At 38.8% G+C, this 110,227-nt stretch overlaps 7 protein-coding genes and 1 non-coding gene across 19 annotated transcripts; 4 read left to right on the plus strand and 4 right to left on the minus strand.

Annotated features, from left to right (window-relative positions):
• The first annotated feature begins 1,316 nt into the window (after positions 1-1,316).
• On the plus strand, positions 1,317-10,756 carry si:ch211-168d1.3 (ras and Rab interactor 2). The gene is made up of 11 exons (XM_041031391.1): positions 1,317-1,460; positions 1,782-1,896; positions 2,146-2,218; positions 2,481-2,572; positions 2,747-2,928; positions 3,169-3,453; positions 3,694-4,249; positions 6,449-6,757; positions 7,031-7,162; positions 7,844-8,013; positions 10,433-10,756. Exons 1-11 carry the CDS (start codon positions 1,317-1,319, stop codon positions 10,754-10,756), a joined length of 2,382 nt encoding a protein of 793 aa, XP_040887325.1.
• Positions 10,757-12,680: 1,924 nt separating this feature from the next.
• zgc:101810 (uncharacterized protein LOC493612 homolog) lies at positions 12,681-17,054 on the minus strand. The gene is made up of 9 exons (XM_041030851.1): positions 16,868-17,054; positions 15,771-15,881; positions 14,829-14,987; positions 14,608-14,737; positions 14,348-14,484; positions 14,000-14,149; positions 13,591-13,736; positions 13,329-13,461; positions 12,681-13,115 (listed from the first exon to the last, which is right to left on the minus strand). Exons 1-9 carry the CDS (start codon positions 16,913-16,915, stop codon positions 12,945-12,947), a joined length of 1,185 nt encoding a protein of 394 aa, XP_040886785.1. The 5' UTR covers positions 16,916-17,054; the 3' UTR covers positions 12,681-12,944.
• A 2,363-nt stretch (positions 17,055-19,417) lies between these two features.
• Positions 19,418-22,384, minus strand: six7 (SIX homeobox 7). Its single transcript, XM_041031247.1, has 3 exons — positions 21,963-22,384; positions 20,403-20,566; positions 19,418-20,129 (listed from the first exon to the last, which is right to left on the minus strand). Exons 1-3 carry the CDS (start codon positions 22,368-22,370, stop codon positions 19,919-19,921), a joined length of 783 nt encoding a protein of 260 aa, XP_040887181.1. The 5' UTR covers positions 22,371-22,384; the 3' UTR covers positions 19,418-19,918.
• Positions 22,385-32,868: 10,484 nt separating this feature from the next.
• On the minus strand, positions 32,869-36,668 carry b4gat1 (beta-1,4-glucuronyltransferase 1). The gene is made up of 2 exons (XM_041031262.1): positions 35,240-36,668; positions 32,869-34,903 (listed from the first exon to the last, which is right to left on the minus strand). The coding sequence occupies exons 1-2, from the start codon at positions 36,341-36,343 to the stop codon at positions 34,712-34,714; spliced, it is 1,296 nt and encodes a 431-aa protein (XP_040887196.1). The 5' UTR covers positions 36,344-36,668; the 3' UTR covers positions 32,869-34,711.
• A 248-nt stretch (positions 36,669-36,916) lies between these two features.
• On the plus strand, positions 36,917-36,998 carry trnas-gcu. The gene has a single exon. It is a non-coding gene; the product is annotated as a tRNA-Ser (tRNA).
• A 438-nt stretch (positions 36,999-37,436) lies between these two features.
• pfdn2 (prefoldin subunit 2) lies at positions 37,437-40,001 on the minus strand. Its single transcript, XM_041031265.1, has 4 exons — positions 39,908-40,001; positions 39,165-39,253; positions 38,846-38,969; positions 37,437-38,703 (listed from the first exon to the last, which is right to left on the minus strand). Exons 1-4 carry the CDS (start codon positions 39,986-39,988, stop codon positions 38,512-38,514), a joined length of 486 nt encoding a protein of 161 aa, XP_040887199.1. The 5' UTR covers positions 39,989-40,001; the 3' UTR covers positions 37,437-38,511.
• Positions 40,002-40,452: 451 nt separating this feature from the next.
• On the plus strand, positions 40,453-42,613 carry nit1 (nitrilase 1). 2 transcript variants are annotated; one of them, XM_041031264.1, is made up of 6 exons: positions 40,453-40,607; positions 40,862-41,092; positions 41,226-41,329; positions 41,436-41,572; positions 41,975-42,100; positions 42,205-42,613. In XM_041031264.1, exons 1-6 carry the CDS (start codon positions 40,546-40,548, stop codon positions 42,469-42,471), a joined length of 927 nt encoding a protein of 308 aa, XP_040887198.1. In that variant the 5' UTR covers positions 40,453-40,545; the 3' UTR covers positions 42,472-42,613. The 2 variants fall into 2 exon arrangements, with proteins under 2 accessions (XP_040887198.1, XP_040887197.1); XM_041031263.1 differs by having other exon boundaries at positions 40,454-40,610; positions 40,865-41,092.
• Positions 42,614-43,413: 800 nt separating this feature from the next.
• Positions 43,414-73,468, plus strand: clcn3 (chloride channel 3). 11 transcript variants are annotated; one of them, XM_041030718.1, is made up of 16 exons: positions 43,414-43,549; positions 48,505-48,686; positions 59,798-59,958; positions 60,867-60,966; positions 61,559-61,746; positions 62,086-62,208; positions 63,323-63,529; positions 63,731-63,811; positions 63,937-64,189; positions 64,395-64,687; positions 64,780-64,966; positions 65,104-65,502; positions 65,668-65,884; positions 67,035-67,110; positions 68,418-68,455; positions 70,873-71,004. In XM_041030718.1, the coding sequence occupies exons 2-15, from the start codon at positions 48,524-48,526 to the stop codon at positions 68,430-68,432; spliced, it is 2,463 nt and encodes an 820-aa protein (XP_040886652.1). In that variant the 5' UTR covers positions 43,414-43,549; positions 48,505-48,523; the 3' UTR covers positions 68,433-68,455; positions 70,873-71,004. The 11 variants fall into 11 exon arrangements, with proteins under 11 accessions (XP_040886652.1, XP_040886649.1, XP_040886651.1 ...); XM_041030715.1 differs by lacking the exon at positions 68,418-68,455 and having other exon boundaries at positions 70,873-73,468; XM_041030717.1 differs by lacking the exons at positions 67,035-67,110; positions 68,418-68,455 and having other exon boundaries at positions 70,873-73,468.
• Positions 73,469-110,227: the final 36,759 nt, after the last annotated feature.

Raw genomic sequence — 110,227 nt, forward strand, 5'->3', positions numbered from 1 at the left:
GCGCATCGACCAACTTGTCGGAGAAAGGGTGTTTCACTGAGTGGGAATGCCTGGTAGGATGTGGGGATGATAGGCCCGGGTTGCCATGGCAACCATCTGCTGCTACGCTCGCAAGCGTTCGCCGGCAGCCCACACAGTGTGACATCCAGCAGCAAGCCAATCTGAGAGAGAGAGAGAGAGGGAGAGAGAGGGAGAGAGAGAGAGAAAGTAAATCTGTGATTGAATGTTAACATTAGAGGGCAAAGGAACAAGGAAACACACAGTTCAATCTGAATGAGGCTGTTTTATATAAAAGAGCATTTATGGAGAAAGCGTAAGTTCAAATACATTAATACTGTAGAAATATGTAGTTTTCTGTTTTTGCAGTGAAGACAGGGAGGAGAGGTGCACAGCACTCAGAGCAGCACACTGCAGCACACAACAACACTTTGACAGATTACAGAACAAACTGAAGGACGTAAAGCTGCTTTAAAATGTTTGAACTGAAGTTTGGCGAAGAATGAGTCAGTTAAAAACCACTTTCAGGTCCCTAAAACCAGGGTTTATGATGCTGAACATGCATGAGCCACAACTTTTCTGTTTCAGATCTGCCCAGGAACCTGTCATCCCTCCACTATGGATGTCTATTAAAGGCTTAAAATATATGTGTATATATTTAAAAAAAAAATAGGTCACCTAAAATCAGCTTTTGTCTGTGACATGGGACAGAAGATTTTCTTTTGTGAACTAAACAATGAGCAATGGTATTTGCTTTAATTTCATTTGTTTAACTCCACAGACGTTAGCAGGTCAAAACTAAAAATATAACGTCAGAGGCCTAAAAACAAAACACCGTTCAGCAATTCACAGGAACTCAGAATCGATGCTTTCAGTGTCAGTGTGTGTGCATGAAAGAGGTTACGTGTGTATGTTCATCTTTACGCACACAACTTTTACTGTATAAGTGCACTTGTGTAGGACGCGGGTTTCACTTCAGCTTCAGGGGGCACAGTCTGAGTGAAGTGAATGAGACTCTCCTTAGCAAAATTATATTTTTCCAGTATATTTTACAATATTTCTGTTGTTAATAGTTGCAGCCTAAATGCAATTTATCGTCACTGAAAAAAAAATTAGAAAGACACAAACAGAAACTCTGAGGGGAACAATTCAGGACTATTTTTTAACACAGTAACATTGCTAAACTCTTGAATCTCTCAAATTTCTTATGATTTCTTCCATAAAACCTCAACTTTGCTTTGAAAATTCAGAATGGCTAAAAATAAACAACAGTATTTTAAAATATAGTAAGTTTTTGTACAGTAAAATCTGTGTTTCAGATGCAGGAGGTGGGCAGCACAAATCGAGGATCTCAGCGGGTCTTCAGCGTCCTGGATCGTCTGCTGCTCACACATCCCGTGTGGCTGCAGCTGTCGCTCAACCAAGACTCTGCCCTCTACATCCTGCTCAGAGAGCCTGTTGGGGTGAGAACCAATCACTTATAATGATCATAACACCTTATATATATGTTTATGTTTTTTAAACAGTGCATATTTCATAAAACCATGTAACTCCAAACTCCCATAAGCTTCAGCTTCTCATCATTTTGACTCACTAATTAACTCTTTAGGTCTTGTTTGAATTAACCACACACAAACAGAACATTTCTGTGCTAATGAAGTTGACATTAAACCCACGTTTTGTGCTTTGCATTACCATTTGCACCATCTGAGGCTTCTCCTGAAAAGTCGGTGAGATGAGACGGTAACATCCCTGTGCTTTATGCTTGTTTTTGGTGCTCACAGACCTTTTTGGTGCGTAAATGCAGCTCCAGTCAGAGGAAGGTGCTGTGTTTTAGAGTGACAGCGGACAGAAGTGCCTCCTCTGTTAAGGAGTGCTTCATCTGTGAGGAGGACTCCAGTGAGTATAAAACAAGCTGGATTGGCGTTTATTATCCACCTGCAGCCACAGAAATTCACGTAGCGCCTCACTCCTCTGCTCATCTTGTGGGGTGCACTGCACTTCACACACTTACTGGGTGAAGTGATGTGGGACAGAGAGGATGAGTTCTCCAAATTATTTGCAGCCCGACATATTTCCTGTTAAATTTGAATGAGTCTGTCAATGCCTCCACAGCTGTCAGTCAAACTCTGTCTGTTCTATAACCAGCATTCGCCTTGGAGAGCTCAGCACTCAGCTTCCCTGACTTGTGTCGACTGGTGGCCTTCTACTGTATCAGCAGGTAATGTGTTAACTGGTACACCGCGTGTCCCCCGGCACTTTTGTTTAGGGCTAATCCTCAGGGTTAGAGCTCTGTAGTTAAAATTAAAGCTATTATAGAAAATAGCGTGTGGCAACAGTTTGCATTAGGACCATTCCTGTCTCAACACCTCAGTGCCCCTGTGCACAAAGCCAGGTCCTTAAAGAAATTAAGAAATTAAGATAAATGATTTTGGTTCACCTGGGTGTAAGGTTCTGGGATTTTTTTCTTTTCTTGTCTGCAGGGATGTGTTGCCTTTACCACTGGAGCTGCCAGAGGCCATTGCTAAAGCCACAACACACAGGCAGCTGGAGGCCATTTCACACATGGGACAAGGTACAGTCACTGTAGACCACACCCCTTTTACACTAAAAAGCCTAAAAAGAAAACCAAAGGTCTTATGTGCTGCATTTTAACATAATTCATTATCACATTAATTTAAAAATATTTGTTAACCTCCACCTGAAGCCTGTATGCTTCTTCTCTTTGTCTTCCTGGATTTTGGGTTAGACTTCTGGAGCTCACCGAGCGCTTCAGACATGCAAAACGGACCAGTGGACGCATTTGCATCAACCAGCAGCAGCCAGGCCCAGACAGCGGTGGCCCAGGATCGATATTCCCTGCTGACCCGAGGCAAACAAGGCAAACTCTGCTTTATCAACCCGCTCTTCCTGCAGCTGGAGATTAGCAAGGTTAGTGGTGAAGGATGTGATTCATTTATTTCAAGTTTATATGTTCCTTTAGATCAAGATCAACAAAAACCTGTCGATATGTTTTATAATTTCTGAAAATAATTTTTTTATTTTATTTTATTTTATTTTTATTTATTTACAGCCATTACAGGTGCTCTAAAGCCATCCTCCTATTCAAATAACTGATACATCTGCTAAAATCCAGTAGCTCTTGTGTTGAATCCTCTGTCTTTTTTATAGCAGCAACAACTCACAAACCACAGTGCCTCCAACAAACGGCACCGTTTCAAGCGCAGCATGCGGCTCCGGCTCTCTGAGTCCTCCATGAATCTGTCCCTCGAGGGGGTCAGCTCCTACTCGCCTCCCCCATCAGTGGAGCTGCCCGGTGGGTCAGAGAGGCTGCAGAAGGCCGGCACTCACCCACAGAGGAGAGTTCATGCTGGGGCAGGGGTCCTGAGGAGAACCCCTGCTGTATCACCGGGGTCTGCAGAAGAAGAGGACATGATGTCTGTCTATGTGCCTGAAGTAATGAGTTTTAGCATATGTGTTTGTCTTCTGGACCATGCGTAAACTGATGTGGAAGCATTTGAACAGTGTTTGTGGTTTTTCTGAGACTGTTTGAAGGTATTGGTTCCAAACCCACTCAAAGTAAATCTGATGGATCATAGCACAAGATGGGAAAGTAGAAAAAAACATTTATGCTACACTAAATTAAAAAATCTCTCTTTGGTTATTAATAAAATTATCACTTCTTCCCTGGTCAAGACGTCTGCCAAGGCGGAAGAGTCTCCAAAGGCCCAGCAGTCAGCCCAAGCAGAGGAGCCAGGCATCGAGGTGGCGGTTCTCGCCCTGGAACGCCGCCCGGCTCCGTCCCTGGCCGAGCTCGACAGCAGCAGCTCCTTCAGCAGCATGGATGAGGACAATGACTCGGATTCAGATTCAGAGAGCATGGTCCAAACCCAGATGTACAGCTTCCAGCGCCCGCCACTTGTACGCTCCAGAGGCCGCGGCGGGCTGCACCGTATGAGCGAGGCCTTCGTGTGTTTCTTTGCTCCGGACAAGCGGCTGACGCGACTGGTGGAGGAGCTGTCCAGAGACAGGCGCTCCATCTTCGGAGGCATGGTTCAGGACTTCCTCCTGTCGCAGAGAGAGGTGCTCAAATCCCTGGCCTCGTCTTCATCTTCATCGTCCTCGTCTCGGGTGACCTCTGTGCAGCTCCTGCAGGGTCTGCGGCTCTTTCTGTCCCAGGCAAAGTGCTGCCTGTTGGACAGTGGAGAGCTGGAGCCTCCCATTGAAACCCTGGTACCAGAGAATGAGAAAGGTAAACAAACAGGTGTTAACACACAGTAATCACTCACATCAGAGTGAAACACATTATATATAAGCACAGACTGCTTGTGATATTTCCACGGCTGATTTAAATTCTTCTTCGATTTTTTTTTTTTGTTGGCAAAGAAACTCAAAGTAAGTTTGTGTCACTGAGTGAATTATTTAATTGAATTTATCAGACTGTGCTGGATTCCATTCTGAGCTCAACCTTGCGAATTTCTCGTATGCACGCATGATTAGTTTATCACATCAAAATGAGGAGACGGTGAGTGCAGCAGGGAGTTGGGGGGACTGGAGGAGAGAGAGAGAGAGAGAGAGAGAAATGTGAGGAGAAAAAAAAGACTGTACTATTAGAAAACACTGATTCAATAGACACAGTGCCAGAGGATGCAGGTCTATGGAAACAGACAGCCTTTTCTGTTAAATGGTGGGCTGCCCAGGCTGCAGTGAAAGACACTGTCAACAGAAAGTAGTTTGCGTGGGGAGCAGAGCCTCATTCACTGGAGCTCATATTGTCTCTGGTATTTAGAAAACAGCATTAGGAAAGCCCTGCCCGACGCGCCTGCACTCACATCCATCGAATTCAAAGTGTGATTTTTCTCATTATTGTAAAGACATCGCAGGGTGTTACTTTGGAAGGGTTGTAGTTAGATCCTTTGACACAGTCCTGTGCGTAGGTTTTTCTTTTTTGGACTCCTTTGTGTGTGGCTGAGTGTGTGTTTGCAGGTGTGTTTGTGTGTAAATGTGTGATGATAGATGGTTGCCTGGCAGTGCAGAGGCTTCAGGGGAGAGCGGTTGGCCGCTGCCTTCCTTCCTCCCTTCCTTCCTTCCTGCGCTCTGATTCTGATTTATCTCGCATTGCGTCGGTGGGAGGCATTTGCATTTTTTTTTTCTCCCCCTCGTTTATCATAAAAAGATATCACAGTCCCACGCTCACTTGAAGAGCAGCACGATTCAGGGGAGGGTGGGAGGGAGGGATAGAAATAGGCAGGTTACTTTGAAAATGTAATCAGTTACAAATCTGCGAGTAACAGCACAAAAAAAGTCAGCTTTTTTCAGGACTAGCCAGCAACTGACAAGGCTGTAATCAGACTACATGTAATCTGTTACTCTCCGGAGCCGGTAAAAGAAACAGGGATGCTGGGATTGAGCAGAGAGGGAGGTAGAAAAACAGAGGATGGAGGGCGTGAATGATTAATCACAAGGGAGAAAGATGTAGTAAGGTAGATGGGGGGAGATGCTGGGGGATTATACAGGAGGGAAACATGAAGGATGGAGAGGAGGATATTGATGATGAGCGGAAAATAGTGTGCGCTGGAGAATTGTTACCCACTTAGTCAGGACTGCCCACTGACTGCAGGAGAATCACTGAGTGTGTGCGTGTGTGTGTGTTTCTCCACGTGTGAGAGCAAGCATGCATGTGTGCTGTCCATGTACACGAGTTTCTGTACCACATATCACTGTTGTCAGGCCAAAAAAAAATGCTTATGAATGTTACATTGTTGTTGTATTTATGACATTTAGGTGTATATATTGATATTACCTGTTCTTGTTGGCTTACCGGGCCCTCAGTACCCAATTTCGTTTTTATTCTTATGTAAATGTGTAATAGAAATGACAATAAACCCCCTTGAATCCTTGAATTACACAGGGTGACATAATTACTTACTTGATAACAAGTTTCTAATCTTTTTTTTTTTTTGTTAGAAAGGTGTGGTGAACTTTTTGAGGCCATAATTTGTGATTCTGGATTACATCGTATATTTGAGTTTTGTTTGTGTGTCTTCTTCTTGTCTTGTGAACTCACACAGCCATTTAATGTAATTTGTCCCATTCCATGTTGTGTGAATGATGATGTCTTCCAGAAATTAAGGTCCTAATAAAAAAGAACACTGGGACAGGACACAGTGTGGAAAAGAGCATTCAAAATATAAACCAGTGAGTATTGTTTGTTGACAGTTTGCAAACGCAACTTAAAAATCCTGTGTACACACAAAACACATGTGCTGATTAGTTTTCCTGGGTATGTACAGTGTATATTCTGTGTTGTTTCAGTTTACCCGTGCAATCAAGAAGACAATCCGAAGTCCACACACAGACACAATTGTGTCTCCAAAAAATTTTTCATAGCTGCACAAAAAAACATTCATTTTCATTCTCACAAACACTGAACCCTTCCCTCTGTCCCCAGATCTGGCACTAGAGCGAGCCATGTTCTCCTGTGTGCTCAGGCCTCTGAGGTCCCACCTTGAAAAAGCCCTGGTGGCGTTGCACAATCAGGATGGCTCCAGCCAGTGTCTCACCCAGAACCTGCTTCGCCTGAAAGGGGACGTCGCCATGGAGAGGCTCGGCGTGCGTACGGGTGTCCCGGACAGCCGCGAGGTGGAGAGGGTGAAGCAGAAGCTGGTCCTGATGCAGAGGACGCACTCGCCCATCGACAAGGTGCTGCTGCTGCTGCAAGTGTGCAAGTGCGTCCACAAGGCCATGGGGTCCTTACATGGTGAGACCAAAATTCATTGTTTTTTGGAGGACTTTAAGGCCGTGCTGTGACTTTAAAAACAAAAACAGCTTCAGCAGTATCATTTCACTCACAGAAGGAGAGAAGAAAAAATAAAAATGATATTTCATTTGCTGTTTTCTTTTTAAACACACTGTTGTTGTTGCTTGAAATCTTGCTTGTTAAAGGAATGAAGGATCCGGTTGCTTTTCATCACGACCTGCTTCTGATGGCAGCTCTTACACTTATTCTGTCCTCCTGTAACTTTCTTTGCAGGACAGGAAGTGAGCTGGGATGACTTCCTGCCCTCGTTGTCTTATGTGATTGTGGAGTGTAACAGGCCTCACATCCTGATAGAGGTGGAGTACATGATGGAGCTGCTGGAGCCCTCCTGGCTCGGAGGAGAGGGTACGACCTGTACTAACTGTGAAAGACCCAAAATATCAGGAGCTGTTTTTATATCCAGGCTCATTAAATTAAGCAACGAATGCTTTAGAATTTGTTTATAACTCCAAACCCAAAGCGTAGGACTCACAGTGCAGGCTGTTTGAAATACTTAAACCTGCATTAATTGATAACTTGGGGACATCAAAAGAAGCTATAAACAGAACACTGACTTACCACCTTAACAAGTTGTTGTGGCAAACAGTTGCTTATCGCAGACACCGAGCAACATTATCATTCATTTAAACAGATTCCTGTCCGCCTGATGAATGTAAGTCCAATATTCACTTTGTTTTAGCTCTGTTTTTAGTCTCCGCCATCTCCTGAGGGAAATACCTGGCTCTTTATCTGCTAAATGCTCCATTTATTCACCTGCCAGCCGCTAACTGTCTCTGTGGTTTGTTGCTGAGTAAGAAGTGTCTAGAGGGTTTATCAGAGCTTTTTCCTTTGCTGAGGACAGCAGGCCGCTGTTGCTGGAAATGAGGTTGATGAGAGCTGTGAGGATGAACCGAAACACTAAAGTAACAGGCCATAAAAACCACACTGCAGTAAAGTCCATCATTACCAGGACAGATTAAGAGTATGCAGTGTAAGATTTAGACTTTCTCCTTTTCAAACCCACTACACTTTTTGTTTTGCTTCCAGGTGGGTACTATCTGACCAGTGTGTATGCTAGCCTGTGTCTGATCCAGAGCCTGGACAAGGATCAGCCGTTCTCTGGCTGCCTGACGCCGGAGGCCCAGGAGGCGCTGAAGGAGTGGAGCTGCAGACGGAGCCGGGAAGCCCAGAGACAAAAGGAGAGCCTGCAGAGCCAGGTAGGTACCAAATGCTTTGATCGTAGTAGTCCACCACAGAAACACTGGTAGCATTATGTGTGGGTTTGTACAGTGAAGTAATATACAGTATTGCTGTCACACATAAATGCCCTCTGTGAAGTGTAGACTGATGTGTGGAAAGTAGGAAGTGCTGCTTACTATGCAGTGAAATAATTCTGGTATATATTCTCCAGTGTGCCATGTGAATGACATACTGTCGTGGCAAAAGTGAAATAAAGAAATTGAATTTTTTTTTAAGTTGCTGATAGTGAAAACACAATATGTGCTTTCTAATTTTTGTGAAAACATGAACTATACAATGATCTTTTTCAAAACTGAGGAAGTTTGTGGCTACATGAGCATTTGCAGAGGAGAAAACTCGTCACATGCTAACTGATGCTGGAAGGGTAGAGCGATACAAAACTCCTCCTCCCATCCTACTGACAACAATCAGTAATTTAATGTGATTGTTTTTCTCCACAGCAGAGGTTTCTTACTCTCCGTGATGCTGAGTCTTTACACAGATTTTAAAAGGTTTCCAGTGTGTTTGTGGCTTTAGTGAATTCACCTGCAGCTGACGAGCTACCTGACGTCATCTATCCTGATATCCTGAGCCCAAACGCAGATGCTTAAACCGACATTAAGGATCATCGACACACTTCACAGCTCAAACTTGAACCAGTTTTATCTTTCAAATGGCACAAAAGGCACAAACGGCAACAAAACAAGGAGATAATCCCTCCAAAGCGATGAGACGCTACATTAATTATGTTGATGGTGCTGCATGCTGAGCAACATCTGATTGTCCTACATCTGGCAGCAGTGGCAGGTGGGATAGAACAAGCAACAGTGACCCATATTTGATTAAGGGTTGATATCAAGTATTAGTCCTGCTGCTGTTGCTGCTGCTGCTTGGGAATTTAAAGACAGTACTCTAGAATTTTCTAGAGGTCACGCAAAAGGTGAAGATTCTCAGTCAAACATCAGGTCATCCATCACAAGTCAGAGGACACACCTGGATTTCCCTCCTTCGTGTGTAAACACATTTCAAATTCATTTGGGGGGATTAGTTTTTAGACGTTTTTAGAGGTAATCCTCTGATCTGGGACCGCCGGCTTACGACAGGGCATGCACTAATGCACACACACACACACACATTGACTTTTACCTACGCTCTCCTATTATCACACTCCCGGCCCCAGATTGGTATAACAGTCCACCAGATGCCATGGACGAAAGGCATTGTCATCCACAACGTTTCTGTCTCGTCACGTGGTGCCTCTCCTGGCTTCAAATAGCCGATCTAACTCACCCGGCAGCCAGATTTTCCACTGACACAGGCGGGGATCAGTGAGCCAAGTGCTATGAAGAAGTGGGCGGTCAGATAACATGAAATTTATTGAGCCGCATCTACCCATCGAAGCAGGCAAACACAATATGCACACGGACAGCGAGGAGCTCAGTGACTCTGTAAGTTTTGATGATGGAAGACCTGTTGATTATAATTGCTGGTGTGTGTGTGTGTGTGTGTGTGTGTGTGTGTGTGTGTGTGTGTTTGTTTTTTTCTTGAGCATATTTGACCACTTGTGTATCTGTGTGTGACAGAGTTGTGTGTGCAGGTAGGGTAGGATGGGTGGTGTGTGTGTTTGTGTGTGGCAGAGAAGAGGATTCTCACTGGTTTCTCAAGGTTGGATGTTTGGTAAAAGGATTATGTTCAGTATGTTTTCATCGTGCGTGCGTGCGTGTGTGTGTGTGTGCGTGTGTGTGTGTGTGTTTGTGTGTGTGTGTTTTACAGAGAGTTGGGAGGGCGTCTGTAGGTGGTTGAATCTGACATTATATAATGGCTTAGGTACAGCACAATTGCTGCTAAGTGTTTGAAGAGTGGCAATTGTTGAGACACTCGTTAGTTCTGTGTTTGATCGCTTTTTTTTTTTTTTGTTCTTTTGAAAATGTCAAAAAGTTTCTGTTTGGATTAAAGTGCAGAGGGAAAACTTCAGCAGAACATCAAGATAGAGCAAGCTTAATGGATTATATTTTATGAGTTTGGACGTGGACATGCTCCGGTGGATTAATCCTGGGAGTTTGTCAATGAAGCTGTAACATGCAGCAGAGAAAAGAGCAATTTCATGAGGACGCTTTTCATATAAAGCTCTTTGGACGTGCTGGTTGCATGTGTGGGAAGAAGAAGCTTTATTTTAGAGAGAATTTCTTTTACAAACATCATTTTGGCTCATTTGTTGTAGTGGATTATCAGCCTGTGTGCTTGCACAGCTCTCACTCCTCCTCTGGCTCCATCCCTCTCTCCTCCCCCTCTTTTGCCCTCACTCCATAAGCCTCTTGACCTCTGTTTTGCATGAATACAATATATATTCACTCTTTTTTTTCCCCTCTCTTCTCCTCCCTCCCTCCCTCCCTTCAGAGGTGCGTTCGGATACTGTTCCAGGACGGGGAGCGGAGCGCCGTGCGGACGTTGCAGTGGAGAGCCGGGGAGACCAGCCAGGCCCTGGCACAGCTGTGTGCCGCCACTTTCGGAGTGTCCGACCCGCAGCAATACACCCTGTACTGGCGCAGCGGTGGCGAGATGAGGGCCCTGCCGCCTCAGGCTCAGCCCCAGGACCTGGCCAGCCACAGCGAGGGAGGCCCCTCGCTCTCCTACCTGAGGACCGACCACGACTTCAGCAAGATGAGGCGGCTCACCAGAGGTGGCGCCGTGGACCTGAGCGAGTCGGTGTGTGAGGAGTGAGTGGGAGGGATGGAGGAAGGAGGGAGGAGGAGGATGAGGAGGAGGAGGAGATGGATGGTCGCTCTCGCTTTCTCTCTTTCTCTCTCTTGTTCTGTCCCTTTCTCTCCGGCGGTGTGTTGTGTCTCGTCGTGGGTCAGGACTTGTTGTGAAAAACTACAGCCCTTCTCCAGACTAGGAGCAGACCTTAAATGGTAAACTCTTCCCTAAATGGACCAACATGCAGAGCAGAGCAGGACCAACATAGGGACTTTTGCCAAAAGTTGTACTACGTACCACTCAGTGTGGCTGCTAGTGTAAAGGAGTGTACTATTTGTGACATGGAAAAATGTGTAATAAATGGATTTGGTTGTTATTTGAAACATGAACCCAGAGTGTATACCATGAAGGGATTACATCATTTAAACGTGAGGAGGCTCAAATCCAAAGACAAATTCTGTGAGACTACTGTTGCCTGGAAACAAAATCACTTCCTGTATGCACACAAGAAGACAAATTGTCCAACGTGGTGATGTAACCCTTTCACAGTATAGTTCTGGGCAAAATCTAAAAGACACTTGGATGTTTTATTACTTCACTTTTATGTGTAAAAGTCTGCAGATCTTTGGATGGAACCACGTTGTTAAAGGGTTTGGGGATACGAGCCTCTCTGTGCCCCTGGGAATCGAGTTTGACAAAAAGGTGAGATGTGTTATCGCCAAGACCAAACCTCAATACCAAAGTGACAAAACCAGAAAAAAAAGAGAGGCCATTTTGTGATACAACAGGTGTTTGCTTTGAAAGAAATCAGGTTTACAAGCTTGAAGGAAGCTTTAAATCAGCCATTTATTTTTAGAATCACCCACAGAGACAATCTTATTTTTACTTTTTTGAGAAAAGGCGCAGACTCTCCTCCTTGCTCGCGTATTCTATTAAGTGTTTTTGGCAGGTGGAGTAATCAGCGAGTAGGAGGGAAGTGATAGAAAAGCATCAGCTCTCTGTTTTTAAACCATGTGAGGAAAAAAAAAAAACAAAAAACATCACATCGACACACCGAGACAAAATGCAACAGATTTACTGAATGACTTGCGAATGTATTAAAATCTTTTTTCCGTGTCAGAGTTTAATCCTCTCAGAACTGCATTCATTTCACGTTTCAATTCACTGCTTTTGAGTTCTACTGTTTCTCTTGGCCGTACAATAACTCCGCGTTACAACCTGGACTGAGAGGACAGTCTGACCAATAAACCAGGACCTCACGGTGACTGGTAGAATGTAAATGTCAAAGTCACCAGCTTCTGGTGGCTCCTGCTGCAAGTCATCACTATCAACTGACTGTTCAACTCAGTGTCATTATCAATTATCATATTGTGTATTTAAAATTAACTTTTAATTGTTCAATTTGTTGGGTAGATATCAAACCTAAGTATGGATTTTCAACATATCTGGAGTTTTTAAACAGCTGAGGAGGTTCGTTTTGGGAACTATGGTGTGTTTTGAACATTATTGCATGCTTTTTCATTTAACGTGAAGGTTCTGCGAATGTGGTGTATGTGTGCGTGGAGCATGTGTTCATTGTGAGAGCTCACTATTTCTTTTCCGTGTAAAAACACATTACTGTATTTTGTCAGGTAACTCAGTATCGCAATAAAAATTGCAATATCTGTTCACAGTGTTGTTACATCCAGTTTGTACTGTGGTGGGACTGTGAATGTTGTTAACTGATGCCTTAAACAAAGACAACCAGCAGAGGGAAGCAAATACTAACACCACTGTTTCATTGCCTGCTGGTACGCCACTTAAATATGTAAATACTGTTTTCTAGTGTCTAGTTTGGCAGGTTAATGGTTATTTACCATGTTAAATATTTCACATTTTCTGTATCAGTCAGTTTGCTTTTTCAAGTCTTTACTAACACATTATTCTCATTAGTTTCAGTATCTTTTTACATAAGGAAAGTCCAAGGCAATGTGACGTTAGATTCACTCCGAACGTTCTGTTTCTGGTTGGTCATTTAAAACAATTTCACACAAATGCAATTTCTTTTTTTTTTGGCATGAGTTTGAATCAAGACTTGATTTAAGTGTCAAAAATGTCTCAAACTGCTGATTACGTGAAATATTGGGGTGAAATTTTATTTTTCAGTTTAATTTTTATTCATTTATTTATTTAGTTAGTTAGTTATGTAATTATTTATTTATTCATTTGTTTATTATCTGACTCCACCTCCCAGTTTTTGCAGCACTCCCAGGCCTTTCTCTTGGTACTCCGCTCTGCTCAGCCAAAAGGAGTCCTTGTCTTTCATGATGTTGGCCAGCACGGCACCACCCAGGAACACCATATGTTTACGTCTGGGGGGGTCCTCGATGCGAATCTTAAACTTCTACACAAGTGTGAAGAGACGAGGGGAGATGTAGTTAGAGCACAGTGCACTAAATGTACATATGTTCCCTATTGCTTTTGATTTTTATGTGTGTTTCTCTCTGTGTTGTACACGTTTTATTTTATTTAACGTCCTGGTGCTGTTGTGTTTTTAAAACACAGATTATCAACAGTTTAAAGCCCCGTTAAATGTCATGAATATTAAAGTTCTTACTGATAGTTTCTCAGTGTCTCCGTCTAGCACTCTCTCCAGGTAGAGCTGCTTGATCTCTCGTTCCAGTCTGGATGGAAGGCCGGGATACATGGTGGTCCCTCCCGACAGAACAATGTGCTTATAGAAGTCTGCCCTGCACAGAAAGAGAGAGGACAGATGGTAAAATGACACGCTCTGTCTGTCTAACTTCTGTTCAGATGAAAAAAAACATTCTTTTACTTTTATTTCTTTTCATTAAAGACAGCAGTGATGAGAGTCGGACCTGAGATCGATATCTGCAGCCTGGATGGTGTTAAACAGCAGCTCGGCCACTCCTGCTCCCTCCACGTTGATGAGGTGAGGCTGGAAGAGGGCTTCAGGAGCCCCAAACCTCTCTCCTCCCACATTCACCTGTCGGCCATCAGGGAGCTGGACCAGAGAAAGAACACTGTTGGTTTGGTTGATTGTTACACAAAATTATGTTTGAAATTTAATGTACTGGATCCTTTTAGCTCTTCTTCTTTAGAGTTAGAGAGATCGAGGCCATCATTACCTCAGACTATAGCTGCTTCCCCCAGTTAAGAGAGGCACTGAGAAAAGAGTATTACCCAAAACGCTGAACTATTCCTTTTGGTGGGCCAATGCTAAATTTTCCAAAGAATGCTTTCCTGGGATTTCGTTCCTCAGCATACCGTGTACGACTCCACCAGGTAGGTGGTCTCTGTGGCCAGGCGTTGTTCTTGTTCGATGTTGTATCCCACATAACAGAGTTTCTCCTTCAGCATACGCACAGTCTCAAAGTCAGCCGAGTGGTTGAAGGCGTAGCCGCGGAGCAGCAGGAGCTGATGGTGGGAAGATTAAAAGGTGATTTGTAAAATCAGGGATCAAAACTGTTTTTCTTGGATCAGTGTTTACTGACAGATGCAACGTGTTAAATTTTACTCGAACCACTTTTATTTTTGTCCCATTTTTCTCACTTCTTCGTGTGCAGTGTTGACGCTTTCCATCCAAAACACTGAGCTAAGCGTCTTCCCACTCACCTTGATGAGGTAGCGTGTGATGTCACGTCCTGCGATGTCCAGCCTGCGTGTGAGGTGGGGTAAGGAAAAGCCCTCGTACACGGGACAGATGTGGGTGACACCATCCCCTGAGTCAACGACCACACCGGTAAGCAAACCTGTAGATTCAGTTGAAACAGACAGTACATGGAGGTTGCAAATTAGCTTAGAGGTCAGACTCCTCAAAATGAATACACAGAAGCTTTAATCCATTAAATGTTTAAAGGTTGTTGTTACTTTACCCTGAGCATACAGAGTCAGCACAGCCTGAATCGCCACATAGATGCCGTGGAACTGGTACTTCTCAAACATGACCTCTGCGATCTTTTCCCGGTTCTTGGTGGGATTCATGGGTGGCTCAGTCAGCAGAATCTTGAAGAGGTAAGAACACGTCTTCAGTCGTTCTCTTTTATATGCACCAACAACAAAACATGCCCACAGCAGCTGCCCAGTGGGTCTGTACCTTGCACTCTGATGGGTTGATGTTCAGGCGTTCTGGACCGAAGGTGTAGTCCCACAGGTGGAGCATGTCGTCCCAACAGCGGACCATGCCGTTCTCCATGGGGTAGGACACCTCCAGCATGGAGCGACACTCGCTGGCCTCGTCCCCCACCATCAGGTCCTGGGTAAAAAGAACAGGAGCAGTGCAGACATTGTTGAGGTGGACTGTGGTTTTGGTCTGTGGATTTATCTTGGTATAAATAAAGATAAAGAAATGTCTTTTTTTCTTATGGAATGGAGGAAGACTAAAGGCTTTGACCCTTTGCACTCAGGTTACACAAGAATTACCGGGGTTAAAGGTCTGCTCGGCCTCAGCTTACACGAGCATATGAACTTAACTGTGTCTTAGGAAGCTAGCAGGTGTACGGTTCTAAGACACTTTAATACGTATAAGCTAAAGGGTAAGAAGGGCTGGAGGAGCACAGGTAGGTCAGGCATTTAATTAGCTGAAGAAGTCTTACAGTGTGTATCTACTCTTACCAGACAATCATTTGCTCCCCCCCCCCCCCCCCCCCCCTTTTTTTTCCAAATAGAATACAACTACATGTAGATAGAGATTTTCTTATTAGAGTTAATATGAAAATTGGTGACTCTGTTGGTAAATCTGGGTTTTTATCCTGTTGTTGCTGTTGTCATTTATCTCAAGCCAAAACCGATTACAGCAGATTGGATGGTAAAAATATAATATGACCAGATAAAAGATGAGAGTGTATATTGTGCCCTCAGCAACCTGGTTACATTATGCACAATAAGACTTAAAAGGAGAAGAATTTGTTGAGTTTTCATGTTTTATTCTGTTGAATCCTCCATGATCACAGCCCAAACGCCTTCAGACCGACTTCATCTACCAGGTTCAGTGAAAGACCAATGAGCAGGCTGCCTACTCATCTGAAACTAATCTCACCTTTATCTCAATGTTGCCCACTTTGGTGCTCGATCGTATGATTGGTCGACCCACCATGGCTGGGAAGATGTGGTCAGGGAAGTTGGATCCAGCAAAGCCACACTTAACAAACTGGGGAGGATGTGAGAGAGAAACACAGCAAGAGATTTATTTTTTGTGTGAATAAAGTTCCAATTTATGTTCATCAGCTGAAACTGAAAGTTTGTTTGTACTGCCCTGAATTGATGCTGCACATTAACTGTACTCCTACTCTAGCGTACGGATAATTTCCATTCATAAATCAGTTCCATTCAGTTTAATCCGGTGCTGGGCTTAATCTGCATCCAGGAAACTGACCTTGAGTGTATTATTATAATGCTTTTACCAGATTGTCTCTTATTTATCAGACAATGCATTAGCAATTTCATTACATCTTTAAAAGCATGTAGAATAATTCATTTGGTTTGCATTTGGTAAATAATTACGGCGATACATGGCCTTTTATTGGCGTGTAGTTCACTGCGTCCCTGCCTGTCATGACTACACCTCGTCCTGTACTGTCTCAACTTGTCTTGTGACTACAGACACATTCCTTAGCCTGGAGGGGCGCAATGCATTTCAATCAGAGATAACCAAAAAAAAACAAAAAAAAAAAAACAGGATCCAGCCAGTTGCTCACTGCAGGTACGAGTCACACCTCAAACTCCTTTCACATATCAACATTTAAAATGCTACAGTACAGTTTTAAAGAGCCACTCTCTGGGTTTTAGCACCTCAAGTCTCTCTTCCTGCTTTTCATCCAATTGTTGCTCAGTTCAAAGCATGACAACCATTTATGGCTGTGTGCACATAAGAGGCAGGATGGCAAGTCCAGACAGATGTGGAATCAAGCTCGAGTGTGCACACCCTGGACTTCTTCAGATGTTTGCCACTAAATGAAGCATTCTTGGAACAATTGCTTTAAAACAAAACACTGAAATCTGACACACCCGTTGCAGGTTTGCATCAAAAACAGGAGGATACAGTCAACATAAGAATTACAATTCAATTCAGTATCTGGAATAGAATAAAGACGATGCAGAACTGATACTGGTAACATTTTGGATCATCTTACTTACCCCTGTCCCATTGTCGCAGACCACCACTTTCCTTCCCTCGCTGTCCATCCTCAAACAAATACTATAAACAGCTCAAGATCGTCCCTCCTGCCAGGACAGGGATGCAACTAACAAACAACAAGATTTCTATACATGAATTTAGCAGTGACAACAACTGACAGGTAAGCAGAAGTCCTCGTACTACTCCTTCAAGTGTGGGCGGGCTTTCTGAAAGTGAGGACGCCCATTATCTGTAGCCAGGGAGGAAGGAGGCCCACACTACACTGAGAGAAACAGGTAGTGGTCCTTCAGCTTGATTACAAATCATTTTGAAAGTGGACATGCTGCTCATCTTGCAACAACAACAAAAAAAAAAACATTTGGTTAATTTATAATTCAAATGTCACTACTCTGTGGACATGTTTACATTCACTGTTTTCTCTGTGAAGATTAAGGAATTATGATGTTTTTGGAATGTAATACTGGAAATAATAATCTTTATTGAATGCTTTTCTGGAAAGGTCCATATTCAAAATTCAAGATTAATAAATCCCGAGCCTATAAACGAGAAAAGCATCAGAAACATTTCTAATTTTGGTTAAAATGATATGTACTACAGACTTCTCATTTTAACCTGATGCCATTTTAAAATTCATTTATACATCGCTCTATTCATTTATACGTCGCCTATATAACCATTCATTTTTCTTGTTTTAATTTGTCTAAAAACTTATTTCAACTTTTTTAAACCCCTTTTTTACGTTTGTTTAGTGTCTATATTATTTTACTTATAACGTTTTCTGCTTCGTTAAAATCAAATTACAGCCATAAAAGAGACTCAGCGCCATTGCAATGGTTTCTCCGCCTTTGTTTTCTACCGTAAAACGAGCAAAAAGACGTGTTGCAACCCTGCAACTTGTGAACTTGTTAAACTTGAGTTAAAAATCTTCTTCTTTGTGCACCCGAAGGGATATATTTTTACTTCAAGCTGAGTAGAATAACATTTTTGGAGCCTGGAAAACATTGGTGAGTGTTGTGTCGTGTAAAACCGCTGAACTCTGCGTGTCCAGCACCAAACAACCCACAGACCTCGTTGGTGAACGCAGTGCAGCGTTTAGCAGCATAAAGCATTTAGACTGGAGAATAACGACTCCTGAAGCACAGACACAGCTCCAGGTGGATGCTGCTGTTGCTCCATATCTGCCAAATCAACTGTAAGGTGATAATATGTCAGTGTGTGTTTCAGTTTGTTTTGAACATCACCAACAGGCCAAACGTGGAGTGAAGCCTTAGGTAGAATAGCCCCTTTTCACTACAGACATTTTAACTTGCATAGTAATTAATTGCTGCGTTGCCATAATTGATGGAAGTGAGCTTTCATTAATCAGCTATCAAGTCAGATTGTCTGCTGTGGAAATTGTCGGCAAATCTTAAAAACGGGCATGACCGCAAACATTACCAAATCCGTCTTTGTTTTCAACCACAGAACAACTCAGTTAAGGCATTACAGGTGTGGCTCTGCTTTTGTCTCTGTTATTAAAAGTAAATGGCAAAGTTGATAGTTGGAGCTCTATGTTATGGGGCTTGATTTAAAAAAAAAAACAAATACAAGAAGAGTCGAGACGAGCAAAACATTTTTGAAGTGAAAAGAAGTAAACACAACCCCTGTAGCAAACCGACCCTAAAAATCAGCTTCTTTAACACTGGTGCACTGAAGCTTGTGAGAAATCTGCATGTCTGCCGAGCAGAAAGCCAAACTTTGGATAAAAATAGGTTCATTTATTTACATAAAACATTTACAAAATACAGCTTTTCATTGAAATGCAGTAATGTGTTATGAGAAATGGTGATTGTAAGAAAGACAGCAAACAGTAAGCCTCTGAGTGTGTCACTGTGACACGAGGACACAATCATGTCTGACCGGGTCTCCCTGTTCTCAGATGTAATAGGCACATTGAGTTAAGACCAATTTAGTGCTTTACTTTCTCTTTTTCATCTTTTCTGTTTCAGCTCCTGCGGGAATTCATCATCAGAGCAGCTCAGGAGCATTTAAAGAAAACCCTGGATATGTCAGTAACAGTAACCAAAAGAGAAGTGAACAGGTAAAACACAGCTGGTAACAAAAATGTTTTGTGTTTTGAGCAGCACACATGTAGTGTTAATTACATAATGTTAAGTCATGTTGTTATGTATTATTGCATTGTAAAAGTAATGCCCTTTATTCCTTTTTAAGGCAGTGAAACATGTTGAATTGATCATTCAGTATGTTTACATGCACATTATGACCTGATCACGCTGTATGGTAACAGTACAGCTGTGTTTCAGTGTGTGCGAGGTGATTGCACCGTACGAAATCGGATTAGGTACAGCGAATAATTAAGGAAAAATGTAGGTGTGTTAATCAGTTAATGCACATGCTGAAAAACCTTTTAATTTATAGGCCTCATGGATAGGCCTCGTGATAGCATCAATGGTCTGGGTCTTGCTGTAATCTGATAATATTATTAATGTGCATGTAAACATATTCACACACAATAGTAGCCTGTTCAAGGCATGTAATGTTTACTGGGTCTGAGTGATTTCCATACAAATGTATTGTGTAGCTTACATAAAATCTATTAGAAAATGATCTATTTGAAATATTCACTGAAACCAGTATCAAAACTTAAAGTATTAATGTTCACATAATCTAAAGACCATTGGCATTATTTCTATAAATACTTCAGCTGAAAAACACTCATTTGATGTAGAAGTACTCGATGGATGTTTACCTATCTACAGTCCTGAGTCATGGTCAGCAGTAAACTAATTCATATAACAGTCAAGGTCATGTGCCATGGTGCTTCTTTAAGTGCATAATGTTTTCTCATATCATTCCCTTACATCGTCCACTCAGAGCCACATCAAGTGGGCTCCTCGTTCTCGCCCTTCTCTCTCTGAGAACAGCTCCGGTGTGTCCACAGCCACAGACAGGTCAAGTGTCTCTAACATATGTCTGAGTCTGATGACAGACGCTGCTCTCGTCTCTCTGCAGGGGGACAAGAGTCTGTCCGCGAAAAGAGTCCCTTCATCTCAAGACTCGAACTCGCTGTCGCTGCTGACGGAGATCTCTGGAGTGGAGGCTCCTGTTCCTCTGCGCTCGGTCTCTGTGCTACAGTCGCTGGCCTCTGGGCTGCCGAGGTGGCGAGGGGAGGTAGGCAGCAAGTGGGGGTGATGGCGGCGCTCCTGAAGGGACCCATCAGGTGAGCTTTCAGAAGGTAGGAGGGAGGGATCCTGCTGCAGCCTGGGTGGAGGGAGAGATGAGAGTGAGGTCTCAGACTGGAGTCTTTTTTTAACAGCTCTTCAGACAGATATAATCTGGAGGACACACTGGAATTTTTCCTCTTCACATAATATTTACTTGTTTGCCTTTTAACAGACTTTAACCCACTGAGTTTTTCACATTATTTTTAGGGACGTTCTACCTCTCATGAAATGTTTGCGCAACACAACTTGAATGTAGTCACAGTGTTTTTTGAGTAATAATCAGCATAATCGGATGTAGTTTTTGACATACCTGTTCTTTGCGGACGCAGCACGGTCTCTTTGGCGGCGGTTCTTGAACCAGTTGCCGACCTGTGTTGGTGTAAGTCCAGTGGCCTGGGCCAAATGCCGTTTCCTGGATGGGTTGGGGTATGGGTCTTGGAGGTACCACTCTCTCAGCAAACTGCGAGTTCTTTCCTGAAGAAGACACAGAAACATTTGACATATTAGGCTTCCATGCTTACTTCAAGTGTCTCATATATGTTGTGTCAGCTCTTACTTTCTGTCAGTGTATGTGTAGCACTTTGAAAAGACACCATATGGTAAGTGGCCACAGTATAGTGGCTAATATTATTTTGATATCATCCTATTAAACCTCAATAATCTTATCACTCCAATATGATGCTCAGTATAATCTCATTAGATTAGATTTATAAACAGATGATCACAGCCTACATTGTAAGCATACATAAAAATGTATATCCATTAAATTGGATCATGTTAAGGGGCTTAATAGGCTGCTGCAGAGAATTAGAGATTAGCTACTCTAATGAACAATATTTCACCCTGCCACAAGAGGGAGCTCACACACTCAAGAGGCAAAGTGTATGCTTGCTCCTGGAAGTAGCTCTTTTTTTCCACTTGGTTTGTTGGCCATGTCTCACTTATGAATTTTAACAAACGAGTGGCGTTATCATAACTTTAAGTGACAAAATGCACTTTCATTCAGAGTATCAGTCTCATCACTCTAAAAAAAATGTGTTTTTTTAAATGTGATGATGACAGCTCAAGCTGTTCTGCACATCAGGACATCACAGGTTATTAGTTTGCCTCTGCAGGTGATGCACTGAAAATGTCATTTAGACTCCTGCAGGTCAGTGCTCATTCCCAGTTAAGATGATGTCTGAGAGGAGTAGCCACTAATTAAAGATTTGATGAAACTGTAATGGATCCTGTGGGAAAATCTGGCTTTTGCAGCTGCAACCAGTAAATGTTACAGCAATGAACTGAATATATGAAGCAGTCAAAGAATGATGGCAACTTTCACACAGTAATATAGTAGATAAATAACAGCTGTGTGACATAGCTCTACTCATATGTTATTTAAAAATTGTGAATAAACATAATGCATTCACAGTTAAAGGTTTTGGCATCTTAAGGAGCCATAATCTGTTTGTCTGACATTGTTTAACAGTATGTCAGAGCAGGAATAATCTGGTCAGAAAATAGTGCCCTGACTGTTAGGAGATCTCTGATGTTGCATCAGGACACCGGGCGTAAAGTGCTTTAGGAGGCTTCACGGCAGAAGGCAGAAGGATAACCACGGCTCTGACCATTATCATCTTAAGAGCTCAAAGACCAGCTTGATGCAGCAGAGTCAGGTTAAAAGGCATCCTTACAAGAGAAGAAGGTCAAGTTTTCAATGTTATATGTAATGTGATATGATCTAAAGTCATGTTATAATGTGATGCCATGAAAGATCCAGATCAGCGCCAGATAAGATATCAAAGACCGGGGAACACGTGGGTTGAACCGGGGTCCAGTCACACTCAACTTATAACCCTACACAGTGTATCGTTATTAGGTTATTTACCTTAAAGCAGTGTGTCTTCTGCTCGCCGTCCCAGATAGTGCGGGGCAGAGGGAACTTCTTGCGGATCCTGTACTTCTCCACCGGGCCCAGCGGCCGCCCACGGAGTCTCTCCGCCTCTCGGTAGTGCGCGTCCAGCCACAGGTCTTGGAGTTTGGCGTGCGACTCGCGCGTAAATCGGTGGCTCTGGAGGATCTGGTAAAGAGCCTCAAAATTCCCTCCGTGGAAGGCGACCAGCGCTCTCGCTCGCATTACGGACTCGTGTCGGTTCAGCGCTTCCCCGGCGGATCCAGGCACGGCGGCGGGCAGGGACCAGAGGAACCGGCCGAGGCGCTCGATGTCCCCGGTCTCCTCCAAGTTTTCACACACCCGAGCGACCTGGTCCGGTGTGAACATCGGTAGTGGGAACATCTCGCCTCGTTGCGTCTCGGTAGCTCACCGCAGAAGTTATGAAATGGTGACAGGGCGCATGGAATGATGTATCCAACCGTGCGTAAAACTCCGTGCGCTCGCTTCCTTCTTGCGATTAAGTTTATTGACACTTGCAGCATCTATCTGCCGCCTCTCTTATGTAACCGAGTCCTTCCTGGTATTTGGGCAAATGTTTCAGAGAAGCCGATGCTCGAGTGTAGAGACGAATAAAGAAAGAGGACAAGGAGTCAACCTGTATTTATAGCTAGATACAATTAGCATCTCTGTAGATGTTTTGAGAAGGATTATACATCCCGGCCATTAGCCTCTTAGTGGGGGGTTATGTGTACAGAGGTGACTGGCTGATCAGCTTGTTTGGCTTAGCCTCAGGATACACTGAGTGCCAGGACAACTGCAGTGAGCAAACAACCGAGGGTAGGATCTGATGGAGATGGAGCCCTGCACCAGGAGGAGATGATGAGCAAATGTAGAGCGACAGGTTGTTCGCTGCAGAAATGAGCGCAGGTATCAGACAGCAAGCAAAACATTTTTTTAATGTTATTTTTTTTTTTTTGCTAAAGCATTTTTGCCTGTATGACAGAGTACAAACTCACTGATAGTTATTTCCTGGATGGCACAATGAAGTCGCAGTGCCCACGGTCATGAAAACCGGTATCACATGTGCCTCGACAGTTGGCAGAGAGGACACGTCGGGTCACAAAGCTCCAGCGATCTCTGATCAGTTAATGCCCATGTAATTAAAACAGACATCGTAGTTATAAGCTACCCTCTGCGACCTCTTGCCAGGGCAAGACATGATGAAAATGCCCCTAGACATCGATGTGCGACAGAGCAACTCCAGGACACGGAGTTAATGATCTGCTGCCCGGTTCAATCCTTCTGATCTCAGTAGCTCATTAATCAGTCTTAGGACAATTTTCTTATTAATCAGGTTAAGGATTGTAGGCGAAGCATCTGTCAGCTATAACGCAAACATATAACATTTAATCGGCGTATAATGGATGAATGGATGAGAGGAAAAAACATTAACGTGTCACTTTAGCCTCAGTGGACCAAAGCCTGAATAAAGAATGTTAAGTTATAGATATTACATTTACAATTTCAATCAATTCGACAATGAAGTCCGCTGAAGTCAGAGACAGATTAATCCCTTGAGTGAATATGAGGCTTTACATAAAGGTTGCAGTCAGGTGAAGGATCATCTGGTTTAAAATAAGGTGACGAGGTTTAAAATCCCATCTACAAATCTGTCTAGAATACAGACATGAGCCGGCCAGACACTGAAACCTCATCCGTGAACATCTGGAGTCCCGATGTGTCTACGCCGATGATCACGATAGTTTGGATTTTTGATAGATAGACAGCAGTTAGTTATGGGGAGGTCACGTTTGCCATTTGCAGTTTTGTGTTGTGGAGATTTATATGAATCTAATTAAAATTATAAATAATTCCTCCAGCAAAAACTTCAGACTTCAAGATGCAGATAATGACCTATGAATAGGCATAAAACAATTACACCATCAGATTAGGTGAAAATGTTATTACACTTGCATTGTCATGAGTAGTCAAATAGTTTATGAGGAATCATCATATTAATTGGAAACAGAGAAATGCAGCACATTCTCGCGTTGGAGGAACCTGTAACCAGCAAATATTTACTAGATTACTTGAGCTGACATAGTTAGTTTTCTGTCAGGTAACCAGTTGACTAATCCTTTCGGCACCAGTCATGGAAGAAGCTTTCCAAATCTGTTCCTGAGACGCTGTCAGTAGAGTTTAGGATATAGAAGGCGTATAGAATTACTGTATAAGCAGTGGACAATCATCTGATACGTGTTAGATCCTAATTCTAGATTAAAATACCAGGTGGGATTGGTGGGCTAATGGGAGGGGGAGTTGGGGTGGGGGGGGTTTGTGTGGGTGTCACTCCAGCACAGAAGGGGAGAAATTACCTCAGTGAAGATCATGTTCACAGTTAATCTAACCCTCCCAAGTTTCAGACACTTTGCACGACTGACCACCACCACAGACACACACACACACAAACACACACACACTCACCTTCATTACAAGAAATCCGATGGCCCAATCTGTTTAACACTTTGAGGACAGACTGAACCAAAATCTGCTTAAGTGCTCCCAAGCCGTTACAACAGGATGAATGATAAGATGGTGATGGGATGAACAGATGATGTATGTGTTTGTACAAAGCTGGAGGGTCTGGTGATCATGTATCTTTGTAAAATAGAGAATCTCTACGTCTCCGATAATGCTGGAGTTACAACCTTTAAGGCAATTACTATTGATTATTTGCCCTGTTTTTCCTATATGTAACACCTTTGCCATATTTTTTGTCAGTGTCGCACCACCTTTCACATTAATGGTATTTAATACCATCTTCAGCAGTCAGTGGCAGACTTTTGTTTTGAAAGGAATTTCCAAAGATTTATTAAATTCTTGAATTAATGTTAAATAGCTACAAAAGTTGTGGTTAAGTTGTGGTCAAAATGAGAATTTTCAAAGTTAGTGCACAGCAGTAGTTGAATGTAACCAGGCTGACTGCAGCCTTTGAATTTTAAGTGTTCTAGCTCCCTCCCTCAGGCAGACCAATCACAGGCAAGCAAGCAAACATGGTAGCAATGCTGGATTTAAAATTTTAAATAAAATAAGCATTGCAAAGTTTTCATGAGAAGAGACAAGCTGCGTCCAGATTCAGTACAATGTAATGTTAATTAAACAGAGTGCAGTCCCAGTTTAACTCACCAAGTTTTATAGGGAGTCATTTAGTTTTCAGTTTATAAAAACTTGTAGTTCCATGGATTGTTTTTTTTTTTTGTTTTGTCACTGTGTTGTGTTTTAATAAATTAATACACACACACACAATATATATATATGGTGGAACCTCACTTGACATAATTAATTAGTGGCTTAAACAGAAGTGTCCTGCTTAAAAAAATGACCTGTTGATTTTGCCAACAGGCAAAGCAGGGGGCATGCATCTGTGTGTGTGTGTGTGGAATGGGAGGGGGGGTATTACCATGCTGTATAAATCCACACCAAGCACAATTAACAAGCAATTGGGAGGAGAAGTAATTAGTATTATCTGCTTATCACTGTCAACCCCTATTCTAAGGAAAATGGGTTAAAAAACACACAATGACACATGCACACATGCACACACACACTAATTCCCTCCAGGCAAATGTGTAAGGGCTAATTACAAGCTCATTTGCAACTCAATAGCAGTATCCTCTCAGACAGGTCTATCCCCCTGCGTCCTCCCCTCCCCACGTCTCCAGCACACTGTGTGTTAGCTTTACCTCTCAGCCCACGCTGATAACACTCACCAAACAAACGGCAAAAATGACTTCCCCATCCATCGCTGTGGGGTGAAAAGAGGACAGAGGGGAAGATCTCTTGATTCAATAGACTCAGCAAATACCGGTGGGGGATTTCATTAAAACTCTAAAGCAGACGTTTACATCTAGAGTTGAGTTTTAATGGATATGGATGGATATATACATTTGACATGATAATACCTAATAAGCATCATCAAACTCTTTCAGTGACTTTGGTTCTTGCGAAGTTTGTGAGGCTTATACCTCATAAATGAATTAGTGTTGTTAGATTAAGGGCTGCAAGTAAGAATTATTTTTGGTGTTTTGGCTTAAAGGACGACTTTAACAATTAGTTGAGTTTCAAAGTTGTTGCTGTAACGAATTAATGTCCCAGTAATTTTGCTTGCAGTGTGTGGAGTATGAAGTGCAATCAAAGAGAACTCATATTTAAGAGATGTGATTTCTACTTTGAATCTTAGAGGAAGTGTTTCTCCCAAAGGGAGATCTTTAAAAGTCACAAGCGATCTTGTTACATGTGACTAAATACACTGTAGTGCTGTGTCACTGCGCCCGATCTCTTAACATTAGAGCATGTCCAGGGGAAACCCCCCTCTATATGAATTAATAAGTGAGAGCAACAGGCTCCTTTACACTTCAAAGCGTTTGTAAAGGTGTGCAGTGAAAAAAAAAGCTGGGGATTATTTGTGTAACGAGATGTTCTTTCCAGGTATCGTTCACTGGTGGATTGGGTTATTGTTCCTTCCAGTATAATGAACCACCTCCAGACAGTATCATGTTCTCTGTTTGAGGGATCAGCTTACCACAAGCTCACGGCTAGCTGGCAAACTCTAATTTAAGCCTTTAAAAAATAGCCCCAGCAAATCACTGCTTGCACTGGATTATTTGTTTTCTTGTTTGCTGATTGTGGTTACAGAGCTTTGAATACGGAGAACTGACTGTCTCGGTGACAGAGCAGGTGATGTAACAGGCTGAGTTAAAACAGGACCATTTTCAGAATTTGTGTTTGGCCCCTTGACTGTTGAAGTTTTTTTGAAAGAATCAGATGAAGGAAATTAGGATTAGACATTGTACTGTTCAGTAGCCACCATCTCAATTCATGTGTTCCAGTATAAGATAAATAAATGAAGCATTTTCTCAGGCCACTGTAGGACCAAATGTAGTTTTTATTTTGATTAATTGTTAATTGTTTGTGATTTAATCTAGTGTAGCCTTTCGTAAAGCACAGTCACGGGTATGAATTTTAGATTCACAAACCTTTTTCATATCCAATTTGCCACTGATCAGTACTTTAATTCATATTAGAAACTTTTATGGCAACATTTAGCCATTAACTAAAGCTCTGACTATGGTGCAGATTTATATTTTTAGTTTCTGAGATGCAGAGGCTACAAGAGGCTTGTATGTACCGTAAACTGCTTTGACTCCAAGCTATCTATGAAGAAAGTGAAATATATGATTAATACTGTGTATTCCGATGTGATGAAAAAGAGTTCACAGGCAGTTATCTGAGACGGTTCGGTAACAGACAGATGACAAAATCATTTCACTTGAATATTCTGCCTTGCTTTGTCACCCTCCTCTTCCTCTGCTTCCCTCCATCATCATATGTAACAGGTGTTACTGGAGTTGTTTAGGAATCCTGAGGGATTTAAGGTGGGACTTATTCTTACCTAATACTATAATGCTCATTAATTCCTGCTTTGGTGACTTACCTCCCCCTCATCCTCTCTGGTTGACATGACCCGGGCCAGCCCATCCTCGCCCTCTATGTCTGCTGATGTTTGTCAGGGCCTTCACAGAAAGATTGCTCAGCTGTCAGGTGGGAAGAAGCACTGGAAAGGATTGTTTGTCTTGCAGAGCAGTAATCATGGGGGAAGGCGGGAACATGGGATTGTAAGATAGGGGTACATGTCTGTGTGGGCGCGTCACAATTATGGACAATTTTCATGACCCAACAAGCGTAAAGTGGGGTATGGGAGATGTGATTTTCCACTTGTCTTGTCCTGTTTAACATTTATGTGCAAGGATTTGGGGCGTTTTGTGTCCAGAACAAGTTAGTTAGAGGATCGTAACAAAATTATAAAGTTCATTTACAGCAGGTATCAAGTCCCTCAACTGGAATTCTGGTTTAAAACCTCATGACCACAAGTGTTCACCCTTTTGAAGCAGGACACATTTTGTCCCGGTTTCCTTTGGTGTGCCTGAACTTGCACTCTGATCGTGTTAACAGCAGTCATTTGGTTCATATGCAGTCAACTCATTTCCTTTAGTTGGTTTCAAACAAATGTATGTCCAGATTGTACAATATACATTGTACAACCCTATGATGGCCATTTGTATAATGTTCTCTATAGGCTGTTTCTTGTTTGAAAACATGGGGGATGGACATATGGACAGAGCCCCTTGTTTATTGTCACCCTGTCAACATGTGTCAGGCCTGAGATGCACTCACTAACGAGAGGATCATCTTTCACATGGACCAAAACATGCACACACTGTGGTCACGCCGTGGGACATCAGACACTTGACTGCACTTGAGTGGTAATTAAGAACATAAGTGGAAATACTTAACTGTTGTTGTTTATTGGGAATAATCTGAAACAAAGCATTTAACACAGCATTAATATATGTATATAGTTTTGCCAAACTTCTTCAGCCTGTCCTCAGACTTAACAAGACTGGGTAATTTGACTTGCTGAATGCTGACGTTGATGCTCACACACTGAAATGATGCGTTTAACGAGTTACAGTTTGTCCTCAGCATTGTCAGTGCCAGACAGTTGTTATCTCTACATAGTGTCCTCTGTCATAATGTCTATCGGAGCTCTCTCTCACGTCTTGTCTCTCTCATGTGCATTTGGTGTTGAGGTTTTGCAAATGTCCGTAAGCTTTGCAATCCCAGTGGCCCAAGTATGCTGGTAAATATTTTGTAATAGAATTTAGGTTTGTCTAATGCTAGTGAAGCATTTTTGCAAACAGGATACTGTAATACAAATCAAGGTGGTAGGTGCATTGTATGTATTGATTATTCCAGGACTGTGGACTAGACTGTACAACATCTGCTCTGCTTTCAGGCAATAAAACTCCTCCTCTAGCTAATGTTATACGACCTAGTTACTGCATGCTTTGTGACAAAGAGCAACAACTGCAGTGTGCTGCATTTATGAGACTCCGTACAGTGTTTAAAACTCAAGCTTTCAACAAACTGCAAGAAAATGTGAATTTGCATTAGCATCACATGCTTCTGCTGGGCTGGCCAAGTCCACTCTGCGACATTGTGACTACAAAAAATAGTGAAAACAATTAGAATCACCCTCCCTACTGGCTTATATTGATTTTGTTTAAAGTCATGTTGTGAGATCCTTTGATTCAGGGGCTGACAGCTCAACTAAAGTTTAATCTGTCATAGAAATCCCACTTAATCCCCTGTATTACAGCTGCTTTATTAAGTATATTAACTAGAGTAAGTTTGTTGATACCAAAACAGTTGCTTCCCTCGGTAAACTCAGTTTACTTCAATCTTTACTTCTGTTTTTCATAGACTATTAAATCAGTACAAGGAATAAGGAAAATCCATATTTGAGTTGTTTTCTATCCCAGTAGCAGTAAGGCATGATAAGGTTTCTGAAATCCTTCAGGTAATCTTTGAGGCATTGTTGGCATACACCCGGTTTGTGTTGTGCAAACATTGGGGTAATTGTATCATAGCTTCCATCATCTGTTACCGAATGATTGTGATAAATGAGCCTTGTATTAGTGCATCGATCGAAGCAGAATTAACTCACTGCGGCCACAACAGCCACTGTAAATGTGTGTGTGTGAGAGTGTGAGTGTGTGTGAGAGAGAGAGAGAGCGGTCAAGAACATATGTTTCAGAGTTTTACTTTGTGGTGTGTTGGTTAACTACAGTATGTATTTTTGAATTTCCCTCTGCACAGCATGACATAGCTGATATGCAGGCGTGATGACTTTAAATGATTACTCACCTGTGTGCGTATATTTGTGTGTGTGTTTGTGTGTGTGTCTGTTGTGCCTTTTCCCGCTGGGTTCATGTGACAGCAGGGGTGGGCGGCTAAGAAGCGTTAGCTTGGTGAGAAGGATTACCTATATCTGTTAGGCCTCCTTTTCTTTCCCCCGGGCAGTGTCAGGTCTCATTACTTCTGTCCTCCAGCCTGGATAGTCTGGCTTTAGCGGGATACATTTAAAATGCAGGCAGCCTGTGAGTCCAGGAACATCAGGTTTAGAGGCAGAGTGATATGCGTGCCCTTTGCCTGAGAGGCTTTTTTCAGTAAGCAGACAGGTAAACTTCTCCCAAAGCTGGCATTGATGGCAGCTAAGCCTTCACTTGTTTAAGTGAAACGGATGTCTGCATCTCAGAGACATTCTCAGCGTGTGATTACAAAACAAAACAGAGTCCTTGTCCTGTTGGCTGACATACCTGCATGTAATTAACATACAAAATAACACACACTGCATACATGTGGAGGAGAAGAGGGGTGGTCAGAAAGGAAGAATGCAAGGTGGAGTGTGTTATTAGAAGAAGGCATAGTAGAATACTGAGGGTGATATGTGAAGTCATTATTAAAGTCGTAAGTAAAAATGACATTCTGTGTTCCAGCTTCTGAAATGTGAGGATTTGTTGCTTTTATCTGCTTTAAATCATAAATTTGACTTCTTTGGATTTCTGATTATTGGTTAGAAAAAAACATTTGAAACCTGAAGACATGAAACCAGATTGTAGGAAACTGTGACATTAATTTTGTACTATTTTGTGATATTTTTATTTTTATTATATACTAATCTTCTTGGCATTTGTTAAAATTTCTTAAAATTAAATTTTCTTACTATTGAAGACTATTTTTAATTTTTTGGTGACAGAGCGTTGTTGCAGAACTGCTTACACTTACGCAAGCATCTGTATCTTCAAAATACAATCTATTCCTGTCAGTTTTCTGAAACAATATATTTTAAATTTCCCCCCTGGATACCTTGGTTAACAAGTCATTTGTTCAATAAATGTAATGTCTCTTCAACCATTTCTCTAAACCGTTTGGCCTAATCACTTGTAAATCCTTCCAGTCAAGAGGCTCATTAGAAGAAACCACTGATGTTAAGCTGAGTGGCATAAACATCCTCTATGGCCCTTTTCTCTACAAACTGCTGTCAAACATGCTACAGTGGACAAACAGCCAATTCATTTGTACCCACATTTCATTTTGCAAATTCCTCTCATCAGTATGGGTCATTGACTGCCTCATTTCCCACCCATTCGTTGACCCATACAGAGAGGCCTGTATATCTGCAACGCCTGTATGTTGACCCCTTGCTCTCATTGCCCTCACCCTTTTCTCCCCCTCCTCCAGAGGAACCCCCCACCGCCTGCTCATCTCGCCCTCCAGCTGGTTCCCTCCACCGTCCAGAAGCCATGGAGCTCTCTTGGCCTGAGCAGGGCAGCTAATCTAGATGGCGGGAGGCCTCCCTCCTGCTAGCGTACACAAGAGAGGGCAGCCCTAATTGCTTATGTCGTAAAGCTCTCTGACCCAGATAAGCCTTCACTCCCCAAAGCTGTCGAGATAAACCCCACTTTACCTCACCAAACCTGCCTCTCCTGATCCACACAAGCCACCCCCTCCTAACATTTCTGCACCTTCTGCCACATTACTAACACCCAGGACAGAAGGAGAAGGGAGGAAGGAAATGAACTCCACGGGCAAACAAAACTTGATGTTTTTATAGAATATTAATTTTCTTGTCAGGCAAATACCAGCAGCTTACTTAAGAAGTTGAATGCTGCAGGAAAATAACTACTTCTAAGTGGTGTACTTAATCTATGTACAGTATGTTAGTCGTAACCCTGCAAGAAAAAGTCTTCGTGTAGATTAAAGGAGGTGGAAAAAAACATGAATAACAATACAAGACAAAGCATTTTTAGAGCCATGAATAATCTCAAAAATCAGTAAAATATAATTCAGGATGTGCTTATTAGTCATAGTAAAAGCACATCTTTGAAGAGGAAGGTGTGACAAATTGACCAGAAAGCAAAAGTTCCCACATTTACTAACAATGCATGACTTGATTAGGTGTGCCCAATGAAAGCCGATCTAAAGCCAAAGTGCGGACTTGCGTGCTGCTAGCTGTCGCGTGCCTGGCTCAGTAATGAACCCGGTAATGCAGGCTTAACTACAAAATGCCGCACTGCTTCGGACAATTGTCAAGTGCCGAATGTCACACGTGCTCTACCTCCCTAACAGATGGCCAGCTCACCGATCAACACTTTGGCAACTAATCGAAGCTACAGAGATTGAATTGATGTTTTTCATTTTCTGTGTCAACTTTCTAAAACTGGCTTTTCTCATGTAGAGAAAAAAAATGTTCTTATATATCTTATATTAGTTGCTTGGGTGGTGGAGATGTTTGGTTGCCATTGCAGGAGGAATTCAGTCCACATCAAACAGGAGCCTTACTGAGAACTCTTAAAGTCCTCTTTAATACAGATCTTAATTACTAAATAGGAGCTTTTAATTGGATGCTTGCCTGATTCACCCTTTAATCACCCATCACATGCTATTGGTGCAGGGATGCCTTTAAATCCCTATGTTAAGCCATGTTACACCACAGGTTAATGTCAGCTATGTTAAGTGCTCAGTGAGCGATACTCCTATTGATATCTTCAAGTTTTTTTCACAGTGAATGACCCAAAATTTGAAATATAGGAATTAATACCGACTGTCACAGTTTCAGCTCCAATGAGAGAAGTCTGTTTTATTATGGCTCCAAGAAACATGGTTGTCATGTTTCCTTGGCTTGTCCTGCCCTCAGCTTCTTTACCTCCTATTTAAGTGATACTTCCTGAAACACTGTTGACATTACTTGTCATTACAAATCCCTCTGGTGAAGTTAATTGATTGGATTTGTGCATTTCCAAGTGCTCAGAGCTTCCTGAAGACCGAGGGTGTTGTTCAGTATCTGTTACCAAAGAGTCCATCCTGTATAATAATTAAATCTAAAGTGAATAACACGTATGGGTTAAATAAAAGTCATCCAGCAGGTTTAATATAAATTCCAACAATGCAAATCAGGCATTACATTTTGTGAACACAAAAGAAAAAAAAATACAAAAACTGTTTTCAAGTGAGGAAAAAAAAAACACAACAAATAAAGCACCACTTAACGTCATCACACAAGGTAATCTGTTGAAGTTGATCTCACTCCAAAAATACCAAATAAAATAATTTCATAGTGGTTCTAAAACAAAAACTCTTAAATGATCCATACCAAATGTAATTTTTCACACAATCACACAGTTTCGTGCTACAGCTTTTCCTGCTTGGGGTCATAAAAAAAGGGTCAGCCAAGTCCAGTTAAAGGAAACTATTTCCACAATAAATATATCATAAAAATTACAAGTGAAGACGGAAAAATTATTTAAAACTCTCCAAAATCAACAGTTACATAACAGTTTAACACTTAAAGTAACCAAACATCATTGTGTATGCTGCTTATATGTGTTTTCATTAAACAGAGATGAGAAAAGTGGTAGTCAAGGTTTAATACTGTTTGTACTGTATGTACCTGTGGGTTACAGAATTACAGAGGTATAAGATCTATAATTTGCTATTTGTTTACTAGTGGTGTTGAGATGAATATTTCCACAGCAGTCCTTTTAATAACACAGGCTGCTCTTGCTTGTGGTTTATACTTTGATTATGCAGTATCTTTGTACCCACTAACCATGCTACTTTTCCACATGTAGCTCACTCACTCACATACCTTTACTACCAGTGTCAGATCCTCAGTGTTATGATACAGTAGTTTTTCACAGTGTTGGCAAAATGCTAGTGTTGTGTTTCTGAGTGCTTTGTTGTCCTTGTGATGTGTGAGTAATCACCTCAGACAGTTTGAGGCGAGAACGAGCACTGACAGGGTACCGAAAACTTCTGAAATGTGCTGATAGCAGTGGCGCAGAGTGAATTCACATCCCTCTGAGCGCCAAACAACACTGGTGTTGTGTAATCCCTGTGTTCCGCTGTAGTGTTTCTGACTTCTCACTTCAGGCTAAAGTATGAACAGCAACCGAGCGCTTGACACTCAAGTGCTTGTTGCCATCTGGTGGCGGGAGCACATCACTGATTGGCACAAAATTCAAAGGGTCGCACATGATTTCCCATTAACTTGAGGTCTTTTGTTAACTTCATAATCAGACTGCCATATTGTTTCATGCCATTATTATAAAATCTGACAAAACTGTCCAAACCCATACACATAGATTTATAACTTGTTTGATTACAGCCAATCAAATATTTGCATACAGTAATAATGTCACATAAATTTGACATTAGTTTGACTTCAAAAAGGGGGAGGATTAAATGTGCTTCCAGTTGAATTTCAAAGAACAAGGCAATATTTGATCAGCTGTCATGAAATGTAGACCCTTAAACTTCACGTTACATACAGTGAAATTCAGACTTCTGTTTCTTTGAGTATGTAGAGACTCTGCGGCTTGCAGTCACATTTTTGTGTCTATTTTTGTATTCAGAGAAGCTCAATAATGTTTTAAAATATAATGTGTACCTTATATAGTTTAAAAGTAACGTGTATCGAATTCCATCTATATTTTAAATATGTGCTTCATTTTTTAAAAAAAAACAGAAAACCTCAAGAGTCCCTGCTGTTTTTTCCTTTCAGTCCCAACTAGCAAGACAATCTCAGAAATCCCCGGAGAACATTTCCCTGCTGCTCATTTTCAGAAGGACTTGAAATAAGCCCAAGAGCTGGACTAGCTTTAACTCCAACTGTGCCATCATCACAAGAAAACGTGGGAAAACTAGGATGTTTTGGGCAGGGAGAGCCTGACTGGAAATTAAGTCTGGTCAAAATAAAAAAAAAATGTGCATCCATCATTTGAGCAGAAGAATGATTTCATTAGAGACTGATGCAGGCAGGATATAGTCCTCATCTCTTTTCAGCACCTTCTTGTGGAGGATGGGTATTTGCTTTTCAGGCCCTCTTTGAAGCTGCGAAACAGAACCCGGTTGCGTTTGTTCTCTTCGTCTTTCCTGGCATGGAACTCCCCCTGGATCTTGAAGCCTCGGTGTACCACAAAGGCTGAGCTCAGCACCGAGAATCTGTATCCGGCCACGTGGAGCTCGCAGGCCTGGGGGGGGGGGGCAGATGGAAGGAGAGGATGAGAAGGCCGAAATGAAGTGGGAAGTGATGAGAGGGAAAAGGAGAGGAGGCGAGAAGAAAGGTGACAGCAAGAAGGAAAGATGGGAAGTGAGGAGAACAGATTATTTAGCCAGTTGCTGAGGACAAGGTTGTGATAGAGTCTTTGGGCTTATTATAATAGGAGCAATTATATTTTGGCATAAAACAACCTCTGTTATTGTCTCATCATCCGCACTAGTCAGCAAGGTGTGCATTAGATAACTGGACCTGGCAAGATTTCTTTGTCAAACTGCAATTTCTGCTTAAATATTCATGTTGTACTGACCTGGCTGATGCGATTGAAGCCATATTGCTTGAAGTTCTCATCATAAAGGGGCACAGTGCGGGGCCCGATGTAGAAAGGCTCCCAGGGGTCCACCCAGTCGAGCGTGTAGGCAACTTCCAAGGTGCCTGTCCCTCTAACGTGGCTGTTAACCCACTGTGAGTAGTTGGTGGGGGCCTGACAGCGAGGACACAGCTCTTCATAAAACGGCCGGACCTCACCCACCTGGTAGAGCTGGACCAACTCTGCCTTGGTGGCAGGCATCTTCCTGGCGTGGCGGATCTCGAAAGCAGGCAACACAAAAACCTCGTCACTCGCTGCCTCTCGGCTCATGATCATGGCCAGGAATTGCCGGTGCAGGTCAGCACTTGGCATCATGTCAATGTCAATGACCAGGATGAAGGAGGACTCTGTGCCACCACGGGCAACGTTACGAAGTAGGTTGTTGGGGTAGGAGACGTTCCCACTGATGACATAGTTCTTGTACTTGTCCCTGTGGGTCTCCAGTCTGGAGAACACAGAGGCACAGTCCTCAAGCCCTGCAAAATGCTCACGGTCCTGTTCAGGGAAACTGGCCATCTCCCCTGACAGGCAGACCAAGTGGAAGTCCACCAGGGCTTGGATCTGGGGGCAAAAGAAGCTGAGGGCATAGACCAGAGCTGTGGCAAACTTGACATCTTGGCCATGTGCGAATATGGCCACAGACAGGGGGTTCTGCCACCTTTCCAGAAGAGACTCCAGGTGATGCAGGTTGTTGATGGTTGTGTGTGTGGCTAAAGCCAGGACATTGGAGCTGGGGTCGGACCCTGGTTTCTGATTTGTGGTGAAATCGCTTTTGATCAAGTTCTTGTACACTCGGTACTGACCGCTGTTGTCGAAGATCCCACCGGTAGACAGCGAGTACCTCAGACGCTCCTTCCGCGTGTTCTTCTCGGGGTGCGCATTTTTCTTGGCTCCAGAGCCCCCAAAGAGCTCGGAGTACCGGTACCGCTGCTGCTTACCGTGAAACTTGGATAAAAAGGACAGGTATATGAGCTGCAGCAGCGCCACTATCAGCAGAGCACTCAGCACCACTTTGAAGGCGGAACACTTCTTGGAGAGATGCATTCCAGAGAAACTGCGAACTGACCGATCACCGTACACAAAGCAGGTCCACACACCGGAGCAGGCTGATGTTTGCTTGAGGGCTGGCTATTTCTGTCCGAGCGTCCCAGCTAACGTTACCTACATAGCCACCGTAATGCTAACACTGCAGCCGGTCAGGGCTGGAAATGCAACGGATATTCGACGGCATATTTTGCTACTTAGTGGCACCGCTGCCCCAGATTTTCATACGGCTGTGAAACAGCGCGAATAAAAGGACGGCACTGCTGCAGCTTCTGTCATCTCCATCAAAACACAGCACAGTTGCTATCATCCTGCTCCGACGCTGCTGCTGCGACAGCGGCGCATGTCGATGTGTAATAACCGTAATGTGTGGTGTAAAGGCGCCCGTCCCGGAGCACTGCTAGGTGGCTAGCTGTTAGCTGAACTGACTGATTTGAAAACAAGGGGCTTAAACAGTACTTCGTTGGTTCACACAGGAACGCGGGTACCTGAAATCAAACAAAATGATGTTGTTTATTAGTGTGCTATGTGTACTTGATAAAGATGTAGTTGTATGATGGTAGAAGTCCATAGGACGAGGTGGCCGAGTGGTTAAGGCGATGGACTGCTAATCCATTGTGCTCTGCACGCGTGGGTTCGAATCCCATCCTCGTCGGAATCTTCTTTTTCTTTTTTTTTTTCATTTTCCTCATATGGCCGTGTGTTTTTGCAAAAAATAATATGGATGTTCACTTGCTGCATGTTATTTACTTCCAAAATTCACGTCTTTGGCCACTTTGCAAGTTGCTGCCATCTTACAGCTGCAGACCTTTGAATTGCAACTCTTAATTACACACACTCCCACCACAGGATATATAACAGAGGGCTGTCAAACAAGGTCTCCCCTATAATTTACAAAAATACATTAGGTTACATTAGGTTATTTTTTTTTTTTTATCTTTAATTTGAATTAAAACACCCTTGTATCATTCAAAACACAGTCCAAAAGTAGATGCATCAGTAGAAGCAGTAGTTGTATGAAAATGTCTAAATTTTTATCTATCAGTACAGAGGACAAATCTTGGATTATTTAATTAAGACACCACACAACAAATCACAATTGTGACATTCTTTAATTCATGACCATTAACAAAAACATTTTTGTCCTTACAACTACATGAACAGTGTGGACAGTCCCAACCAGGTCCTAGGAGACATTTCGTCAGTTTAGACTGTGTTAACAATTTAATGTAACCATTCCAAGCTCAAGCATGTGCTACAGATCAAAAAGAATATAACAGCTTTTATTGTGTTTTCAATGTGTCCTAGCATTCACTGGTCACAACACAGTGCGTGCTTTAGTAACCACTGAACACAAACTGGCCTCAAATCAGCATTATGAATACAAACCAGCAGCCTTTCAATGAATGGCTTATGTGTGAATACAATTTTCTCAGAGGGACGTGAATAAAGCTAAAAGATTCGTTTTGATTTGTAGTGACATGTTTACAGTATAATCCCTTGTTCATGCTCATAACAGGTGTTGTCAAAATGCCTTCCAGGACCTGTTCTGCCTTGGTAAGGGTGACTTTCTGCACAATTTCAACCTACTTTAGGGCCCTATGAAATCAGCTTTTTATTTTTAATCATTTTTAAGTTGTTAGTCGAAAATCTTCAGTTTTCAAAAGCTTGTTTGCCTTAAAATACAATGTGATCTAGTTTGTCGTGTATGTTCTAGGCGTTTGAATGTGGGTTTTTGTGTGTGTTTTTTAACTTTGAAATTCCAACCCAGCACCCTGACAATTATATCTAACTTAGGAAAAATTATTTTCTGCAATCTGAGACAGTAAAATAATATTTCCTCATTTGTGTGGATGACAGTAAGACTAAAAGTATTAGGAATTTAAGCCACAATATTTCAGTTTTACTGAAAGGCAAAGTATTAGACAAGTAAATTTTACACACATTAGCATTCATACTGAACATATGTAAGCAGAGAACTATGTACACTTCGCAAATTACTTCACTACCAAGTGCATTATATTTAGCAGAGATTTCAGTAAAATCCAAATCCAAAGTTATCAAAAAAAAAAGTTCAGTTTTTGAATCTAAATTTTGTGACTCCAACTATGTTTTCAGTACTGCAGAAATCATAAGGCCCTACTGTCGCCCTATATTATTGTTATAAACTATGACACTAAAACACCAGCACCGCTTTTTGACCCTCCCCCTTCACTGTCCCGGGAAGACGCTGCTGACTGGCCTTGTCCCTCTCCTTCACCCTCTCCCACCAGCCGGATATTGTAGCGTTCCCTGTACTCTGTGAGTTCCCGTCCTTTTGCCTGCATCTGTGTGTTAAGGGACTCGACTATTTTGGAGATCTGTGGGGACAGAAGGGAAGAACATGAGACACTTAAAACTGAGATGCTGTGAAACTGTTGTGTTTGTGTTAGCAGTGTGTGACATTATTGACATTTAAAAATAATGCATTAGTACATTTGTTTTCCTTTTTCCATCCATTACCTGTTCTTTGTTGTTTTCCAAGGCGGGTAGGACTTCTTTTACCGTTCTCTCCACCAATACCCCTCCTACGAGACGAAAGCATTTCCTCGAAGGATCCACTTCCTTCAGCGTGTCAATTACTAAGCTGGATGGAAAAAAAAGAATTGTTAATAACTAAAAATTGTTCCATTAAGACACCTTAAATATCCACAACAGCTGGCCAGTTTTCTGGTCTGAAAACTAAAGAATCAGTGGGCTGGTCAATAACAGATTGTTAAACTGTTATTAAAAGGAAGAGGGACTTAAATTCAGTGCGTAGGTGGGAACATCAGATACTAACCTATGCTCATTGATCTCCATCTCCAACTCAGCAGATTTAGAAGCCATATTGCGTTGTTCCTGACGCATCCTCTGAAATGTTGACACCACCTGTCCCACAAAAACAGACAATCACAAGTTTGTGTCATATGTCGCAGTAATCAGTTTTAATCAGTACTGGAGTACTGAAACAGCTGAAGTACCAGTATCTCAAAATTGTACTTAAGTACAGCACTTGAGTAAATGTACTCAGTTACTTTCCACCACTGTCTTTTATTGGTAACAATTCTGTACGTTTACAAAAGCTGCATTTTGATTACAGGACTTTAGTAACAGTAATGCATAAGTGGTATTATTATTTGTTCCACTGTTGTTCTTAGACTCACATTAGTAAAACCCGGTCGGTGGTCCTCGGGGATAAAAATAGCTTCTCCCACTCCTGTTCACCTAACCACACCATCCCATTAGAGGCGTGTGCTGATTTAAATGCACCTGAACCCCATTAAAACTGTCTTTCTGAAGCACAAACCAGAGACAAGCTCTTTGTAAAGCCAAATAATATCTAAGATTTCACTTTGACAGACTGTGTGGCAACGTTTTGTGGTGAGAAAGCAGAATGATAGCCGAGTGATCGCAATGGGGAAGCTAACGTTAGCTTTGCCGAGCTGGGAGTGAGATGAGCGGCTTTAGCTCCACCTGACTCGGCTGGACAATAGCGACAGTGACTGTAGGGACCAAAGCAGACTGAGGTGGAGGTGAGGGTACCTGCTCTGCTGAAGGGCCGGACTGTTTTCCTCCGGCGCCGCCGCTGGACTTGCTACCCGTGCTGCTGCTGTTGGCTGCCATCTTGGAAGGGTGTTGCTGGGAAGGACCCCAGGCGGAATGTGTAGAGCTGGTTCATGCGATTGCCTGTGGGTAAATTGAGTCCGACTTGTGAGGATGTTTTCTTTTACTTTTCATTTTTTCCTTATAAGAACAGTCAGTATCTTATTTTATATTTTAGATGGCTAATAGAACAGGGGCACGAACTTACAAAAAGCGATAGTATTGGATTGCACTGGATGCTGCTCATTCATTCATCTTAACTAAAATTCAGAGGAGCTGTTTGGTTTTTGCAATGTGTTTGTCACATTGGCAAAATAGCCAATATGGCATATTCACAAAAATACATTTTTAATTGTCTCCTCTTTACTGCTATTTAATTTTGCGGCATGCACGCATAAGTAAATTCTCCCCAGCAGGTGGTGTTGTTGTGCTTTAATGCTGGTTTCTAGCCACTGAAAAACAGAAGGGAAGAAGAATGAAGCCAAAGTCTTCCTGTTGCAGAGGACCGAACTGAACACTGATCCAAACGGTAACATGATACTAACATGGCATAAACAGGGAAGGTGACAGGCTGATCAATGTTCACAGTCCGGTGCATTTTGGGATCATCAGCCTGGAGACACAGGATCAGGCTGCAGAAAATGTATGTTTATTATTCTGAGGGAATGTACTGTTTTGATAGCTAATATATGTCCCTTATAACAAGGAATCTATGATAAAGATCAAAATTTGAACTGTTATTTAAATGATTTTTATATGAGTGCAAAGCTGTACAGTATTATACAGTAAATATATAACAGAAAAACCAGTGCAGTTAATAATCAACCATGGTTGACCTGCCATGTTTCCTTGGCATGCAGCTTCTTTGCACTGTACAATAACCTGCTCTCCATGCAGGATGTCCACTCGCTCGGTGGCTGCAGTCTGTCAGGTGACGGCCACCCCGGACAAAGAGGCCAACTTCTCTGCCTGTAAACAGCTGGTGGAGGACGCCAAAGAGCAAGGGGCCAGCATGGTCTTCCTGCCTGAGGGCTTTGACTACATCGGATCCAGTCGAGAGGAAACGCTGTCACTGTCTGAGAGCCTAACAGGAGACACAATCTCGCGATACACAAAGCTAGCCAGGTAGTCAGGTCTTAATTATGAAGCAAAATCAAGTTACCTTGCCACATGTAGAATGTGTGTAGTGAGTAGAATAAGTGGCTCTTGTTTAGGATTTTTATGACTCTCAAGATTTTTATGACTCTCCTTCTTCCAGGAAGCTTGAGGTGTGGCTGTCTCTTGGAGGATTTCATGAAAGAGGACATGAGTGGGAGACTGACAGACGAATCTACAACAGTCACATCATAGTTAATGATAAAGGTACCTTCCATTTAACACTCTCTCTACTTTCTCTCGCTCTGTTGCACACACAGAAGCACACTCATACCTTTACATGCTTACTAACACACTGCCATTACCGCCCCAGGTGACATTGTGTCAGTCTATAGGAAGTCTCATTTGTTTGATGTGGAACTGCCAGAAAAAGGTGTATCCCTCAAGGAAAGTGCCTTCACCATCCCTGGACCCTCCCTTGTGTCTCCAGTCCAAACTCCCATCGGCAAGGTGTGAGATAATAACCATCACCCAACAGACCTGTTCATGCACATTATGCACATTAATTCTTTATGTTACATTATGTTTGAGAAACCTACTGTCCCAGAAAACTACAATGGTTGAGGAATATAAAACTCAGATGTATTTTTTTCAGCTCTGAAACCTTAATGCAAAACATTTAATATCACAAAAATGGCAAATGGTTCAGATGTTCCCAGAAAGTTAGAGTGATGTAGACTTGATCACTTCAAAGATTTACATGTTTACATGTAATTTTCAATATCTTTGAATTTCATGGAGAACATTTCCAGGCATGTTTTGGATTTGCTTTGGGCTTCCCAAATGTGCCTTAACATTTAGGATATAGTAATATGTTTGTCTGTGTTTTGACATTTGTTGTTGTTGTGATAGGTTGGTTTGGGCATCTGCTATGACCTGAGATTCCCTGAGTTATCGCTGGCTCTGCAAAGAGATGGGGCTGAGATCCTGACATACCCATCAGCCTTCACAGTGGCAACAGGAGCTGCTCACTGGGAGGTGGGATAAGACTTTATAAGACAGTCAGAATTTCTATAGGATATCAATGTAAGCAAACCAAAGCAAAATATAAAGAAGCGTACTTGAAATTTATTCATTCCCAGGTGTTACTCCGTGCACGGGCAATTGAGAGCCAGTGCTTTGTTGTGGCGGCAGCACAGGTCGGTCGGCACCATGAGAAGCGATCGTCGTATGGCCATGCCCTGGCAGTCGACCCCTGGGGCGAGGTTCTGGGTGACTGTGGAGGGGAAAACCCAGGCATGGTGCTGGTGGAGATAAACCTGGAAAAAGTCAGCAGCACTAGGAGAAACATGCCGGTTCAACAGCACCGCAGAGACACTGGCTTCTACCACAGTCTGGAGAAGACATAAGAGAAGCTCACGTTTTAAAATCTTTGTCACTGAAAATACAAACTAAACAGGATGTAGGGGCACTGAATTTATTAATTTGGATTTAGGTCAAGTACACATTTCAGAAAACTAACAGGTTTTCTCTTTTTGTTTCAGGTTTAGGTTTCTGTCATGCTGCATCAGCATTTCAAATGACTCGATTAATAAGAGATCAATAGAAAAATCATTTTCAGCTTGTTTGATGATGGTGGAAGCATTGCATCACAGTAAGAAAGAAGTATAAAGGACATTAGTCATACTGATCAATATATGGTACTTTTGGGAAATAAGAACCAGAGAAAATGGTTTGACAAACAAATGTAGTTTAGTTCTTCTAAAGATTACAGTAAAACATTCCTGTTTTAATATGCATTGATATGTGATATTGAAAGGGAGTGTAAAAAAATAACTTGCAATTTTCGTGCAATAATAAATTAAGTACTATTGTGTTGAAACTTATACATCTGAAAAGCATCTCTTGGTCTGTCTTCTTCTGTCCAAAACAAATGAACCATTTAGCTTTTTTCTTTTGCGTGTGATTGTACAATCTAATGGTTATAAATAAAATGGTGAGGAATCATTTTCTAATGATGCTCAGAAACATAAAATGTTAAATTGCTTACATATTTAGATGTGTTAATGCTATGTGTACTAATGTTGTCAACAGCATTTATCCAGTTGAAATAGAAAAGGACTTTCCACAAAACTTTGGTTTATGGTCAAAGTATGAGAATCAGCCCAAAACCAAAAATAATTCCTGCTTTTGTGCAACCATCAGTCAAAAGAGAAACTCTCCTCAGAGATACTCTCCTTTCCTGCCCCTTTTACTGTCAGGGGCTGAATTGGGGGTTGGGGGTGGGAGGGGGCTGCCGCCGCCGCTGGGATGGGAAACAGGAAGTGACCGTCACTGACACAGGAATGGGACTGAAAACAGAAAACACCATCATGATGAGGGGAATGTCAAATCCACTCGTGTTGTAGGAAACTAAATCCTCCTTTCAACTCAGGAAAAAAGGATGAATTGTTGTGTCCGGGCTGCTGGAATTGAGGCATCAGGAAGGTACGTTGCTGTTTCTTTTTAATTTTTTTCCCCCTTTTATCTATTTTTTTTAATTTTTCAAATCAACCGTTAGGTCGGGGCTAGCTACCTAGCCAACTGTGTTGTCGGAGAATGGAGATGTGTGTGTGCTTCACCGTCCGAGGCCATCCATCCTCGCCTCGCTGTCAAATTGCGTGAACTCGCCGGGCTAATTTCACATCACTCTCCCCTGCCAGGAACAGGTGCTAGCTAGCACGTAGCCCGGTTTGCCTGAGTTCCAGTGGAAATTCACCGCTAGCTTAGCGCGCACGTCTGAATACATTTAGAGGATGTTTTCTCGACGCTGTGGTGGTCCCAGGCCCTCGGCTGCAGCTAAGAGAGGCTGAAGCTGTACCGTCCGACTGCCGCATGCAAACAGTCCCCCTTCTTGTGATGTGCGTTTTATTTTTTCATTGATGGTCATTTTCACCATGAAATGCAGATGTAAGGTTAATGCACGGCTAACTGCTGTGCGTGTGTGTGGGCGCTGGAAAGGACCGTCTGTTTTGCTGCCATGCTGGCTGTGTCATGGTTGTTTACCCATCATTAGCATCGGAAATCAAAGTCTTGTGCTTGTACTTATGCAGGTTGTCTTCTTGTCTAGAAATGCAGTCATGTAAGGATATCCTCTACAACCAAATTTTACCTCATTGAATGTAATTGTTTTAGGGTCTAAGTCACTCTCGAAGAAAACAGTTGGCAAACTGTAGTGTGTAAAAAGTTGGGTCATGTTTTCGCATTTATTGTGGCATTTTTCTAGCAGCTCATAAGCTTGTGAATGTCAGCTGAAAACTGGCATTCTCAGCCTGGGACAATATGAAGTATAGATAATGTATAAACTGTGTCATCATTTTCAAATATTTCATAGACTGAATGATTAACTAGTAAAGTAAGAAACTGTATTTATGAATTAGTGTTTGCTTGTATATGAATTATTGATGATTCTGATTATTACCTTTTTGGATGAATTTGTTGGTGTTGTTTGTGGAAGATGCCCAATGGCTTGTTTGGTCCAAACAACTGTATAAAAACCCATTTTACAATGATATAAAACAGAGAAAATCAGCTAATACTCACTTTTGCGAAGCATGAATGAGCACAGTCTTGGTATTTTTGCTTGATGAATGACAGTTATAAAATAGCCCACTGACTAATCGTTTCAGCACAAGCAGACGGCATGTCAGGCATATTGAGGTCAAGGGAGTCTTGTGTAGGATGAGCTGGGGTGCTGGACTGTAGGCTTGAGGATACGGTTCTTTGTCCTTTCAGTGTAAATTTAAACTAAATGAAATTAAAACAGAAATACAGAGGCCTTTGTGTCAGTGGAAGAAGTTGCAGCTATGATCTTGATGTACTTTTATATCCACTTTAGTATTTGTTCTTATTCAATTTCGCATTGTTCCAGTAACTGAAAAACAAGCCGTCCTTAACACTAACCTTAGTGTTAATGTCAAACATAAAGTTAATTTTCCCCTTTTCACTCTGTTCAGGTGTTCAGTTGTACATTAATGATTTATGATTAGCCGTCTGAACTTTTACAGCAGGATCAGACTTTGTGTGGTAGTCTTACTCTTTCCACCCACTGGTTAGAGGCAGGTTAAACTAAAGGTAATGCAGAATTCCTTATTTAATTTACTTTTACTTTTTCACGGTGTAATCAGTGCCCCTGATTGTGTTATGTCTGGGGTATTTGCTTGTTTTATTAAGCATGACCTTAGCGTTAAATTGAGAGTCGAGACATCTCGTTTAAGTGTTCATGTCGCTCCCCTAAGGCCACATATGACCCAGTCTGCAGGGTCACCTAGGACGTAGAAGGCCACATTGAACCATCTTAGCTGAAAACCTGGACTTTACATCTCCAGAGAGAGATTTCTGTTTTAAAGTGAGACGTGTTTTTACTAAATGATCACTAGCTCAGAGTAAGATACTCAAGATACTTAAATTAACTCGTAATTATGGGTATTCATTATTTCACAGTTGAACCTATTTTACTTTTTAACTGGTCTGGTAGGTTTGAGTTAGACTCAGCTTTATTCCAGCATGTATCCACTGCTGTCTCCCAAGGAAAATAATATTCCCAGACTGGCGTAGGCAGGATGAAATTGATAGCTGACAAAGCCTCATTGATAACACACACACACGCTGAAAGATTTCTTGCTGTATTTCTTTTATTTTCCCTGCAGGCCATGGGACATGTAATATTAATTTTTCAGCTTTCATTTTGATAAGTAAGGATTTCCTCTGTCTTCAGTCAGGCCTGTTGTTTTTAAATGACAGATTCTTCCTTTGAGACAGCAGCATGTTGACTGATACTGTAATTTACATGATATGCATCCATACAGTACATGCATATATTAAGCACTGGAGCTAACAATCTTTTTGCTGGTAAAAATTAACCTGTTACTTTTTGTGATTAATTGATGAATCCTGTCAAATATCAAATGTTATTTTGCCAGTTTGACAAGTTTGTTTTCTGACTTAGTCTAATTTTCTTCTAATTTGTAAAACTGGAACCAGGATGTGCTTTGTACTTTTATTTGATAATAATCCAAAATGGAGCCTTACCATTATTGGATTTGTACTTTTTATTTTATTTATTTATTTTACATAAATGCAAAACAATACACACACCAGTACTGATCAGTATGTCAGTTTGTCAGTGTTAGTGATATGTCTGACCAGCTCCACATTGTTGATGTGTCGTTAATTGTGAGGAGTGAAAGGTCGCTGTTGTTTTGGTGCTGCTGCACGGTGGATGTTTTGCTACAAAGCGATCCATATATCGACCGCTCGCTGCCTTTGAAGGATGCGCGTCAACTTATTGGCCGCGTCCATGGAGGAGGAGGTGTGAGCCTGTCGGTTAGAAGAAGGGCAAAATGCTGAATCACATCCCGGCAACGGTCGCCTGGGCAACACCTCCATAGTGACCAGCTGGAGGAAGATAAGGCCCCTCGCTGCTCAGCTAGTTGTATAACATCAGCAAACCCTGCAACGTTTTGTTCCCTTGCTGTTGACTGTACTGCTGTTATCAACCGTCTCACACACACACACACACACACTCCGCCCTGTCCTGAACTTATTCACGTCCTCAAACGGCGGAATGAAATCTGACTGCCTGGGTAGAAACTCTTCAACAATAAACAAACTCTAGTCTCTTTGGCATCATTGCTGTTTTGATTTCTGTTGCAAACGACGAGGGGAAACTTGAACAAACAAGTATACAACAGACTATCATAATTATAGCTATCAAACATCACCAGCAGAGAGAAATAGGATGTAAGATGACAAGTCCAATTAAAGCAAACTGTCTTTAAGAGGCTCAGCAGCACAGTTCTTTTGATATCGGATCTGTCTGTCTGAAAAGATAATTGCACACCTTTAACATGCATTTCATATTCTCACTCCAATTTGTCCTGGTTAACAGTGCTGCATGAATCACCACTCCTGCTGCGCCGTTTTCTTCAAATCTCAGAGCTACTGCAGAAGCTTTGTTTTAATCCAAAAGAAAGTGTTTTGTGAGATTTGTTTGCATTCCAATCTGGTGGGAAATCAAATCATGACTATGCTGCAATAACTAGAGTTCAAAGGGCAATAAACAGTGATATCACATGAGCTCACCTAGAAGCTCTGCCTCCACGTTGACTGTGCATACAAGCTGAATTGAATTTCCTGGCCACGCTGATTTGATATAGCTCAAAGGGAAGTCCTGTCTCATGGTGAATGAGTGTGATTGTTGGCGCAGGGAAAGTTTCTCCTTCCTCTTTGCCTCTCATTATAGAGTTTGTGCCAGTGTGGATTACTCTTCTTCAGTTTCCCTGTTGGCGTTTGCAGAGGGCTTTTGTCCTTGGCCGGCCTGTAGTTTCACTGTCATGGCAATGTGTCACAACTTATTTGTTAGAGGTGAATGACTCTCACTGCAACAAAACATCCAAAGTAAATAGCTTAGTGCTTTTTGCACTTTCTGAGCTGTGTGAGTTGGTGTGGATCTGCTCTTATAAATCAAACCATAGCTAGAAAGCACAGCAAAACTTTGGTGCAGTTCGCTTCCTTTTCACTTTAAAAGTACACATCACACACTGCAGGGTGATAAAAAATCTAGACAAAAAAAATTAAGATCAATTAGGAAATCGAATCCACTCAGGTGGATATGGAGGGAGCCTAGAAAACTATTAGGCCCAGGTCTTTTTTCACAGAAGAATATGGAGTCGCCCATCAGACCGTAAAGGATTAGTGAAGATCAGGCAGGCTACAGCACTGGAGCACATTAAATGTCTCTCTTTCTTTATTACCTTGTGACTCATCACACCTCTAGGCTTACGTTCCTAAAAATATCTTCAGGTTATCTCTAATTTTCAACTGTCATTGGGCTGTCATTGTGCTCAGCCCTGCGGGGGTCATTTTAGGTCAGATCCGTCACTGCCTGAGTCACGTTTGTGGTTACAGGTTCTGGTGTAGTTTCCAGTTTTCCCACAAGGGGGTGAGGTGTGAGAGCAGGTGACGAGCTTTGTGTTGATGCTGCCCTGCTCTCTTTGGTCCAGCTCCATTATTATCATAATCATCCTTTCACTGTAGGGAGGACGTCCCTGTGTTGTTTTAATCCCTCAGTCTCACCTCTTGTGGGTTTTGTTCGTTATATCATCACGGTCAAATATCTTGATTGCTGTTCAGCGACTGACAAAGTTGTTTTTTTTGCTGGACTATATATGTTTGTACGACTATAATCTTGTCTATCACACGATGTCCTTCTGTCTTTGCTGTTTAGCTGTGAGCCAGTATGCTCGTTGACAACTCACCTCACTCGTCTGTGTACCTGATAGACTCCCCTCACCTTGTAGACTCTGTAATCTAGCCTCCTCACAACACGGTGTGTATATCTCCACCACTCCCCTCCTCCCTCCCTCTCTCCCTCCTTCCCTCCTTCCCTCCTTATCATCCAGGGCACCGGTGTGTTGCTAAATGGAGTCGGAGCAGCTGTACCACAGAGGCTATTGCAGGAACAGCTACAACAGCATCGCCAGCGCCAGCAGCGACGAGGAGCTGCTGGATGGAGCCGGCGTCATCATGGACTTCCACACCACTGAGGACGACAACCTGCTGGATGGAGACGCTGCCTCCCCAGGTAGGGAGTACGGGAGACCTCCAAATACCTCACCTGTCAGTTTTGATTGGTCCCAAATCTGCTGGATCTCTTGAGCTTCCACTCCATGACCCAGGCTTGATGAAACCCCAGGCCTCACTCTCCAATCAGATAGGATCTTTCCTTGAAATCTCCCATCATGCCCTGATCTTTCTGTTGCTGCATCTTCAAATTCAGAAATCTTCTGGTTCATGGTTTGACCCGACAAAGCAGGGAAACGCTGCTCTGGCTGTGAATCACCTCACTCCTGATGCCAAGACGCATCAAGTGTGTGTCTGTTTCTGTGTGCTGCTGTCCTGTGACACAGTCACTCTGCCATCTGCCCTTTCTTCATGTCCATCCACACCCATCAGCTGCTCCACATGCTGTCCTGTCACACCCTTCAGACACCTGCTACACAGCATCCAGTCAAGATAATCGTCCTGCTCCCATTTTGACCTACTGAACCTCACAAATAGTTATAAACTGATCATTTTAAAAGGAAATGGTTATAGAGAGCCAAAATCACTTTTATGTGACCTGCTCATGAGAATATGTTAAATACTCTAATTTCAGAGCTTTCACCTGCATCTCACTGTCTTCATTCAGTGAATAGAGCTGGCTCATGTGACTTAAGTGTGGAACCCAAGTCACGTGATAGGAAGTTTAGGTCATGGCATCAAAATAAATTTAAGAAAATAAAATGTAAACTGAAAAATATTTTCCCATTTGAAAGCACTTGCACTTTTGAAATCATTTGTGAACTGAGATGAATTTATTTAAAAATGTCAGGATTTCCATTGTGACATTCATTTACCTGTTTTTAATCAGTCTATCTATGCATGTTTATTGCTGTTTTATTTTTTTAGTTATATAAACATCTCTTAATATGCTGCTTTATAAGGATCTGTTAGACTCTCCACGGACTCCAGTTTGTTTTTTTTGTTATTTTATTTTTTTTACCTACAGTCATCTGCTTGGTCGTCTTATTTGTCTTGTTGTGATTGTTATTCTGTCCATAACTGTTCTTGTACCAAGCTTTGCTTTAGATAGTTTCCCAGTTTTCCCCTCTCCACTATCCTGTTTATATTCACGTTTCTGTCTTCTACCTTGACCCGATCACCTCTTTAATGTTCTTGCTTCCTGTGTCCTCTGCTTTACTTTTTGGTTCCACTGCCACTTTTACATGTGCTTTTGCCTTTGCACATTGTTCCTCCTCCTTTTTGTCTCCAGCCTTACGTGGATTTTCCTGTCAGGTAGCAATTACAGACTGGTGGTAGTAACAGTGCAGACACGTGGCAGAGCCTCAGATTTTTTTTTTTAAATTCATAAATGCGTCATCGGCTGGCTAAATATAGAAGAGGTTAGGTGGAACGGGGTGTACAAGTGGAGACACAGCGGTTTTAGCGTATTAAATGAAACAGTGACATATTTATGATGCACTTTTATAAGCGACTGTTGTGTTTTCTGCTGAGTTAGATCATTACCTCATTCATTATTAGACTGCTGGAAGTGATCTCTGCCATGCTTCTGCTTGTCTGGCTGCGGTGCCTTGTATTTATGATTGTAGTCATACCTGCCATTCCAGTGCAGTCACCTGTTTCTCATTCATTCAGCAGCTCTGTGGCACTCTGACTGGTATATCCGGTGTCCCATCAACACCCGATCTGCCGCATCCTGTTTGTTCTTCCCTGTCTGAGTAAATGTGCTGATTCCTCTCGTTTCCCCATTTCTTGAGCTTTGACTTGCAGCTGATCAAACAGAAATCGCACATGCTGAGGGTTGTGTTAGAGGGGTCGGCTGATCTTGGCTCTCCAAATATGAACGGTTTGTTTTTAATTACGGTGCTTCCACGCTGAAAACTTGCTGGCTTGATTTAGTGTCAAATCCCTGCTCTCTTTGAATGAGAATGAGCACTGAAGTTGGCAAACTGGTGTGTTTATGCAAGGGATAAAAAAACACTCTGTCCTGTTTAAACTCTGTTTTAAGTGTTTGTTGAGCAGAGAGGTTATTTTCTGTCCGTTTGAATTGGATAACTAGGATTAACTGCCTTTATTGGATTCAGTTTAATGTTTTTGGGTTGCAGACAGAGTTTAGAATAAAGATACAGTACACATAAAAAAACACATTTATTTAAAAGAATCTAAAGTAAAATGGACCAGTTGCTTCAAGAGAACACGGACCTTTCACTGGCCCTTATTTCACTATGATCTGTCATCTTCCTTTCTCCTGTGGAGCAACTTTCTTCAGTTGAAGCTTGATCAACACTGTTCCTTTTTTTGACTGTTAAGTCTTGTATGGTTGGAACAAAAAAACCACAGTATTTCTGTTAATGAAGAAATTAAAAACTAAAAATTAGACCATTTTAAGGTTAGGATATGAACTAAGGATTTGATGGAGAAAGTTGTAATTCCTAAACTGAAAAGCAGTGCCTGGTCTAGTACTTCTACTCTACAGCACTTCACTTCTGTTTTACGTTCGTATGTAAGCTAATATTTTCTTTCTGTCAAGCTGTTAATGGATTTAAATTATGTTGGCAGCATTTCTGCCGACTTTGAATCAGCACTACCCGTGGACTTCCATTGTATGATTTGAAGTGTCTGTCTAGACTCATCCTATTTATTATTGAAGAGGGGTGACCAGGCTGTTCAGTAGGACACACACATAGATGGCTGTATGGGTGACAAGTTTGGCCTGGAGGCAGTGCTGGAGCAGAGGCCATGTTACCTGAATAAAAGAAATATCCTCTGATTTGTCAGCTGTCAGGCATCACCAGAGTCGCTAGGATTTATTCTGTGGGGAGATGTTGTGAATGATTTTGAGATGTTTCATACAATCGTTATGAGTTTTCTATTTTGTCTTTGCCAAATCACTTAATAGAGGTATCAGAGAGGTTGTGTTAATGTACTGTATGTGTGTTTATGAAAGAGGGATTGGCTTACATTTCCGCCTGGTGATTAGCCTCTTATTCTTTTACTCTGAAACTGGACCTCTGGGCAGTTTGTCTCAAAAGGCGAAAGTACAGAGTAACCCTAACCTACCAGCACTTATACTGTCACTGCTGCTACAAATACAGAGCTTCAGTGAAACGTTTCAACAGGTAGATGCACAGCACATTACTGATACTGTCATAATACGGAAAGCTTTTTAACTGTTGAAGGAATCTGAAACAACTACATTTGTTTTCGGTCTTCCCTTTTTAATATCTTGGACTATATTGTAATTTACTACTGTAAATACCTGAACTTCACCTACCTGTCTGGTCAGCCTTGATTTGCATGTGACACCCAGACGTGCGCCGACATTCCCAGTGAACCAGTTAGGCTGCCAGGTGGTGTGAGCTAGTGTTTCAGGAAATCTCTGGATACGTGTCCTTCCTTGAAGTTGGTATGCTGCCTGTCTCTGCCTCCCTGTGCTATTTTTACGTAATGGTGAGGGGTGGGTTCACAGAAAAGCTTGTAAAGCCCTCCTCTCGGCTAAGTCTGCAGTGTGAGCAGGGGGCTGGCTCACTCCGTAGCCCCATGGAGATTTTTGCTGAAACTTTTTGTTGGCTTAGAAGGAGTAAAAGAGATAAATGCAGCGGTGCTTCGGAAAACTTTGGTTCTTGAACAGAAACGGATTTAGTCTGGGTTCTTTTAACTCACTGGATTACAGAAACTCGAGAGACTTTCCTGTTTCAAATTTCATATCGTGGTTTTGCTGTCTTGACGTCCTGGCGGGACTTGTTTTGGAGGGTGGTGACAAACTATGGCTGATATCACCTGTGCCATTGCCCAGCAAGATCTAAGGTATGACGGGTTGTATTTTACTTTAGAGTGAAATCTAAATTACAGTGTGCGAGTCCCATTGTTTAAGCCTGGGAACTGGAAGGGATGTGAAAGAACATGTCTTAGCTTCATTGTTTCATATAACAACATACGATTACACCAAGTTTACAAAACACCTTCTGCCTTGAAATAGAATGATTTTACCCATGAAGCTCTGAACACTGACTCCTCTGCATAAGAGTTAGTAATGTCTTATCTTGCATTATGTTGCAGATGCTATGAGACATCCAGATATCTCACATGTTTCATATACACCCTGTAGAGTCAACACGAGAGAGGATGGTTGAGAAACTGCTGTGTTTCCGTCATTAGAGCGTCTTTTTGCTGACTCTGTTTTCCTGCAGTTCGTTTTCTCTTTGCATACTGCAGCCAAGGCAGCAGTTGAAGTGGTGTTTATTCAAAAATAACCAAAATTAACAGGCAAATAACTTTCATGGGCATATATGTATTTCTTGTGTGTGCAATCACAAAGATTTCTTTCACTGTATATGAAAAAGCTAAATCATTTTGAGTTGAATTGCCAAAATACAGCTGTGGAAAGGTATATCTTTTATTGTAAAAGGTTTTAACTACAGATGCACAGGTCTGAATTTTCCTCCTCTGCTGATTATCAGTCTGATACCCGTGCTCACTCCTCTCTTGTAAAATCTTTAAACCTCATTGCATTGAGCTCATTAAGATAATTTGTAGTCCAAATGAGCTCAGTCATTTCATACAATAAGTTAAGATGAGGCCAGGCATTACTGAATGAATGACTTTGACGGAGAAACTATATTTAATGTGGATTGGTCACATCTGGCTGATTTCCCACATTCTAGGATGAGAGGCTGTTTTTTGTTGTTGTTTTTTTAGAGGGAAGAATACAGATGTTTTAGTAAAGTGTAAGTGCTTTAACTTATGTTTGGATATGTCATACAAGCAGAAAGAAAGAGACACTGTTAAATGGTTTCTGCAACCCCCATTTCATGAAGGGCAAAAGGTGATAAGGGATTTAAGTCAATCAAGCCAATAACAATGATCACTAACTGTAAATGTATATCTTCCCCAAATGTCGGTCACTGGTCCCCTTGATTACTAATAATCAGCCTTGAAAAAGCATATTGATCCACATACTTCAGAGTGGTTGTATTCAGTTCACTGTCATATATTAAAAAGATAAGTAGGAAACATTCACATTTGAGAGGCTGGAAACAGCAGTTCTGGCGGTATTTTTGTTAAAGATAGTTGCCAAATAATGTCAACCAGTTTTTACAGGTCTTTTATAATAATCCACCTTACAGTGCAGCACACCTGTCACCTGGCTCCTCAGCCTGTTCCACTAATACCCCCCCACAAACACACACCCCCGTGGCCCGGCACCATGGTTTCTTCCATACAGGCAGGGCTCGCTGATCGCTGATCTCCCCTAGCAACCAAGCAGGCAGGGCTGGTGTGATCGTCCTTCCCTGTGTGATGACATCATCAGCAGTAGTCAGCTGCTGCAGTGGAGAGAGCGCGAGAAAAAGAGAAGGGAGGGAGGGAGGACTGTGTGCTCACACGCACACACGGTCTCCCACTCACTCACACACACAGCCCCGCTTGTCTTCCTGTGGTAAACATGGCAGCGACCAACGCAAACACACGTCGAACAGTGCGTAGTGAAGCCTAGCTTAGCTTTAGCTTAGCGTCGTCTCAGCTCTCAAACATGGAGGAGGACGACGCGGCGGCCGACCCCTATTTGCCCTACGACGGGGGAGGGGACACCATCCCGCTGCAGGAGATCCCAAGGAGAGGTACGCCATATCCCCACTTGTTTCTCCCCCATTTCCCTCCGATTCCCTCCAGATGACAGAGGCCGTCCTCCTGCTTCGTGTGCATGTAACCATATGGCAGGCAGACACGGCGCAGGTTAAGCAAACGCCGCCCGCTGTGCTGTTGGTGAGGCATGGAAACAGGAGAGCCAGTGTGGATTAGGAGCTGCCATTGCTAATGACAACGCCGAATAAACGGTGGTAGCTAAACAGCTAGCCGTTCAGCTTATTTCACCATTCACCCCTCTGTCGATGATTAACCGTTAGTGTGTGTGTGTGTGTGTGTGTGTGTGTGTGCACGTCAGCCAAAGATAAGAGATAAAGAGAGGGCTGATTCAGTTTGAAGGCTTGTGTTTGGGCCTTGAGGCAGCAGCGACTAAAGACACGATCATGGGCATCCATTTTAATGTCCCCACAGAAACACATGCACAAGCTGTGGCTGCCACATATGTGGGTGCTCATGGATTCTACTCTGTTTGTTGTTAAAGCAACCTTCCTGCAGTGTGAGGACACCTGTTGGCCAGATTCGTGTCACACCTAACAGGGTCCGCAGGGTGAAGGCACGCAGTTAGATTGTGACAAATTATTTCTTTTCTTTCTTTCTTTCTTTCTTTTTTTTTTTTTTTTTTTTTTTTTTTTTTTTTTAAACAAAACGTGAGTTCTTGCGCTGTATCCATGTTTGTCTTTCCTGTGTGGCCCTCAGGGAGTCTTCCTCTCTTTTGTGTGCAGTTGGTTCCTCAAGGCCTTGTTAGATTTTTATGGTGAGTGAGCAGAGACAAAAGGCCCCTGGTGAGTTTAGGACACATTAGCTGCTGCCTGCGTCCACTTTGTACGACAGCCTCAGGCCGCAGACGTCCTTACGTCTCAGCTTTTATTTCCTCTCTTCTTGTGGATGCACAGGTTCCTCTTCTTCAGTACAGTGTGTGGTCCTCTCACAGTTTTTGAAATTGTCTCTTCTTCAGTCTAGGTGACCACATTTTATCGCACATCCATCTGTGTCTTTCTGTTCTGAGTGGGGTTTTTTGCATTGAAATTGTTTGTACCATGTGTCTTATGGCAGTTTTCTATGTCAATAATTGAGGCACTGGAGGAAAACGTATTGTGTGTACTGCTGTTTTTTACATTAAACACTGTTGCATTGTGTCACCTATCAAAACCAGCGCGTGAACACACAGGTGAAAGCTGTTTAAAAGGGTCTTCGGACTTTGGTCGGCCTTTCGTGTGACTCCAGGGTTTCCTCAAGTCTGGTCATCAGGCTGGCGTCAGGTGAACAACGGTGCTCTTCAGGCTATAAGGAGGTTGTCGGTGTCAGTTTATGATGCAGATCACATGATGGCTGAGCAGGCTAACCCTACTCCAGCCCTGCTGACCCACAGTGTCCCAGCCAGCTGTCTCTAAACCTCCCTGATCTGATTTACTCAACAGTAGTAGAGTAGGCCTAATACACGGGAATGCAGGGGTGGCTGTTAGGCTGAAGTAAACCTGCATATTTTTTTTTCAGCCATTAACAGCCAGAAACCTCTGAACAAGCAGTTGCCTGATGGTCATTTCCCACTTCATATATCATGGCTAGACAGAAAGGCCATGTCAGATGCTGTTCACTTAGAGAAGTGGTATTTATTGACAGTCAGCATGTGTGTGCACTGACGTGGCTTTCTGGCCCTGATGCAGGCTGCACAGAATCGCAGAGTCACTGTACTAATGCACAGGAGAAAGAAACTGAATCCTTATTTTTATGTGTGTGTGTGTGTGTATTTTGTTGTCTGCGTGCTGGCTGAGCCACTGGAGTCTGATGCTGGCGACGTGCTCTCATGCAGTCCCCTTCGGTTTCTGTTTTCCGTGGCGTCACCCTCGCTTGGCTCCGTGCTCCTGCCTCGGCTGACGGGTGCCAGTAGTGCAGTATCTTCAGGAGGGGCTTGTCTGGTTTCTCATCAGTCAACTTTTCTGTTTTCCTTACTGGAAGCTGAAAACATTCGATTCTAAATCAGCCACATCCTTTTTGTACCTACTTGTGAGCTTGAAATTTTGCTGTAGTTGCTGCAGTGTGGAGCAACAGCCTTATCTATCTACGTGCAGTCGAAGGTTTGTTTTTGTCTTGCAGCAGATACTGCACTGGTTTCTTACTTTAAAAATTTTGCAGCATATCTTTTGAGTGTGCTTTTGTGTTGTGTAAATTCATAGATTTGTCCTGAATTTTCTGGAGCATTTTCGCTTGAAGCCTTTGATATTTTCTAACCCTGGTTACAAACTGTGCACTTCTGTCCACTTTCTGCTGACAGTTAAAATTCAATTCACGTTAGCTTCGATTTAGTTTAGTTTTTTAAACATTTGCAGCTGGTCAGTGGTAGACACCAAGATGCTCATTAATAAGTAGGCAGGGATTTTTGAAAGGTCTCTTGAAAAAAATCAATATGAAATGCAGTGTCGTCAGTACATATCAATCCCTGTATTAATTCAGGAAACATTCTGGCTCTCTGTGTCTTGGCTCAGAGCATCAGCTCTGTGCTCAGATCTCAAGGAATTTTTACCAAAATTTCCTTTAAACCAAATGTAGTTATAAGGTCACACTAGCCACCAAAACGACTGTTTACACTGACTGCAGCCGTCACTCTGAAATCAAAATGGAGAGGGGTAGGCTTGGGGCAGGCTTGGAGGTCTCCCTGCCAAGCCTGATACTCTTACTTCTGCTGACTCCACAACAACAACAACAGCAGTAGCTCACTCTCTCAGTTTCCTTTCTCCTAACCTGACAGGATGTGTATCGGCTGGTCTGATGAAAGCTGTACTCGGCCCTTTTGTCCCTGCTTTTTTACAGAAATTCCCACCAAAGGGTTTTGACTTATTTCTCCTCTCCCACATCCTGTCAAACATCAAAGGGAGTGATATGAGCTAATAAGCTGCACTTTCAAAGACTCTGTCATGGCCCACATTCGTAATCTGGAACGTCTTTTGGAAACAGGCTTCATCTTCTGCTTATGTCTCAGTTACTGGGTGTAAAATTTTTTGCTTGTGTGCAAAAGCTTTATTCTGAATTGAGATGAATGTGATTTGATACAAAGCAGATTCCAATTTACGCTGCTTATAATCTGTCCTACCTGTTGTGGATGAATTTTCTGGTGCATTGAGTTGTGTAGCTCATGTTCTGCTGAGTAATAACATGGTATTGGTGTAGCGGGTGCAGTGTAGTAATGCTTGGGAACGGATGCAGATGTGTTGATGCCATTTTATGATCTGTTTAATGGCCCCGGTTAAAAACAACCATGTAAGGGATGTTTAAGGCTGATCACAAAGGTTTAACAGCTTTGAATGAGGCATTGTTTAATAGCTATGGCCCTGCCCCAGCTGCAGTTATGCTCAGGAGATTAGGAACATAAAGGAAAATATGTATTGTGGACTGGAATGTGTATGTTTAATGTTCTGGGCTTAGTACTAAGCATGGCGTGTCACTCAGTTGGCATTAGTCTCACCCACATTTCTGTATTCACACCTTTATCCTTAGCAGCATGAGAGCCACAAAGTCAAGGTAACGCTGAGGCACTTTTATTTCTTTCTTTTTTTTTTTTTTATACAGATCACAGTAGGTAGAAAATGACCTTGAGAGCGGCAAATAAACATGATCTGCTTTTCGTGTCTAACTGCCACTTTCACAGAAAAGCAACTCTCATTTGTTGGTTCTTGTTTTGTTTTTTTTGTTTTTTTTTTTAAATCTAAATTGAATTTATCTGGTAAAATAGTTGAATAATCTCTTGAAGTCTGTAAAATTCTGCCCGGAGGGTGTTTCTACCCCCAGTAACATCCTCTGTTTCCAGCAGCTGCTTATCACAAGATGCTGGAAAAATCACCAGCACCATGCATGGCTGACAAATGGCCGACTGCACGGCACCGAATGAATGAATGGATGAAATAAATTAATCGAATATTGCTGAATGTACACAGACAGGACAAACAAGTTGTGCTTGTGAGGTGACACATAATTGTTAGCGAATATTTTCCTTTTGCGTTGCCTTGAACACTTAAACAGAAGCTTTAACTGTTGCTCTGTGTCTCCCTTTTGCCATTGTTACACACAGTGCCTCCTTTGTGTTGCAGATAAAGAAGTCTCACATATTTGTGTCATCACAAGTAGGAAGCTTAGGCTCAGCTTTTCTGCTGGAGGACAGGGTTCTCCCTAATTTATCAAATGCACTTTGTGCCAGATTAAACATGTGACCGTGCATTTTGAAGTTGATGAAATGGCCTCTGATACATGAATTTTGGAATCAAAGATTAGGAAGGTATTTGATTATCCCTCATGCAGCCACCTCAGCCGACAAAGCCAGGCGACAGCCTTGTAAATCTTATGATGTTTTCCAGATGAGAGTCATAGAGAAAAACCCTCTAGGCTTTTCCTTGTCAGCCAGTATGTTTCTCTGTCCCTCCTCTTATTGAATCTGTGCATCCAGCCAGAACAGATCAAACGTAACAAACTCGTTTTAACTCCTGTCACTGTTATAAGCAAAATGACTCTACTGTTCTATTTCTAGTATCAAGACAGTCTTTTAAAGGGCATTGGACAATGTTTGCTCTATATTTTTTTGTTTAATCATTAATATGTGCTATAACAAATCCTAGTGATATTGTGGTCATTGCTGAACTGACTGTGCATGGTTATTGGGCCTATAGGCAATCAAATTGTTCTGCAACCTGCAGTGGGCTGATCCAATCACACCAGAGCTAACGAGACTGCCAGGAAAAAGGCACAACAATATATCTGTTAAAGATTTTAAGTAAAATGAAAATGTCATGCATTTGAATTCTTGGATGTATCAGGTCTGGTTCTTAGAGGAAGAAAATTCAGTTTGCTGATTGAGGTTTTGAAAGCTTACATGTACACATCCACCCACACGATCTGCATCTCAGACCAGCAGGGAGAATCTGCTCTGTCAGGGTGCCCACGAGCAGCTCACTTCACTCCAAAGGCTCCGGTGTAGGCGTGACTGTTCGTATCAAATAATAAAAAAGATTTCCTCCAGATATTTCAACGCAGTTTGCTCATCCATAGGTCGCAGCGGTGCAAATAAATCTCCACTACCTTAGCGTTGTTGTTCCAGATGAGGTGATGGACTGCAGAGCCTGGCAGTGTTTTCCCAGCATAGCTATGTTTCTGACAGTCTCATTAGATCACAGTGGTGCCCGTGTGGTGAGATCTGCAGTGTCTGTGATGGGCCGGATGATGTGATGTAGCTCTGATGTGCAGGCAGTGCAGTGATGGATCCTATACAAGGGTCGGATGTACGGCAGAGCAGCACGGCCAAAATATCACATCACAATCTTTTGTTTTGACATATTTGATGGTGTTTGTTTCTTGTTGATGTTGCAGAGCGGGCGGATCTGTGTATACATGGTTTTAAAAATTTGGATTCATAGGCAAATACTAACATGTGTATTCTGCTTGTAAATGCTTTATCATATTGTAAAGTGTTTAATTAAAGGCTCCCTGTCTGTTTGTCCTCCTCAGGGTCTAACTACGCCATGTCTAACGGGGGCGGGGCTCCCAGTAGCTCCACTCACCTGTTGGACTTCCTAGAGGAGCCCATCCCTGGTGTGGGGACCTATGACGACTTCCACACCATCGACTGGGTGCGTGAGAAGTGCAAGGACCGCGAGAGACACAGGAAGGTGAGGACAACTTAAGTCTCAAAGGGCTCGAAAGTCTGCTTCGATGTACTTTGCAACTAGACGTTCAAATAGACACTTTTTGTGGTTTGGTTTGTTCCAAGTTCATAAAGTGCTCACATCAACTTGTGTCAGCAAAAAATCCTCTTCTGCACCGGAACTGATGCGGTACACGTTTCCTGCAGCAGCGACAGTTTGTTTGGATCACACAAAAGCAGAACTGGGTAGTTAGGGTCAGCAGTTTTAGCCTCGATGCCTTAACAGTGGATGAAACTAGCCCAACCCACCGACAGAAATCAAAAACTTCATCAACAGAAAATCCAAGGAAAAATGTCAAATAAAAAAATTAAATGAAAAATGTCTTAAAATTAAGATGAATTGAGGCAAACTCTTTTTCTAAGATTCTTCATCAGAAGTTGGAAACCAAGACCAAGGTCAAGAATGAGCATGGACTTGGTCTTGGTCAGTGCAGAAATGTAATAATGCAAAGATGTCATGAATGCACCCAAATGAATGGACACACAGTAAACTGAACTTTCTGCCCCACGTCTCCCTGTTACTGATTCATCTCTCTTATCCAAATATTGACTCAATTTCTCTGGCCAGCTTTCTAGAAGTGTTTTAGTGCAGCTCACCTGGAAACGATAACTCTGAGAATTTGAATGTTATTTGAATACTTTGTCGACCCGGTCTTGCCCAACTTACAGGAAACAGCTGTTTTACTGAGGCAGCAGTGGAAATCAAGCCACGAGAGTAGATAACTGAATTACTTATCACTGGTAGTTATAAACCTTTGACCTACTTGCTTCACTGCCATTATAAGTTCTTATAGTGTGTGTAATCTTACATCTCAAGCTTATGAGTGTTGTTTCCTGTATTATTAATGCATTTTTTTTCCTGTGTGTTTGCAGATTAACAGTAAGAAAAAGGAGTCAGCATGGGAGTTCACAAAGAGCCTGTACGATGCCTGGTCTGGGTGGCTGGTGGTTACTCTCACCGGCTTGGCCTCTGGTAACACATATTTACACATTTTAGACAAGCAGACACACACACACACACACTGTCGTCTCTGCTGGTGACTCTCACATGCTTCGCCTCAGGCAGCTCACGCTCAGTCTTCCTCTTTGTCTGTCTTTTGCTCTTATTTGCCCACTTTTCATGCAACACACTGTCCTCACCAGACAAAGTTCAGTTCAGAGTTTTAATATATAGTTCTGACATTTATTCTGACAAGTGTCTGCCTTCTGATGTGGAGATTTCTAGTATAGTGAACATTCTTGTGGTGAACTAGTTACAAAACCTTCCATTTTGCATTTATGCAGGTAAATATTTAGTTCTTTGGCTGTGAGGATTAACTCCAGATGAAAGGGCCCGTTGTTAAAGCAAAAAGCCATAAATGCAGATTCATCAGTTTTCTTTTTGAATTTTCTTTTGGTGCAGTGACATTGTTAACAGACTCATATAAATCTGGTAGCATAACTGGCAAGCTAACTGCTTCCAAACACCTTTCTCGTTTTTTTTCCCCTTTTTCCACCTCCTCTCTCCTCCCTGCCTTCACTTCTTTGCCCCCTCTGTTCCTACCTCCTCTTCCTCCTCCTGCCAGGTGCTTTGGCTGGCCTTATTGACATTGCTGCTGATTGGATGAACGACCTGAAGGAGGGCGTGTGTCTGAGCGCCATGTGGTTCAACCACGAGCAGTGCTGCTGGACGTCCAATGAGACCACCTTCGCTGAGCGGGACAAGTGTCCTCAGTGGAAGAGCTGGGCTGAGCTAATACTGGGGCAGGCCGAGGTAGACTAACACAGGCACCTGAGAGGCCTGTCGCTGCAGCAGAATTTTTTGGTTGCGTAAAGGCATGACTTACCATGAACTGTCAAATATTGATATCAAAATACTACATTAATTACATCAACTTCACATCAAGCCTCCCTGTTTTCTGTTATAGTTAGTGGGATCAGTGGGACGTTTACAGAGATAATTTACATCTCTGCCACGCACAGCACACATGCATGCTTGCCAATGCTCTCCGTCACATCCAGACATTATACTGTATGATATTTAGAGCCAGTGAGTTTCAACTTTCTTGATCCCTTTTCTTCACGTGCTCCCATCTTTCTCACCTCTTTGCAGGGCCCTGGCTCGTACATCATGAACTACTTCATGTACATCTACTGGGCTCTGTCCTTCGCCTTCCTGGCTGTCTGTCTGGTAAAGGTGTTTGCTCCATACGCCTGCGGCTCTGGGATCCCTGAGGTGAGGAAAATATTACTTTTGCAACAGTACAGTTGAAACTTGCTAGCAGCTGCATGCACGGTCTGTTTTTGAAACCTCTCTTTGGAAATGCATTGAAGGTTCTTGAGGGGAAACTCCAGCAACTAAGACATGAGACTCTCATTTGCTCACGTCTGATTGATTTGCTCGGGTTGTTGGAAATTAAGAGCAGCACATGAAATAAAAGTCTATAAATCTCTGCAGCTGTCTCTGACTCTCCATGACAGTGGTGTAATTGGTTATTTGCATCCTTCTGGGATCCACTCAGCGTGTTTTCATGCTTGTGGGTCTCCCTTTAATGTCTTTAAGTGGTTTAAAATTGTTAATTCAGTTGGCAGCAGGAAGATGTGACAGGTTTGACCGCGCTGTGAAAAAGCCATTTCAGAGTGTGCGGTCTGAGCTTTCAAAAAATATATATATATTTTTTTTGTTGCCATGGGAACAAGAAAACTAGCACTGCATTGCCGGGGAAAGTGTGTGGTAGTCGGCGACTTTGAGCATGTTGAATAAAGGAAAAGATCAGACAGAGATGCAGCTCAAGCGAAGCCAGAGTGGATTTGCTCAAAGAGAACGAAAAGGCAGCTTTAAAATATCCTGATGGGGTCGTTGATTTGACTAAAATATAGAAAATTGTAATCTATTGTAATAGTAAATTGAATATCTTTGTGGTTTGAACTGTTATCTCGGGACCTGGGTAACTGTGAAGGGCATTTTGTTTTCTGACAAAACAAATAATGGGTGAATAAAAAAACTAAATAATGGAAATAAAGATTTGTTGCAGCCCAAGATGATGTTGTCTGTCTCCTTATTTTAATTAGTTGGAAATTACTGATGTTGGCTTTTTCAATATCATGTCAAGAAAAGAGTGTCAAGAAGAGAGCAAAGCTATGACATTGACTTATTTTAAGGTTATTGTATAATTTAATTATATTTTATATATTTGTTCTATCACCAAAGATTAGTTATTTAGTGACAGCATCTGTTTTTTCCAGTTGTCTCTCAGTTTGATTACTCGTAGTAATACTTCTGAGTTCAGTGAGCAGTATCCTTGTAGCTCGACTTTATTTTCATGTGTATATTCCTCTCTACCCGGCAGATCAAGACCATCCTGAGTGGGTTTATCATCAGGGGCTACCTGGGCAAGTGGACCCTGATGATCAAGACCATTACTTTAGTGCTGGCTGTGGCGTCCGGCCTCAGCCTGGGGAAAGAGGGCCCCCTGGTCCACGTGGCCTGCTGCTGTGGGAACATATTCTCCTACCTCTTCCCCAAGTACAGCAAGAACGAGGCCAAGAAACGAGAGGTGAGAGAGAAGAGGTGATGGTTGATATTACAGGAAGGTTTGCTACCTATCCCCTTTGAGCTGAATAAACTGTCTGACTTTCTTTGTTGTGTTTTGTATCCCCCAGTGTTCTATTGTTATGATATGTGACTATGTTCAGTGTAAATGTAGTTGTTAAGGAGCCGTCACGTCAGCTGAGGTGTGTTTGTTTTGTCCCCTCAGGTTCTCTCTGCTGCGTCAGCTGCTGGAGTGTCTGTGGCTTTTGGAGCCCCGATAGGAGGAGTTCTCTTCAGCTTGGAGGAGGTACAGCACATTTCCTTTAACACCCATGAACTGACTCTGAATTTCTCTGTCCCTTAATTTTCACAATATAATGCTTCATGAAAATTTCACAACTAATCTTGTAAACTCTCCCCCCTCTCCTCCAGGTGAGCTACTACTTCCCTCTCAAGACACTGTGGCGCTCCTTCTTTGCCGCACTGGTGGCGGCCTTCGTCCTGCGGTCCATCAATCCTTTTGGTAACAGCCGTCTGGTGCTGTTCTACGTGGAGTACCACACGCCGTGGTACCTGTTTGAGCTCATCCCTTTCATCCTTCTGGGAGTTTTTGGTGGTCTCTGGGGAGCTTTCTTCATCCGAGCCAACATTGCCTGGTGCCGGCGGCGCAAGTCAACACGCTTCGGCAAGTACTTCGACTTGATGCATGTGGGGGTTTCCCAGACTGCATTTCACATTGTGTCACTGTTGTCAGACCCAGTGGCTTCTTAATTTAAATAGACAACTCTGATTCTAAGTATGCAACAGTATTTGGCTTGGGATCCTGGTGAGAGACACATCATGCTAAAAGCCTCCCACAGTCTGACATGCTGGGTCGTCTCTCTCTTCAGGAAAGTACCCGGTGTTGGAGGTGATCCTCGTGGCCGCCATCACAGCTGTGGTTGCTTTCCCGAACCCATACACACGGCAGAATACCAGCGAGCTGATAAAGGAGTTGTTTACTGACTGTGGCCCGCTGGAGTCCTCGCAGCTCTGCCAGTACCGCAGCCAGATGAATGGCAGCAAGGCCTTCACTGACAACCCCAACCGACCAGCGGGACCCGGCGTCTACGCTGCCATGTGGCAACTCTGCCTGGCGCTCATCTTTAAAATCATCATGACCATATTTACATTTGGACTGAAGGTGATGCCTGGATGATTTTTCCTAACAGGGCAGATTTGTCTGCCAGCATGTCTTTATCAACACTAAAACCAGTTCCTGTTTCTCATCCCCAGGTACCGTCGGGCTTGTTCATCCCCAGCATGGCCATCGGGGCAATTGCAGGGCGAATCGTTGGCATTGCCGTGGAGCAGTTGGCATATTACCACCATGACTGGTTCCTGTTCAAAGAGTGGTGTGAGGTCGGAGCCGACTGCATCACTCCAGGGCTCTATGCTATGGTGGGGGCTGCAGCATGTTTGGGTGAGTCAGCAGATAATATATCAGTAGTTACAGCGATAGTCTATGGCTAACTGTTGCCATTTAAATGCTTGTAACTGAAAATGTCCATTAATTCTTTCCAAAAGGGTATACCTCATTTCATTTTCTTCGTCCTGTAGGTGGTGTGACCCGTATGACAGTGTCCCTGGTTGTCATTGTCTTCGAGCTGACAGGCGGGTTGGAGTACATCGTCCCCCTCATGGCTGCCGTCATGACCAGCAAATGGGTGGGTGACGCGTTTGGCCGTGAGGGAATCTACGAGGCTCACATCCGTCTGAATGGATACCCCTTCCTGGACGCCAAAGAGGAATTCACACACACCACACTGGCCAGGGAGGTGATGAGGCCACGACGCAGCGACCCGCCGTTAGCGGTGCTGACGCAGGACGACCTGACGGTGGAGGAGCTGCAGGGCATCATCAATGAAACCAGTTATAATGGTTTCCCTGTGATAGTGTCCAAGGAGTCCCAGAGGCTGGTGGGCTTTGCTCTGCGAAGGGACATCACTATCGCTATAGGTAACACACTGAAAAGCAGTAAATTCATTTAAGGTTTGCACAAAGAAAATTGTACGCTGTGTACCCATGGGAAAAAGTGAAGTTGCAAAGGTACAGTCTTCTTCTGCCTCTCTCTTTTCCCCATATCTCTCATACCCCTGTATCATCTTGTTCTTTTCTCATCAGAAAATGCCCGTCGTAAGCAGGAGGGCATCATGTTGAACTCCAGGGTTTACTTCACTCAGCACGCTCCTACCCTGCCTGCTGACAGCCCCCGGCCCCTCAAGCTGCGCTCCATCCTGGACATGAGTCCCTTCACCGTCACCGACCACACACCCATGGAGATCGTGGTGGACATCTTCAGAAAGCTGGGCCTGCGCCAGTGCCTGGTCACTCACAACGGGTAAGTACGAAATGAAAAGCAGGGAATAAAAGAAGATGGGCTGGAAGAGGAAAAGGTGAACCCTTCTCTCCATCTTTCTTTTGTGGTGTTGTTGTTAACTAATCCATCTGAGGTCGACAAACATCGCACAAACACATGTACACACTGTCTGGTGTTGCATGGGCTCTCGGATCCCTGGATTTGCCCTGTAATCTGCATGGGCTGGCCTAACCGCTGTGCTGCTCTTCCTTTATCCTCCTACTGAGCAATAACAGACGGTCTCCTCAGTAGAAGAGACTGATCTGCTGAAACTAACTACCACTACATAACAGGTATTGTCTGGGAGATCATAGTCAGTAAGCAAAACTAGTCAGGCTTTTCTTTTTTACGGTTAGTGGAAATACATGACAGACCTCTCATGATCGGGTTGGTACAAACTGTCAGGCGGTCCGGTTTAATTTTTTACAGACATGAGTTTTGTAGAGAGCCACCTGCTGGTGTGATGGATGAGTTACAGGATGTTACTGTTGCTAGAGAGGACCTGTGCAGCAGTGTTTGTTTTTATTTACACCTTTATGTTCCACTTTTTTTAAATTTACATCTTAAAGGATGAGGCTGGTGTTATTCTACATTTGTCTGAATGTCAACTAATCTCATGAATAGATCAGAACAAGCAATGTTAGTTCGTCCCTCACAACTTCTCTGTGCTGTCTGCGGCACTCAGCCCATTTGCTTCTACTCAAGAAATAATTTTATGATACACAGAGAAAAATCAAGTCATTGTTTATTTTTGTCTCTTCATTGGATTCGTTGACATCAATGAAAATATAGAATATCACCAGACTTCTGCTTTTTTTTACACTACATTTCATATAATTTACATTTTTGTTTACATAAGTTCTTAAAATGTTTTATTTGATGAGTGACATACTACCTGTCATAATTTATAACATTAAACTTCTACCCAATTTTGTTGTTTTTGTTGTTTCATTAAATTGTGTAATTTTGAGGTATATTTTATGTTGACACTGAGTTACGTTTAATATTTTAAGTTATACCCTGTTCTATATGTTTTGTGCTGCTGCTGTTTGTTCTCTCTCTGTCTCTGTTTGTTGTTTTTGTTTATTTGTTGTTTTTGGGCAGTCTACCTAGTAACGGGTGTGTGTTTCAGGATTGTGTTGGGCATCATCACAAAGAAGAATATATTAGAGCATCTGGAGGAGCTCAAGCAGCAGACGGAGCCCCTGGTGATTAGCCCCACCCCTTTACACATGTGACCCTTTCCCCCTACTTTCGCACCTTTCTCTTAGGCTCCGCCTCTTAGGAGGGATGCATGAAACTTGGTGTGAAAGGCTGTTGACAGTTCCCGGCTAAACATTAAGCCCTCCTCTTCTTCTTTCTCACTGTTCGTGGGTTGGTTTGGTTGGTGTGGATTCACCTCTAATAAAGTCGCTCATCTTACAGACACATCTGTAGATAGATGTTCTCTGAGCTCCACCTTCATCGCTGGTAGATATTGCACTTTTGGAGACAACACGTAAAAGCTCTCTTGTGTTTTGGGGGTCCTGTAATGTCGGACCTCTGTGGGAACTGTCACCCACATCACTTCAGAGCCTCTTTCAGACATGTACTTTGTGATGTAAATGTGCTGGCAGTTTAACATGATGATACATTTTTTTTCTTAACCCCAAGTTTTTGTTTTTTGTAGGACTGTTCAGGTCTGAATTAAATGCAGTTGCATTAACATGGAGGCTACAGCAGTGTAGAAAAAAATAAACCCACAGAGGTTTAAAGTGAGTGACTTGTTCTGCCTTGTAGGAGCACTATAATACATTTGCCATTTTATTCTCATCTCGTATATGCAAAGCTTTCAACCAAATTAAGCCAACATGGAAGAGAAGATTCATCAGCAAGAAAGCCGAGCTGTCATTTCTTGGTCATTTTCTTTGTGCTCATTCACTAAGTAGAATTTTTTGCGCTGAGTGGTGTATTTCAGGGTGATATGCAACCACAATAAAACCTTATTGACCCTTATTTGATCCCATAGTCTATGTTTGAATGCCAGAAAGCTCTTGGTTTAATAGATAGGTGAAGCCAGCGATGTTACAGATTTACATGTCTGAAAAGTGCTCAGTAGATTAGCAGAGTGCAGCTTTGCAGCTCATCCCTGTTAAACTGCATTTGTACCTACTGTAGCTCCGCTTAGTGCTGTGTCAGCTGCGTCATGCTAGCACCTTCATAAGATGTTTCTTTATTTTCTGATGTATAGTAACTACAAAGTTTAGATGTGCTCTGGCCTGATTACATACTGTGTAAACAGACAGACATTCAGTAGTAGATAGAATTTCTCAGCGCGTCTGCGGTCATATAACCATGATGCGTGTTGTTTGTCTCCCATCTTCCTTTTTCACAACAGTAGTTAGGTCATTTCATTTTGAAAATATTCACCCGCCCTCAGTTTTCTGTCTGCATTAACGACTGCTTTTTCTTTTTTTTCTTTTTTTTTTAAACCCCTCCCCTCTCGACCCCACCGCTTCGCCCTGGGTCTCCACAGATCGACGACATCTGACCCGTCGCCTTAACAACCACTTGGCGAGTAGCTATCCGCCTTGGGAAAGTTATAATTTTTAAAGGGTGGAATATATTTTTAAAGGGGAGGGAGAAGATCTGTAGTAATTTGATTCATCCCCATGTTCCCCTCATTGTGTAGTGGTAGTGAGCGCTGTAGTTGAGTGACGTTGTTGTGTTGATTGGTGCTAGTAGTGCTGTAGTGACCCAGCCAGTTAGCGTGGTGTGATGACATTACCTTGATGAAGTAATTACTAATCCCGTGATTTAACCTGCCAGTGTTTCCTCTAAACCAGCTGTGTCCTGTCTAATATCACGACAGCAAACAGATTCATGGTCCAAAATAAAGAGAAAATAGTTTGCTTTATAAACAAAATGTTAAAAAGTGTTTTTTAAAAAGTCACATTCATTGAACATAGATGTGTAGGTGATTAACAACAGCGATTGGCCTTAGAAAGGAAAAAAAACAATTATCTAACTCATCTCTATATGGCGAAACAGCATGTAAAGCACAAAGACTGTGAATAAAAAAAAGAATTTGAAAGATAATTTATAAATTTGTAAAACACTTAAACATATATGAGGATAAAAATACTTTAAAATAGATAAATATTGATTGAAGAAAAAAAATGGATGTAACTTCCTTTTTTTCGACGTAAAAGATGTTTCTCAAAAAGATGTTTTCCAGCGCAATCAGAAGTGGACGCGAGTCAACATGTTGTGAATTCAGCCAGTTTTACCTGTTCTCAGATGGTGGGAAATGTGGGGAATCTTTAGCTGCAGTTGAAGTTGACTTCAGTGGAAGCGAAACAAGGCTTGACGTTAAACCGGACTGGACACGGCTGGCTTATGGGAAACACTGCCTTCAGTTCCCCTGACCCTTCATCCCTGATACCCTTCGATCTGTACCTGGTATCCCAAGTGTCTACGACGTTTGTTTGACTTGTCAGAAAGTGAACAAGACAGCTGCAGATCTCAGCAGCTCTTGGGAAACCCGTGTCCGATCTGTGTGGCGTCTCACCAGTGTTTCATGCCTCCTGCTGCTCAGTAGCTGTAGCTCTAATCCCACCACAGGTCATCTCAAATCCTCTCGCTCAGACCTGGGTTCAAATGTTTGTTTCCACTCATGTTTTTGAAGCTGAATGTTTTATTAGGAATGCACAAACTCCTTGTGTGAATCTGTTCCACCTGACAGTATTAAACAAAGCGCACTAAACTTTTTGGACCCAGCTCTGTACTCTTTTTATCTCTGTAGCAGACGGACAGCTTCTACTCACCGCTTTCAGCTGTTTTTAAGTCTTCAGATTGCTTCTCTTCACCTGACCTCAGACTACACACACGCCTGAACTCAAGAGCACAAGAATCAGAACTTTGCGGTCATTTAAGTTGCAAAAGCCAGTTTATGATTAGCTGAGTCTTACGTGCTCTTGGATCAGCAGGAATAATCCTGACTTACTGAATATTCAGGAAGTTGTTAGGAACAAAGTCAGAGCCAGACTTTGTTGGTGAGTCTGTTGGGTAAAGACGCTTAAAACTTGAAGGAGAAGAGGAGCAGGAAGCGGCTCTGTCCCATGAGTCTGAAATTATTCACATTACAGTGAAAATATTCACAGCGGTCTCTGCTGGTCTGAAACTTTAAAAACACAGTGGGAGCTGTTGCTCTCATTAGTTCAGTTGTGGTTCAAGGTTTAAAACGGGTCTAAAAGTGTTTGCGTGAAACAAAATCACATTGTCTTTAAACCCAATCGCAGATCACAGGTTGGTTTAACCCTGGTTTTACTGAGGTTTGTGGCTCTGAAGTTCCGTATAATTGTTTAGTCACCTGAAAGTGAGACACAAAAATAGCTGTAGTATTGTCAAACGTATTTCTATAAATAAAAAGTCAAATAAAAATGTATTCCCCATCTCCACATCCATCTCCTTAAATGATTTCAGACTCCTGCGATAGGGACGTGTCTCCTCTTCTCCTTCTTTTCAGAGGTTTTAACTTTTCAACACATCCTGGTCAGTATTTCCTGTCTGCCCTGTAAGATCCAGCTCTTCCTTCTTCTCACCAGCTTCTTTTTGGACAGATAACATGAAAACCAGCTTGGGGCAGTGTCTGAAATGACACCCCGCTCCACAGTGGGTAGCTGGGTGCTGTTTCAGACCTGCGTTCATCTCTCTTTCCTCTGGTTACTCACCTCCTACTCTCCTCCTGCTGACTTTTGCTTCCTCAGGGTCTCGTGTTTTTGTTGGCTCCAGGTATTTACTCTATAAATCATATCCAATAAACCAAAAATGAATCAAATTCAGATCATGTGCTTCTCTCTGATTGAACACTTTTTGCCTTTTTGCCAACAAAAACACGATGCTGTTTTCTCTCTCATGACAAATCACCAGCACCTCCTCAATTCTCTAACCCCCCCTCCCGTTTCTCCTCTTCTTTGTCTCCCCTGCAGGCGGCTTCTTGGTATTATCACAAAAAAAGATATCCTTCGTCACATGGCTCAAATGGCAAACCAAGATCCCGAGTCCATCATGTTCAACTGATCCCCTCCTTCCAGGACGGCCAAGTGGGAGGGGGAGGCGACAGCGAGGAGGAAGAGGAGGTGCACCTCTTAGACGGCTCCAATCTTTGACAACGTGGATCTGGGTTTTTCTCTTTAGTTTTCAGCTTCGTAGACCCTGAACCTCACTGACTGACTGTGGCCCCCAGAGACTTACCGGCCATGAGATGGAAAAGACAATGACAAACAGACTTTGTTATTATTGTTCTGGCTGCTGAGGACACAAGGAGGTCATGGGTAGAAGGCGCACACACACACACACACACGAGGAATGCACTTTTTACACACTCTCACCCAGAGAACACACACTTTTGCAGTTACAGACACCTCAAACATGCATGCTCTCTCCCCACACACACACACACACACACACAAACAAATCTCTAACCTGTAAAGATACACCCATTTGCACTCTTCGTGTGCCTCACCCTCGTCCTGTCTCTGCTGAGGTCGTGGTGGGCGTCGCCTGGCTGGGGTCAAGGGTCAGAATGAACCGCTGATGAGGGATGCGATGAGGGACCTTGAAACCTCCAGGCTCCCGTATTTTCAAAAAAAGAACCCCCCCCCCCCGGAATCACCACACACCCACCAGACCTGTCCGTCCTCCAGAAAATACATTGTTTACCTGTGAATTAAGTGTGAGTGAAAGTGTGTGTGTGTGTGTGTGTGTGTGTGTGTCCTTAGCACCACTACATTCCAGCAAGGTTACCGTGGGAACTGAGAGGAAGTTAGGAGACGGCTTTAACAAGCGTGTGTCTATCTGTGAGCGAGAGAGGGAGGTAGAGAGACAGAGATGAGCACTGAATTTCAAGAACAAAAATGTTCCCATTCAGAAGGAAAAAGGTGAAAAAGTAAGACTTTTGTGAGAGTGTTTTTATTTCTGAGCCAGCCTGAGCTTTGTGCGAGTGTGTGTGTGTGGGTGGGTGTGTGGGTGTCCTGTCCATTGATTCAGTGTGAAGGCAAGTTGAGTGTAAGTAAGGAGAGAAAGAAAAAAAAAACTGTCCAGGTTGAGTTCTTTTGTGGACTCTGTTACAGGAACTAAAAAACAAATCCAATTTCCTTTTTCTCCTGAAACTATTGCTCTTGTTACGACTTTTAACCGATTGATATTGCTTTAATCAGTTACCTTTTTATGGCTTGAAGCAAAACAAAACTGGAAATCTGCGCTGTTTGTTGCAGAGGAAGAGAAAGATGGCGGCGTTACCACATAGTGACATTTTATTTTCTTTTTGCTGTCCACGTCTTTGGGAAATAACATCTTACATTTTCAAACAGAAACTATTGTTCGATATTATTCTCTTCCTCAGTTCATCAAAGTAACTAAACACCAAGCATTTTTCATAGCCCCAATAGAAACAGTTTGACACTCCATCTGTCGTCTAAAAAAACAAAAATATTAAATCTTATAAAATGTTTAGAAGCTGGAACCCGCTAATGATTAGCATTTGCTGCTATAAGAACAAAAAAAGTTAATTATTAATCATTAATCATTTAAAAGTTTCAGCACTAAAGAAATTTAAGAACCCAAAAACCTTCAATCCAATCTTGGGAAGAAAAACCCTCTAGTCCTGCAGCTCCAAGCAGACTACTGTCAGTCAACAGACACAGGTCAGACTTGGCATCTCTGATCCTTAGACACACGCAGATTAAACATGATCAGATCTAAAAGCACTGATAATGGTGGAAATACATGAAATTCCTGTTACTGAGTAAGTGGACCCATTATTTTTTCAGCTGCTGTTTCTAAGGTGAAGAGTGAACTGTAAAGCTCAAGATTAGTTAATTTTATTGTTTAAAAAAATTTTTTTTCTTTTAATTTTTCTGTCATATCCTACAAATCATCTCACAACCATTAAGATCAAACAAGAACATCTGGCTGCATCAGTTGCAGTTTCTCAGTCTCACTCATCCAATTTATTTACTACATCTGCCAAATGCCTGACTAAAGGCTTTCAGGGGTTTTTAGGCTTTTCACACCCATCATTAATTCTAAAACCTGTAAGAAACACCTGCTACTCCCATTGATCTCCCCCACTTAATCCTCAGCACGTTGCGATCCTCTAAGTAAAAAACGATCAAGGGAAATGAAGCAATGGGGAAATGGCACCTTACCTGTAGAGTGGCAGCAGGTGTGTGTGTGTGTGTGTGTGTGTGTGAGAGAGAGAGAGAGTGTGAGTGAGTGAGTGAGTGAGTGAGGAAGGTGGGATTCATCCTGTGTATGTCTTTCTGTTGCAGTGACTGTCCTGCTGTGGGTTGACAGGGAGCAGAGCATTGTCTTTGTTAACCAGTGGTGTTGCCTAACATTGTATTTCATACTGATATCAATGTTTTGTTTTGTTTTTAATTTATGGGTAGTGTCGATAGAGTTGTGCATTATTATTAAGAATTTTATGTATGATTACATTGATTGTTTGATTGTACATTTAAAACAAAATATGTAAAGATTAAATTTTGTTTTAAATTAAAAGGAAAAAAGTTTCAAGTTGCACAAGGTGGGTGTTGGTTCTTCGTTGCACAGCTTCTTTATACTATAATCAACATTTCTTGATGCATTTTGGTGCCAAAAACATAACCCAAATTTTATATTCCAATGCCAAAAATAATACTTTTTTTATTCCTTGTCTGGAAAAATATACTTAGTCTGAGCTAAAAATATAAAGTATATATATGGGCTATGAGAATATTGTAGATTTTTACAAATTACAATATAAAAATGTTTTTTCTATAATTATTTATACATTGTGTTCAAGTTTTTGCTTGTTCTGGGGCTTTCAACCACATCACACAATCTTCATTACCAGATGGAATATTCTTGCTTTATTGCTGTTCTCAGATCACACTTGTAAGCCAATGGGGGCAAGAAGTCTGTAAAATGTCATTGTATACTAAGGCTTCAAAATAGGCCAAAAAAGTCATACTTTAGAACTGCCTCAAAATGTCATAAGGAAACATTATACCACTATAAAGATTCAAAATATGCCTTACTATACTATGACGTTTTTTATGACATTTCAAGGCCAAAAAAAAACTTTGACTATACTAGTCATATTTTTGCATGACCTCAAAATGTCATAAAAATGTCATAGTATAGTAAGGCATCAAAATCAGCCAAAGAAAGTAAAAAAAAATATGACTTTTTTTGGCCGATTTTAACGCCTTACCATATTATGATGTTTTTTATGACATTTCGAGGCCAAAAAAAAGTATGACTTTTAGTCATACTTACTCTACTTACTTAGAGTAAGGCGTCAAAATCGGCTTAAAAAAGTCATATTTTTGTATGACCTCAAAATGTCATAAAAAACGTCATAGTATAGTAAGGTGTCAAAATCGGCCAAAAAAAGTAATTTTTTTTTTACCTCAAAATGTCATAAAAAAACGTCATACCACGGTATGATGTCAAAATATGCCAAAAAAAGTAATGCTTTAGAAAAGCCTCAAAATGTCATAAAAAACATCATACCTCTATACTGTGTCGTTTTTTCACTGCATTTTCATATCTTACTATACTGTTACATTTTTCACCCAATTTTTTTCAATTCAGTTCAATTTTGTTTATATAGCTCCTTCCATTTTCAAAATGGTCTTTACAGAGACCCAGAGCCTGACACCAGAGCAAGCACTTAACACTGGCAAGAAAAAACTCCCTTTTAACAGGAAGAAACCTTGAGCAGAACTTGGCTCATACGGGCGACCCTTCTGCCGATGGCCGGGCTGCGTGAAAGGAGGAAAAGGAGGAAGACAGGACAGCTGGAAATGGAGGAGAGGAGGAGAAGGAATAAGGTAAGGCAATTTTGATGCCTTACTATACTATGTTGTTTTTCACTGCATGTTGATGTGTTACTATACTGACATTTTTCAACCAATTTTATTCAGTTTTTTCAATACAATTTAATTTTATTTATATAGCACCTTCCACAATCAAAACTGTCTTAAAACGCTTTACAGAGACTCAGAGCCTGACCCCAGAGCAAGTACTTAAGGTGACAGTGACATGATATAACTTCCTTTTAACAGGAAGAAACCTTGAGCAGGACCTGGCACCTATATGGGGGACCCTCCTGCCGATGGCTGGCCTTGGTGAAAAGAAGAAAACAAGGAAGATAGGACAGCTGGAAATGGAGGAGAGGAAGAGAAGGAATAAGGTAGTGCAATTTTGAAGCCTCACTATACTATGTCGTTTTGGACTGCATTTTGAAACCTTACTATAAGATGACATTTTTCACTCAATTTTGAAGCCTTCATATTTTAGTATGACCTCAAAATGTGCCAAGAAACATCATAGTGTAGTAAGGCGTTAAAAAGGGCCAAAAAAAGTCATACATTAGTATGACCTCAAAATGTCAGAAAAAACGTCAGAGTATAGTAAGGCGTCAAAATCGGCCAAAAAAAGTCAAAACATTTTTTCACCTCAAAATGTTGTAAAAAACGTCATAGTATAGTAAGGCGTCAAAATCGACCAAAAAAGGTCAAAATTTTTTTTGACCTCAAAATTTCAGAAAAAATAACATAGTACAGTAAGGCTTCAAAATCGGCCCAAAAAGTCAAAAAAAAATTTCACCTCAAAATGTCGTAAAAAACGTCATAGTATAGTAAGGCATCAAAATCGGCCAAAAGAAGTCAAAATTTTTTTCGACCTCAAAATGTCATAAAAAGTCATAAAAAAACGTCAGTATAGTATGTCGTTTTTTTTCAGGTAAAAAAAGTCAAAAAATTTTTCGACCTCCAAAAGTCATAAAAAACGTCATAGTATAGTATGTCGTTTTTTTTGGGGCAAAATAAGTCAAAATTTTTTTCGACCTCAAAATGTCATAAAAAGTCATAAAAAACGTCATAGTATAGTATGTCGTTTTTTTCGGGCAAAAAAAGTCAAAACTTTTTTCGACCTCCAAATGTCATAAAAAGTCATAAAAAACATCATAGTATAGTATGTCGTTTTTTTCGGGCAAAAAAAGTCAAAAATTTTTTCGACCTCAAAATGTCATAAAAAACGTCATAAAAAACGTCATAGTATAGTATGGCGTTTTTTTCGGGCAAAAAAAGTCAAAATTTTTTTCGACCTCCAAAAATCATAAAAAACGTCATAGTATAGTATGTCTTTTTTTTCGGGCAAAAAAAGTCAAAATTTTTTTCGACCTCCAAAAGTCATAAAAAACGTCATAGTATAGTATGTCGTTTTTTTCGGGCAAAAAAAGTCAAAAATTTTTTCGACCTCCAAAAGTCATAAAAAACGCCATAGTATAGTATGTCGTTTTTTTCGGGCAAAAAAAGTCAAAATTTTTTTCGACCTCAAAATGTCATAAAAAGTCATAAAAAACGTCATAGTATAGTATGCTGTTTTTTTTCGGGCAAAAAAAGTCAAAAATTTTTTCGACCTCAAAATGTCATAAAAAGTCATAAAAAACGTCATAGTATAGTATGTCTTTTTTTTCGGGCAAAAAAAGTCAAAATTTTTTTCGACCTCCAAAAGTCATAAAAAACGTCATAGTATAGTATGTCGTTTTTTTCGGGCAAAAAAAGTCAAAATTTTTTTCGACCTCAAAATGTCATAAAAAGTCATAAAAAACGTCATAGTATAGTATGGCGTTTTTTTCGGGCAAAAAAAGGCAAAATTTTTTTCGACCTCAAAATGTCATAAAAAGTCATAAAAAACGTCATAGTATAGTATGCTGTTTTTTTTCGGGCAAAAAAAGTCAAAAATTTTTTCGACCTCAAAATGTCATAAAAAGTCATAAAAAACGTCATAGTATAGTATGTCGTTTTTTTCGGGCAAAAAAAGTCAAAAAATTTTTCGACCTCCAAAAGTCATAAAAAACGCCATAGTATAGTATGTCGTTTTTTTCGGGCAAAAAAAGTCAAAAATTTTTTCGACCTCCAAAAGTCATAAAAAACGCCATAGTATAGTATGTCGTTTTTTTGGGGCAAAAAAAGTCAAAATTTTTTTCGACCTCCAAAGGTAATAAAAAGTCATAAAAAACGTCATAGTATAGTATGTCGTTTTTTTCGGGCAAAAAAAGTCAAAATTTTTTTCGACCTCAAAATGTCATAAAAAGTCATAAAAAACGTCATAGTATAGTATGGTGTTTTTTTCGGGCAAAAAAAGGCAACATTTTTTTCGACCTCCAAAAGTCATAAAAAGTCATAAAAAACGTCATAGTATAGTATGTCGTTTTTTTCGGGCAAAAAAAGTCAAAATTTTTTTCGACCTCCAAAAGTCATAAAAAACGTCATAGTATAGTATGGCGTTTTTTTCGGGCAAAAAAAGTCAAAATTTTTTTCGACCTCCAAAAGTCATAAAAAACGCCATAGTATAGTATGTCGTTTTTTTCGGGCAAAAAAAGTCAAAATTTTTTTCGACCTCCAAAGGTAATAAAAAGTCATAAAAAACGTCATAGTATAGTATGTCGTTTTTTTCGGGCAAAAAAAGTCAAAATTTTTTTCGACCTCAAAATGTCATAAAAAGTCATAAAAAACGTCATAGTATAGTATGGCGTTTTTTTCGGGCAAAAAAAGGCAACATTTTTTTCGACCTCCAAAAGTCATAAAAAGTCATAAAAAACGTCATAGTATAGTATGTCGTTTTTTTCGGGCAAAAAAAGTCAAAATTTTTTTCGACCTCAAAATGTCATAAAAAGTCATAAAAAACGTCATAGTATAGTATGTCGTTTTTTTCGGGTAAAAAAAGTCAAAATTTTTTTCGACCTCAAAATGTCATAAAAAGTCATAAAAAAACGTCATAGTATAGTATGGCGTTTTTTTCGGGCAAAAAAAGTCAAAATTTTTTTCGACCTCCAAAAATCATAAAAAACGTCATAGTATAGTATGTCTTTTTTTTCGGGCAAAAAAAGTCAAAATTTTTTTCGACCTCCAAAAGTCATAAAAAACGTCATAGTATAGTATGTCGTTTTTTTCGGGCAAAAAAATTCAAAATTTTTTTCGACCTCCAAAAGTCATAAAAAACGTCATAGTATAGTATGTCGTTTTTTTCGGGCAAAAAAAGTCAAAAATTTTTTCGACCTCCAAAAGTCATAAAAAACGTCATAGTATAGTATGTTGTTTTTTTCGGGCAAAAAAAGTCAAAAATTTTTTCGACCTCAAAATGTCATAAAAAGTCATAAAAAACGTCATAGTATAGTATGCCGTTTTTTTTCGGGCAAAAAAAGTCAAAATTTTTTTCGACCTCCAAAAGTCATAAAAAACGTAATAGTATAATATGTCGTTTTTTTCAGGCAAAAAAAGTCAAAAAATTTTTCGACCTCAAAATGTCATTAAAAAGTCATAAAAAACGTCAGTATAGTAAGGCGTTTTTTTCGGACAAAAAAAATCACAAATTTTTTCGACCTCCAAAAGTCATAAAAAACGTCATAGTATAGTAAGGCGTGTTTTTTTCGGGCAAAAAAAGTCAAAATTTTTTTCGACCTCACAATGTCATAAAAAGTCATAAAAAACGTCATAGTATAGTATGTCTTTTTTTTCGGGCAAAAAAAGTCAAAATTTTTTTCGACCTCCAAAAGTCATAAGAAACGTCATAGTATAGTATGTCGTTTTTTTCGGGCAAAAAAAGTCAAAAATTTTTTCGACCTCAAAATGTCATAAAAAACGTCATAGTATAGTATGGCGTTTTTTTCGGGCAAAAAAAGTCAAAATTTTTTCGACCTCCAAAAGTCATAAAAAGTCATAAAAAACGTCATAGTATAGTATGTCGTTTTTTTCGGGCAAAAAAAGTCAAAAATTTTGTCGACCTCAAAATGTCATAAAAAGTCATAAAAAACGTCATAGTATAGTATGGCGTTTTTTTCGGGCAAAAAAAGTCAAAATTTTTTTCGACCTCCAAAAGTCATAAAAAGTCATAAAAAACGTCATAGTATAGTATGTCGTTTTTTCGGGCAAAAAAAGTCAACATTTTTTTCGACCTCCAAAAATCATAAAAAACGTCATAGTATAGTATGTCGTTTTTTTCGGGCAAAAAAAGTCAAAATTTTTTTCGACCTCCAAAAGTCATAAAAAACGTCATAGTATAGTATGGCGTTTTTTTCGGGCAAAAAAAGTCAAAATTTTTTTCGACCTCCAAAAGTCATAAAAAACGCCATAGTATAGTATGTCGTTTTTTTCGGGCAAAAAAGGTCAAAATTTTTTTCGACCTCAAAATGTCATAAAAAGTCATAAAAACGTCATAGTATAGTATGGCGTTTTTTTCGGGCAAAAAAAGTCAAAATTTTTTTTGACTTCCAAAAGTCATAAAAAACGTCATAGTATAGTATGCCGTTTTTTTCGGGCAAAAAAAGTCAAAAATTTTTTCGACCTTAAAATATCATAAAAAGTCATAAAAAACGTCATAGTATAGTATGGCGTTTTTTTCGGGCAAAAAAAGTCAAAAATTTTTTCGACCTCCAAAAGTCATAAAAAACGTCATAGTATAGTATGTCGTTTTTTTCGGGCAAAAAAAGTCAAAAAATTTTTCGACCTCAAAATGTCATAAAAAGTCATAAAAAACGTCATAGTATAGTATGGCGTTTTTTTCGGGCAAAAAAAGTCAAAATTTTTTTCGGCCTCCAAAAGTCATAAAAAACGTCATAAAAAACGTCATAGTATAGTATGTCGTTTTTTTCGGGCAAAAAAAGTCAAAAAATTTTTCGACCTCAAAATGTCATAAAAAGTCATGAAAAACGTCATAGTATAGTATGTCGTTTTTTTCGGGCAAAAAAAGTCAAAATTTTTTTCGACCTCAAAATGTCATAAAAAGTCATAAAAAACGTCATAGTATAGTATGGCGTTTTTTTCGCGCAAAAAAAGTCAAAATTTTTTTCGACCTCCAAAAGTCATAAAAAACGTCATAGTATAGTATGTCGTTTTTTTCGGGCAAAAAAAGTCAAAAAATTTTTCGACCTCAAAATGTCATAAAAAGTCATAAAAAACGTCATAGTATAGTATGGCGTTTTTTTCGGGCAAAAAAAGTCAAAATTTTTTTCGACCTCCAAAAGTCATAAAAAACGCCATAGTATAGTATGTCGTTTTTTTCAGGCAAAAAAGGTCAAAATTTTTTTCGACCTCAAAATGTCATAAAAAGTCATAAAAACGTCATAGTATAGTATGGCGTTTTTTTCGGGCAAAAAAAGTCAAAATTTTTTTCGACCTCCAAAAGTCATAAAAAACGTCATAGTATAGTATGGCGTTTTTTTCGGGCAAAAAAAGTCAAAATTTTTTTCGACCTCCAAAAGTCATAAAAAACGCCATAGTATAGTATGTCGTTTTTTTCGGGCAAATAAGGTCAAAATTTTTTTCGACCTCAAAATGTCATAAAAAGTCATAAAAACGTCATAGTATAGTATGGCGTTTTTTTCGGGCAAAAAAAGTCAAAATTTTTTTTGACTTCCAAAAGTCATAAAAAACGTCATAGTATAGTATGCCGTTTTTTTCGGACAAAAAAAGTCAAAAATTTTTTCGACCTCAAAATGTCATAAAAAGTCATAAAAAACGTCATAGTATAGTATGGCGTTTTTTTCGGGCAAAAAAGGTCAAAATTTTTTTCGACCTCAAAATGTCATAAAAAGTCATAAAAACGTCATAGTATAGTATGGCGTTTTTTTCGGGCAAAAAAAGTCAACATTTTTTTCGACCTCCAAAAATCATAAAAAACGTCATAGTATAGTATGTCGTTTTTTTCGGGCAAAAAAAGTCAACATTTTTTTCGACCTCCAAAAGTCATAAAAAACGTCATAGTATAGTATGGCATTTTTTTCGGGCAAAAAAAGTCAAAATTTTTTTCGACCTCCAAAAGTCATAAAAAGTCATAAAAAACGTCATAGTATAGTATGTCGTTTTTTTCGGGCAAAAAAAGTCAACATTTTTTTCGACCTCCAAAAATCATAAAAAACGTCATAGTATAGTATGTCGTTTTTTTCGGGCAAAAAAAGTCAAAATTTTTTTCGACCTCCAAAAGTCATAAAAAACGTCATAGTATAGTATGGCGTTTTTTTCGGGCAAAAAAAGTCAAAATTTTTTTCGACCTCCAAAAGTCATAAAAAACGCCATAGTATAGTATGTCGTTTTTTTCGGGCAAAAAAGGTCAAAATTTTTTTCGACCTCAAAATGTCATAAAAAGTCATAAAAACGTCATAGTATAGTATGTCGTTTTTTTCGGGCAAAAAAAGTCAAAAATTTTTTCGACCTCAAAATGTCAAAAAGTCATGAAAAACGTCATAGTATAGTATGTCGTTTTTTTCGGGCAAAAAAAGTCAACATTTTTTTCGACCTCAAAATGTCATAAAAAGTCATAAAAAACGTCATAGTATAGTATGGCGTTTTTTTCGCGCAAAAAAAGTAAAAATTTTTTTCGACCTCCAAAAGTCATAAAAAACGTCATAGTATAGTATGTCGTTGTTTTCGGGCAAAAAAAGTCAAAAAATTTTTCGACCTCAAAATGTCATAAAAAGTCATAAAAAACGTCATAGTATAGTATGGCGTTTTTTTCGGGCAAAAAAAGTCAAAATTTTTTTCGACCTCCAAAAGTCATAAAAAACGTCATAGTATAGTATGTTGTTTTTTTTCGGGCAAAAAAAGTCAAACATTTTTTCGACCTCAAAATTTCATAAAAAGTCATAAAAAACGTCATAGTATAGTATGGCGTTTTTTTCGCGCAAAAAAAGTCAAAATTTTTTTCGACCTCCAAAAGTCATAAAAAACGTCATAGTATAGTATGGCGTTTTTTTCGGGCAAAAAAAGTCAAAATTTTTTTCGACCTCCAAAAGTCATAAAAAGTCATAAAAAACGTCATAGTATAGTATGGCGTTTTTTTCGGGCTAAAAAAGTCAAAAATTTTTTCGACCTCCAAAAGTCATAAAAAACGCCATAGTATAGTATGGCGTTTTTTTCGGGCAAAAAAAGTCAAAATTTTTTTCGACCTCCAAAAGTCATAAAAAACGTCATAGTATAGTATGGCGTTTTTTTCGGGCAAAAAAAGTCAAAAATTTTTCGACCTCCAAAAGTCATAAAAAGTCATAAAAAACGTCATAGTATAGTATGTCGTTTTTTTCAGGCAAAAAAAGTCAACATTTTTTTCGACCTCCAAAAATCATAAAAAACGTCATAGTATAGTATGTCGTTTTTTTCGGGCAAAAAAAGTCAAAATTTTTTTCGACCTCCAAAAGTCATAAAAAACGTCATAGTATAGTATGGCGTTTTTTTCGGGCAAAAAAAGTCAAAATTTTTTTCGACCTCCAAAAGTCATAAAAAACGCCATAGTATAGTATGTCGTTTTTTTCGGGCAAAAAAGGTCAAAATTTTTTTCGACCTCAAAATGTCATAAAAAGTCATAAAAACGTCATAGTATAGTATGGCGTTTTTTTCGGGCAAAAAAAGTCAAAATTTTTTTTGACTTCCAAAAGTCATAAAAAACGTCATAGTATAGTATGCCGTTTTTTTCGGGCAAAAAAAGTCAAAAAATTTTTTCGACCTCAAAATGTCATAAAAAGTCATAAAAAACGTCATAGTATAGTATGGCGTTTTTTTCGCGCAAAAAAAGTCAAAATTTTTTTCGACCTCCAAAAGTCATAAAAAACGTCATAGTATAGTATGTCGTTTTTTTCGGGCAAAAAAAGTCAAAAAATTTTTCGACCTCAAAATGTCATAAAAAGTCATAAAAAACGTCATAGTATAGTATGGCGTTTTTTTCGGGCAAAAAAAGTCAAAATTTTTTTCGGCCTCCAAAAGTCATAAAAAACGTCATAAAAGACGTCATAGTATAGTATGTCGTTTTTTTCGGGCAAAAAAAGTCAAAAATTTTTTCGACCTCAAAATGTCAAAAAGTCATGAAAAACGTCATAGTATAGTATGTCGTTTTTTTCGGGCAAAAAAAGTCAACATTTTTTTCGACCTCAAAATGTCATAAAAAGTCATAAAAAACGTCATAGTATAGTATGGCGTTTTTTTCGCGCAAAAAAAGTAAAAATTTTTTTCGACCTCCAAAAGTCATAAAAAACGTCATAGTATAGTATGTCGTTGTTTTCGGGCAAAAAAAGTCAAAAAATTTTTCGACCTCAAAATGTCATAAAAAGTCATAAAAAACGTCATAGTATAGTATGGCGTTTTTTTCGGGCAAAAAAAGTCAAAATTTTTTTCGACCTCCAAAAGTCATAAAAAACGTCATAGTATAGTATGTTGTTTTTTTTCGGGCAAAAAAAGTCAAACATTTTTTCGACCTCAAAATTTCATAAAAAGTCATAAAAAACGTCATAGTATAGTATGGCGTTTTTTTCGCGCAAAAAAAGTCAAAATTTTTTTCGACCTCCAAAAGTCATAAAAAACGTCATAGTATAGTATGGCGTTTTTTTCGGGCAAAAAAAGTCAAAATTTTTTTCGACCTCCAAAAGTCATAAAAAGTCATAAAAAACGTCATAGTATAGTATGGCGTTTTTTTCGGGCTAAAAAAGTCAAAAATTTTTTCGACCTCCAAAAGTCATAAAAAACGCCATAGTATAGTATGGCGTTTTTTTCGGGCAAAAAAAGTCAAAATTTTTTTCGACCTCCAAAAGTCATAAAAAACGTCATAGTATAGTATGGCGTTTTTTTCGGGCAAAAAAAGTCAAAAATTTTTCGACCTCCAAAAGTCATAAAAAGTCATAAAAAACGTCATAGTATAGTATGTCGTTTTTTTCAGGCAAAAAAAGTCAACATTTTTTTCGACCTCCAAAAATCATAAAAAACGTCATAGTATAGTATGTCATTTTTTTCGGGCAAAAAAAGTCAAAATTTTTTTCGACCTCCAAAAGTCATAAAAAACGTCATAGTATAGTATGGCGTTTTTTTCGGGCAAAAAAAGTCAAAATTTTTTTCGACCTCCAAAAGTCATAAAAAACGCCATAGTATAGTATGTCGTTTTTTTCGGGCAAAAAAGGTCAAAATTTTTTTCGACCTCAAAATGTCATAAAAAGTCATAAAAACGTCATAGTATAGTATGGCGTTTTTTTCGGGCAAAAAAAGTCAAAATTTTTTTCGACCTCCAAAAATCATAAAAAACGTCATAGTATAGTATGTCGTTTTTTTCGGGCAAAAAAAGTCAAAATTTTTTTCGACCTCCAAAAGTCATAAAAAACGTCATAGTATAGTATGGCGTTTTTTTCGGGCAAAAAAAGTCAAAATTTTTTTCGACCTCCAAAAGTCATAAAAAACGCCATAGTATAGTATGTCGTTTTTTTCGGGCAAAAAAGGTCAAAATTTTTTTCGACCTCAAAATGTCATAAAAAGTCATAAAAACGTCATAGTATAGTATGGCGTTTTTTTCGGGCAAAAAAAGTCAAAATTTTTTTCGACCTCAAAATGTCATAAAAAGTCATAAAAAACGTCATAGTATAGTATGTCTTTTTTTCGGGCAAAAAAAGTCAAAATTTTTTTCGACCTCCAAAAGTCATAAAAAGTCATAAAAAACGTCATAGTATAGGATGGCGTTTTTTTCGGGCAAAAAAAGTCAAAATTTTTTTCGACCTCCAAAAGTCATAAAAAGTCATAAAAAACGTCATAGTATAGTATGTCGTTTTTTTCGGGCAAAAAAAGTCAAAATTTTTTTCGACCTCCAAAAGTCATAAAAAACGTCATAGTATAGTATGGCGTTTTTTTCGGGCAAAAAAAGTCAAATTTTTTTTCGACCTCCAAAAGTCATAAAAAACGCCATAGTATAGTATGTGGTTTTTTTCGGGCAAAAAAGGTCAAAATTTTTTTCGACCTCAAAATGTCATAAAAAGTCATAAAAACGTCATAGTATAGTATGGCGTTTTTTTCGGGCAAAAAAAGTCAAAATTTTTTTCGACCTCCAAAAGTCATAAAAAACGTCATAGTATAGTATGGCATTTTTTTCGGGCAAAAAAAGTCAAAATTTTTTTCAAACTCCAAAAGTCATAAAAAGTCATAAAAAACGTCATAGTATAGTATGTCGTTTTTTTCGGGCAAAAAAAGTCAACATTTTTTTCGACCTCCAAAAATCATAAAAAACGTCATAGTATAGTATGTCGTTTTTTTCGGGCAAAAAAAGTCAAAAATTTTTTCGACCTCCAAAAGTCATAAAAAACGTCATAGTATAGTATGGCGTTTTTTTCGGGCAAAAAAAGTCAAAATTTTTTTCGACCTCCAAAAGTCATAAAAAACGTCATAGTATAGTATCGCGTTTTTTTCGGGCAAAAAAGGTCAAAATTTTTTTCGACCTCAAAATGTCATAAAAAGTCATAAAAACGTCATAGTATAGTATGGCGTTTTTTTCGGGCAAAAAAAGTCAAAATTTTTTTCGACCTCCAAAAGTCATAAAAAACGTCATAGTATAGTATGGCATTTTTTTCGGGCAAAAAAATTCAAATTTTTTTTCGACCTCCAAAAGTCATAAAAAGTCATAAAAAACGTCATAGTATAGTATGTCGTTTTTTTCGGGCAAAAAAAGTCAACATTTTTTTCGACCTCCAAAAATCATAAAAAACGTCATAGTATAGTATGTCGTTTTTTTCGGGCAAAAAAAGTCAAAATTTTTTTCGACCTCCAAAAGTCATAAAAAACGTCATAGTATAGTATGGCGTTTTTTTCGGGCAAAAAAAGTCAAAATTTTTTTCGACCTCCAAAAGTCATAAAAAACGCCATAGTATAGTATGTCGTTTTTTTCGGGCAAATAAGGTCAAAATTTTTTTCGACCTCAAAATGTCATAAAAAGTCATAAAAACGTCATAGTATAGTATGGCGTTTTTTTCGGGCAAAAAAAGTCAAAATTTTTTTTGACTTCCAAAAGTCATAAAAAACGTCATAGTATAGTATGCCGTTTTTTTCGGACAAAAAAAGTCAAAAATTTTTTCGACCTCAAAATGTCATAAAAAGTCATAAAAAACGTCATAGTATAGTATGGCGTTTTTTTCGGGCAAAAAAGGTCAAAATTTTTTTCGACCTCAAAATGTCATAAAAAGTCATAAAAACGTCATAGTATAGTATGGCGTTTTTTTCGGGCAAAAAAAGTCAACATTTTTTTCGACCTCCAAAAATCATAAAAAACGTCATAGTATAGTATGTCGTTTTTTTCGGGCAAAAAAAGTCAAAAATTTTTTCGACCTCCAAAAGTCATAAAAAACGTCATAGTATAGTATGGCATTTTTTTCGGGCAAAAAAAGTCAAAATTTTTTTCGACCTCCAAAAGTCATAAAAAGTCATAAAAAACGTCATAGTATAGTATGTCGTTTTTTTCGGGCAAAAAAAGTCAACATTTTTTTCGACCTCCAAAAATCATAAAAAACGTCATAGTATAGTATGTCGTTTTTTTCGGGCAAAAAAAGTCAAAATTTTTTTCGACCTCCAAAAGTCATAAAAACGTCATAGTATAGTATGGCGTTTTTTTCGGGCAAAAAAAGTCAAAAATTTTTTCGACCTCCAAAAGTCATAAAAAACGTCATAGTATAGTATGGCGTTTTTTTCGGGCAAAAAAAGTCAAAATTTTTTTCGACCTCCAAAAGTCATAAAAAACGTCATAGTATAGTATCGCGTTTTTTTCGGGCAAAAAAGGTCAAAATTTTTTTCGACCTCAAAATGTCATAAAAAGTCATAAAAACGTCATAGTATAGTATGGCGTTTTTTTCGGGCAAAAAAAGTCAAAATTTTTTTCGACCTCCAAAAGTCATAAAAAACGTCATAGTATAGTATGGCATTTTTTTCGGGCAAAAAAATTCAAATTTTTTTTCGACCTCCAAAAGTCATAAAAAGTCATAAAAAACGTCATAGTATAGTATGTCGTTTTTTTCGGGCAAAAAAAGTCAACATTTTTTTCGACCTCCAAAAATCATAAAAAACGTCATAGTATAGTATGTCGTTTTTTTCGGGCAAAAAAAGTCAAAATTTTTTTCGACCTCCAAAAGTCATAAAAAACGTCATAGTATAGTATGGCGTTTTTTTCGGGCAAAAAAAGTCAAAATTTTTTTCGACCTCCAAAAGTCATAAAAAACGCCATAGTATAGTATGTCGTTTTTTTCGGGCAAATAAGGTCAAAATTTTTTTCGACCTCAAAATGTCATAAAAAGTCATAAAAACGTCATAGTATAGTATGGCGTTTTTTTCGGGCAAAAAAAGTCAAAATTTTTTTTGACTTCCAAAAGTCATAAAAAACGTCATAGTATAGTATGCCGTTTTTTTCGGACAAAAAAAGTCAAAAATTTTTTCGACCTCAAAATGTCATAAAAAGTCATAAAAAACGTCATAGTATAGTATGGCGTTTTTTTCGGGCAAAAAAGGTCAAAATTTTTTTCGACCTCAAAATGTCATAAAAAGTCATAAAAACGTCATAGTATAGTATGGCGTTTTTTTCGGGCAAAAAAAGTCAACATTTTTTTCGACCTCCAAAAATCATAAAAAACGTCATAGTATAGTATGTCGTTTTTTTCGGGCAAAAAAAGTCAACATTTTTTTCGACCTCCAAAAGTCATAAAAAACGTCATAGTATAGTATGGCATTTTTTTCGGGCAAAAAAAGTCAAAATTTTTTTCGACCTCCAAAAGTCATAAAAAGTCATAAAAAACGTCATAGTATAGTATGTCGTTTTTTTCGGGCAAAAAAAGTCAACATTTTTTTCGACCTCCAAAAATCATAAAAAACGTCATAGTATAGTATGTCGTTTTTTTCGGGCAAAAAAAGTCAAAATTTTTTTCGACCTCCAAAAGTCATAAAAAACGTCATAGTATAGTATGGCGTTTTTTTCGGGCAAAAAAAGTCAAAATTTTTTTCGACCTCCAAAAGTCATAAAAAACGCCATAGTATAGTATGTCGTTTTTTTCGGGCAAAAAAGGTCAAAATTTTTTTCGACCTCAAAATGTCATAAAAAGTCATAAAAACGTCATAGTATAGTATGGCGTTTTTTTCGGGCAAAAAAAGTCAAAATTTTTTTTGACTTCCAAAAGTCATAAAAAACGTCATAGTATAGTATGCCGTTTTTTTCGGGCAAAAAAAGTCAAAAATTTTTTCGACCTCAAAATGTCATAAAAAGTCATAAAAAACGTCATAGTATAGTATGGCGTTTTTTTCGCGCAAAAAAAGTCAAAATTTTTTTCGACCTCCAAAAGTCATAAAAAACGTCATAGTATAGTATGTCGTTTTTTTCGGGCAAAAAAAGTCAAAAAATTTTTCGACCTCAAAATGTCATAAAAAGTCATAAAAAACGTCATAGTATAGTATGGCGTTTTTTTCGGGCAAAAAAAGTCAAAATTTTTTTCGACCTCACAATGTCATAAAAAGTCATAAAAAACGTCATAGTATAGTATGTCTTTTTTTTCGGGCAAAAAAAGTCAAAATTTTTTTCGACCTCCAAAAGTCATAAGAAACGTCATAGTATAGTATGTCGTTTTTTTCGGGCAAAAAAAGTCAAAAATTTTTTCGACCTCAAAATGTCATAAAAAACGTCATAGTATAGTATGGCGTTTTTTTCGGGCAAAAAAAGTCAAAATTTTTTCGACCTCCAAAAGTCATAAAAAGTCATAAAAAACGTCATAGTATAGTATGTCGTTTTTTTCGGGCAAAAAAAGTCAAAAATTTTGTCGACCTCAAAATGTCATAAAAAGTCATAAAAAACGTCATAGTATAGTATGGCGTTTTTTTCGGGCAAAAAAAGTCAACATTTTTTTCGACCTCCAAAAATCATAAAAAACGTCATAGTATAGTATGTCGTTTTTTTCGGGCAAAAAAAGTCAAAATTTTTTTCGACCTCCAAAAGTCATAAAAAGTCATAAAAAACGTCATAGTATAGTATGTCGTTTTTTTCGGGCAAAAAAAGTCAACATTTTTTTCGACCTCCAAAAATCATAAAAAACGTCATAGTATAGTATGTCGTTTTTTTCGGGCAAAAAAAGTCAAAATTTTTTTCGACCTCCAAAAGTCATAAAAACGTCATAGTATAGTATGGCGTTTTTTTCGGGCAAAAAAAGTCAAAATTTTTTTCGACCTCCAAAAGTCATAAAAAACGTCATAGTATAGTATGTTGTTTTTTTTCGGGCAAAAAAAGTCAAACATTTTTTCGACCTCAAAATTTCATAAAAAGTCATAAAAAACGTCATAGTATAGTATGGCGTTTTTTTCGCGCAAAAAAAGTCAAAATCTTTTTCGACCTCCAAAAGTCATAAAAAACGTCATAGTATAGTATGGCGTTTTTTTCGGGCAAAAAAAGTCAAAATTTTTTTCGACCTCCAAAAGTCATAAAAAGTCATAAAAAACGTCATAGTATAGTATGGCGTTTTTTTCGGGCAAAAAAAGTCAACATTTTTTTCGACCTCCAAAAGTCATAAAAAACGTCATAGTATAGTATGTCGTTTTTTTCGGGCAAAAAAAGTCAAAATTTTTTTCGACCTCCAAAAGTCATAAAAAACGTCATAGTATAGTATGGCGTTTTTTTCGGGCAAAAAAAGTCAAAATTTTTTTCGACCTCCAAAAGTCATAAAAAACGCCATAGTATAGTATGTCGTTTTTTTCGGGCAAAAAAGGTCAAAATTTTTTTCGACCTCAAAATGTCATAAAAAGTCATAAAAACGTCATAGTATAGTATGGCGTTTTTTTCGGGCAAAAAAAGTCAAAATTTTTTTCGACCTCCAAAAGTCATAAAAAACGTCATAGTATAGTATGGCATTTTTTTCGGGCAAAAAAAGTCAAAATTTTTTTCGACCTCCAAAAGTCATAAAAAGTCATAAAAAACGTCATAGTATAGTATGTCGTTTTTTTCGGGCAAAAAAAGTCAACATTTTTTTTCGACCTCCAAAAATCATAAAAAACGTCATAGTATAGTATGTCGTTTTTTTCGGGCAAAAAAAGTCAAAATTTTTTTCGACCTCCAAAAGTCATAAAAAACGTCATAGTATAGTATGGCGTTTTTTTCGCGCAAAAAAAGTCAAAATTTTTTTCGACCTCCAAAAGTCATAAAAAACGTCATAGTATAGTATGTCGTTTTTTTCGGGCAAAAAAAGTCAAAAAATTTTTCGACCTCAAAATGTCATAAAAAGTCATAAAAAACGTCATAGTATAGTATGGCGTTTTTTTCGGGCAAAAAAAGTCAAAATTTTTTTCGACCTCCAAAAGTCATAAAAAACGCCATAGTATAGTATGTCGTTTTTTTCAGGCAAAAAAGGTCAAAATTTTTTTCGACCTCAAAATGTCATAAAAAGTCATAAAAACGTCATAGTATAGTATGGCGTTTTTTTCGGGCAAAAAAAGTCAAAATTTTTTTTGACTTCCAAAAGTCATAAAAAACGTCATAGTATAGTATGCCGTTTTTTTCGGGCAAAAAAAGTCAAAAATTTTTTCGACCTCAAAATGTCATAAAAAGTCATAAAAAACGTCATAGTATAGTATGGCGTTTTTTTCGGGCAAAAAAAGTCAAAATTTTTTTCGACCTCCAAAAGTCATAAAAAACGTCATAGTATAGTATGTCGTTTTTTTCGGGCAAAAAAAGTCAAAAAATTTTTTGACCTCAAAATGTCATAAAAAGTCATAAAAAACGTCATAGTATAGTATGGCGTTTTTTTCGGGCAAAAAAAGTCAAAATTTTTTTCGGCCTCCAAAAGTCATAAAAAACGTCATAAAAAACGTCATAGTATAGTATGTCGTTTTTTTCGGGCAAAAAAAGTCAAAAAATTTTTCGACCTCAAAATGTCATAAAAAGTCATGAAAAACGTCATAGTATAGTATGTCGTTTTTTTCGGGCAAAAAAAGTTAAAATTTTTTTCGACCTCAAAATGTCATAAAAAGTCATAAAAAACGTCATAGTATAGTATGGCCTTTTTTTCGCGCAAAAAAAGTCAAAATTTTTTTCGACCTCCAAAAGTCATAAAAAACGTCATAGTATAGTATGTCGTTTTTTTCGGGCAAAAAAAGTCAAAAAATTTTTCGACCTCAAAATGTCATAAAAAGTCATAAAAAACGTCATAGTATAGTATGGCGTTTTTTTCGGGCAAAAAAAGTCAAAAATTTTTTCGACCTCCAAAAGTCATAAAAAACGTCATAGTATAGTATGTTGTTTTTTTTCGGGCAAAAAAAGTCAAACATTTTTTCGACCTCAAAATTTCATAAAAAGTCATAAAAAACGTCATAGTATAGTATGGCGTTTTTTTCGCGCAAAAAAAGTCAAAATTTTTTTCGACCTCCAAAAGTCATAAAAAACGTCATAGTATAGTATGGCGTTTTTTTCGGGCAAAAAAAGTCAAAATTTTTTTCGACCTCCAAAAGTCATAAAAAGTCATAAAAAACGTCATAGTATAGTATGTCGTTTTTTTCGGGCAAAAAAAGTCAACATTTTTTTCGACCTCCAAAAATCATAAAAAACGTCATAGTATAGTATGTCGTTTTTTTCGGGCAAAAAAAGTCAAAATTTTTTTCGACCTCCAAAAGTCATAAAAAACGTCATAGTATAGTATGTTGTTTTTTTCGGGCAAAAAAAGTCAAACATTTTTTCGACCTCAAAATGTCATAAAAAGTCATAAAAACGTCATAGTATAGTATGGCGTTTTTTTCGGGCAAAAAAAGTCAAAATTTTTTTCGACCTCCAAAAGTCATAAAAAACGTCATAGTATAGTATGGCATTTTTTTCGGGCAAAAAAAGTCAAAATTTTTTTCGACCTCCAAAAGTCATAAAAAGTCATAAAAAACGTCATAGTATAGTATGTCGTTTTTTTCGGGCAAAAAAAGTCAACATTTTTTTCGACCTCCAAAAATCATAAAAAACGTCATAGTATAGTATGTCGTTTTTTTCGGGCAAAAAAAGTCAAAATTTTTTTCGACCTCCAAAAGTCATAAAAAACGTCATAGTATAGTATGGCGTTTTTTTCGGGCAAAAAAAGTCAAAATTTTTTTCGACCTCCAAAAGTCATAAAAAACGCCATAGTATAGTATGTCGTTTTTTTCGGGCAAAAAAGGTCAAAATTTTTTTCGACCTCAAAATGTCATAAAAAGTCATAAAAACGTCATAGTATAGTATGGCGTTTTTTTCGGGCAAAAAAAGTCAAAATTTTTTTCGACCTCCAAAAGTCATAAAAAACGTCATAGTATAGTATGGCGTTTTTTTCGGGCAAAAAAAGTCAAAATTTTTTTCGACCTCCAAAAGTCATAAAAAACGCCATAGTATAGTATGTCGTTTTTTTCGGGCAAAAAAGGTCAAAATTTTTTTCGACCTCAAAATGTCATAAAAAGTCATAAAAACGTCATAGTATAGTATGGCGTTTTTTTCGGGCAAAAAAAGTCAAAATTTTTTTCGACCTCCAAAAGTCATAAAAAACGTCATAGTATAGTATGGCGTTTTTTTCGGGCAAAAAAAGTCAAAATTTTTTTCGACCTCCAAAAGTCATAAAAAGTCATAAAAAACGTCATAGTATAGTATGTCGTTTTTTTCGGGCAAAAAAAGTCAACATTTTTTTCGACCTCCAAAAATCATAAAAAACGTCATAGTATAGTATGTCGTTTTTTTCGGGCAAAAAAAGTCAAAATTTTTTTCGACCTCCAAAAGTCATAAAAAACGTCATAGTATAGTATGGCGTTTTTTTCGGGCAAAAAAAGTCAAAATTTTTTTCGACCTCCAAAAGTCATAAAAAACGCCATAGTATAGTATGTCGTTTTTTTCGGGCAAAAAAGGTCAAAATTTTTTTCGACCTCAAAATGTCATAAAAAGTCATAAAAACGTCATAGTATAGTATGGCGTTTTTTTCGGGCAAAAAAAGTCAAAATTTTTTTCGACCTCCAAAAGTCATAAAAAACGTCATAGTATAGTATGGCGTTTTTTTCGGGCAAAAAAAGTCAAAATTTTTTTCGACCTCCAAAAGTCATAAAAAACGTCATAGTATAGTATGTTGTTTTTTTTCGGGCAAAAAAAGTCAAACATTTTTTCGACCTCAAAATTTCATAAAAAGTCATAAAAAACGTCATAGTATAGTATGGCGTTTTTTTCGCGCAAAAAAAGTCAAAATCTTTTTCGACCTCCAAAAGTCATAAAAAACGTCATAGTATAGTATGGCGTTTTTTTCGGGCAAAAAAAGTCAAAATTTTTTTCGACCTCCAAAAGTCATAAAAAGTCATAAAAAACGTCATAGTATAGTATGGCGTTTTTTTCGGGCAAAAAAAGTCAAAATTTTTTTCGACCTCCAAAAGTCATAAAAAACGCCATAGTATAGTATGTCGTTTTTTTCGGGCAAAAAAGGTCAAAATTTTTTTCGACCTCAAAATGTCATAAAAAGTCATAAAAACGTCATAGTATAGTATGGCGTTTTTTTCGGGCAAAAAAAGTCAAAATTTTTTTCGACCTCAAAATGTCATAAAAAGTCATAAAAAACGTCATAGTATAGTATGCCGTTTTTTTCGGGCAAAAAAAGTCAAAAATTTTTTCGACCTCAAAATGTCATAAAAAGTCATAAAAAACGTCATAGTATAGTATGCCGTTTTTTTCGGGCAAAAAAAGTCAAAATTTTTTTCGACCTCCAAATGTCATAAAAAACGTCATAGTATAGTATGGCATTTTTTTCGGGCAAAAAAAGTCAAAATTTTTTTCGACCTCCAAAAGTCATAAAAAGTCATAAAAAACGTCATAGTATAGTATGTCGTTTTTTTCGGGCAAAAAAAGTCAACATTTTTTTCGACCTCCAAAAATCATAAAAAACGTCATAGTATAGTATGTCGTTTTTTTCGGGCAAAAAAAGTCAAAATTTTTTTCGACCTCCAAAAGTCATAAAAAACGTCATAGTATAGTATGGCGTTTTTTTCGGGCAAAAAAAGTCAAAATTTTTTTCGACCTCCAAAAGTCATAAAAAACGCCATAGTATAGTATGTCGTTTTTTTCGGGCAAAAAAGGTCAAAATTTTTTTCGACCTCAAAATGTCATAAAAAGTCATAAAAACGTCATAGTATAGTATGGCGTTTTTTTCGGGCAAAAAAAGTCAAAATTTTTTTCGACCTCCAAAAGTCATAAAAAACGTCATAGTATAGTATGGCATTTTTTTCGGGCAAAAAAAGTCAAAATTTTTTTCGACCTCCAAAAGTCATAAAAAGTCATAAAAAACGTCATAGTATAGTATGTCGTTTTTTTCGGGCAAAAAAAGTCAACATTTTTTTTCGACCTCCAAAAATCATAAAAAACGTCATAGTATAGTATGTCGTTTTTTTCGGGCAAAAAAAGTCAAAATTTTTTTCGACCTCCAAAAGTCATAAAAAACGTCATAGTATAGTATGGCGTTTTTTTCGGGCAAAAAAAGTCAAAATTTTTTTCGACCTCCAAAAGTCATAAAAAACGCCATAGTATAGTATGTCGTTTTTTTCGGGCAAAAAAGGTCAAAATTTTTTTCGACCTCAAAATGTCATAAAAAGTCATAAAAACGTCATAGTATAGTATGGCGTTTTTTCGGGCAAAAAAAGTCAAAATTTTTTTCGACCTCCAAAAGTCATAAAAAACGTCATAGTATAGTATGGCATTTTTTTCGGGCAAAAAAAGTCAAAATTTTTTTCGACCTCCAAAAGTCATAAAAAGTCATAAAAAACGTCATAGTATAGTATGTCGTTTTTTTCGGGCAAAAAAAGTCAACATTTTTTTCGACCTCCAAAAATCATAAAAAACGTCATAGTATAGTATGTCGTTTTTTTCGGGCAAAAAAAGTCAAAATTTTTTTCGACCTCCAAAAGTCATAAAAAACGTCATAGTATAGTATGGCGTTTTTTTCGGGCAAAAAAAGTCAAAATTTTTTTCGACCTCCAAAAGTCATAAAAAACGCCATAGTATAGTATGTCGTTTTTTTCGGGCAAAAAAGGTCAAAATTTTTTTCGACCTCAAAATGTCTTAAAAAGTCATAAAAACGTCATAGTATAGTATGGCGTTTTTTTCGGGCAAAAAAAGTCAAAATTTTTTTTGACTTCCAAAAGTCATAAAAAACGTCATAGTATAGTATGCCGTTTTTTTCGGGCAAAAAAAGTCAAAAAATTTTTCGACCTCAAAATGTCATAAAAAGTCATAAAAAACGTCATAGTATAGTATGGCGTTTTTTTCGGGCAAAAAAAGTCAAAATTTTTTTCGACCTCCAAAAGTCATAAAAAACGTCATAGTATAGTATGGCATTTTTTTCGGGCAAAAAAAGTCAAAATTTTTTTCGACCTCCAAAAGTCATAAAAAGTCATAAAAAACGTCATAGTATAGTATGTCGTTTTTTTCGGGCAAAAAAAGTCAACATTTTTTTCGACCTCCAAAAATCATAAAAAACGTCATAGTATAGTATGGCGTTTTTTTCGGGCAAAAAAAGTCAAAATTTTTTTCGACCTCCAAAAGTCATAAAAAACGTCATAGTATAGTATGGCGTTTTTTTCGGGCAAAAAAAGTCAAAATTTTTTTCGACCTCCAAAAGTCATAAAAAACGCCATAGTATAGTATGGCGTTTTTTTCGGGCAAAAAAGGTCAAAATTTTTTTCGACCTCAAAATGTCATAAAAAGTCATAAAAACGTCATAGTATAGTATGGCGTTTTTTTCGGGCAAAAAAAGTCAAAATTTTTTTTGACTTCCAAAAGTCATAAAAAACGTCATAGTATAGTATGCAGTTTTTTTCGGGCAAAAAAAGTCAAAATTTTTTCGACCTCAAAATGTCATAAAAAGTCATAAAAAAACGTCATAGTATAGTATGCCGTTTTTTTCGGGCAAAAAAAGTCAAAATTTTTTTCGACCTCCAAATGTCATAAAAAACGTCATAGTATAGTATGGCATTTTTTTCGGGCAAAAAAAGTCAAAATTTTTTTCGACCTCCAAAAGTCATAAAAAGTCATAAAAAACGTCATAGTATAGTATGTCGTTTTTTTCGGGCAAAAAAAGTCAACATTTTTTTCGACCTCCAAAAATCATAAAAAACGTCATAGTATAGTATGTCGTTTTTTTCGGGCAAAAAAAGTCAAAATTTTTTTCGACCTCCAAAAGTCATAAAAAACGTCATAGTATAGTATGGCGTTTTTTTCGGGCAAAAAAAGTCAAAATTTTTTTCGACCTCCAAAAGTCATAAAAAACGCCATAGTATAGTATGTCGTTTTTTTCGGGCAAAAAAGGTCAAAATTTTTTTCGACCTCAAAATGTCATAAAAAGTCATAAAAACGTCATAGTATAGTATGGCGTTTTTTTCGGGCAAAAAAAGTCAAAATTTTTTTCGACCTCCAAAAGTCATAAAAAACGTCATAGTATAGTATGGCATTTTTTTCGGGCAAAAAAAGTCAAAATTTTTTTCGACCTCCAAAAGTCATAAAAAGTCATAAAAAACGTCATAGTATAGTATGTCGTTTTTTTCGGGCAAAAAAAGTCAACATTTTTTTCGACCTCCAAAAATCATAAAAAACGTCATAGTATAGTATGTCGTTTTTTTCGGGCAAAAAAGGTCAAAATTTTTTTCGACCTCAAAATGTCATAAAAAGTCATAAAAACGTCATAGTATAGTATGGCGTTTTTTTCGGGCAAAAAAAGTCAAAATTTTTTTTGACTTCCAAAAGTCATAAAAAACGTCATAGTATAGTATGCCGTTTTTTTCGGGCAAAAAAAGTCAAAAATTTTTTCGACCTCAAAATGTCATAAAAAGTCATAAAAAACGTCATAGTATAGTATGGCGTTTTTTTCGGGCAAAAAAAGTCAAAATTTTTTTCGACCTCCAAAAGTCATAAAAAACGTCATAGTATAGTATGTCGTTTTTTTCGGGCAAAAAAAGTCAAAAAATTTTTCGACCTCAAAATGTCATAAAAAGTCATAAAAAACGTCATAGTATAGTATGGCGTTTTTTTCGGGCAAAAAAAGTCAAAATTTTTTTCGGCCTCCAAAAGTCATAAAAAACGTCATAAAAAACGTCATAGTATAGTATGTTGTTTTTTTCGGGCAAAAAAAGTCAAAAATTTTTTCGACCTCAAAATGTCATAAAAAGTCATAAAAAACGTCATAGTATAGTATGTCTTTTTTTCGGGCAAAAAAAGTCAAAATTTTTTTCGACCTCCAAAAGTCATAAAAAGTCATAAAAAACGTCATAGTATAGGATGGCGTTTTTTTCGGGCTAAAAAAGTCAAAAATTTTTTCGACCTCCAAAAGTCATAAAAAGTCATAAAAAACGTCATAGTATAGTATGTCGTTTTTTTCGGGCAAAAAAAGTCAACATTTTTTTCGACCTCCAAAAATCATAAAAAACGTCATAGTATAGTATGTCGTTTTTTTCGGGCTAAAAAAGTCAAAATTGTTTTCGACCTCCAAAAGTCATAAAAAACGCCATAGTATAGTATGGCGTTTTTTTCGGGCAAAAAAAGTCAAAAATTTTTTTGACCTCCAAAAGTCATAAAAAGTCATAAAAAACGTCATAGTATAGTATGTCGTTTTTTTCGGGCAAAAAAAGTCAACATTTTTTTCGACCTCCAAAAATCATAAAAAACGTCATAGTATAGTATGTCGTTTTTTTCGGGCAAAAAAAGTCAAAATTTTTTTCGACCTCCAAAAGTCATAAAAAACGTCATAGTATAGTATGGCGTTTTTTTCGGGCAAAAAAAGTCAAAATTTTTTTCGACCTCCAAAAGTCATAAAAAACGCCATAGTATAGTATGTCGTTTTTTTCGGGCAAAAAAGGTCAAAATTTTTTTCGACCTCAAAATGTCATAAAAAGTCATAAAAACGTCATAGTATAGTATGCCGTTTTTTTTGGGCAAAAAAAGTCAAAATTTTTTTCGACCTCCAAAAGTCATAAAAAACGTCATAGTATAGTATGGCATTTTTTTCGGGCAAAAAAAGTCAAAATTTTTTTCGACCTCCAAAAGTCATAAAAAGTCATAAAAAACGTCATAGTATAGTATGTCGTTTTTTTCGGGCAAAAAAAGTCAACATTTTTTTCGACCTCCAAAAATCATAAAAAACGTCATAGTATAGTATGGCGTTTTTTTCGGGCAAAAAAAGTCAAAATTTTTTTCGACCTCCAAAAGTCATAAAAAACGTCATAGTATAGTATGGCGTTTTTTTCGGGCAAAAAAAGTCAAAATTTTTTTCGACCTCCAAAAGTCATAAAAAACGTCATAGTATAGTATGTTGTTTTTTTTCGGGCAAAAAAAGTCAAACATTTTTTCGACCTCAAAATTTCATAAAAAGTCATAAAAAACGTCATAGTATAGTATGGCGTTTTTTTCGCGCAAAAAAAGTCAAAATCTTTTTCGACCTCCAAAAGTCATAAAAAACGTCATAGTATAGTATGGCGTTTTTTTCGGGCAAAAAAAGTCAAAATTTTTTTCGACCTCCAAAAGTCATAAAAAGTCATAAAAAAACGTCATAGTATAGTATGGCGTTTTTTTCGGGCAAAAAAAGTCAAAATTTTTTTCGACCTCCAAAAGTCATAAAAAACGCCATAGTATAGTATGTCGTTTTTTTCGGGCAAAAAAGGTCAAAAATTTTTTCGACCTCAAAATGTCATAAAAAGTCATAAAAACGTCATAGTATAGTATGCCGTTTTTTTCGGGCAAAAAAAGTCAAAAATTTTTTCGACCTCAAAATGTCATAAAAAGTCATAAAAAACGTCATAGTATAGTATGGCGTTTTTTTCGGGCAAAAAAAGTCACAATTTTTTTTGACTTCCAAAAGTCATAAAAAACGTCATAGTATAGTATGCCGTTTTTTTCGGGCAAAAAAAGTCAAAAAATTTTTCGACCTCAAAATGTCATAAAAAGTCATAAAAAACGTCATAGTATAGTATGGCGTTTTTTTCGGGCAAAAAAAGTCAAAATTTTTTTTTACTTCCAAAAGTCATAAAAAACGTCATAGTATAGTATGCCGTTTTTTTCGGGCAAAAAAAGTCAAACATTTTTTCGACCTCAAAATGTCATAAAAAGTCATAAAAAACGTCATAGTATAGTATGCCGTTTTTTTCGGGCAAAAAAAGTCAAAAATTTTTTCGACCTCAAAATGTCATAAAAAGTCATAGAAAATGTCATAGTATAGTATGGCGTTTTTTTCGGGCAAAAAAAGTCAAAATTTTTTTCGACCTCCAAAAGTCATAAAAAACGTCATAGTATAGTATGTCGTTTTTTTCGGGCAAAAAAAGTCAAAAATTTTTTCGACCTCAAAATGTCATAAAAAGTCATAAAAAATGTCATAGTATAGTATGGCGTTTTTTTCGGACTAAAAAAGTCAAAATTTTTTTCGACCTCCAAATGTCATAAAAAGTCATAAAAAACGTCATAGTATAGTATGGCGTTTTTTTCGGGCTAAAAAAGTCAAAATTTTTTTCGACCTCCAAAAGTCATAAAAAGTCATAAAAAACGTCATAGTATAGTATGTCGTTTTTTTCGGGCAAAAAAAGTCAAAATTTTTTTCGACATCAAAATGTCATAAAAAGTCATAAAAAACGTCATAGTATAGTATGGCGTTTTTTTTCGCGCAAAAAAAGTCAAAATTTTTTTCGACCTCCAAAAGTCATAAAAAACGTCATAGTATAGTATGTCGTTTTTTTCGTGCAAAAAAAGTCAAAAAATTTTTCGACCTCAAAATGTCATAAAAAGTCATAAAAAACGTCATAGTATAGTATGTCGTTTTTTTCGGGCAAAAAAAGTCAAAAATTTTTTCGACCTCAAAATGTCATAAAAAGTCATGAAAAACGTCATAGTATAGTATGGCGTTTTTTTCGGGCTAAAAAAGTCAAAATTTTTTTCGACCTCCAAAAGTCATAAAAAACGCCATAGTATAGTATGTCGTTTTTTTCGGGCAAAAAAAGTCAAAATTTTTTTCGACCTCAAAATGTCATAAAAAGTCATAAAAACGTCATAGTATAGTATGGCGTTTTTTTCGGGCAAAAAAAGTCAAAATTTTTTTCGACCTCAAAATGTCATAAAAAGTCATAAAAAACGTCATAGTATAGTATGGCGTTTTTTTCGGGCTAAAAAAGTCAAAAATTTTTTCGACCTCCAAAAGTCATAAAAAGTCATAAAAAACGTCATAGTATAGTATGTCGTTTTTTTCGGGCAAAAAAAGTCAAAATTTTTTTCGACATCAAAATGTCATAAAAAGTCATAAAAAACGTCATAGTATAGTATGGCGTTTTTTTCGCGCAAAAAAAGTCAAAATTTTTTTCGACCTCCAAAAGTCATAAAAAACGTCATAGTATAGTATGTCGTTTTTTTCGTGCAAAAAAAGTCAAAAAATTTTTCGACCTCAAAATGTCATAAAAAGTCATAAAAAACGTCATAGTATAGTATGTCGTTTTTTTCGGGCAAAAAAAGTCAAAAATTTTTTCGACCTCAAAATGTCATAAAAAGTCATGAAAAACGTCATAGTATAGTATGGCGTTTTTTTCGGGCTAAAAAAGTCAAAATTTTTTTCGACCTCCAAAAGTCATAAAAAACGCCATAGTATAGTATGTCGTTTTTTTCGGGCAAAAAAAGTCAAAATTTTTTTCGACCTCAAAATGTCATAAAAAGTCATAAAAACGTCATAGTATAGTATGGCGTTTTTTTCGGGCAAAAAAAGTCAAAATTTTTTTCGACCTCCAAAAATCATAAAAAACGTCATAGTATAGTATGTCGTTTTTTTCGGGCAAAAAAAGTCAAAAATTTTTTCGACCTCAAAATGTCATAAAAAGTCATGAAAAACGTCATAGTATAGTATGGCGTTTTTTTCGGGCTAAAAAAGTCAAAATTTTTTTCGACCTCCAAAAGTCATAAAAAACGTCATAGTATAGTATGGCGTTTTTTTCGGGCAAAAAAAGTCAAAATTTTTTTCGACCTCCAAAAGTCATAAAAAACGCCATAGTATAGTATGTCGTTTTTTTCGGGCAAAAAAGGTCAAAATTTTTTTCGACCTCAAAATGTCATAAAAAGTCATAAAAACGTCATAGTATAGTATGGCGTTTTTTTCGGGCAAAAAAAGTCAAAAATTTTTTTGACTTCCAAAAGTCATAAAAAACGTCATTGTATAGTATGCCGTTTTTTTCGGGCAAAAAAAGTCAAAAATTTTTTCGACCTCAAAATGTCATAAAAAGTCATAAAAAACGTCATAGTATAGTATGGCGTTTTTTTCGGGCAAAAAAAGTCAAAAATTTTTTCGACCTCAAAATGTCATAAAAAGTCATAAAAAACGTCATAGTATAGGATGGCGTTTTTTTCGGGCTAAAAAAGTCAAAAATTTTTTCGACCTCAAAATGTCATAAAAAGTCATAAAAAACGTCATAGTATAGTATGGCGTTTTTTTCGGGCAAAAAAAGTCAAAATTTTTTTCGACCTCCAAAAGTCATAAAAAACGTCATAGTATAGTATGTCGTTTTTTTCGGGCAAAAAAAGTCAAAAATTTTTCGACCTCAAAATGTCATAAAAAGTCATAAAAAACGTCATAGTATAGTATGGCGTTTTTTTCGGGCAAAAAAAGTCAAAATTTTTTTCGGCCTCCAAAAGTCATAAAAAACGTCATAAAAAACGTCATAGTATAGTATGTCGTTTTTTTCGGGCAAAAAAAGTCAAAAATTTTTTCGACCTCAAAATGTCATAAAAAGTCATGAAAAACGTCATAGTATAGCATGTCGTTTTTTTCGGGCAAAAAAAGTCAAAATTTTTTTCGACCTCCAAAAGTCATAAAAAACGTCATAGTATAGTATGGCGTTTTTTTCGGGCAAAAAAAGTCAAAATTTTTTTCGACCTCCAAAAGTCATAAAAAGTCATAAAAAACGCCATAGTATAGTATGGCGTTTTTTTCGGGCAAAAAAAGTCAAAATTTTTTTCGACCTCCAAAAGTCATAAAAAACGTCATAGTATAGTATGGCGTTTTTTTCGGGCAAAAAAAGTCAAAATTTTTTCGACCTCCAAAAGTCATAAAAAGTCATAAAAAACGTCATAGTATAGTATGTCGTTTTTTTCAGGCAAAAAAAGTCAACATTTTTTTCGACCTCCAAAAATCATAAAAAACGTCATAGTATAGTATGTCGTTTTTTTCGGGCAAAAAAAGTCAAAATTTTTTTCGACCTCCAAAAGTCATAAAAAGTCATAAAAAACGTCATAGTATAGTATGTCGTTTTTTTCGGGCAAAAAAAGTCAAAAATTTTTTCGACCTCAAAATGTCATAAAAAGTCATAAAAAACGTCATAGTATAGTATGGCGTTTTTTTCGGGCAAAAAAAGTCAAAAATTTTTTCGACCTCCAAAAGTCATAAAAAACATCATAGTATAGTATGTCGTTTTTTTCGGGCAAAAAAAGTCAAAATTTTTTTCGACCTCAAAATGTCTTAAAAAGTCATAAAAAACGTCATAGTATAGTATGCCGTTTTTTTTCGGGCAAAAAAAGTCAAAATTTTTTTCGACCTCAAAATGTCATAAAAAACGTCATAGTATAGAATGCCGTTTTTTTCGGGCAAAAAAAAGTCAAAATTTTTTTTCGACTTCAAAATGTCATTAAAAGTCATAAAAAACGTCATAGTATAGTATGTCGTTTTTTTCGGGCAAAAAAAGTCAAAATTTTTTCGACCTCCAAAAGTCATAAAAAACGTCATAGTATAGTATGTCGTTTTTTTTCGGGAAAAAAAAGTCAAAATTTTTTTCGACCTCAAAATGTCATAAAAAGTCATAAAAAACGTCATAGTATAGTATGCCGTTTTTTTCGGGCAAAAAAAGTCAAAATTTTTTTCGACCTCCAAAAGTCATAAAAAACGTCATAGTATAGTAAGGCTTTTTTTTCGGGCAAAAAAAGTCAAAATTTTTTTCGACCTCCAAAAGTCATAAAAAACGTCATAGTATAGTAAGGCGTTTTTTTCGGGCAAAAAAAGTCAAAATTTTTTTCGACCTCCAAAAATCATAAAAAACGTCATAGTATAGTATGTCGTTTTTTTCGGGCAAAAAAAGTCAAAATTTTTTTCGACCTCAAAATGTCATAAAAAGTCATAAAAAAACGTCATAGTATAGTATGGCGTTTTTTTCGGGCAAAAAAAGTCAAAATTTTTTCGACCTCCAAAAGTCATAAAAAACGTCATAGTATAGTATGTCGTTTTTTTCGGGAAAAAAAAGTCAAAAAGTTTTTCGACCTCAAAATGTCATAAAAAACGTCATAGTATAGTAAGGCGTTTTTTTCGGGCAAAAAAAGTCTAAATTTTTTTTGGCCTCAAAATGTCATAAAAAACGTCATAGTATAGTATGTCGTTTTTTTTCGGGCAAAAAAAGTCAAAAAATTTTTCGACCTCAAAATGTCATAAAAAGTCATAAAAAAACGTCATAGTATAGTATGCCGTTTTTTTCGGGCAAAAAAAATCAAAATTTTTTTCGACCTCCAAAAGTCATAAAAAACGTCATAGTATAGTATGTCGTTTTTTTCGGGAAAAAAAAGTCAAAAAGTTTTTCGACCTCAAAATGTCATAAAAAACGTCATAGTATAGTAAGGCGTTTTTTTCGGGCAAAAAAAGTCTAAATTTTTTTTGGCCTCAAAATGTCATAAAAAACGTCATAGTATAGTATGTCGTTTTTTTCGGGCAAAAAAAGTCAAAAAATTTTTCGACCTCAAAATGTCATAAAAAGTCATAAAAAAACGTCATAGTATAGTATGCCGTTTTTTTCGGGCAAAAAAAAATCAAAATTTTTTTCGACCTCCAAAAGACATAAAAAACGTCATAGTATAGTATGTCGTTTTTTTCGGGCAAAAAAAAGTCAAATTTTTTTTCGACCTCCAAAAATCATAAAAAAACGTCATAGTATAGTATGTCGTTTTTTTTGGGCAAAAAAAGTCAAAATTTTTTTCGACCTCAAAATGTCATAAAAAGTCATAAAAAACGTCATAGTATAGTATGGCGTTTTTTTCGGGCAAAAAAAGTCAAAATTTTTTTCGACCTCCAAAAGTCATAAAAAACGTCATAGTATAGTATGTCGTTTTTTTCGGGAAAAAAAAGTCAAAAAGTTTTTCGACCTCAAAATGTCATAAAAAACGTCATAGTATAGTAAGGCGTTTTTTTCGGGCAAAAAAAAGTCTAAATTTTTTTTGGCCTCAAAATGTCATAAAAAACGTCATAGTATAGTATGGCCTTTTTTTTCGGGCAAAAAAAGTCAAACATTTTTTTTGACCTCAAAATGTCAAAAAAAAACGTCATAGTATAGTATGGCGTCAAAATCTGCCAAAAAAAAGTCAAAATTTTTTTGGGCCTCAAAATGTGCTGAAAAAAAGGTCATAGTAATACTATGGCATCAAAATCAGCCAAAAAAAGTCATTCTTTAGCATGACCTCAAAATGTCAAAAAAGGTCATATTATACTAAGGCATCAAAATGGGGTGAAAAAACAACATAGTATAGTAAGACTTTAAAATGTAATTTAAAAAAGTAATGTGCTCTACTTCTCTGCTGTCATTCAGGTATTTCAGAGATGCTACGCTCCACGACCCACCTCAATGCAGGTTGCTGGCTATCTCCAATCAAACCTCCTCTACAAATTTTCCCAAGAAGATGTCGATAAATTCAGTCCATCATCATCACTAGCACCAGTGTCTTTGCTCCAGGGGAGGGGGGGGGTTCTTCACTTGGGAAGCTGCTAGTAATCAAGATCACATCCGACGGGGATCTGCCTCCTGCCAGAGCATACACATCAAGAAGTCTGTTTTACTTGTGATCATCAATAAAGTTCTTTGAAACATTCTCATTTGCTGTGTTCCTTGTACATTCTCTTGATTGAATAATAAGAATGAATTGTCATTAAAGAGTTACAGAAGGCATCAAAATTGGGTGAAAAACGGCATAGTATAGTAAAGCATCAAAACTGGGTGAAAAACGACATAGTATATTAAGGCATCAAAATTGGAGATACTTTGAAGGCACTTGGTGCTGTAACAACAGATGATTTACAGTACATCACAGAGGGAGACTTGCTGCCAGTATTAAAGCCCATCCAAGCCAGAAGACTGGTTGCTGCTTGGGCCCAAAGCAATATATATATTCCATGTAAATTTTCAGGTAAAACTATGTTTTTTTTAATCTAAGAACATTTTTTTTACAATAAAATATTGAAATAACCACATGTATTAACTGTAAAATCAACAGTATCAATACAATTTATTACTGTAAATGGAGGAAATGTTTTACCATAATTTAACAGTGCTATTTCGGCAACCACAGCTGCCGGTACATTACTGTAAAAACAACATTTTTTTTTTTTACAATGTAGGATGCAGTGTAACTATGAACGTTATTAACAGGTCTGTTTTTTTTTATCACTTCTCCAACGACAAATCCTTGCTGAAATTCAAAGGATTTTCTGGGAGTGAGAGAGAGAGAGAGAGAGAGAGAGAGAGAGAGAGAAATGTGTGTGTGAGAGTGACAAGCTCTGTGTGTGTGAGCGAGTTGTGGTCTCTCTCTCTCTCTCTCTCTCGCTCTCTCTTTTTCACACACACTCTCTCTCCCAGAAAATCCTTTGAATTTCAGAAAGTCTACTCTCTCTCTAACACACACTCTATGTCTCTCTACCATTCACAGAAACATACTCTCTACCACTCTCTCTCTCTTTCTCTCTCTCCCTACCTCTGTCTCTTTCTATGTCTCTCTACCCTTCTCTTGTCCAACCCACATTCACTGACATCACAGCTTAATGATCCAATCAGAGGCAGGCCATTTTGTCATGTGCTTATTTCAATATTATTCTGTGATAACATTTTTTTTTACATTTTATAAATGCATTGTTTTACCTGGAAAAAAAACCCGCCCAACAAAACAGCCACAAAAAAAATCCACCTTAAAATTTTGAAACACAGAAACTTTTTATTTGATATTTATAAAGTTGTAAACATGAAAATATCAAAGTTGAACATATCACATAATATCTCTGAATGAGAAAAACATGTTCACAAGTTTACATTGAAAGTGTTTCAGTTTTAAAACCAGTGTACTAAGCTGAACACACTTTTTACTTCTAAACTGTTAAAGTGAATTATCATACAGGGGCTGATTGGCCAGGGCTTTGACAGTGACAAAATGGCCTGTCTCTGATTGGATCATTAAGCTGTGATGTCAGTGAATGTGGGTTGGACAAGAGAAGGGTAGAGAGACATAGAAAGAGACTGAGGTAGGGAGAGAGAGAAAGAGAGAGAGAGTGGTAGAGAGTATGTTTCTGTGAATGGTAGAGAGACATAGAGTGTGTGTAAGAGAGAGAGAAAACTTTCTGAAATTCAAAGGATTTTCTGGGAGAGAGAGTGTGTGTGAAAAAGAGAGAGAGAGAGAGAGAGAGAGAGAGAGAGAGAGACCACAACTCGCTCACACACACACACACAGAGCTTGTCACTCTCACACACATCTCTCTCTCTCTCTCTCTCTCTCTCTCTCTCTCTCTCTCTCTCTCTTTCTCTCTCTCTCTCTCCCAGAAAATCCTTTGAATTTCAGCAAGGATTTGTCGTTGGAGAAGTGATAAAAAAAACAGACCTGTTAATAACGTTAATAGTTACACTGCATCCTACATTGTAAAAAAAAAAAATGTTGTTTTTACAGTAATGTACCGGCAGCTGTGGTTGCCGAAATAGCACCGTTAAATTATGGTAAAACATTTCCTCCATTTACAGTAATAAATTGTATTGATACTGTTGATTTTACAGTTAATACATGTGGTTATTTCAATATTTTATTGTAAAAAAAAAATGTTCTTAGATGGAAAAAAAACAATAAATTTTACCTGAAAATTCACATGGAAACATGTTATTTTGGGCAGCACGGTGGTGCAGTGGTTAGCACTGTCGCCTCACAGCAAGAGGGGTCCATGTTCGAACCCTGGTCTGGACCCTTCTGTGTGGAGTAAAAAATTATAGAAAAATATTGAAATAAGGGCATTTTTAAACTGTAAACTCTATGTTTGATTCAGTATTTTACCAGTTTGAACATTTAGAACACATTGTTTTACCAATAAAAATAACATGTTTCCATGTAAATTTTCAGGTAAAACTATGTTTTTTTTTAATCTAAGAACTTTTTTTTTTACAATAAAATATTGAAATAACCACATTTATTAACTGTAAAAACAACATTTTTTTTTTTACAATGTAGGATGCAGTGTAACTATTAACGTTATTAACAGGTCTGTTTTTTTTTATCACTTCTCCAACGACAAATCCTTGCTGAAATTCAAAGGATTTTCTGGGAGTGAGAGAGAGAGAGAGAGAGAGAGAGAGAGAGAGAGAAATGTGTGTGTGAGAGTGACAAGCTCTGTGTGTGTGAGCGAGTTGTGGTCTCTCTCTCTCTCTCTCTCTCGCTCTCTCTTTTTCACACACACTCTCTCTCCCAGAAAATCCTTTGAATTTCAGAAAGTCTACTCTCTCTCTAACACACACTCTATGTCTCTCTACCATTCACAGAAACATACTCTCTACCACTCTCTCTCTCTTTCTCTCTCTCCCTACCTCTGTCTCTTTCTATGTCTCTCTACCCTTCTCTTGTCCAACCCACATTCACTGACATCACAGCTTAATGATCCAATCAGAGGCAGGCCATTTTGTCATGTGCTTATTTCAATATTATTCTGTGATAACATTTTTTTTTACATTTTATAAATGCATTGTTTTACCTGGAAAAAAAAACCCGCCCAACAAAACAGCCACAAAAAAATCCACCTTAAAATTTTGAAACACAGAAACTTTTTATTTGATATTTATGAAGTTGTAAACATTGAAAATATCAAAGTTGAACATATCACATAATATCTCTGAATGAGAAAAACATGTTCACAAGTTTACATTGAAAGTGTTTCAGTTTTAAAACCAGTGTACTAAGCTGAACACACTTTTTACTTCTAAACTGTTAAAGTGAATTATCATACAGGGGCTGATTGGCCAGGGCTTTGACAGTGACAAAATGGCCTGTCTCTGATTGGATCATTAAGCTGTGATGTCAGTGAATGTGGGTTGGACAAGAGAAGGGTAGAGAGACATAGAAAGAGACTGAGGTAGGGAGAGAGAGAAAGAGAGAGAGAGTGGTAGAGAGTATGTTTCTGTGAATGGTAGAGAGACATAGAGTGTGTGTAAGAGAGAGAGAAAACTTTCTGAAATTCAAAGGATTTTCTGGAGAGAGAGTGTGTGTGAAAAAGAGAGAGAGAGAGAGAGAGAGAGAGAGAGAGAGACCACAACTCGCTCACACACACACACACACACACAGAGCTTGTCACTCTCACACACATCTCTCTCTCTCTCTCTCTCTCTCTCTCTCCTCTCTCTCTCTCTTTCTCTCTCTCTCTCTCTCTCTCTCTCTTTCTCTCTCTCTCTCTCCCAGAAAATCCTTTGAATTTCAGCAAGGATTTGTCGTTGGAGAAGTGATAAAAAAAACAGACCTGTTAATAACGTTAATAGTTACACTGCATCCTACATTGTAAAAAAAAAAAATGTTGTTTTTACAGTAATGTACCGGCAGCTGTGGTTGCCGAAATAGCACCGTTAAATTATGGTAAAACATTTCCTCCATTTACAGTAATAAATTGTATTGATACTGTTGATTTTACAGTTAATACATGTGGTTATTTCAATATTTTATTGTAAAAAAAAATGTTCTTAGATGGAAAAAAAACATAATTTTACCTGAAAATTCACATGGAAACATGTTATTTTGGGCAGCACGGTGGTACAGTGGTTAGCACTGTCGCCTCACAGCAAGAGGGTTCCATGTTCGAACCCCGGTCTGGACCCTTCTGTGTGGAGTAAAAAATTATAGAAAAATATTGAAATAAGCACATTTTTAAACTGTAAACTCTATGCTTGATTCAGTATTTTACCAGTTTGAACATTTAGAACACATTGTTTTACCAATAAAAATAACATGTTTCCATGTAAATTTTCAGGTAAAACTATGTTTTTTTTAATCTAAGAACTTTTTTTTTTTACAATAAAATATTGAAATGACCACATTTATTAACTGTAAAAACAACATTTTTTTTTTTACAATGTAGGATGCAGTGTAACTATTAACGTTATTAACAGGTCTGTTTTTTTTATCACTTCTCCAACGACAAATCCTTGCTGAAATTCAAAGGATTTTCTGGGAGAGAGAGAGAGAGAAAGAGAGAGAGAGAGAGAGAGAGAGAGAGAAAGAGAGAGAGAGAGAGAGAGAGAGAGAGAGAGAGAGAGAGAGATGTGTGTGAGAGTGACAAGCTCTGTGTGTGTGTGTGTGTGTGTGAGCGAGTTGTGGTCTCTCTCTCTCTCTCTCTCTCTTTTTCACACACACTCTCTCTCCCAGAAAATCCTTTGAATTTCAGAAAGTCTACTCTCTCTCTTACACACACTCTATGTCTCTCTACCATTCACAGAAACATACTCTCTACCACTCTCTCTCTCTTTCTCTCTCTCCCTACCTCTGTCTCTTTCTATGTCTCTCTACCCTTCTCTTGTCCAACCCACATTCACTGGCATCACAGCTTAATGATCCAATCAGAGGCAGGCCATTTTGTCACTGTCAAAGCCCTGGCCAATCAGCCCCTGTATGATAATTCACTTTAACAGTTTAGAAGTAAAAAGTGTGTTCAGCTTAGTACACTGGTTTTAAAACTGAAACACTTTCAATGTAAACTTGTGAACATGTTTTTCTCATTCAGAGATATTATGTGATATGTTCAACTTTGATATTTTCATGTTTACAACTTCATAAATATCAAATAAAAAGTTTCTGTGTTTCAAAATTTTAAGGTGGATTTTTTTGTGGCTGTTTTGTTGGGCGGGTTTTTTTTTCCAGGTAAAACAATGCATTTATAAAATGTAAAAAAAAATGTTATCACAGAATAATATTGAAATAAGCACATGACAAAATGGCCTGCCTCTGATTGGATCATTAAGCTGTGATGTCAGTGAATGTGGGTTGGACAAGAGAAGGGTAGAGAGACATAGAAAGAGACAGAGGTAGGGAGAGAGAGAAAGAGAGAGAGAGTGGTAGAGAGTATGTTTCTGTGAATGGTAGAGAGACATAGAGTGTGTGTTAGAGAGAGAGAAAACTTTCTGAAATTCAAAGGATTTTCTGGGAGAGAGAGTGTGTGTGAAAAAGAGAGAGCGAGAGAGAGAGAGAGAGAGAGAGAGACCACAACTCCCTCACACACACACAGAGCTTGTCACTCTCACACACACATTTCTCTCTCTCTCTCTCTCTCTCTCTCTCACTCCCAGAAAATCCTTTGAATTTCAGCAAGGATTGTCGTTGGAGAAGTGATAAAAAAAACAGACCTGTTAATAACGTTAATAGTTACACTGCATCCTACATTGTAAAAAAAAAAATGTTGTTTTTACAGTTAATAAATGTGGTTATTTCAATATTTTATTGTAAAAAAAAAAGTTCTTA

Source organism: Toxotes jaculatrix, chromosome 23, assembly GCF_017976425.1.
Source record: "Toxotes jaculatrix isolate fToxJac2 chromosome 23, fToxJac2.pri, whole genome shotgun sequence".
NCBI lineage: Eukaryota > Metazoa > Chordata > Actinopteri > Toxotidae > Toxotes > Toxotes jaculatrix.

Excerpts from the sequence above, each read along its gene's own strand:
- nit1 (XM_041031264.1), top strand. The coding sequence starts at position 40,546 with ATGTTCACAGTCCGGTGCATTTTGGGATCATCAGCCTGGAGACACAGG. Across the intron at positions 41,093-41,225 it reads CGATACACAAAGCTAGCCAG|GAAGCTTGAGGTGTGGCTGT; the intron begins GTAGTCAGGTCT and ends TCCTTCTTCCAG. Across the intron at positions 42,101-42,204 it reads CAGGAGCTGCTCACTGGGAG|GTGTTACTCCGTGCACGGGC; the intron begins GTGGGATAAGAC and ends ATTCATTCCCAG.
- si:ch211-168d1.3 (XM_041031391.1), top strand. The coding sequence starts at position 1,317 with ATGCAGGAGGTGGGCAGCACAAATCGAGGATCTCAGCGGGTCTTCAGC. Across the intron at positions 1,897-2,145 it reads CATCTGTGAGGAGGACTCCA|CATTCGCCTTGGAGAGCTCA; the intron begins GTGAGTATAAAA and ends TTCTATAACCAG. Across the intron at positions 8,014-10,432 it reads AGGAGAGCCTGCAGAGCCAG|AGGTGCGTTCGGATACTGTT; the intron begins GTAGGTACCAAA and ends CCCTCCCTTCAG.
- zgc:101810 (XM_041030851.1), bottom strand. The coding sequence starts at position 16,915 with ATGGACAGCGAGGGAAGGAAAGTGGTGGTCTGCGACAATGGGACAGGG. Across the intron at positions 14,738-14,828 it reads TCAACCCATCAGAGTGCAAG|ATTCTGCTGACTGAGCCACC; the intron begins GTACAGACCCAC and ends TACCTCTTCAAG. Across the intron at positions 13,737-13,999 it reads ACCTGGTGGAGTCGTACACG|CTCCCTGATGGCCGACAGGT; the intron begins GTATGCTGAGGA and ends TCTCTGGTCCAG.
- pfdn2 (XM_041031265.1), bottom strand. The coding sequence starts at position 39,988 with ATGGCAGCCAACAGCAGCAGCACGGGTAGCAAGTCCAGCGGCGGCGCC. Across the intron at positions 39,254-39,907 it reads CCGGCCCTTCAGCAGAGCAG|GTGGTGTCAACATTTCAGAG; the intron begins GTACCCTCACCT and ends TTTGTGGGACAG. Across the intron at positions 38,704-38,845 it reads TGGAAAACAACAAAGAACAG|ATCTCCAAAATAGTCGAGTC; the intron begins GTAATGGATGGA and ends CTGTCCCCACAG.
- six7 (XM_041031247.1), bottom strand. The coding sequence starts at position 22,370 with ATGTTCCCACTACCGATGTTCACACCGGACCAGGTCGCTCGGGTGTGT. Across the intron at positions 20,567-21,962 it reads AGAAGACACACTGCTTTAAG|GAAAGAACTCGCAGTTTGCT; the intron begins GTAAATAACCTA and ends TGTCTTCTTCAG. Across the intron at positions 20,130-20,402 it reads GCTGCGTCCGCAAAGAACAG|GCTGCAGCAGGATCCCTCCC; the intron begins GTATGTCAAAAA and ends CCCTCCACCCAG.
- b4gat1 (XM_041031262.1), bottom strand. The coding sequence starts at position 36,343 with ATGCATCTCTCCAAGAAGTGTTCCGCCTTCAAAGTGGTGCTGAGTGCT. Across the intron at positions 34,904-35,239 it reads GCTTCAATCGCATCAGCCAG|GCCTGCGAGCTCCACGTGGC; the intron begins GTCAGTACAACA and ends CCCCCCCCCCAG.
- clcn3 (XM_041030715.1), top strand. The coding sequence starts at position 48,524 with ATGGAGTCGGAGCAGCTGTACCACAGAGGCTATTGCAGGAACAGCTAC. Across the intron at positions 60,967-61,558 it reads TCTCACCGGCTTGGCCTCTG|GTGCTTTGGCTGGCCTTATT; the intron begins GTAACACATATT and ends TCCTCCTGCCAG. Across the intron at positions 67,111-70,872 it reads AGCAGCAGACGGAGCCCCTG|GCGGCTTCTTGGTATTATCA; the intron begins GTGATTAGCCCC and ends TCTCCCCTGCAG.